Source organism: Phacochoerus africanus, chromosome 15 (assembly GCF_016906955.1).
Source record: "Phacochoerus africanus isolate WHEZ1 chromosome 15, ROS_Pafr_v1, whole genome shotgun sequence".
In the NCBI taxonomy this organism is placed as follows: domain Eukaryota; kingdom Metazoa; phylum Chordata; class Mammalia; order Artiodactyla; family Suidae; genus Phacochoerus; species Phacochoerus africanus.
Genome location: NC_062558.1, coordinates 115,384,976 through 115,526,311, shown reverse-complemented (window position 1 = coordinate 115,526,311; position 141,336 = coordinate 115,384,976). Strand labels below are relative to the sequence as shown.

General features: G+C 39.2%; 2 protein-coding genes across 3 annotated transcripts; one reads left to right on the top strand and one right to left on the bottom strand.

Moving 5' to 3' along the window:
• Positions 1-19,804: 19,804 nt before the first annotated feature.
• CFAP43 (cilia and flagella associated protein 43) lies at positions 19,805-129,072 on the top strand. 2 transcript variants are annotated; one of them, XM_047761507.1, is made up of 38 exons: positions 19,805-19,939; positions 21,283-21,536; positions 27,921-28,017; positions 28,871-29,038; positions 32,510-32,660; positions 36,957-37,116; positions 40,532-40,599; positions 44,859-44,990; positions 49,360-49,476; positions 53,899-53,979; positions 59,142-59,290; positions 61,559-61,662; positions 66,429-66,569; positions 67,393-67,565; positions 68,933-69,082; positions 77,125-77,255; positions 78,478-78,625; positions 80,912-81,013; positions 81,897-81,974; positions 84,258-84,383; positions 88,374-88,478; positions 89,788-89,904; positions 90,819-91,046; positions 92,700-92,906; positions 93,841-93,930; positions 94,216-94,296; positions 95,084-95,209; positions 108,715-108,834; positions 110,423-110,530; positions 112,017-112,103; positions 113,059-113,147; positions 115,298-115,511; positions 117,331-117,443; positions 118,861-119,020; positions 124,948-125,112; positions 127,363-127,443; positions 128,075-128,228; positions 128,762-129,072. In XM_047761507.1, the coding sequence occupies exons 1-38, from the start codon at positions 19,875-19,877 to the stop codon at positions 128,926-128,928; spliced, it is 5,007 nt and encodes a 1,668-aa protein (XP_047617463.1). In that variant the 5' UTR covers positions 19,805-19,874; the 3' UTR covers positions 128,929-129,072. The 2 variants fall into 2 exon arrangements, with proteins under 2 accessions (XP_047617463.1, XP_047617464.1); XM_047761508.1 differs by lacking the exons at positions 124,948-125,112; positions 127,363-127,443; positions 128,075-128,228; positions 128,762-129,072 and adding an exon at positions 120,201-120,322.
• A 4,864-nt stretch (positions 129,073-133,936) lies between these two features.
• Positions 133,937-137,592, bottom strand: SFR1 (SWI5 dependent homologous recombination repair protein 1). The gene is made up of 4 exons (XM_047762148.1): positions 137,448-137,592; positions 136,557-136,669; positions 135,375-135,788; positions 133,937-134,371 (listed from the first exon to the last, which is right to left on the bottom strand). Exons 1-4 carry the CDS (start codon positions 137,458-137,460, stop codon positions 134,180-134,182), a joined length of 732 nt encoding a protein of 243 aa, XP_047618104.1. The 5' UTR covers positions 137,461-137,592; the 3' UTR covers positions 133,937-134,179.
• Positions 137,593-141,336: the final 3,744 nt, after the last annotated feature.

The window sequence follows — 141,336 nt, the reverse complement described above, 5'->3', positions numbered from 1 at the left end:
ATAGTTTCAGTCAGCAGGAAATACCCTCTCAGCAGCTTGAAACATAGAAACAGTACTGTTCACTTTAAAGCATGAGTCCTTAACATGGAGTCTATGAACTTAGATGGGAAAATGTTATGTGTCCCCCAGGGAACTCCAAATTTAGCTGGTAGTATGTGGACTTTCTATTGCTCAGGGGATCAACATCCCTAACTCCCACACTGTTCAGGGTCAACTGTAGTTGGATATAGGGATTTTTTTTAAAATCAGGAAACATGATCATCTTCATGCCCATATATATGAAAACTTAGATGAAATGGATACTTTTCAAGAAAAATGCTAATAACCGAAATTGATTCAAGAAGAAATATAAACCTCACAAAATCAATTGTTATTTAAAAAGTTGAACTACTAATGAAAACTCTAGCCTCATAAAAGACACTGGATTCAAATGTTTTATAGAAACAGCCAAACCTTATCAAATGGGTTCAGGGCTTAGAAATCCAGAGAAAATAAACCAACTCATTTTATGTGGTTAGAATATCCTTGATATAAAAACCAAATAAAGTTACTATAAGAACAAAATCATCTCCTTTATGAACAAATGTACAAAAACCTGTTAAATATTAACTAATTCTAGTTAATGAAAATCCATTGAAAACAAGTAGCTTTTATCCCAGTTATGCTAGCTAGCATGGTTCAAGACAAGAAAAATCTGTCAATGCCACTTATACTCTCCAGATTAAATGGAAACAATTCTATGAACATTTCAAAAGATGTAATAGATGCAAACAAGACATTCACTAAAATCAGTCATTCTTGACTTAAAAAAATAAGCAAATTAGTAATAGAACTTTCTTGTGTGTGTGTGTGTGTGTGTGTGAGTGTGACTTTTGTTTTTTTAGGGCCACACCCACAGCATATGGAGGTTCCAAGACTAAGGGTCAAATCAGAGCTGTAGCCTACACCAGGTAGCTACACCACAGCCACAGCAACACCAGATACCAGCCGCATCTGCAAACTACACCACAGCTTATGGCGATGCCGGATCCTTAACCCACTGAGCAAGGCCAGGGGTCAAACCTGCATCCTCATGGATACTACTCAGATTTGTTTCCACTGAGTCACGACAGGAACTCCAGTAACAGAACTTTCTTAATGCAAAAACGAAAACAAAAAACAAAAAACTTTTCTGAAAAAAATCCATAGCAAACTTCATAGTTACTGATAAAATGTTAGTATGCATACCCATATAAGACAGGAACTATGACTTCCCTCAGTAAAAACCTAAGGCTGACTGTGAATGGAATGTCTCAAGGCCAGTGGAAGATTCTATATAAAGGTCAAAACTGCAGCTCTCTCCCAAAGCAGGTAAAAACATACCTGGGCTTCCACATGTGTCTATCTGATTCATGGCATCACCTTGTTATGGGAAATATTTATTATATAATATTAAGTGGAAAAAAGAACACAATGATTTATACCCTGTTATAGTTATGTTAATTTAAATATGCTCAAGGACTGAAAACAAACAAGCATGGAGGAATGTAAAAGGCTGGCAAATTTTGGAAATGGGGTAAAATTTTCCCTTGATTTTCTTTTTTTTCTTTTCACTTTTTAGGGCCACACCTGTGGCATACGGAAGTTCCCAGGCTGGAGGTCAAATCAGAGCTACTGCTGCCGGTCTACACCATGGCCATAGAAATGCAGGATCCAAGCTGCATCTGTGACCTACACCACAGCACACGGCAATGCCAGATCCTTAACCCACTGAGCGAGGCTGGGGATCAGACCCTCAACGTCATGGCTCTTAGTTGGATTCGTTTCCGCTGTACTACAACAGGAACTCCTCCCTTGATATTTCAGTGTCAGTATATCACAATGTTTTAAAAGCAAACCAATGACAAGACATTTTTAGGTGTTTTAGGTTATATCTTAAACACAACAGCTTATAGCTATCCATTGTAAACTAAAATTTTCTAACTAATATTATTATTAATTGCCATAAAGCAGTTTTGGACATGGGAGTATGAGGAAAAGAGTAGAACAAAAGGGTGGATACAATGTGTCACTCGAATGAAAGCAGGGAGAAGGGCTTGAATACCTCCTCTAGTTTGCTGAATCCTTTACCCAATTCTTCTTTTAGGCCAGAGCAGTCTTTATTTTGCTTTCTAAGAAAGCTTAGTAGCAAAGGCGGTACCTAGGTAGAGAGTAAGTTCTTAGTTTATCAGTGTGAGGCTAACTATACCAGTCCTCTCATTTGAAAGCATGGTCAGAGTCACAGCCTTCAAAAACAAACTTAAGGTGAGAAGGGGAGAAACCTTCCAGCAAGAGTTAAGAAGGTGGCAAGTTTGGGAAAAAGAAAAACATTCAGCGTGGCAGGAATACACCAGGTCAGAAGAGTGAAGAGGCATACCTTTGGAGAGGTAAACAGGATCCAGACCGTGAAAGGGCTTGCAGCACATGGCAGAGCTGACAAGAGCATCACCCTGTTGGTTTGCCACTCCCAAATCATTGAACCATGAGTGACAACACTGATTTAGCTTCACAACCAAAGGTGTTTCAAATGGGAGCTGAAATGTCTTACACACACACCTTAGAAGACAACTCAAAGACCATCTTTTGGCAAGCTTTCTCATAGGGGTCATCTGGCAACAGCTTCTTCCCTGGATATGCTTCATCCAGGTACTCACAAGTGATGGCAGATTCATAGATCACTTGACCCCGACTGTTTTCCAGAACTGGCACCAGACCTAAGGGATTCTTCTGGAAGAACCACTCGGGCTTATTTTTCAGGTTGATGTTGATGACTTGATGCCTGAAAGACACATAGAAGACAGTCAAGAGAGTAACATTTCTTTTGTACTCCTGAAGAAAGCTTCACTGGTTCCACCACCCACTTATCTCTCTGATCAGACCCCAAATTCAGGAGTCAGCTCAGCCTTGATTCCTTCCCTCTGTCCCGTCTTCCTGAAATCAGATGGGTCAGCAAGACCTCCGGATCACATTCTGGCTTTATCTACTTCTCAGCTTTAACACTGCCACCTTGTCTAGGACATTATCTGCCACCTGGACCTCTACAGTAGTCCCCCTGGTCCCTCTGCTTCCACAGTGGCCTCCTTACAGTCCATCCTCCATGCACTGGATCAGCAAACTGGATCAGTGACCCTCCTGCTTGCTTATAAGCCCTTAGTTGCTTCTCATTGGAATGAGGATGAACTCTAAACCTCTTTCCATGCCATTTGACCTGTCCTTTGCTTATCTGTTAATCTGTTTCCTATCAGTCCCTCTCATCATTACCATCTGGCCGTACTGACCTCTTTTTCACTCTTTGTAATACTTTCTTCATTGACCTGATAATATGTATCTGAAATTACTTTGCTTCTTTAATTGCATGCTTATTATGTCACCTCCCTAGAATATAAGGTCCATGAAACCAGGGATCTTGAGAGTCTAGGTCATATTCATAAGTAAACATGTAAATGAGTAAAATTTTAAATAGATTTAAATGCTATGAAGAAATATAAGCAGTTTCAGATAGATACTCAGTACATATTTGTCAAATAAATAGGTGGAAATGCTTTAAGATTGTCAATAAGATACTCCATGTGGGGCTAAGAGGTATTTTAACTGTATATTTTATAAGGCAACTAATTGAATTGTGTCCATACCCCACTATATGAGAATCAACATGATAATATTCAATTCCTTTTGCTAATTTGAATGAAAGTTCCTTACTTCTTACCAGAATATTAAGAGAATCAAAAAAATGCTTCCATGAAATAAACTTTCAGATTAAATCTCCATTAGTTGATATTTTAAAAAAAAGATACATGGTAAGTCACTTAAGTTAAACCCACAAAGAAAACAGGTGAAGTCCAGCCTGAATTAAGATGGTTTTTAATATCTAATTCTTATCTTGCCTCAGAGACTTTACGGGAAATAAAAGAAAGGAAAGTTTCATATAATCATTAAAGCCAGGTTCGTATCATTGTCAAAGCTGATAAGTGTTCAATAGAACATTATTTACTCAAAAATGATACACACCAGCAGCTTTTGTTTCCTATTTCCCCCTCCATCTTAGTAGCTAGAATAGCACTTACCTTGAAGATTTAAATATGCAGACCTCCCACCATGGATACAGAGGAATAGCCCCACTGAACACTGGCATCTGTATATGTGTATTCAAATGTTCATGTGCTAACAGACCACTAAACAGTCAGATACAAGCCATTGCAAGAAAAATAAGTCTCCTTGCCAAGGAATTATCAACATTTCTGAAAATTTATACTATGAAACAGAAAGGTAAATACTGGGCTTTTGTAATAAAGAAGGTTAGCACACAAATGCATCTTAGTAACCTGGCATTGTGAGCCAACAAGTCAACATACCTGCCGAACAAATTGGAAGATGTGTCTTTAGAGAAAACCATGCTTTGTTAATCATGTGGTAAATTCTAGTACTGTCACGAAAATCTATTGGGACGCAAAACTAATCCATGAACATAGTAGACCTCTGTTTACACTACCTTGCAGCTGTTACCACTCCTTACCCCCAACACACACTTGTACATTAATATTAGCTTTCCTTTGGAAAATTTTCCTAGTAAATAACGTAGAGTTTTCAATCTAGACTTCCAGAAAGGCACTAACCCAGGACTTTGTGCCCTAGAATACAGTTGTGGCTTGCTCCAGGACTTTTCAGTTATATGAACACAAGATATGTATTTTTCCAATCCAGTTAAATTGGATTTCTCTTAATTTCAATAAAAATAATTATGACTAAGTAAATATTAAAATACTTGGCTAAAATAATGTTTTAGATAAATGTTACTAAATGTTGAGTGTTTTGCTATGTGTTCAAAATCAGTTTCATCCAAAATAAGAAGCAAATCTTACTAAAGAGATAGCTAATCCAAAATAATTTCTTTTAAGAATGTAACTTACTTTTCTCTCAGGGGAAAGAGTTGCCTAATTCTCCCCCAGAAGACTAAAATTAGTTTGTAAACTCTAAGCCATAGATGGAAAACTTCTTAAGAACAGGGGCTATGTTTTAAACTTTCACATCACAGGTATCTAAAGATCATTGGGAGGGAGGTGGTTCCGGTGGATATTCAGCCCTGAGAAAATTCCAGTGACTTTCATATTTCCTGCAGATAACTCTTATGTCAATAACCATCCTAATTTCAATAAGGCTTCCCCAAAGTCTGAATTTTTAGGTACAGACACTTTATTTAACTCAACCAACAACCCAAATCCCATAGGAACATGCACTGTACAGTTAAGTCAGCACTATGTCCGGCGGTGGGTGGAGGTCTGGACTCTGGACTGAGATAAATTACCCACTATTGGAGAAGGGACTCTATCCCCAGAATATCAGCAAATAATATCAGATAAGCAGGACATGAATGAAGTGGGGGAAAGGGAAAGTGCAATACACCAGTAACCAGGATCTACCAGAGCTAAAAGGGATTACCTGTGATTACCTGTGATTACCGTTCCAGTGATCTCTGCACATCACTAACGTTATTATTGGAGCCCCAGCTTTTGGGATCCATGAAACAGTTAATCTAAATGGGGCGTCATAGGCTGGTGGAGCCTGTGGCATTCCCCACCACGCGAGGATAGGGTCCATAAGTTACTATGTCTCCCCAAAAGGCTGAGAATTGTGTATTTTTCAGTAAAGGAAGCAGCGGGGATCCTTTTCAAGATTCCCACTCGCGCCGCCTGCAGCAGCTGGTTCTTGGCCTGATAGGGGAGCGGCCCCCTCACCGGATTCCCTTGGCGTTGAGGACCAGGAGCGTCCTCTTGGTGAAAGCACAGAACCTCACACTGTAGACACGGGTTAGGCCCTCGGGACCGGTCCCAGGGGCGCACTTCCTGTTGGGGAGAAGAGAAGGAGGTTACAGCCCAGAGAGCAGGTGGGACCGGTCGCGGAACCGGCCACCCAGCGTTCCCTCTTGCTCGCTACTGCCTCGGCTGGTTCCCCCGGGGTGGGTGCCCTCCCGGGCGGCTTGGCTCCAGACAGCTGCTCCTGGACACGTGGCCGAGGGTCACTCAGATTTTTCCTGCGGATCGCGGGAGGTTGGCCTCACCCTTCCCCAGGCTCCTGGCTGATCCTCCAGACTTCTTGGTGCAGCAGGGGAAGAGCTCCCACCCTGGTTTGCAGGCTATCTAGGAAGTAGGCCACCCCTCCCTCCCTGGCTCATTTTCTCCCTCCCTAAGTCTCCCAGAAGTGCCAGCCCAGGGCGGCCACCAGTTCGGCGAGGTCTGCCAGGGAGCAAGCAGAAAGCAAACCCGTAAGTAGAAGCCTGGTGGGCGACCGGCCCCTTATCCGGCCTTGATTTCCCACCCACTGGGAGAAGCAAGGCACTGCCACCACAGCCTGCATGCTTAGAGAGTGATCAATGCCAGAGGCCCATCCCCCTTGGGATCTGACCTGGTTTGGCGGGGAGGGGATAAGACTTAAAATACCGCTCGTGTTCAAAGTTTATCATGCTGCCACAAAGTTCATTATGCTGGCCATGAGGTGCTCCCGTGTCAAAACGAACAAAAGAACCTGGAAGTCTTCAGAGCCCTTACTAATGGTGGTCTCCAGTAACCCCTGCTTAAAAACAAAAACAAACAAAAAAACAGCTATTAAATATGGAGAATTTGAAGCCCTAGCAGGGGCATATGCTCAGAGTCAGGCAGCTGGGTTAGTGAGTTTAGTCCACAGATCTGTGAAAAATATCTGGCCAGGGCATCTGGCTCAATCTGCTCCTCTTAATTTAAGGGTCAGGAAAGGGGGATTCCAGGGCATATGGTACAGATATTGGAAAAGTCAATGTTTTGTTTGCATAGATTTGCAAGCTGGTAGCTCCTGTGCCAGTTTCTGGGTGGGAAGAGGTGGTATTTTTGTTCTGATTTGTTCTGTTGTGGGAGAGGCAGAGTGAGGTGATAAGCAAAACCATCTTGGAGTCTTACTGCCTGGGTCTGATCCTAACTCCATGCCTGTAATATTTTGCCCACTCCAGTACCACAAACAGAGTGGCTTAGGTAGTAGAGATTTATTCTCACAGTTCTAGAGGCTGGAAGTCCCAGATCAAGGTGTCAGCAGGGTCGGTTCCTTCTGAAGACTGTGAGGGAGAATCTGTTCCATAACTCTCCCCCAGCTTCTGGTGGTTTGCTTGCAAACTCTGGCATTACTTGGAGTGCAGAAGCATTATCCCATCTCTACCTTCATCTTCACATGGCCTTCTCCTTGTACGCATGTTCATGTCCAAATTTCCCCTCTTTATAGAGGCACCTGTTATGTTGGATAGGGGCCCACCCACCCTAATTTAACTAATTACAACTGCAGTGAATATGTTTCCAAATAAGATCACATTCTGTGACATACTGGGGGTTAGGGCTTCAACATATGTATCTATGAATTCAAAATTCAACATATGAGTTTATTATGAAACTGTATGATTTATAATAGCAACTTTTTGTGTGAATGTGGGCAAGTTCCACACAAAAAGGTGTGTTTCAATTACCTCATCTGTAAAATGGAGTGGTCAAAATTTAATGCTTCTTTTACAGAGTTTGAAGAAAGATTAAATTAATAAATAGGAAACAGTACAGTTCTTGGTACAGAATAAGTGTTAAGTAAATATTATTATAGATACTAAATGAAAAAATTAGACCATATTTTTGCTAAAACATGGGTCTGGCATTCAGCAGTTCCCAGGCCAGGGAATCAAACTGGAGCCACTGCAATAACAATGCAGAATCCTTAACCTCTGAGCCACCAGGGAACTCTGCTTAACTCAACTCTTTTTATTTTATTTGTCTTTTTAGGGTCAAACCCACAGCATACGGAGGTTTTCAGGCTAGGGTTTGGATCAGAGCTACAGCTGCTGGCCTACACCATAGCCACAGCAACTCCAGATACCAGCCGCGTCTGTGACCTACACCACAGTTCACAGCAACACTGGAACCTTAACCCACTGAGCGAGGCCAAGGATTGAACCTGCACCCTCATGGATGCTAGTCAGATTCATTTCTGCTGAGACATGACGGGAACACCTTAACTCTTTTTTAGAAAATTAACTTTTTAGAAAGTCTTTGGCACATTAATTATATCATGCAAATGAACCCTGTAAATTTATACTTGGCCAGGCAAAACTTCTGATTGGCCAAACTAAAGATTCCACATGTATAGAGTATTTGAGAACTTTTATTTGAAGTTGCCCACCCCCAAATTAGTATGAAAAGGATAACATTTTGTTGTAATGATAAGAAAGATCCAATTCATCAATAAAGTAAAATTTAATTCCTCAAAGAAAAAAATTGGAAACAAAAGTTATTGTCCCAGGGAGTTCCCATTGTGGGGTGGGTAGTATTTCTGTAGTGCAGGGATGCAGGTTCGATCCCCGCCCAGCACAGTGGGTTAAAAGGATCCAACATTGCAGTTGCAGCTTGAATCTGATCCCTGGCCCAAGACAGGAACTCCATGTGCCAAGGGGTGTCCCTCCCCCCCAAAAAAGGTACTGTCCCAGGAAACCACTGCTCTGCAGTACTGCTCTGCATCACTGCTCTGGATCAGCTCCAAGGCCTTTGTGGTTGTGTGCATCATATGTGAACATCTGGACACATAGTGCTGTTAGCTACAGGTAAAGGGCAGAGTATTTCACATTTTTGAAGCTGTAGTTGTCAGTAATTGACCTGAGGGAGCTAAACTGAACTGTTTTTGGTAGTTAAAGAAAATCTTGGTTTTTCTTTGGGGGGGGGGGAGGCCTTTGTCTCTTTAAGGCCACACTCATGGCATATGGAGATTCCCAAGTTAGGGGTTGAATTGCAGCTGTAGCCGCTGGCCTACACCACAGCCACAGCAACGTGGGATCCCAGCCGCGTCTGTGAGCTACACCACAGCTCACAGTAAAGCCGGATCCTTAACCCACTGATCGAGGCCAGGGATTGAACCCTCATCCTCATGGATACTAGTCGGGTTGGTTAACCACTGAGCCATGACAGGAACTCCAAAGAGGGCCTTGTGATAGTATTCTTCCTTCTAAGTACCACCTGTCTTTACAGACCATATATACCCACTTTATACAACAGTCTTCTGAGAATTTTCAAGTATGTAATTTGAATAATTATATACTCTGTAATATGAAATAAATTGACATTAATAAGGTATTTTATAGAGTAAGTTAGGAATATTGAAAGTCACATGCAGTGTTTCATTGTTATTATTTTAGTTAATTATTTTTAAAAGCTCTTAAAAAATTAGGGGCCCTTATCATAAGAATAAGAATGTTTCTTTAAAAATTAACAGTCTATGATAACCCATAGCAGAGAGGAACAGCCTTCTTCAAAATATTCTATGCAAGCATATTAGCTGAATAAGGGAGTGAATAGTAGGGCCCAAAGCGATAACAAATGAAAAAAATTTTAATCCCCACGATATGAAGCCTCATAAGAGTGAATAGTCCCATTAAGAAAAGAGCTTTGGATGGAGTTCCCATTGTGGCTCAGCAGGTTAAGAATCCAACTAGTATCCATGAGGATGCAGGTTCAATCCCTGGCCTCTTTCAGTGGGTTAAGGATCCAGGGTTGCCACAAGTTTTGACATAGGTCGCAGATGGGGCTTGGATCTGGCATTGCTATGGCTATGGTGTAGGTCAGCAACTGCGGCTGTGATTCACCCTCTAGTCTGGGAACTTCCATATGCCACAGATGCAGCTGTAAAAAGGAAAAAAAAAAAAGGGAGAAGAAAAGAGCTTTGGAGTTCCCTAGTGGCTCTGTGGGTTAAGGATCCAGCATTGTCACTACTGTGGCTGGAGTTCAATCCTGGCCCAGGAATTTCCACATGCCTCAGGTGTGGCCAAAAAGAAAAGAATTTAAAAACAAAAAACAGGGGACTATTAAAAGTGCATTGTGCATTGAGAGCAGAATGGATGAATACACTGTGGTATATTCACATAATGGACAACTATACAGCAATAAAAACTAGTAAGCTACAGCTACAGCTATCAACATAAGTGCATCTTAAAAACATAGGATTGAGTCACAAAATAATATATATGTTATATATGTTAACTTTAAAAACATACAAAATAAAAGAGCGTATTTATTATGGCATATGTGGTAGAATTGATTAGCAAGGAGTAGTAAAGAGAGTTCAGGAGAGTGGTTAGCCCTGGGAGAAGGAAGAGAGGAAAAAAGAGGGTATGTAGCATAGCAGATGGGAGGGAGGGTTGCTACTTTTGTTCTGTTTCTTAAACTGGAAGGTGGCTCTGGACAATGGAATCAAGATGGGAAAAGATAAAGTGAGAAGAAATGTGGTGGAGACCACTGTCATTTGAAAACCTTTCCATACAATCTGAGTTTTACTATGTGTTGTAGATGAAAAAAATAAAACCTAGAGAAACTGATTTTTGGGGGGTGTATTTTTTGTTTTGTATGGCATATGGAAGTTCCCAGGCTAGGGTGGAATTGGAGCTGTAGCTGCTGGCCTGTGCCACAGACACAGTAACACCAGATCCAAGCCGTGTCTGCGACCTACAACACAGCTCACAGCAATGCTGGATCCTTAACCCACTGAGCGAGGCAAGGGATCAAAGCCTCATCCTCATGGATACTAGTTGGGTTTGTGTCTGCTGAGCCAAACAGGACTCATAGAGAAACTGATTTTTAAAGGAACAGGGAAAAAAAAAAAGCCTAACTACTGTTCAAAGGGTTGGAGTAGATCTGTATATACTGATGCAGAAACATGTTCTAGATATATTGCTAAATGAAAATGTGGTAAAATAGCACATAGAGGACAATCCCATCTATTGAATACACACTTCCTGCCAGGTACCCGCTAAGAGTTCTACATAAAAAATATCTAATCCTCACAACAATCCTAAGAATTAGATAAGAAATACTGTTAATATTACCATGGACTGAGGCATGGAAATTAAGTGACTTTCTCAAGAGCCTCAAACTTTGAAATGGTGGTGCTGGTTTTTCAACTTTGAACTGACACCAGAGTCTGATCTCTAACCATTACCATATTTCATTGATCCTAAAATGTACATTTCTTCACTTTTGAACACCTCTGAGAACTGGGCTGTATCTTAATATCACTGTAGGCTGGGTGCAGCTTGACATAGGTGTTATTGCTTGTGCTTGAACTTGCATGGAGGATGTCTGTGGCTTGGAAGAAAATCCCAGAGATAGTAAGAGAGCATTCTTGCTACATTATTAAATGAAATGTTCTTGATGGCACAGAGGACAATGCTGTGGCAGAGGTAGTAAGGGGAAAGAATGCCTATGCATGATTTGAAAAAATTCCTCAAAAGAGTTGGATTTTAAAAATAAAAGATGTTGTAGGAATATATTAATTTATATGTTATATTCCCCTTTTTACACTTAGACAACAGCAGTATAGAGTAAAATAAACATTTCTAAATAAGTTTCAGTTCTTTTATGATAAAATCTGTCTGCATTTAAAAGAGCTTTTTCAGTAAGTATCAAAGAAAAATTCTGAGTAATGAGAAAGGATTCTATTGTAATTTCATTGGCAGATTTCTCCCCTTACCGTTTTATCTTAGATTTGATGAAATAGAATATGTCTCCCTCATAATCACTTCTAAAGTACTTACTTTTTTTTAAGGAAAAAACATTTTATTTAATGATCCAGTACAAAAATACAAATATACACACATATCTGAAACATTATTTACCTTTTCCATGTAGGATGCGTTGTGAAATTTTCTGTTCTGTGTTCTTTGATTTAGAAAAAATGCTTAGTAACAGATTATACAAACCACTAACATGTTCTAACTAGTAATTGTTCTAGAATACAAACTTGTGTTACCTACGCTAATGAGTAATTTATGGGAACTTGATAATATTTCCCTTCTTAGAGTTAGCCTACAATGGTATTCTGAGTACTCAGAGAAAAAAAATTAGCATAGACTTGTGACCAGGTAGCCAGCATGGACATGATGCATGCTCGCAGTGTGCAAGTAAATCACCTTCCAGGCTCAACAGCTGAGGGAAATGCCTTGCTTCTATGTAACGGGACCATGTGCCTATACTGCACATTTTATATAAAGTCCTTTTTATGTACATTATTTCATTTGATCCTCGTAACAACTCTGTGAAGGTAGGCAGGAAAAAATATTATCAGGTTCACTTTAATAGACGATGAAGTTAAATTTCAGAGAAGGCCAGCGACTTTCCCAGTTATATACCTAAAAAGAAGCAGAGACAAAATAAGAGCATGAAGTTTTAGGCTGAGGGCTCTTTTCTCCAAACCACATAGACTCCGAAGAGTATAATCTGAACTCAAATATTTTTACCACTTCATCCTCTTTTTCTAGTCATGGACTCAAATTTTTGTTGTAGAATACAATGAAACACTTGATTCTAAGCTTGTCATGTCAGTAAAAACTTTATGGCCACAGAATATGGTTTGGTTTGGTTTTGTATCTTTGGAAAGCACTGTTCCTTTGGCTCTGGTCTAAGGGAACACAAAGAGCATGTAAGACCCTAAAGGCAAAGGAAATTGAGGGGACATCGGATGAAAGAATATAAAATGGAATGTACTGATGGATTTTAGTGCTTTTAAGCTTTTACTTTGATGAGAAGTTTTAATGGAGAATTTAATGCAGATGAGACTTGAATCCTTTAAAGAGGACCTTAAGTCTTGATATGGTTATTCAAACTCAAATCCTAAACTTGTAATCATAGTAAACCATGGTCTTCCAAATTTTGGTTATTTAATGCTCTCCTAAAGTGCTATTTTATGTGCTATTTGTGCCAAAATGAAAATTGATTCCTGTTTTTGTCCATGAACAGCCCTTGGATTTCTTTAAATGAAATCTATGTTAGAGACCATAGATATATCAATTCTGCAAAACTACCCTGGATTAAGGCCCCAAGCAAACTCAGAAGCCCCAATGGCAGAACCCTCTGTATCCAGGTACCACTTGCAGAGGTAACTTCCTGACTTTCTGTTATACTGTAAATAATGTATTTTATCATACCTCTTAAAATAACCCTTTTTTTCTACCTTTATCATTAAGTATATAGTTTGTCAAAACATATGTGACATGGTGCCACCCACAGACATAGCAGGGGGTGCTCCTGCCTCCCTCCGTGCCTGTAGAGAGCACATGCCTCTGTACTGTGGATAAAGCACTCAACATTCCCCCAGCATCCTTGCAGCTCTAATGATCTACTGTTGTTACCACATCAAACATGGATCCCCTCTCCTAATCTGTAGTAGAGCCAATATACTGATACTGGGTTGTAATAAAGGAAAGGATGGTGTTTAATGCCAGGCTAACCAAGGAGAATGGGAACAATTTTTAACAACAGTGTGAGGGAATAGGTCCAGGATGCATGATCAACTTTTTGATATCCTTCTAACTGGTTAGTGGTGAGGTAACAGGGTGTATTTCGGGAGTTAAGGTCATCAAACTTCTGACTCCAACAGGTCTGAGTCCTAAGTCCTGGTGGTCAGCATGTAGTTAATTTAATTTCTGCCTGCTGGAGATTTTAGTGTCTGCAAAACAAGGTAAGCATATGGCCCAGGATATTCTCTGTAGCTCTTGAGGAGGAAGTAAGGGCCCTTGACCTTATGGCTAAATTATTGTTTGTCTTGTTTGACTGTTTTTTTGTTTCTGCATTTTCTCACTTCTCTTATTAAATTTGCTCTTTGGAACTCAGGGAAGGCCTAGGAGGCTAAAGCTTTTTCTACAAACAAGAGGTGGGAGATATGGGGGGAATCTGTCCCTGGGAAGGCCCCATTGGGCCCTGCTTGGTTTTTATGACCAACCCCTCTCTGGCTCCAGAGTTCTCTGCTTTTGCCTCTTGAAACAAAAGACAACTTACTGTGTTTGAGTGCTGTGAGGTTTGTGCTTTGTGCTCCTACTGATATCAGAGGCAGAAAGTGTTTGGGGAGTGTGGGGAAGATCTGAGTGGCAGAAGAACTTGGATAAGGTAAAAGATTAATGAATTTGTCCACTCCTTTCTTTCATAGAGTACTAAAGTATTTCTTCTCTACTAAGGATCCTTTCCCAGCAGAATCAAGTAACTATTTTCTTACTTTTCTTTAGGTTCTGATTTTTGGTTCCAGAACCCAGATCTTGGGTTCTGATTTTTGGTTCCACACATGAATTAGTGTGGTATTGGCAATAGTAACAAATGAGGCTGAGGAATGCTTTAAATATAAAACAAATCTCTTTAGCCTACATTGATTTGCTCAAGTAGTTCTAGATGAAACATGTTGAAGCCTGATACCAATTCTTTACTATTTCAACTAGATGGATATCAATGGTCATTGTCATGGTCCATGCATGTGGGTCAGAAAAAAGAATTTTCCACCATAATGAGGTGAAGAGAAAGAAGAATTTATTGAGATGAGAGAGGCTGCTGATTGCACAGCAAGACAACTTCCTGATAATCAGGGAGAGCCCCACCCCCCACCCCCATGGGCATGTATGGTGGTATCTGTTTTTATGGCCAAGGGAGAGAGGAGAGGTCTAATGATACACCTGCCAATCTGCTTATTGGTTGGGGAAAGAGGGGTCTCATAATACACTTGCTGGTTGTTTGGGGGTGTATAAGGCCCCTATAGGGGTGGGGTGAGGAGTGGGCCACATACCTTTCCTACTACAGGGTAGGAAGGGGTAGGCCAGGTTGCTCAAGGTGGAGGAGGGGGCATTACTATGAGATGGATGGGGTGATGATAAGGGTCTGGTAATTCATCTCTTGGCCAGAGGCTTTGAGATCTATCTTCTTGAAGGGGCCTTGAAGTTCCACAGTTAATCGGTCTCTATTTGTATTCTTACCCTGGAATGAGGAATAGGCATGATTTGACAATCCCCTTCCTCCACCTTGCATGCTATGAACTAACTTTCGAAGACCCCTTCTTTGAAGCATTATCTAAAACTGTATCATTAGTGTCTTATTTGCTTGGATGCTGGTTAGTTACAAACTCTTTCCATGTTTCAACCTAGTATACATATTTCTGTATCAAGATCAAGGTAAACAACTTGGAATAAGAAATGGAGTCATAAAGTTTTGCTCCATATACACATAAGATATTCAAAGTTAGAAAATAGTCTGAATCTGTTAGGTTAAACGCATAAAATAGTAACTTTCAGTCATTTTAAATATCCGGTCCAGAATCTCCATAAAAATGTAACCTCTTCCCATGTGACTTATTTTTAAGCTCCTGGGAATTATGAAGGATTCCCTATTTTTCTTCTTCAAGAAAAATGCTCAATTCAAATTAAATGCCCCATTCAATTTAAAATTTCAGGTCTGGATATCTCCTGGCTCAGTGGTTAACGAATCCAACTAGGAACCATGAGGTTTTGGGTTGGATCCCTGGCCTTGCTCAGTGGGTTAAGGATCTAGCGTTGCTGTGGTGTAGGTGGCAGACGTGGCTCAGATCTGGCGTTGCTGTGGCTGTGGTGTAGGCTGGCAGCTATAACTCCGATTAGACCCCTAGCCTGGGAACTTCCATATGTCGTGGGTGTGGCCCTAAAAAGCAAAAATAAAAATAAAACTATCTGAGTTCAAACCCATTTTAAAGTTGTGAAACTCTGGGCAAAAATCTCAACTTTTCTGAGATTCAATTTCCCTGTCTATGCAATAAGGTTAAAATAATACGTGTGTGCTAAGTGTGTAAGATCCCAGGTACAGATAGCAGCTTCCTACAAATTAGCTATCAGTATAGCAGAGCAGAGAGGAAATTTGTGCAGGACACACAGATTCAGAGGCAGGTGGACCCAGGTTTGAATCTGACTTTGCACTAACTAAATCTCTGAGCCTGTTTCCTCTGCAGTATGGTTATTGAGAGAATCAGATATTGTTACATTCTTAACATATTGTAGGAGCTCAGTAAATCGTGGTTTATTATTATCACTATGATAAAAGAGGTCAATTACCAGAAAATAAGTAGATATTCCAAACTGCAATTTGTTATTCCTTTAATGTAAAAACATTCATTATTTACATCTTTTTACCCAGAGAAACAATGCTCACTTCTTGCTTTTTCCAGCTTTTCTTGTACACATTGCTACCTTTCACAAAAAGCAAATAATTGTCTAATCATAGGAAGTTATTTATCTACTTAATGAAATACTTTCCAGTATGGTTTATATTTTTCTCATGTTTAAATGATCCTAGAAAACCTAGTTAATGGGTGAAAAATTTACTGAAAATCCATCTTTCAGGTAATTTGGAGAGAAGCTGGGAGTAAAATGATTTCTTTGTGGAAAGTAGGCTTTTTTTTCCTTTTTTTGTTCTGTGGCTGGCTGTGTACCGGTTTTGGTTTTAGGGCTCAATGAACTTAACCACTTCTTTCTTGGCCTTTAATACAAGATGAGTTCTCCTACAAAGGAATAAAACCTCAAGCTGACAATTAGGCTTATTCTGTCCAGAACTTGTCTACTGGTGGGGGTGGTGGGGTTTGTGGAGATTTGCGAGGAGAGAAGAAGTTGAGAGGGGTAGGGCGGGTTTGGGAAGACACTTCCAAAAAATGGCACACTGGTTATCACCTTTGCGGGGAGCTCAGGGCTGCTCCTTGGGTCACTGATTAGAGGAAAAGTTTGTGGGTTTTAGATTTTATTTCTAACATCAGAAAATCCTTCACAGTGAGAACTGGATCCCATTTTCCTGATTTATTCTACCTTTCCATTCCCCTTCCAGACTGAAAAAGAAAGGCCACTCATCTTCCTGTGTTCTGCATGGTGCAGAGGTCAGGGCATCTCCTCCTGAATATTAGCCACATGTATTTCCCAGAAACCCAGCTGGAGACCTCTGTTTTCATAACAACAAACAAAAGAAAAAGGTTTCAATGGAGTAGCCACATGATTGCATTTTAAGTTTGATTTTTGCAGTTCCTCTTTGCTCTAGCACAGGGCAAATTCAGCTTCCCAGGGTCATGGCCGACTCCAGCCCAGGTCAGGATTTCTTTTTGAGTCCACACATCCTATCCGCCTTATATCCTCTTATATACCATTTACTTTGGGAGCAGTGGCAGGGCTTGCCCCATCATATCTTTTAAAACTCTCAGGTTGTAGTTAAAGGAATGTTGGGGTTGGGGTGGAGTGGAGGGTAGGGAGGGCTTGGTGGTAACACAAATAAGCCAACTGGTGAGAGAGTGGCAGCAGAAATTGCCCTGAACTTAGGAAGTACTAGAGGAGAAATCTTGACTGTTGCCCAACCCACTTCTCCCTGTGACTCAGAATGTGGGATTTTGTCAGCCAGTTTTGTGCAGTCCTTTAGCACTAAGCACTACCTGTGTTTGGCACTTACATTTTAGCAAAGAAACTCTTCAGGGCAGAAACATGTAGCTCCATTCCTTCCCCCACCCCATCTCAGCAAAAGTCATGACCATCTCTGACTGTGATAATCAGACATCCAGGAGCATCCTTCAGTCTTCTTCTCTCTTACCCTTCTTTACCAATCCATCATCAAATTCTTTTTTTTCTTTTTTCTTTTGTCTTTTTTGTCTTTATAGGGCCACATCTCCGGCATGTGGAGGTTCCCAGGAAGGGGTCTAATCAGAGCTGTTGATGCCAGCCCACATCAGAGCCACAGTAACACTAGATCCAAGCCGCATCTGCGACCTACACCACAGCTCACGGCAACACCAGATCCTTAACCCACTGATTGAGACCAGGGATCAAATCCGCAACCTCATGGCTCCTAGTCAGATTCCTTTCCGATGCGCCACAGTGGGAACTCCTCCATCACCAAATTGTATAGATTTTTTTTTTTAACCATTAAAACAATTTTTGAAATACATTGACTCAACTGGCTTTCAACTGGGGTTATTTTGCCCCTCCAGGGGACATTTGACAATGTCCATAGACATTTTTGATTGTCCCAACTGTGGAGGTGCTACTGGCAGGGATGATTCTAACCATCCTACAATGTAGGAGACTCACCCCCGCATCCAGTCCCAAATGCCTGAAGTGCTCAGCTTGACAGCCCCACTTTGCTTCTCTTGTTAGGACCATAAAACCAACTCCTGACTGACTTTCCTATTTTTACTCTTTCTACTCTCCTAACCAGTTGATAATCCTTCTGCTGCCAGAATGATTTTAATAAATCTGATCATATCATTACTCTGTTGAAAACCAGTTAATGTCTTTGTGTGGCTCTTGGGCTAAAGACCAGATTTCTTTTTTTTTTTCTCTCTCTTTTGTCTTTTAAGGGCCGCACCTGCAGCATATGGAAGTTCCCAGTTGAATTGAAGCTGTAACTGCTGGCCTACACCACAGCCACAGCAACTCAGGATCCAAGCCGCTTCTGTGACCTACACTACAGGTCATGGCAGCGCCGGATCCTTAACCCACTGAGGGAGCCTAGGGATCAAACCCGCATTCTCATGAATACTAGTCGGTTTCATTAACCACTGAACCACGACGGGAACTCCAAGACCAGATTTCTTAATGTTGCCTTTACCTGACTTTGGCACCTTCTCTAGCCTTGCATATGTTCTACTATCTCCCTCTGCTCCAATCACACTGCCCTTGCCAGTTCATACAATCTATTGTCCTGTCTTAATACTTTTACACAAACTTTCCTCTGCCCATTTTCCATCCCCTACCCATCAGCAATCCTCACCCTTTAACTCTCAGTGAAAATGGCACATGCATACAGAAACCAGCTCTGACACTGCCCATCCAAGTAGGAGAAGACCACAACAAAAGTCCTCATGATAGCATGTTCCTTTTCTTCTTAATTCAATCTGTGATTCTACATTTCTGAATGGATGTCTACCCCCCATCCCACCCGGTGCTCCACCAAGAAACTTCTTCTAAGTTCCATGAAGGAAGGAATTGTATCTGGTTTTCTTTTTTTTTTTTTTTGTCTTTTTGTTGTTGTTATTGTTGTTGTTGTTGCTATTTCTTGGGCCGCTCCCGCGACATATGGAGGTTCCCAGGCTAGGGGTCTAATCGGAGCTGTAGCCACCGGCCTACGCCAGAGCCACAGCAACGCGGGATCCGAGCCACGTCTGCCACCTACACCACAGCTCACGGCAACGCCGGATCCTTAACCCACTGAGCAAGGGCAGGGACCGAACCCGCAACCTCATGGTTCCTAGTCGGATTCGTTAACCACTGCGCCACGACGGGAACTCCTGGTTTTCTATTTTGTTCCAAACACTAGCGCAATGCACCGGAGTATTTGGTAAGTATCTGTGAATGAAATGAAGAAGAGAAGGTGACAAGACAGGAAAGAGAGATGTAAAGAAGGGAAAAGGAGAGGACTGGAGGGGAGGGACGAAGGAAAGGGGTGAGGTAGCAGAGGGCAAGAGAGGATAGGAGAGGGGAAGAGCAGAAGCAAATTGACAACTGTTGACCGTTCCATTAGTTGCTTCCAGAAGCTGTCTGCCTCCTTGAAAGAGTGGAGCGCACAATAGAGAATGTAATACAGTAATTAAAGCTTGGAGCTCTAGATCTAGACTAGACTTGTCTTTAAATCCTTCTCAGTTTTGTAGTCTTAGAAAAATCTCTAATCCTGCTTTCCTTTTCTGTAAAATGGGCCTGAGGAGGGATTTGAATATAAATGAAATAATACCTGGACGGCGCTTGGGACAATGTCTGGTATGGTCAGCACTCAATATTTTAGTCAGCTATTCTTCTTTTTGAATATTGTAATTATTTGCCTCGGGGTGGGGCACGCCAGCACGTCACCCGGGACCCACCCATCGCTCATTTCCCGCTCTCCCATTGGTCCAAATTCGTCAGCCCTTCCACCAATCCGCTTGTCTGAAACGACAGAGCCAATGGGCGCAGGGGTTACGGTCTCCCGGATACGGTGTAAACAGCGGAGGCAGAGTAACCATTGCAGACCTCGGCCTAGGTGTGGCGTTTGCTGCCCGCAGCCGCGCTGAGAGACACACTGCCCATGGCGCAAGGCCGGGAGCGAGACGAATCCCACAACGTTGCCATCGGCGCGTCGCTGTCCGTGAGGTGCGGCGCCCACCGCCTCGCACTGACTTTTTCATGCGGAAATACCTCCCTCGGAACTACCACCTCTCCCTGTAAACCTTCTCTCCTGCAAATTCGACCTCTTCTTCAACTCTCAATGCCTGCCCGCGGGCTTCCTATCTGATTTCTCTCCATTCCCCTAGTGCTCTTATTCAGTGACCGCATTTCCAGATCTTTCCACTCCACACCCTCTACCTCTTACTATTCTGCGACTCCACCTAGCGCCGGCTTACACAGAATCTCTCTCTCCTCCACTCATTTCTACCTCTTCTTTCTGGCTGTTACCTTCAGTGATCTATTTTCCTTTCCTGTACATTCCCAACCCCCATCCCAGTGACAGCACTCCTCCTATCCCAGTGGTCTTGGGTGATCTTCCCCAGAGTTAGAGCCATTAATCCCTTCCTTCTAACTCTAATCCACCGACTTTGGATTTATTTGCACCTATAGTGGGTTTTGAAAAGCATAAAGCGCTGCACAGATGTAAATTGGTATTAATTTCCTTATACATTCTAGAGTGTTCCTGGCACTCTGTTCCACACTACCTCCAACACTGTTCCTGGCTATACTCTCCATTTCCTTAATGTTTCCTTCTCTTGCCCTTTCCACCATCTTTAAGCATATTTTATTACTTAAATAGAGGTAGAGTCTCCCCTCACTCCAGACTCCCTCTCCATCTAGCTTACATTCACCACACACTCCTTACTTTAAAATGTTCCTTTTGTGTTCTAACCTTTTCATTCATGTTGACTTACTCCTTTTACTTTCTGCATTTATCTCTAGTTTTAGATCTAAAATATGGCTACACACGTTCCATCTTTGTAAAGAAGCAATTTTCCTACTGGGCTCACAACCACAAAGCAAGCTGTCCTATTCAAAGATGTTTTTTACAGTTTATTTTTAAAATCAAAACTAGTTATAAAGCAAAGGCCCAGGATGCATCCTGTTTTCTATTGGGATCAAGCTCTTTTCTCTCTCTGACTTTTTCTTTTCTACATATACAATACCCCAGAGATCCTTCTGAGATTTTCTCAGGTTTGAACAAAGGTTTTGCTTCACTAGAAAAGCTGTCTGAAGAGACTCTTAGTTTAGACCTATAGAACTTTCAGTCTGCATCTAAGTTTCTGTAACACCTGGACTCAAACTGGTCTCACAGCTGGCACATGTATTCCTTTATCTTAGAGATTGTTTGGAGCAGAAAGGGAGTGAAAAGACAATACATGTGTTTCAAAGATTTTGGTGATTTTTTGTTTGCTTCGTTTAAGGAAAAAAAAAGAGGAAAAAGTATTTGAAATACATTATATTGATGGTGACATATCTTTTCCCAGATGGGTGCAAGGATTCCCTAAGCAGAATATTCATTTTGTCAACGATAGCACCTTTTGCTACCCTTGTGGGAATTTCATAATATTTATCAACATTGAAACCAAGAAAAGGACTGTACTGCAGTGTATAAATGGAATTGTGGGTGTCATGGCAACTAACATTCCTTATGAAGTTGTGGCTTTCTCTGACCGTCGGCTAAGACCTCTCATCTACATATACAACTTTCCTGGATTGACCAGAAGGACCAAGTTAAAAGGTATCTTTCAAGATCTTTCCTCTGTCATGACTGAAGGATTTTGTTTTAAGATGCGATCAGGGAGTTCCTGCTGTGGCACAGTGGGTTAAGAGTCTGACTGTAGCACTTTAGATACTGGGCCCAGTATGGTGGGTTAAGGATCCAGCATTCCTGCAACTGTGGTGTGGGTCACAGATGTGGCTTGGGTTCTGTCTCTGGCCTGGGAACTTCCATATGCTGCAGGTACAGGGGGAGAAAAAAAAAGATTTGACCAGACCTAGCTCTTATAAATTAAGATTTTTTTCTTTTGTAAGGATTTTTTTTTTCTGGTTTTGGTGGTTTTTGTTTTATTATCCTTTTGTTTTATTATTTTATTTTGTTTGTTAGGATTTTTTTTTCTGGTTTGGTGGTTTTTGTTTTATTATCCTTTTGTTTTATTATTTTATTTTGTTTGTTAACACACATTATAAAGAAGGAATCAGGCTAATCTCTGAGAATTTGTTAAGTGGGCTAGAATCTTGCCACTCAAATTGTGGTCGGCTTACAGTCAACATTGCATCATTTAGATGCTTGTTATAAATGTAGAAACTCTGAATTGTACTAGAGAATTCTAATATGCATTTTAACTAGATTCCCCAGGTGATTCATATGCACATTAAATTTGAGACCCACTGATTTAGAACACTGTATTAGAGCACTATATGCTGTTTAAAAACCTTTTTCAGCACATTTTTTTTTTACTTTCCTGATGACTCATTGATAATCTAGCTCAATGGATGTTGTTTAGCTTCTAGAGGTGAGTCTCTAAGCCTCAATTTCCTTATCCATAAAATGAGGATAGTAGTATCTACCATTAAGACTGATGATAATAAATAAAATCACATGTAACATATATAATTATATAATATATATGAAGTATATACACATGCTATGTTTACACTGTGTCAATGTTTCCTACCACTTAAATTACTATGGACTCATTCATAGCTGCAGTTAACCCAGACTGGGCTGCTGCATATCCATTGGAGCCTCCACATAACCTTCCCTGTTTTGACACATCGTGGACAGGGAGCTCAGGAGGGCTTGAGGCTGATCTTAGTTTTGTAGCCTTATGGGTTAAGGAAATGCTTGGGTCAAGCCAGGGGACTTCACTATAATTTACCATTTTATTTATGGGGAAATATTTCTATGGTCACAACAGATTAAAACATTTAAAGGATAACCCATTGATACATTGAGGACTCTGTACAGGCATACCTCTTCTATTGTACTTCACTCTATTATGCCTTGTAGATGTTGCATTTTTTACAGATTGAAGGTTTGGGGCAACTCTCTATTAAGTATATTGTCAACATTTTTATAATGGTATTTGCTCACTTCCTATCTCTGTGTCATGTTTTAGTAATTCTTATGATTTTTCAAACTTTTCCCATTAGTATTATGTTTGTTATGGTGATTGGTGATCTTTGAGGCTACTACTGTGATTGTTTTGTGGTGCCATGAACTATGCCCATATGAGATGGCAAACCTAATTGCTAATTTTGTGTGTCTTCTGATTGTTCCACCAAAAACACTGTTCCACCACAGTCATTCTTCTCTCTGTCTCTCCCTCTTCTCAGGCCTCCCTGTTCCCTGAAACACACAATATTAAAATTAGGCCTATTAACAACTCTGCAATGGTCTCTAAGTGTTCAAGTGAAATGAAGAGTTGTACCTCTCTCACTTTATAATTTTATTTTTTCCATTATAGCTGGTTTACAGTGTTCTGCCAGTTTTCTGCTGTACAGCAAGGTGACCCAGTTATACATACATGTATACATTCTTTTTTCTCACATTATCATGCTCCATCATAAGTGACTAGATATAGTTCCCGGTGCTATACAGCAAGATCTCATTGTTTATCCATAGGTACCTCTCTCGCTTTAAATCATAAGCTAGAAGTGATTAAGTTTAATGAAGAATGTATGTCAAAATCTGAGAAAGGCCAAAAGCTAGGGCTCTTACACCAAGCAGCCAAGTTGTGAATGCAACATTCTTGAAGAAAAGTCAGAGTGCTATTCCAGTAAACAGGTAAGTGATGAGAAAGCAAAACAGCTTATTGCTGATATGGAGAAAGTTTTAGTGGTCTGAATAGAGCAAACAGCCACAGCATTCCCTTAGGCCAAAACCTAATCCAGAGCAAAGCCCTAACTCTCTTCAGTTCTGTGAAGGCTGAGAGTGGTGAGGGAGCTGCAAAAGAAAAGTTCAAAGCTAGTGGAGGTTGGTTCATGAGGTTTAAGGAAATAAGTCTTCTCCATAACATAAAAATGTAAGGTGAAGCAGCAAATTATCCAGAAAATCCAGCTAAGATAATTAAGGAAGGTTGCTACTCTAAACAACAAATTTTCAGTGTAGATGAAACAGCCTTATATTGAAAGAAGATGCCATGTAGGATTTTTATAGCTAGAGGAGAGAAATCGATGCCTGATTTTGAAGCTCCAAAGGATAGGCTGACTCTCCTGTGAGGGGCTGATATAGCTGGTGATTGAGCTGGGGCTCATTTACCATTGTGAAAATCCTATAGCCCTTAAGAATTATAGTAAATATCCTCTGCTTATGATATATAAATGGAACAACAAAGACTGACAGCACATATGTTGACAACATGGTTTACTGAATATTTTAATCCTGCTATTGAGACCTACTACTTAGAAAAAAAGATTCCTTTCAAAATGTTACTGCTCATTGACAATGTACTTGGTCACCCAAGAGGTGTATTGGAGAGGAGATATACAACAATATTCATATTGTTTTCATGTCCTGCTAACACAGCATCCCTTCTGCAGCCCATGGATCAAGGAGTAATTTCTACTTTCAGGTCTTACTATTCAAGAAATACATTTTGTAAGACTATAGTTGCCATAGGTAGTAATTCCTCTGATGGATTGCTGAAAAATCAATTGAAAACTTTCTGGAAAGGATTCACCATTCTAGATGCTATTAAGAACATTTGTGATTCATTGAAAGAGATTAAAATATCAGTATTAACAGGAGTTTGGAAGAAGTTGATTCCAAACCTGATGGATAACTTTGAGAGGTTCAAGACCTCAGTGGTGGAGGTAATGTGCTGTGGTGGAAATAGCAAGAGAACTAGAATTAGAAGTGGAGCCTAAGTGTGTGATTGAATTGCTGCAATCTCATTGTAAAATGTGAACAGTTGAGGAGTTGCTTCTTAAGGATGAGCAAATAAAAGGATTTCTTGAGATGGAATCTTGGCAAAGATGCTGTAAGATTGTTGAAGTGACAACAAAGGATTTAGAATGTTACTTAAACTCAATAAAGCAGTGACAAGGTGTGAGAAGATTGACTCCAGTTTTGAAAGTTCTCCTGTGGGTAAGGTGCTATCAAACAGCATTGCATGGTACAGAGAAATCGTTCATGAAAGGATGACTCAATTGATATGGCAAACTTCATTGTTGTCTTATTTAGGAAATTGCCAAAGTCATCCCAAAGTTCATCAACCACCACCTTAATTGCTCAGCAGCCATCTACATTGAGGCAAGACCCTCCACCAGTAAAGAGATTATGACTCAGTAAAGGCTCAGATGATGGTTAGCATTTTTTTTTGTAATAAAGTATTTTTAAATTGAGGAATGTACATTGTTTTTTTAGACATAATGCTATTGCACACTTAATAGACTACAGTAACTGTAACTTTCTATGTACTAGGAAACAAAAACAATTCATGTGACTTACTTTGTTACAATGTTTGCTTTATTGTAGTGATCTGAAACCAAACTCATGATGTCTCTAAGGTATGCTTGTATATGGATTATAACTACCCTTCATCTTTAAAATATCTCTAGCTTGATTATTTGGCTATAGCCTTGGCCAAGCAATTGAAAGTTAATTCAAACCAATAGCCAACATTCATATTGAATAATGAAGCTCTAAAGTCATTCACAATAAAATTAGGACTAAGTTATCAAGGGAACCTGATGTTACCACTGGTATTTAAGAACATGATGAAAGACACTCCCAGACACACACCAACCTGAAAGTTCTAGCCAGTGCAACAAAATATGAAACAGAAAAAAATGTAGCTTTGGGAAAGGAGTTAATGGATAATAGTGTACTAGGAATAATAACAATGCTCAGTAAGGTGCTGGCTTGAAAATAAATATGCATGAAATTAGATGATTTAAATATTTAGGAATACTTCAAAGAAGAAATGTGACTGACCTTAATGAAGAAAACTACAAAAATCACTGAATAAAATGTTTAAGCATATAGAGGTATATTCCTGCATGGAAAACTTGTTTATTATAAATGTATTTCTGATGTTCTTCACTGAATGTAATTCATAGGCTTATAAAATGTTTTAGAGAGCCAGGAGTACTTAAATGAAATGAATGTTCTTCTAAAACAAGACGTAGAGAAGGAGAATAATTTGAAAGACATTGATAACAAGACAGAGGGTCCTCTTAGCGCTATGGTGTTATAGAAATTTATATGTGGTATTGGTACAGGGATCACCTGATCTGTAGAAGAGTTGAAGACAGGAGACAGACTCTGAAATATATAAAGTTAAGAACATGGTGAAAGATACTCCCACACACACACACACACACACACACACACACACATGCATACATGCACGCACATGCACAGAGCACACACACACATACATCAGATTATATGGATTGTTTAGCAATGGTGTTAAGGAATGTATTTGAACAAAAGTGTGAAGTTAGGTACTCATGTCATGCTGTGTATCAAAACATATAAGAGTTCAATAAACACAACAAACCCATTGAAAAGAAAAAAAATGTAGAAGATTGAAATGTTTTGAGAATGAGGAAGAACTTTTCACACAAAGAATAAAATTTTAAACATTAAGATTTATATGTTTGATTACATGCATATTTAAAACTAATGAACCTTTAAAATACCACAAAAAATTAAAAGGCAAATAGTAAACTGAGGAAAATATTTGGAACAAATATGACAATAATAAAAAAGAGAGTTCCCTGGTGGCTCAGCAAGTTAAGGATCCAGCATTGTCACTGCTGTGGCACAGATTTGATCCCTGATCTGGGAACTTCTACATGCCATGAGTGCAGCCAAAAAGAGAAAAGAAAAGATATTCCATTAGAACAATGGAAAAGGAGCTTGGCCAAATCACAAAACTACCCGTGACCCCAAAACATCAAAAAATATTTCATCTCTACACCTGAAACTAATACAACATTGTAAGTCAACTATACTCCAATAAAAACTTTTTTAAAGATTCCATCTCAATATTGGTTTTAAAAAGTGTCATTTCCATAGAGAACAGACTTGTGGTTGCCAAGGAGGAGGTGCGTGGAAGGGGTGGGATGGACTGGGAGTTTGGGGTTAGTAGATGCAAACTATTACATTTAGAACAGATAAGCTATGAGGTCCTATTGTACAGCACAGGAAACTATGTCCAATCTCTTGTGATGGAAGATAATTTAAGAAAAAGTATATATATATATATAGCTGGGTCACTTTGATGTATAGCAGAAATTGGCACAACATTGTAAATCAACTATGATTTTTTTAAAAGTGTCATTTAAACCAAGATAAGGGTTTTTTTTTGTTTATCAATGTCATAATTTTTTTAGAGCTCAAAATTGCTAGACAGAGTGCAGCAAAATTGATAGCATTCATTTTTGTTGAAAGTGGGGGTAAAAATTCATACAAAAACATGACTGTGAAAAAGTCAGTAATAGGAGAAAGCAAGGCTTGCAGCTCTGGAACCACACTGAAGACCAGGAGATAAAGGAGGGGAAATCAGAGCCTCATATACAAGGAGGCAGAAACTGACACTTCCCTGTTTTAGCATCCTCATGATGCTCATTTTAAACACATTGTTGCTGAGAATTTTAAAGCCACATTTCATTTCTTCAACTGTAGGTATAAATGAGATTAGGACTTTTTATAGTTCTAAGAACTGGAAGATATTAAGCTAAGGGCGAGATATGACCTAAGGGATAGAGATATGGAGCTAAGCTAGAATTATCACAACTCCCCAAGGTATTTCAAGTTGTTTGAATAACATTTCTAATTACCATGTTTCATATATTTATGGAATATTTTATGGTTCTCAGGTCATTTCAATCCACATGGGGACATACATGGTGCAGTGTGCTCAGTTAGGCACTAAAGTTTAGAGACAGCGACCTCATGGTCTTAATTCACTCTAAAAACTTTTTAAAAATGGATCTTAACTTTGCTCCCAGCTTTCTGTTCATACTGTTAGAAATCAGCTAGGACATCTTTTATTACAGGAGCCAAATACTTTTGAATTACAGAAAATTATTAGGCATGGGAAATTAAACCATAAGACTATAGTTACTCTGAACATGATGACTAATCCTTGTAATGAATTTTATATTTTAGGCAATGTTCTTCTGGATTACACTTTACTTTCCTTCAGTTACTGTGGCACCTACCTGGCAAGTTACTCCTCCCTCCCAGAATTTGAACTGGCCCTCTGGTAAGTTGCAGCCTTCTGCAGAATTCCTTTCATTGGGTCACAATTTAATCTTGTCCTCTTGATTTTTTTTTTTTTTTTAAATCTTTTTGCCATTTCTTGGGCCGCTCCCGCGGCATATGGAGGTTCCCAGGCTAGGGGTCAAATCGGAGCTGTAGCCGGCTGGCCTACACCACAGCCACAGCAACCCGGGATCCAAGCCGCATCTGCAACCTACACCACAGCTCACGGCAACACCGGATCCTTAACCCACTGAGCAAGGCCAGGGATCGAACCTGCAGCCTCATGGTTCCTAGTCAGATTCGTTAACCACTGAGCCACGACGGGAACTCTGTGTCCTCTGGGATAGGTGATAGGACTGGGGATGGAGGGAAGTAGGAATATTTGGGAGCTGGTTGGGCGGCAGCAGCATTGGATTTGGTGCCTGACTGAACAGTGGATGTGGTGCTGAGGGAGAGGGACAGTTGAGGGTCATACACAAAGGTGCAACTTGAGAAACTTGAGAACATTAGGCAGTTATGTTCAGAAAGATACAGAGGACATGGTGAGGGGGCTAGGAAGAAGCAGTGGGAGAAGATGAGTTGGGACAAGCTGAGTTGAGGGTGCCTGAAGTAAATAAATGGAGATACCTAGTTGGAAGTTGATATAGCAGTTGGGATTTAGGCTCAGTTGTTGTCACAAATCCAAGTCACCCTAAAGAGGTGGCCTAAACAAAACAGAAATATTAAGATCATAGATTAATTAATTATATCATGAATTCTCAATTTATATAGATCGTTTTCAAATAATTAGATAAATGTTCTTAAGCTACGAAGTTCAAATGAGTTATTTTTCACCCAAACACTTTTTCTCTAAGGAACTGGGAATTAGGTGTCATTTTGTGCAAGAAGTCACAACCTGGTATAGATGTAAGCCAGATGACTTTTAACCCCATGAACTGGTGCCAGCTGTGCTTGTCAAGTCCAAGTGCAGTGACTGTTTGGACCATTGAAAGATGTAACCAAGAACATTATCTCAAAGCAAAGTAAGAGACTTCATTATAATACAACAAAGTAGAGAATCTTTGTGTGTATTTGTGCAGTGTGATTGGATTAATTTTATGAATTAGGTGGCTTTATACATGCATCTTAACTTAAAACATCTTTCTACATGTATAATTACCTTGGAATGGTTGTTTGCATTTCTAAAAAATTCTCTGTAACCTGATTTTTCCACCAGTTTTCTTTTAAATATCAAGATTTTTCCAAAATAGTTTAATTTTCCAAAATTGTATTTGCTCTTACTATTTCAAAACATGTTTATTGTATATATGTGTATTTTTTTTGGCCTTTCTTTTTTTTTTTTTTTAGGGCCTCACCTGTGGCATATGGAGGTTCCCAGGCTAGGAGTCTAATCGGAGCTACAGCTGCTGGCCACAGCAATGCCAGATCCGAGCCACATCTGCAGCCTATACCACAGCTCATGTCAACACTGGATCCTTAACCCACTGAGCAAGGCCAGGGATCAAACCCACAACCTCATGGTTCCTAGTCGGATTCTTTTCCACTGTACCACGATGGGAACTCCTATTTATTGTATATTTTAAAAGGTCATGTTAGGGGTTTTTTTTGCTCCTATTACTCTAATGCCCAACTGGAATCTCAAAAACGTATTATTTTTAGGTATGAGAAGTGTTTAGGGTATACCTTCAACCACATTATCTGTAACCAAAAGCGTCACAACCACATTATCTATAACCAAAAGCGTCATTGCATGTAGTAAAGTCATGGGAATTACTTATTTAAATAGAACTGAATCAAAGAGAAATTCTAAGACAGATGTCCTCGTGATAGTTTATAATAATGGTACCTTCACTGAAAAGAGTTCGAAGACTTAAGGTGCCCCTGAGCTGACCATTCTCACCATGCTCCCCAAAGTCAGAGACAAAGGAGGCATTGGACATGCACATCCTTGAAAATACAGTTTTCGAAAAGTTGCCTTTTTAAGAGAAATGTGAAGCTAGTGAATAAAGTTTTTGAAACAGAGAAGCTTAAGAGAGGCACTTCTTTTCCTCTCAGTATTCTTTATGTCTCAATTTAATTTTTACAAGAACCCATTGAATAATCCAATCTGTCTCTAGGCAGAGTTGACAACATTGTACCTTTTTGTAAAAAGGGTAAGGTCTCTATCAGATCCTTGCCAGGGCCAGTAATTTATCACATCTTTCTCTTGTTTTGCTTCCCTTGAATATTTTTTTCTAGCTCTGCATGTTGAGTTGTGATTTTTCTATAAGCAAATGAAAATGGGAGGCAAAATAAGTGGACTGTCTTGGTTTAGAAAACAAGCAGGATTTGAAAATACTTAATTAAGCCTTGCATTTGAGTACTAAGTACTGTTTTCATGTGATCATTTTTTCAGTTATTCATCATTTATAAAATATAACCAGGGACATTTTGAATTAATGTATAAAGCCATAAGTTCTCCAAACTCATCTTTATAGCCATATTATGTTTTAAAAGGAAACATATGGTATATTTGAAAATGAATTATTATTATTTTTTTTTTGTCTTCTGTCTTTTTAGGGCCGCACCTGCGGCATATGGAGATTCCCAGGCTGGGGTCTTTTCAGAGCTACAACTGCCGGCCTACGCCATAGCCACAGCCACGGCAGATCTGAGCTGTGTCTGTGACATGGCAATGCTGGATCCTTAACCCACTGAGCAAGGCCAGGGATCGAACCCGCAACCTCATGGTTCCTAGTTGGATTTGTTTCCTCTGGGCCAAAATGGGAACTCCCTGAAAATGAATTCTTGATACTAGAGATTGTAAAGGTAGCTGAATACAACCTACATTTATGTTTATTTTGGCCCATGTATTTTTTTTTTTTTAAATCTGCATCAGTTGCCAATATTTAAAATTTGAGAAATTTCTCATAAATATCCAAATTTGATATTCTCTTGAAATTTTGGAACCAAAATTCTCATAGGTCAACAAACCTTCCTCACTGAAACAGAGTAGTATCTGTCAGCTTTACTGTGTACAGGGATAAAATTCAGTTTTTTTTCTGTGTGGGGAAAATCCTAGTTCTTTCCTACTGTGTTTTTCTTCCCCATGAATCTACTCACAGTGAACACCTCAATTCTAGCATTTGCGGTGGAGGCTCTTCCCCACACCAAGCAATTCTCCATGATATCAGCTGTGTGTCCTGCTATTCAACTCAATTCTGACACTGTCTACCCAGAGACAGAACCAGATTCCACAGGCTAGGTGTTCAGTCCTATAATTCTGTCCTCTCCCCTTCTCTTCAGAGGCTGGTTGCAGCTAAATTGTTGTCTACGTTTCTGACCAACCAGCTATAGATTAGAAGTTTCATGACTCCCCCCCCCCCCCCCCCCCCCCCCCCGCCACATGTGCCTTGAGTTCCATTATTTATTTATTTATTTACCTATTTATTTTTGTCTTTTTTTTGTCTTTTTTGTTGTTGTTGCTATTTCTTGGGCCGCTCCCGCGGCATATGGAGGTTCCCAGGCTAGGGGTTGAATCGGAGCTGTAGCCGCCGGCCTACGCCAGAGCCACAGCAACGCGGGATCCGAGCCGCGTCTGCAACCTACACCACAGCTCACGGCAACGCCGGATCGTTAACCCACTGAGCAAGGGCAGGGACCAAACGTGCAACCTCATGGTTCCTAGTCGGATTCGTTAACCACTGAGCCACGACGGGAACTCCTTGAGTTCCATTAATTTGCAAGAGCAACTCCTAGAACTCAGGGCAACAGTTACTTACATTTACTAGTTTATTAAGGGCTTTGATAAAGGATACAGATGAGCAGCCAGGTGAAGAGATAGGGTGAAGGTTTCAAACAGAGGGACGTCTGTTCCTTGGAGTTAGACTGTGTCACCCTCCTGGTGTATGTGTTCACCAGCCTGTAAGCACTTCAGACTCCCTACCGTTAAGATGATCAATTATTAGCTCCATATCTTGCCCCTCTGCTCTCTCTGGATAATGGGCGTTATGGCTGAAACTTCTAAGCTTCTATCAATGGTTTCATCTTTCTGGTGACCAATATCTAGTTAGGAGCCATCCAGGAGCCCACAGTCACCTCAGCAGAACAAAAGGTGCTCTTAATGCTCTAATCACTTTGGAATTTACAAGGGTTTCAGGAGATCTGTTCCAGGAACTGGGGCAGAAACCAATATATATATATTTTCCATTGTCTCACAGGAGGGAAGACACTTTGACATTTGCCACAGTCCCACCTGGCCACACATCACCTGCCTGACCCCTATCAGTGTTCAAATTTATAATTCCTGCATAAAATTTTTGAAAAATCCCTGTATACATAATTTATAACTGTGTATTACTTGTCTTTTTATGACATATATTTTTAAATCAACTATTTGCCTTTTGTCTGTTTTTTATTTTTTAAATGAGTTATAACACCTCCCACTTTACTTACTATCAGTAGATATGCAGCAGTTACATCAATGACTATTATCTGATTATTTTTTCCCACAGGTTAGTAAAACTGCCTATGGAAGATGGGTCATTTTTTAATGAAACAGATGTAATTTTCCCCCAATCGTTGCCCAAGGATCTTATTTATGGACCTGTGCTCCCTGTGTCAGCCATTGCTGGGCTAGTGGGTGAAGAGGCAGAAACTTTCAGGGTAATGACCTCAATGCTCTCCCTGTTTGCCTAATTGCTTTCATGACCATCCCCCGAGACATGCCGGATGGAGAGGCTCATCCTGGTCCTTAATACAGATCAGCCCTGGAGGCCACCAGAGATGAAGGCTGGAGTTTTGAGTTTGAGTGACTAATAAGATGATGGCTCTGCTAACTGAAGGGGTGGGGGGGGCAGATGTGATTTCAGTTTTGGACCTGCTGACTTTGGAGTTCTGGGATGGCATTTCAGTGGAGATTCGGGATGGAAGTTGGCAACGTGGTCCTAGTGTCAGAGAGGAGAGGGCAGGGCTAAGGAAGTCAGAGGAATTCCCACAGAGAAATAGCACTGCGTTGGGGGAGGGAGGAGGGACAGGAACAGCTCCGATTGGACCCCTAGCCTGGGAACCTCCATATGCTGCGGGGTCAGCTCTCAAAAGACAAAAAGAAAGAAGAAAAGAAAATGACTAATTCTTTTAACAGCACAGATCTTAGCCTTGGAAATAAGACCACACTCAGCCACAGTGGGGCAGCAAAGTAAAAACAAACATCAGCCAGTGAGGTTTACGACTTGAAAATATATTTCTATGTTTAGTGTTTAATGCTAAGGAACACACATTTTCAACCATCTCAAGTGTGTGTGTGTGTGTGTGTGTGTGTGTGTAGCAAATTTCTCTGGCAGCCCTTATCATTCACCTTTTGCACCAACTTGATGGATGCTACATTAAAACATTTGAAATTCAGACAATTGTTTTTGTCATTTGGAAAATGCTATGAGATGCCTTCTTTAAATACTTAATTGTGGAGTTACCATTTTTAAAAAAATGCTCATAAAAAACAGACATCTTTATTTTCTAGGATTTTTTTTAACTCAGTGCATTTTAACTTTTTTCTGAAAACAGAACTTTAATGTCAAAGTTTGACCTCTCTAAATCATAAAGGGAATATAATAAACCCATTTACTTTATATTTATTAGAAACTAATTTTCCCAGTATTTACTTTTTCGTCTTATAAATAAGGTGAGAAAAATTTCTAAAACACTGATTAACATCCATAAAGTGAGTGAAAGCATAACCAAAGTTTGATTCAAATGTCTTGATTCTGTTCTTTTCTTTGAATGAAATTTCTTATGACTCTGTACCAATGGCAAAGAAATCAGTAATGACTTGATCTATTTAAGAGTCTTAAAAATTGACGTTATGGACTTTTATAAAATAACAAATATTAAATATTCCCATCACTTCTCTTGTTGCTAACACTGGAATGGTACCTGATAGACCTTTAAATAAGCCTGCTTCACATTACCTGACTTATGTAGGTCTTTAGAAATGGTATCCAGTAGTAGCAAGGGGGAAATCAAAGGCAGATGTTATCTAGGCAGAAATTGAATCCAAGGTAATGAATTTAATCTCCAGTGTCCAGTTTTCTTTTTCCATTTGCCTTAAGAAAAAAAAAAGCAGAAGTTGCTAAATAGAAATTCCTTTTATAAACTCAAGTGTTTTGAAACATATTCAGGAGTTAATATTTCCTAAAGCAATATTAAGTTGAACTTCAATTTTTCATGTTTGCTCTTCACGTGATCAAAATGGTTGATTCCAGAGAACTAAACAAGGAAGAGGTGTTATCAACAAAAAATTTTTAAACCTTATTGGCACATTTTATTTTACAATTCTCAATTTCCAGAATTAGAAATTATTGTTTTGGCTCACACCGTATAACACCACATTAAGTTTTAAATGGCACAGAAAATATTTATTGATGAAAGAAATAAGAAGACAAGCCCAGGTTTATCTTTAAGTAAAGCTACATACAATACTAGTTTAATATGTTAAGGCAAGAAAATTCCACCTTCTGTGGCATACATATAGATTCACTGATGTAGAGAATCATGTGTAGGTTTTTTTGTTTGTTTGTTTTTAACGAGTTTTGAGCCCATTGCCACAGACTTGGTAAGGTCTGTGTTTCTGTGATTTGTAGTCTAAGGTGAGATGTCGTCAAGACAACTGAGACAACTTTTAAATAATGATAATTAAATAATGGTATTCAGTGAGTAACTCTTGTTCCCTATGAGTCAAATATCAGACACCACAAAAATGTCATTAATCACCAGCCGTTTAATCCTCTTAAGCTGTTTTGCCCCCTTTTTGTGGCCCACTAGCTGGTCAGATTGTTACTCAAGATTTATTTTCTAACAATCCAAGACTGTGAGGACATGAAATAGACCAATCATACAGTTAAAGATAAATCTATCCTCTTAAAATGATCATGATGAGTGTTCCTGTGTATGACTTCTGCCTTAGTCATACTTCAAGGTCCATCCCAAATGATAATTCTTTTCTCTGTCCAATTCCTTCACTCCACCAAGAACCAATTGCTGTCTCATAGATGCTCACATAATACTTAAACTCCCCTTTACTATAACCTGCCATGTTTTATGATTCTGGTACTTACCAATACTACCTGTTCCCTCAATAGATAATTATCCTATTGAGGAGAAGGACCTTGTAGGATGTGGCACAATGCCTAGTATACAACCAACACTCAGTAAATGTTTGTGGAAATATCAGTTATGTCACTAATGCATATCAGTTAGAAATTCAATAGAAATAGTTACTTTGGCAGTGCCACATCTGCTTTATCTTGAATCTACAAACCTTTCCTAAATTAAAAGAGCAGTATGTAATATATTATTCAAATAGTAGAGTATTTATTAGAACTGTGGCTTACATTTAGTAAAGAGTTTCGAATGGAAAAATTACCATTTATTAGGTTTACAGTATTCCCCATTGTGAAACCTATTCCAATTTCCCCTGCTTTATTTTTCTCCCACTTTAAAAACATAATATTCTATATATTTAACTTGTTAACATATTTTTACTCTATTTCCTCTCACCAGGATGTAAGCCACATGAGGGCAGGGATTCTTTTTTGTTTGTTTCATTCACTGCTACATCCCTGTGTTTAGAACAGTGCCTGCTACTTAGTGTGTCCAATAAATATTTGTTAGATGAATGAATTCATGAAAGTATAAATGAATGAAATACAGAGCTCTTAAGGAATTTAAGAATTCTGTTAATTTGACTGTTGGCTTATTAAAAATGTTTTCTGTTCCTGTGGCTGTGAGGATGCCTAGAGAAAACAGACATTATGTTGTAGCTAATGCAATTCTAAATAATAGTATAGCATTCAGAAACTCAAATAGTATTAAATGTTATGTTACAAAGAAAGATATAGAAAGATAAATAAAAGTAAGGTATATGTTTGACTTGTTTAAATAGAAAAGGAAGCATACTGTGTTATGGTATCCTGAATTCAGAACCTTAATCAGTGTTGTGGAGGTGCATACTCAGAATAGCTGCCATAGCTATTTTGACAGCCAGGAAGGAGAGCAGTCCTGAACTTACAAGGCCAGCTCTGTTCTGATGGAAAGGGGAGTAACTCTCCCTGCTGGACAGAGTGTTCAAGGCTACAAGGGACATAACACTGAGATATTATCATCCAAGGCAGAAATAAAAAAACTAGCACCTGTCTTTATATGGCTTCACGCTAAGAATTTGCTTACATTTTTGAAGTATTTAAATAAAAGGGAAAAAAGGATACATGACAGATATGTGTGTGGTCCACAGAGCCTAAAATAGTCTCTACCTGGTCCATTACAGAAAAAAATTTGCCTTAGACCCTTGGTCCATATTATTTTTAGTCCCCCAAGCCAGCTTTTCTTCTAGGTACATTCCATAGATTTTGTGCATTTCTCTCTGAGTTTTCCATGGAATCAATGTCAGGTAGGCTATTTCATAAATCGAACTGGAAAAGCCACCAGCATCAGAGAAGGAGTCCCTTTCTCATTCCCTCTGACAAGTAACTAAGCAGAGAATCTAAGCCAACCTCTCCACAGCCACTCAAGGAAAATCACATTCATACCTCCTGCAGAAACAGGATAGAAAATATTGACCAAAATTTTCCTCAGAAGAGGTGATTATAGCTGTCCAATGACTTTCTTAGATCTGAGATACTAAAGAGTCTACAAAGAAGCAGCAGAGAAGTTACTACTCAAGACTTTCACAAAAACCTGTGGCACTAGAACTCTGAACATATTGGCAAAAACACCTAATTTTTTCCCCTAGGAATTAAAATGTATAGAGAGACATGAAGCAGGAAGGAGTTCACTTAGGTCTTGGTAGAGGGCAGGACCATATATGTACATACAAATCCACTTCTTGGAACTTGTTTTTGCTGAGTATTTCTCTGGCTCTTAAGTCATGACTTGTATCAACACAAGGTTTCAAATCTTTTCTTGAAGCCTAAAGATGATCTATATACTTTGCTTCACCCTACTATGCACTGCTGGACTCCAACAAGTGACCTATACATTGGCTGTGAAGAGGGTCATCTTCTTATGATAAATGGAGAAAACTTGAAGGCAACCGTGCTTAGTAAAATGGAAGACGGAACACCAAACAGTAAGAAATTGCTTTGCTTCATCTTCCCAGAAGTGTTAACATTGGTGATGGTTTTGCACTTGACAGTGGATGTTTTGTTTCCTGTTTTTCTCTTTCTAGAGACATCTTTGATTCTACCTCCTTCTTTCTCCTCCAATTCACTACCAGCTCTTGTGGATCTTCCTTGTAGCTAACTAATGTTTATTGAATGTTCTATACTTTAGGCATTCTGCTATCACTCTATATGCATGCATAATTCATGTAATCCTTAAAACAACTTTATAAGCAAATACATTTTTATCTTCATTATATACATGAGGAAGTGGAAGAAAGAGTAAAATTGATGCCCAAATTCACATAACTCGTAAACTGTAGAGCTGACCCCCGGACCCAGGCAATAAGACTTCAGAGTCCAAGTACTTAGCTACTGTGCTGTATCCTTTCCCATGCGTATGCCTGTTCTTTTTAAACAGCTAATTGTGCCCTTTCCTGCCCTCTCAAATGACCCTTTCTTTACAATGTCCTTCTTTAAGATCAGCTGCCATCTTGAAAATTACTTTTTGATGCTTGATTAGAATTTCTGAGAGAATCTAATGTATTCTCCTTAGACCTAGTGTTCATCAGCTATGGCCAGAGTTGGGCCTGGGTCAGAGAAGCCAATGTTACCCCGTTAGGGCTACAAGGAGACACTTTGTGAAGGGAGTTTTGCCAGGGCAGGTTCCCCAACCTGACCAATGCACCCTCCATTCCAATTCCTCTTATTTCATGTCTTGATTTCCGCAGCAACCTTAGGACTGACTTCACTGACCTTAGTGTAAAGCTGATCCAAACCAGGCATCTCATCCATGACAAACTGCCCCTCTTGAAGACTATTTTCAGTATACAACTCAAGGACTACTTTGCCTTGATTTTAAGCCCTTTCTATTCTGATCTTACCTGCGCCATTATTATTATTTCCTACTACTCCCCAAGTGTGAGTTTTCTGATCTAGCCAGCCATTTCTTCCCATCATTTCACAGACATGCCACCCAGCTCATTCCCTTGCCTCCTTACTCTGAATCTTCCAGATTCCAGCTCAAACACTGCATCCTATGGCAAGTTTTCCCCAACTGCAGTGTCCCTTGCTTACTCCTCTCCTCTTCCCTAACTCACACTCCACTGGTAAACCAAAGTCATTAGGTTTGACTTTCTTTCCCCAGCCCTGCTCTCTCTTCCCTTCACACTCACCTATACCCTCCAGGCCTTGTCCACCCTCTGTCTCACATCCACAATGCCATCCCTCAGCTTTCTGAAAAAATAAGCCTCTTTTCTGGCCTATCTTTCCAGTCCTGGCTCTCTCACTTGAGCTTTTTAGAAGTTCTCATCATTCCTATGCTCTCTCTGTATTCTGCCTGCTCGTGTTTATAGTTACCTCTGTCTAGGCTGCCCTTCTCTTCCTTGTCTACGTGGTGAAATTATCCTTTGTGGAGCCTTCCCTGTGCTCTCCTCAACCTGTGGGCAGAATCAGGTGCTCTGTCTGGGGTTCCATCAGACCCACTTCTTTGTGAGAGCCTCATCCTATGCTATTGCAGTGCCCCATGTGCCTGTCTTTCTTTCCCACTAATCATCAACTCTTTCAGGTCAGAAACTGTATCTTACTCAAACTTTGGATCCAAAGTTTAATCCCTAGAGATTGCTAGAGAGAAAATTGGCACTTCTGTTTGTAAAATGAATTATAAAACAATGCTTCTCATTTCCAAATTCTTATCATACTTGCAATAAATTTTACACAATTTAGGACTTAGTTGTACATAGTCCTGTATTGTTCACTATTTCCTTCCTGTACACTATTTATTATCATTTCCATAATATATTATAAATACTTTGAAATAAATATTTATATAACCTCTACCATGTAGAAGACACTAAGCAAGTTGCCTCCAAGTTGACATAGGTGGCAAATATAATCATATAATCAATACCTTCAAAGGATTTGTATATGGTTTTTTTATTTTTTAATTTTTAGCTTTTTTAGGGCCTCACCTGTGGCATGGAGGTTTCCAGGCTAGGGGTCAAATCAGATCTACAGCTGCCAGCCTACTCCACAGCCGCAGCAATGTGGGATCCAAGCCATATCTGCAACCTATACCACAGCTCGCAGCAACACCAGATCCCCAACCCACTGAGCGAGGCCAGGGATCGAACCTGCATCCTCATGGATACTAATCAGATTCATTTCTGCCTTGCCACAATGGGAACTCTAGATTTATATTTTATTAAAGAGAATAGAACAAGTTGACAAATAATTGCAGCCAGGAAATTTAAGATGTGAAAGAGAACTTTATAAAGTGCTGTGGGAATTCAGATGAGGGAAATAGGCCAAGTTAAGTCATTTTGTAGAGAGCATTTGAAATGGCCCTTAAAGGATGGGTTCACAGTCAGAGCTGAGGGTAGGTAGAATTTTAGGCAGTGGTATCTGCATAAATAAGAAAACATTGAGAAGGTTAAGAAACAAGAAGTAGTGTGGTTTGTGTGGAGCATCGAGTGTTGTGCATGAATAGTGGGGAACAAAGGGACATCTATACCCTATCGGACTTTGAACATCTGACTAAGGCATTTATACATAGTCTAGCTGACAGTGGACTGACATTACCTCCTGAATGGAGATGCACTCCAGTTGGAATTGTACTTGGAGAGATTAATGATCTATTTCGGGGAAGGACCATCCTAGAAGCAGGTGGCTATAAGCAGCAGGCACCTAGACTAGGCCAGGAGTCATGGCAGCCTGGATTCTGGTGGCAGTTGGTTTGGAAAAATGTTCTGCTAGGAGTTGAATGGTCTTGGAAGAAAGGACAGTATGCATCTTAGCCTCTAGCAAAATGCCAAGCATGTAGTATGCAATAAATTAACGTCTGGTGGATGTCTCTGAGCCTTCCATCTTGTAGTTCTTGTGGCTTATCTACAAGATTTTTTACTTTCCCCCAGGGTGATATTTTAGTAATAATGATGTTCTTTTAGATCATTTTTTTTCCTTTTTTAAAAACCCATTGTGCTTTATTTATTGAGATATAAATTTATAAGCCATAAAATGTACAAATCTTAAGTATACAACTTGATAATAATATAGTTTTTGTCATTTTTTTCCTGACTCCTTAAATCTCTGATAATTGCTTTCCTAAAAAAGAAAATAAATTACTATGTAATTCTACAATGTTAGTTCCATGGCTGTGATGATATGGAACATTTAAAAAAAACTCATGTGATTTCCATCAGTAATCATTGCAAGGCAGCTTTTATTCTTCATTGTTTAAGAGCCATCATAGCATATATTCTAGTATGAAGTTGATTGGTGGGAAGAATTACAAAGAAATGAGTAGTCCTAGAAAAGTAGATTAATTACTCTGTATGGCACTTTTAATTATGTGTCACCTGTTTTACCTTGTTTTCTTTTCCAAAGTTGGAAGGAGTCATATAAGTCCGGTCACCATGGTGTATCAGAAGGGAGGCGTGCTTGCTTCTGGAATTGTAATGTATTTTTTTCTTCTAAATCAATTGCTTTCAAGAAAATATGCAAACACCTGAAGTTAACACAATGTTGTAAATTAGCTATACTTCATTTTTTAAATGGTTTAAAAATTATTTCAAATAGAAAAAAAATTATTTTCATTTGCTGTCATTATGAAGAGCCATGGTTTATGATGTTGGGTTCTGTATAATTATTTCTTTATTACTCAATGAATTTATTACATTTATAGTTGTATAATATCATCACAATCCAGTTTTATAGGATTTCCAACCCACAACCCCAGTGCATCCCCACCCCCCAACATGTCTCCTTTGGAAATCATAAGTTTTTCAATGTCTGTGAGTCAGTATCTGTTCTGCAAAGAAGTTCAGTCTGTCCTTTTTGCAGATTCCACATGTCAGTGAAAGCACTGGATGTTGGTGTCTCATTGTATGGCTGACTTCACCTAGCATGATAGTTTCTAGGTCCATCCATGTTGCTAAAAATGCTGGTATTTCGTTCCTTTTAATGGCTGAATAATAATATTCCATTGTATATATGTACCACATCTTCTTGATCCACTCTTCTGTCGATGGACATTTAGGTTGTTTCCATGTCTTGGCTATTGAAAATGGTACTGCAGTGAACATTGGCGTACGTGTGTCTTTGTGAGTCAGGGTTTTCTGTGGATAGATGCCCAGGAGTGGGATTGCTGGATCAAATGGTAGTTCTATTTTAAGTTTTCTGAGGAATCTCCATACTGTTTTCCACAGTGGTTGCACCAATTTACAATCCCACCAACAGTGTGATAGGGTTCCTTTTTCTCCACACCCTGTCCAGCACTTATTGTTTGTAGACTTTTGGATGATGGCCATTCTGGCTGGTGTAAGGTGGTACCTCCTAGGGGTTTTGATTTGCATCTCTCTAATGATGAGTGATGTTGAACATCTTTTCATGTGTTTCTTGGCCATCTGTATGTCCTCTTTGGAGAACTGTCTGTTTAGATCTTCTGCCCATTTTTGGATGGGGTTGTTTGTTTTTTTGGTATGGAGCTGCAGAAGGTGTTTATAAATTTTGGAGATTAATCCCTTGTCAGTCGATTCACTTGCAAAGATGTTCTCCCATTCTGTGGGTTGTCTTTTCATTTTGTTTAGGGTTTCCTTTGCTGTGCAGAAACTTTGAAGTTTGATTGGGTCCCATTTGTTTATCTTTGTTTTTACTGTTATGACTCTAAGAGGTAGATCTGAGAAGATGTTGCTGTTGTTTATGTTGGAGAGTGTTTGGCCTACGTTTTCCTCTAAGAGTTTTATAGTGTCTGGTCTTACATCTAGGTCTTTAATCCATTTGGAGTTTATTTTTGCGTATGGTGTTGGGGAGTGTTCTAATTCCATTCTTTTCCATGTGGCTGTCCAGTTTTCCCAGCACCACTTATTGAACAGGCTGTCTTTTCTCCACTGTATATTCTTGCCTCCTTTGTCATAGATGAGTTGGCTGTAGGTGCATGGGTTGAATTCTGGGCTCTGTATCCTGTTCCACTGATCTATATGTCTGTCTTTGTGCCAGTACCATACAGTTTTAATGACTGTTGCTTTGTAGTATAGTCTGAAGTCAGGGAGCCTGATTTCTTCCAGCTCTATTTTTCTTTTTCAGGATGTCTTTTGCTAATCTGGATCTTTTGTGCTTCAGAACAAACTTTAAAATATTTTGTTCGAGTTCTGTGAAAAATGTCCTTGGTAATTTGATAGGGATTGCATTGAATCTGTAGATTGCCTTGGGTGGTATAGTCATTTTGATAATATTGACCCTTCCAATCCAAGAGCATGGTATGTCTTCCCATCTATTTGTGTTATCTTTGATTTCTTTTATCAGTGTCTCTTTTATCAGTGTCTCTTTAGGTATGTTTACTCCTAGGTATTTTATTCTTTTGGATGAGATGGTAAATGGGATTGCTTCCCTAATTTCTCTTTCTGATCTTTCATTGTTAGTATATAGAAATGCAGTCAATTTCTGTGTATTAATTTTGTACCCTGTGACTTCGCCAAATTCATGGAAGAGTTCTAACAGTTTTCTGGTACAGTCTTAAGGATTCTCTAGGTATAGCATCATGTCATCCGCAAATAGGGACAGTTTTACTTCTTCCTTTCCAATTTGGATTCCTTTTATCTCTTTTAGTTCTCTGATTGTTGTGGCTAGGACTTCCAAAACTATGTTGAAGAGTAGTGGGGAGAGCAGACATCCTTGTCTTGTTCCTGATCTCAGCGGGAATTCTTTCAGCTTTTCACCATTGAGAATGATGTTTGCTGTGGGTTTGTCATATATGGCCTTTATCATGTTGAGGTAGGTTCCCGCTATGCCCACTTTCTGAAGGGTTTTTATCAGAAATGGGTGTTGGATTTTGTCAAAGGCTTTTTCCGCGTCTATTGAGAGGATCATATGGTTTTTATTCTTCAGTTTGTTAATGTGGTGTATCACACTGATGGATTTGTGGATATTGAAGAACCCTTGCATCCCTGGGATAAATCCCACTCCATCATGATGTACAAGCCTTTTAATGTATTGTTGGATGCGGTTTGCTATTTTTTTATTGAGGATTTTTGCATCAATGTTCCTCAGTGAAATTGGCCTATAGTTTTCATTTTTTGTGGAGTCTTTGTCTGGTTTTGGTATGAGGGTGATGGTGGCCTCATAGAATGAGTTTGGGAATATCCCTTCCTCTGCGATTTTTTGAAATAGTTTCAGAAGGAGAGTTGTTAATTCTCCTCTAAATGTTTGATAGAATTCACCTGTGAAGGCATCTGGTCCTAGACTTGTTTGTTGGAAGTTTTTTAATCACAGTTTCAATTACAGTACTTGTGATTGGTCCGTTCATCTTTTCTATTTCATCTTGGTTTAGTCTTGGAAGATTGTATGTTTCTAAGAATTTGTCCATTTCTTCTAGGTTTTCCATTTTATTGGTGTATAGTTGAATATAGTGGTCTCTTATGATCCTTGGTATTCCTGTGATATCCATTGTTACTTCTCCTTTTTCATTTCTAATTTTACTTATTTGAGTCCTCTCTCTTTTTTTCCTGATAAGTCTGGCTGAGGATTTATCAATTTTGTTGATCTTTTCAAAGAACCAGCTTTTTGTTTCATTGATCTTTTCTATGGTTTTCTTCGTTTCTATTTCATTGATTTCTGCTCTGATCTTTATGATTTTTTTCCTTCTGCTAACTTGAGGTCTTGTCTGTTCTCTCTCAAGCTGCTTTAGATGTAAAGTTAGCTTGTTTATTTGAGCTTTTTCTTGTTTCCTGAGGTGGGCTTGCATTGCTATAAACTTTCCTCTTTGGACAGCTTTTGCTGAATCCCATAGGTTTTGGAGTGTCGTATCTTCATTGTCATTTGCTTCTAGGTATTTTTTAATTTCCTCTTTGATTTCTTCAGTGATCCATTGGTTGTTTAGTAACATGTTGTTGAGTCTCCACGTGCTTGTGTTTTTTGCAGTTTTTTTCTTGTTGATTTCCAGTCATATAGCATTGTGGTCGGAAAAGATGCTTGACATCATTTCAGTTTTCTTAAAGTTACTGAGGTTGGATTTGTAGCCCAGGATATGATCAATCTTAGAGAATGTTCCATGTTCACTTGAGAAGAATGTGTATTCTGTTGCTTTTGGATGAAATGTCCGATAAATATCTATTAAGTCCATCTGGTCTAATGCTTCATTCAGGGCCTGTGTTTCCTTATTGATTTTCTGTCTGGTTGATCTGTCCATTGCTGTAAGTGGGGTATTAAAGTCCCCCACTATGATTGTGTTATTGTTGATTTGTCCTTTTAAGGTTGTTAGCAGTTGCCTTATATATTGTGGTGAACCTATGTTGGGTGCTTGGATATTTAAAATTGTTATGTCTATTGTTGCATAAAGATATCCTCATTCTTATTACAGCATAATACTCCATACTTAATTTATGTACTATTTATGTACCATTATTTATTCATCCATCCTCTGTTGATGAACATTAGGTTGCTTTTACAAACAGCACTGCCATGAATAACCCCCTATATGAGGTTATTTTATTTCCCAAAAGAAATAAAATTGAAAATTGACCAGGAAATATGTTTAAAAGTTGGCTAAATAAAGGTAAAAACACAGGGCATTCTAGGTAATATAAACATAGATTATGATTCCAAAAACGAAAAGTAGAATACCAATCAATAATTCTTAGCTTGTCTGATGAGGAACGTATACTGTGCACTTACTGAGACTCATTTTTTCATTTATCTCATTGTTTTTGTTCTATAGGATGGCTTTGTATATTCTTTTCTTATTAAAGATACAAATTACAAAGTAGAGGATTTTCTTGAGATTGAAGAGCCTGTGGAACATTTGATATTTTCTCCCAGTTACAAAATGCTGCTAATTCAGACAGACAAGGTATGCTAGAAGGTGATTTCTTGATATGCAGTTTTCAGATGTTATCATCATTGCATGACAGGAATGAAGGACAGAATATGTTGCATAATTATATACTACTAAGCAGGACTCTTTAGTTTGCAAATGAGAAAAAAATACCCAATTTAAAAGATCTAAATAACACAAGGGTGTTTGTTTTTTCGCATATGGCTGAAAACATAAGGAATTTATATGAGTCTAGGAGTTCCCTGGATGTGATGCTACTGGCCTTTTTTTCTGTCATACCGTGCTTCTCTTTCCTCTCTGCTTCCTCCCTTTTTATGTAAACTATCCCCTGTGGTGTCAGAAGAGCCTTTTACAAATCTAGTTTTGTATTTTTATTCTCTTGGTGGCTCTGGTAGAAAGATACCGGCTGAGAAAAAAAAGGTACTGGAATCTGGACTCATTGTCCTAACTTGGGTCACCTCTCTACCCCTGGGTCAATTGCTATATCCAGAGGGATTCTAAACTCTCATTGACCAGGTTTAAGTCACATGTCTACCCTTGGACCCTGGGTAGAGTCAATTCATCCAAACATGAACTCAGATTGGGTCATGGGTAGTTCTCTAAGGAATATAAAGTTCCCATAAGGGAAGAAGGAAGGGCAATAAGTCCAGAATAAAACCAAACGCCCACTTGAATTAAACTGTTAGGAAAACTCCAAGGTCAGGATTAGCAACAGTTTATATTGTTAGGCAGTGATTTTTTTGGTGGAGTCCAAATAAAGTTTGATGATTTTCTGCATAAAGGAAATTTAAATTTATATACGGAAAGGCTTAAGTTTCTGGTAATTACCAGAAGTTAAAACAACTGTGCTGTGTTTTAATAAATGACAAGCTTAAAATATTCATGGAGAACAGGAAACAGTAAAAAATGTAACATAACAGAAAGGAGAAAGACACATAGATGTTCTAAAAAATATGTATACTAACAAAGTAAAAATTAAATGAGTATTTCTGACAGAAGATAAAACAGCCAAAGAGAAGATAACTGAACTGGAAGATAGATCAGACGTAGTTATCCAGAATATACCCAAAAGACAAAATTATAGGAAATCGAGAAGGGAGGGTAAGAGAAATGAATGATATAGTGAAAAGATCCAACACGTGTTTGCTTAAAATTCCAAAAAGGAGAGAGAGTGGGGCAGAAGAAATATTTAAAAATATGTATTCCAGAAATGATTGAAGACATGAATTTAAAGCTTTAAGAGGCCCAGTAAATCCCAAGCAGTGTACATAAAAAGATATTCACACTTAGACTAAGCAAAGTGAAACTGTTGAAAACCGAAGACAAAGACAAAAATATTAAAAGCAGTCAGAAAAACAGATTATTTCAAAGGATTTTCAATTAGACTAACAGCTGACTTCTCTGGCAATAATGTAAGTAAGAAAGAGTAGAATGATATCTTTGATGTAGTGCAGGGGTCAGCAAATTGTGAACCTGTGGGCCAAAACCAGCCTGCTGATTGTTTTTGTAAATAAAGTTTTATTGGAATGTTTTATTGGAACATAAGACTACTCATTTATGTATTGTCTATGGCTGCTTTGACATCACAATTGTAGAATTAAGTAGTTGTGAGAGATCACATGGCCTGCAAAGCCTAAATGTTTACTAGCTGTCCATTTATAGAAAAAGTTTGCTGACTTCTGACTTAGTGAAATAAGGTTACTACTACCTGGAATTCTATATGCAGTGACATACTTTTCAGATATAGGGGTGAAAAAGACATTTTTTGACACTCCAGAAATGAGTTCGTTAGCTGCACATCATCATTAGAGAAACTTCTAGAGAATGTACTTCAATTAAAAGGAAAATTATCCTGCCTAGAAGGACTGTGATGTAAAAAGAATGAAAAGCAGTAGTAAATGTGCAGAGAAAGTAAGTGAACACTGACTGTATAAAACAGCAAAAATACATGAAGTTGGGTTCAAAAATAACATTGAATTAAAATTCCAAACAATAGGAGTTCCTGTTGTGGCTCAGCAGTAATGAACCTGACTAGTATCCATGAGAATGTGAATTTGATTCCTAGCCCTGCTCAGCGGGTTAAGGATCAGGCATTGCTGTGACCTTGCAGGGTGTAGGGTGCAGGGGCTGCTTGGATCTGGTGTTGCTCTTGCTGTGGTGTAGGCTGGCAACTGCAGCTGCAGCTCTGATTTGACCCCTAGCCTGGGAACTTCCATATGCCGCAGGTACAACCCTAAAAAGACAATAAATAAATAAATAAATAAATAAATAAATAAATAAATAAATAAAATAAAAAAAAATTAAATCCCAGATAATAAGTTGGAGGGAATAAATGTTTCAAGTATATTGTATTGCCCAGGAGGTGAGTAGAGGTTTTAAGTCACTTCTGATATTTATAAATTAAGTATGCATGTTCTGACCTCTAAGGTAATCATAAAAGAATTGAAACAGCAGATGAAATCTCCACATTATAGAGGGGGAAAGTGAAATGTTAAACAAACAACAAGATAAGAGAGAAAAAGAAACATAAAACAAGAAAATAGTATAAATTAAAATGTAATGTTTAAACTCCAATATATTAGTAATTACAGTTGAAACAAAACAGAATAATTGGTCTAGTTAAAAAAGGAAAGATTACCATATTGGATTTTTAAAAAGAGAAAATTAAAACCCAACTGTGCACTGTTTACAAGTGACATATCTAAAACATAAGTTTGAAAGTAAAATTTTTAAAATGCAGTAACATTGAAAGTAAATTAAAGATTGAAAGTAAATAAGATGGGAAAAGACATACTATGCAAACATTTACCAAAAGAAAGCCAGTGGAAATAATATTAATATTAGACAAAGTAGACTTTCAGACAAAAATCATTACTAATGATAAGTGGGCTTATTTTTAGAATAGTAAAAAGTTTAATTCACTAGGAATATATAAACTTAAAAATATATATGTACCAAATAAAATAGCTTCAAAATATAAAGCAAAACATGACAAAATGACAGAGAAACAAAGTCATGATCTCAAACGATGTTTATATATTTTTCTCAGTACATGATAAACTACAACTACTACAACATAGCAGCCAAAGTGAGCAAAGCATTTCTCTCTACTACTTAGAAGTCTTCAGTGATTTCCCATGTTATTCTAAGTAAAAGCCCACATCTTCATGCTACTTTACAAGGCCCTTCATCATGTGAACTCCCCTCCCTACAATGGCCTTCTCTCTCTCTCCCTTTCTTGTTCACCCTGCTTTACTCATGCTGGTCATAATGCACTTTTCTTAAACTCACCAGGCATACTCCTCCCTCAGAGTGTTTGCACTGACTGTTCCTTCCATCTGGGATACATTTCCCATAGAATCCACATGAATCCTTTCCTCATTTCCTTCAAGTTTTTTAGCTAAAGTCACGTTCTCTGTAGAACTTTTCTTGAATACTCAGCTTAAAATTTTACTCTCTTATTTTGCTATGTCATATCCTCTTTCCCTGCTTTATTTTTTTCTTCTTACGATTATTGCTCTTTAACTAACTATATATTATTTAGATATTTATTGCCAAATCTCCCAGTAGAATGTAAGCTGCCTGAGGGTAGATAACTGTTGTCTGTCTTTTTCTGACATAGCCCTGGCATCTAGAGCTATGCCTGGCACAGTATATACTCTTAATATTTGTTGAGGTAAAATCAGTAATACCTACCAAATTTTAGACTTTACAAAGTTGTGTTTTTTAGATAAACAAGAACAGAAAATTATCCATGTTTAACTCAGGTAAACTTGAAGATCTTATGATCAGTTGAAGGCTGACTTCTTATTGCTAGGTTGAACAACCATACCATATTACAGTTACCTGGCAGAAATTCATAATATACAGGATAGATTTTTTGGAGAGGTGAATTTGGTGAAAATGGTAAGTCATAACATAATAGCTTCAGCCACACTTCTACAATTTTCATAAATGTTTACTTAAAAGTTTTCATTAGTGCCCACCCTGGTCTAGTATGTGATAAGATTTATTTCATCTTAACAACTTTCCAGGTTTTCTACATTTTCCAAATTTTCTGCATAAATAGACACTATTTTTGAAGTCAGGAAAAAGTGCTTTGTTACACTTTTATAACCTAAAAAAAAAATTCCTGGAAATGAAGAAAAGAAGAAAACCCTATTTATTATTTTAATTGATGAGCAAATGAACCTATCAATAAAGAAACAAGTTAAGCATCTAGATTTTAAGTTCCTTAAGGTCAGGGCCTTACTGGGTTTATCTCTAATTTCCTATCACTAATTCCCACACAGTGCCTTGCTCACAGTAAGCGTTTAATAAATATTTGTTGAACTTCACACATAACAATTGCATTATTTTTTTTCTTTTTTGATGTATTTAACAGGGATCTGTTTATATTTATACTTTTGGTGAAGAGCCAACCTTTGAAAAAATCCTGGAAGCTTGTGATGGGAAATTTCAGGCAACAGATTTTATCACACCTGGAAGTGAATACTGCATGGTAAGGAATATTTTATTGTTCACAATATGATTTAAAGATGATATTTTGGAAGTTGATGTGCAATCTGTTGCAAATAGGAGGCAGAGAGTATTCTTGAAGGTGAGGTAAAAATGCCAATCACTTCCATCATTGGATCTACTTTCCCATTAGAATGACATCATCATATTGTGACTTTATAATATTGTCTCTGAACACAATCAAAGCAGTTAAAACTTAGGAGCCATCCTGTTTGTATTCACTATCCAAGCTTTCCAAGCCATCTTAAAACACATTCATTGCTAATGAGTTGTCAAATCTTTTTAAACTATTAGTATTTACCTCTTTCAGAGTGATACAGCCTCACCTAGGGATGAAAATGAAAGAGTTGCCATGCGTAAAATCTATATTCAGTCCACTTAGAAAAAAAACCCACCCTCTACCTTTAGAAAAGAAAGTTTTTTTTATGGTGCTTAACTATTTACCTTTTGTTGATCTCAAGAAATATATTTCACTTTTCATGTGATTCATCAAAAGTCCATTGAGATTTGGGGGATTCTAGAAAATTAAAAAAATACATAGACTCTGGAATAGGTAGTGCTTAAGGTTTCTTCTGATCTTGAGGTTTTGGTTGTGTTATTTTTCTGCCAGATGTTCTCTGATAAGAATTACATCTATTCATAGGGTTGTTTTAACTCAATAAAACGGTCCAAACAAGGTTTTCATGTTTAGGATTTAAATACTTGATTCACATTTTTTGTTTGTTTGTTTCTTTGCTTTTTAGGGATGCACCAGAGGCATATGGAGGTTCCCAGGCTAGGGGTCAAATTGTAGCTGTAGCTGCCAGCCTACAACACAGCCACAGCAATTCAGATCTGATCCGCATATGCAACCTACACCACAGCTCATGGCAACACCGGATCCTTAACCCACTGAGTGAGGCCAAGGATCAAACCTACAACCTCATGGTTACTAGTTGAACTCATTTCCATTGAGGCACAATGGAAACTCCCTTGATTCACATTTTTATGTTACCCACTCTCTAGTATTCAGGAAACAGAATTTAAATTGTTGTCACATTGCATTTGCTTTCAACTACTTTCAGTCTCGATCCTGTGAAAGAGTAAAAATTATCTGTCAAAATGAACAATATGAACCTTTGGTTTCCAGTCCAGGGTGTAAAGAGCCTTGCAATAAGAAAAAAGCTGAATGAATTTAAAATTAACTGTTCCTCTTAGACTTATCATAGTATTTAGGTAATAGGGAAAACTATTGTCCCCAAATTATAGATAGATACAAAGAATCATGGCTTACTGGAGCAGAAGCCCAGAAGTAGAAACCACCACTGGAGCCAGTACCAGGGAGATTACAATGAAAAAAATCTGCATATTTCAGACTGAAAACAAGGACACCAGGGGAAATTTTAGTTTCTGGTACATTTAGCTACAGCAAACAGTAACCATAATCTAACTCCTAGCCAGATAAACATAAAACTTCAATCTATAGCCTATTTAATTCAGATCCTTTTACCCAGTATATCATGTCCAGCTTTTAATGAAAATTTCAAGGTATACTAAAAGACTAAAACAGCAGTTGAGACAGAGCAAGCATGAGACTCAGATATGGCAGAAATGCTGTAATTATCAAGCCAGAAATTTAAGACAACTATAATTAATATACTAAGGGCTCTTATGGAAACAGTGGATAATATGCAAGAATGATGGGTTACAACATAAACAAAACAAAAGTGACACCACATTTGCAGAGATATGGAAATTCTAAGAGAGGAAAAAAAGAAATATTAGAAATCAAAAACACTGTAACAGAAGTGAATAATGTCTTTGGTGGGCTCATCAGTAGACTGAATATGGCAAAGGAAAGAACCAATAAGTGTGAAGAAATCTCAATAGAAACTTCCAACACTGAAATGTAAAGAGAAAAAAAGAATGAAAATGAAAGACCAGAATATCCAAGAACATGGGGCAATTACAAAAGGTATAACATACACATAACAGGAATACCAGAAGAAGAAGCAAGAGAGGAAGGAACAGAGAAAATATTTGAAATAATAATGGTTGAGAATTTTTCAAAATGACACTAACTGCAGACCTAGAAACTCAGAGAACAGTAATAGAATAAATTTTTTAAAAAATCTATACCCAAGCTTATCATATTCAAACTAGAGAAAAACAAAGACAGAGTGAAATTTTTGAAAAAAACCCAAAGGGAAAAAAACTTACCTTTGAAGGAACTAGGGTAAGAATTACATTGATCTTCTCTTCAGAAATCAAGTAAGCAGGAGTAGAGTGAATTACCTAAAGTGTTCAAAGAAAAAAAACACCAACCTAGAATTCTATATTCAGCAAAATTATCCTTCAAAAGTGAAGGAAAAATACTTTCTCAGACAAATAAAAATTAAGGGAATTTGTCACTAGCAGAACTACCTTGAGAGAAATGTTAAAAGAAATTGTTCAGAGAGACATCACTAGCAGGCAAAAGATCAAAATCATAGGTGAATTTAACAATAACCATTCATTGGGTCTAGTTGACATCTATAGACTACCTCATCAAATGATAGCATAATAGACATTCTTCTCAATCTTGCATGAATTGTTCACCACAATAGATCACAGTCTTGGTCATAAAGTATACCTTAACCATTTTAAAGAAATATAAATTATACACAGTGTTTTCTCAGGCTGCATGGAATTAAATTAGAAGCATCAGAAAGATCACTGGAAAACCCCTAAAATAATTGGAAAGTAAACACTTTTAGTAACAAATTAGTCAAAGAAGTCTCAAGAGTAATTAAAAAGTTTGAACTAAATATCGAGTAATGTGATTTTGCAGTGAATGTAGTGCTTAGAGGAAATTCACAGCATTTGATACATATATAAGAAATGAAGAATGTTTAAAATCAATAACCTAACCTATCACTTTAGGAAATAGAAAAAATAAATCCAAAGTAAGCAGAAGAAAAGAAATAATAAAAATGAGAGTAGAATGCAATGAAACTAAAAGTAGGAAATCAGTAGAGAAAATCTAAGAAACCAAAAGCTGGTTCTTCAAAAAGATCAATAAAATTGATAAACCTGTAGCAGTGTTAAAGAAAGAGAAAGGGAGTCAGAGAGCGAGAGAAGATACAAATTACTAATATCAGAAATGAAAGGGGGCTGTCCAGTCTTTTGGGGTAGACCACAATGGAAGATAATATGAGAAAAAGAATGTATATATATACGTATGACTGGGTCACTGTGCTATACAGCCGAAATTGACACAACACTGTAAATCAACTATACTCTAATAAAACTAAAAAAAAAAAAAGTCAAAGAGAGATCATCACTACTGGCCCCATGGACATTAAGAGGATAATAAAACAATACAGTCATCTTTCAGTATCTGAGGGGTTTAGTTATAGGACCCCTTGTGGAACCAAAATCCTCAAATAGTAGGTCCTTTATATAGAATGGCATAGTACAGTCAGCCCTCTATACCTGCAGATGCAGAACCTGCAGATATAGAGGGCCAACTGTATTATGAACAACTCTAGGCCCAAAAATATGGTAACCAATTCGCATTTGAAAGATACAAATGGATACAAATGGAAATGGACCAATTCTTTGAAAGATACCATCTACCAAAATTCAGGTAAGGAGAAATGGATAATATGAATAAGTCCTATATCTATTAAAGAAAATGAATCAATAATTAATAATAAAGTTATAAAACCTCTCAAAAAACTACAAATAGAGGGGAACTTCTTCAAGCTGATAAAGAACATCCATAAAAAAACCTATAGGAGTTTCCACCATGGCTCAGCGGTTAACAAACCCAAATGAGCATGTGGGTTTGATCCATGGCCTTGCTCAGTGGGTTAAGGATCTGGTGTTGCTTTGAGCTGTGGTGTAGGTCACAGTTGCAGCTTGGATCCTGCTGGCTATGGCGTAGGCCGTCAGCTGTAGCTTCAATTAGACCCCTAGCCTGGGAACCTCCATATGCCGTGGGTGCGGCCCTGAAAAGACAAAAAGACAAAAACAAACAAAAAACCTATAGCTTACAGGGTATTTAATAATAATAACTCCTATTAAAAGCAAAGTCTATTAATTTTTAAAAATACCAATTATAGCTTTCTATTCTAGGCTTATTCACTAGGCAACAACCTCATTGAATTTCCAAGTAACTTTTACTTCCAATTTTGTTACACAGAAAAAAAATTTATTTCACTTTTCTAATCCTATCTAGTTATTATGTGTTACTTAAATTGTATTAAAGATAATCATTAATCTTTGTTCAAATAAGAACTATTGATATTGAGGTTATAAAAGTAATTATAGCCCACATAAGATGAAATTTTATGCTAAAATCATCAGAGTAATTGACATACTAGAAAGATATGCTCCCATAGCAGAGTCTTTTTTTCCATTTGAGTTTTTCTTTCTTTTACAGACCCTCACAGCTTCAGGGGAAGTTTGTATTTGGGATATAGAAGATGGTTTGTGTGCCAGCAGGATTTATCTGAAAATCCCAGTAAGTATGCCTTATAAATGAATGTTTTAAAAAATTGATTTCTAATCTAACTTTCTTATATTCACGTGTTAATAATCTGTGGAAATACTCATCACAGATGCCTTATTGCATTTTTTTTGTCTTTTGTCTTTTGTTGTTGTTGTTGTTGCTATTTCTTAGGCCGCTCCCGCGGCATATGGAGGTTCCCAGGCTAGGGGTCCAATTGGAGCTGTAGCCACCGGCCTACACCAGAGCCACAGCAACGCAGGATCCAAGCCGCGTCTGCAACATACACCACAGCTCACGGCAACGCCGGATCGTTAACCCACTGAGCAAGGGCAGGGACCAAACCCGCAACCTCATGGTTCCTAGTCGGATTCGTTAACCACTGCGCCACGATGGGAACTCCGCCTTATTGCATTTTTACCTTATATATTTAGAGTAATTCTTGTGTGTAAAGTATATTCCTCAGCCCAGAGGGTGGAACATAAGGTACCATATTGGTGTATAGGAAAAAACAGTTTTTTCCGTGGTGGCAGTTGTTTCTAAAACCCTAGTGGTTTGTATCTCATTTGTGCTGTAAGTTTGTTGTGGATTGACAGGATCTCTGCTCCACATGGTCTCTCAGGAACAAGGTTGATGGAGGCTCCTCAGTGTCATGGTATGGGGAGAGTGCTAGAGAGTCTTGAATTAGCAATTAAGTGCTTTTACTCAAAAAATAAAACATTCCCTTGGCCATAACTAGATAAATGGTCCCATCTAACCTCTAGGGGATTAGTTAGGAAAGAAAGAAAATTGCCACTCTGATCAGCCAAAAATTAAAAAGTAGGGGTTAAATATAATAGCTTAATCAACTATAAAGTATAGAACTTATCTGGCCTCAGCTGTGGCTTGATCCAACAACTCAAATTATATTACCAAGAATCTTGTTTTTCTCTCTGTCTGTATACTGTGTCTTTAGTTTTTTCTTAGGCTTCATTTAGTGGCATGCAAATGCTACAGATGTCAACCTCACATCAGATCATCAGGGAAGAAAGCTTCCAACAGTGGAAGGAAGAAGAGAAAAGAAATTTCTCCTGGGAGTTCCTATTGTGACTCAGTGATAACACACATGACTAGAATCCATGAGAATGCAAGTTCAATCCCCGGCCTCACCTAGGGGGTTAAGGATCCAGTGTTGGCACAAGCTGCAGTGTAGGCCACAAATGCAACTTGGATCTGGCATTGCTGTGGCTGTGGCGTAGGCCAGCAGCTGCAGTTCCTACTCGACCCCTAGCCTGGAAACATCCAGATGCCATGGGTGTGGCCCTAAAAAGACCAAAAAAAAAAAAAAAAAATTCTCCTTTTCTCAGAAGGCTTAGTAAATATCTCTTTATGTTTTAAAAATATTCTTGAGGAGTTCCCGTCGTGGCGCAGTGGTTAACGAATCCAACTAGGAACCATGAGGTTGCGGGTTCGGTCCCTGCTCTTGCTCAGTGGGTTAACGATCTGGCGTTGCCGTGAGCTGTGGTGTAGGTTGCAGACGTGGCTTGGATCCTGCGTTGCTGTGGCTCTGGCATGGGCTGGTGGCTACAGCTCCGATTCGACCCCTAGCCTGGGAACCTCCATATGCCACGGAAGCGGCCCAAAGAAATAGCAAAAAGACAAAAAAAAAAAATATATATATATATATATATTCTTGAACTAATCACTATGGATAGGAGAATGAGAAATGCTAATTGGTTTAAAAATCAGCCCTGGAAATTGGAGCCAGATCTTTTACATTCAACCCTGAAAATAGAGGAGGGATGGTTTCTCAATGGATACTCAAGAAATTTTCCAGAAGAAATGTATATGAATATTGGATGTCCCACCACAACTGCTCATCTAAACCTCTCCCTAACCTACTACAACATGATACCATTCTTTCTACCATGTTCACAGTGCATTTTACATAAAATAATAATTAAAAAATATAAAAAGACCAAGAAACAATGGTAATGCTATTTTTTTCTTTTTTCCTTTTTTTTGTGTGTGTTTTTATTTTTTTTAGGGCCACACCCATGGCATATGGAGGTTCCCAGGCTAGGGGTCGAATCGGAGCTGTAGCCGCCGGCCTTCACCACAACCATAGCAACGCAGGATCCGAAGTGCGTCTGTGACCTACACCACTGCTCACGGCAACACTGGATCCTCAACCCACTGAGCGAGGTCAGGGATTGAACCTGCAACCTCATGGTTCCTAGTCAGATTCATTTCTGCTTTGCTGCTTTGCTATTTTTTATTAAATTATCGTTTTCTATCTCACACAGTTCTGGATAAGATATGGATCTTGGGAGTAGGTAGAGAAGTTACAGTCCTTCTCCATTATAAGTGAAAATCTCAATTATAAAACAAGGTGAAACACCATTCTATAATGTAAGAGGATAATAAGATACGAAAGATATATAATTTAATGAGATAACCAAACTCATCCTAAAAAGTAAAGATAAAAATTCTTACCTAAAAGAATATGTGTAACCCCCATACTCTGTGTGACAAAGATTATTATGTATTCATTTCTGTTAGAATTTCTAAAACTAGAAGAGTTCTTAAAGCTCATCTGATCACACCTCCTTTTCCAGATGAGAAACATACATATGTTATCAACCCACCCAAGGCTCTATATAATCAGGACTTATTTTGCACTTCATGGCTAAGGAGGAATATAGGTACCAAAAAGGCCCTCTTTCTGCTTCAGATATCTTCCCTTCGCTTGACCAGAGGGAAGACATTTGGACAACTGTCACAGTTAATTAGACAACCCTTCACTGAGCTCCAAACAAGACATTGTATACTTCTGTGGTTCTGCCCATGTGGGAGAGAGTTTGGTTTTTCCTTAATGGAGGGTTCTGCTGCCCAGTTGGGAATTGATAAGTGGATTGACCCAGAGTGCTGAGGCCAGATCTCTCAGCCTGTGCCCAGGACTCTGTTTCCCATGAACATTTTAGGCAGTGGTCCTCAGAGAATCCTGCCTAGCATCTTGATGGCAGGATCCTGAAGACTAGTGCTTCCCTTGATGGTACCTGATAGGGTACATAATGCCCCTCCAAATATGGCTCTACATTTTTAGCTTAGTCCACTATTACCCTAGAATGGAGGATAATTTCAATTTATTTTGAGGAAACACACACACACACACACACTGAGAGCTCCCATTAAGTCTTTCAGTTAAAAAAAAAAAAAACGAATTTTGGTGTTTCCACTGTGGTACAGTGGGATCAGTGGCATCTCTGGAGCTCTGGGATGCAGGTTGGATCCCTGGCCTGACACAGTGGGTGAAGGATCCAGTGTTGCCACAGTAAACCAAGCCTTACCACTTTGGAGGCGGGACACCTGAGTTGTCCTCTGAGCTAGGTTACTGGCTACTGGATCCTGGCACAAATCACTATGTTTTTCTTGGCCTCTATTTTCTAATCTAAAAAATGATGCTCTCTTAAGATCTTTTCTAGTTCTAATGTTTCATTACTTTATTCAAAGCAACCTACAAAGTGTAATTATATTGCCAGCCCTTTTGAGGCATTCTCAACAGGGTTCCTCCTCTCTGGTGCTGCTCATGCCAACAGAGCAAGGTCAAGCTGGGTTCAGAAGCAAAGGAAAGTTTTATTCTTTAATCAAAGAATGGAGAGGGCAAGCCTCTCCTCTAGAGCACATGATCTCCTGACAGTGGACAGGCTGGGCTGCCTTATAGGGTTCTCCCTAGCCTAGCAGGGTGGGGCAGAGTTCTCACACAATGATTGCAGCTTCTGTGGACCTGCCTAAAGCCATCTTGAATTGGGGTGTCCTGTGCAGCGCTTCTCCATGTGGCCACCAAGCCGAGGTGTCCTAGCCTTTTTACTCTAGGAACTCTGGTCTGAAATGCCCAGTTCGAGGCCTCTGCACACTGTACCCTATGGGCAGGTGAAACTAGACTAAGCACAAAGAAGAGGTTATACCTTACCTTATCACCTGGATTCCATCTTATGTTTCCTGGGGACTTCAGTGGGCTTTGTTGGTGACACCTATAGAGGAATGAATCTGATTCCTTAAGTATCATGACAACACATTTATTCTCTCAGACATCATCTTCCGTAAATGACTGTGAGATAAGCAGGAATCTGTGATGACTTTCTTTGGTGGCAGGCTACATGGTTCAGTGATATAGTTATTTTCTTAAGTCTTCCTTGGTCATCCCAGCATCCCAAGATCTACCATTATCCAGCAGAGGAATGCTGATTTTAAAAAATTACTAACATTCTATAAAGCCATCTAAAAGATGCTCAGAATGTATTTTAAATTTATTTTATTTTTTCATTATTATTGGGTGTAATCATTTTACAATCATTTAGGGATAAAAATGAAATCATGGTTTAAAGTTCAAGAAATTTCCTTGTATTTTTATCATTCTAGTTTTAGTATAAAAGATTCTGATATGCGGATTCCTGTAACTTCTTATGTAGTTGATTAGCTCAAAAATGTTGAGTGTATACTTTTTAATGCCACATGACACTTGCCACTCTTCTTATTCTGCAGGCTTTTCAAATAAACTGTAGAATTCTTATGTGTAGAGAATAGGTTTCATTTTTTGGTGCAGTAAAGTTGAGCACCTGAGGGCTTATTTTATTTGTTTATATTGAAGTATAGTTGATTTAAAATATTGTGTTATTTTCAAGTGTACGATTCAATATTTTTGTATGTTATAATCCATTAAGGTTATTACAAGATAGTGGGTATAATTCCCTATGCTAGGGAGTTCTTTTCGTGGCTCAGTGTTTAATGAACCCGACTAGGGTTCGATCCCTGGCCTCGCTCAGTGGGTTAAGGATCCAGCATTGCTGTGAGTTGTGGTGTAGGTTGAAGATACAGTTTGGATCCCGTGTTGTTGTGTCTGTGGTGTAGGCTGGCAGCTGTAGCTCCGATTTGACCCCTAGCCTGAGAACTTCCACATGCCTTGGCTGCAGCCAAAAAAAATAATAATAAATAAATAAATAAATAAAAATTCCATATGCTGTACAGTCTACCCTTGTCCATCGTTGCTTATCTGTTTTATATGTATAGTTTGTGTCTCTTAACCCCACCCCTAACACTACTAACCTGCCCCTCCCCCCTTCTCTCTCCCCTTTGGAAACCACAAGTTTGTCTTCTATATCTGTGAGTGTGTTTCTGCTTTGCACTTATTTAAACAGGCAACAGTTCTGGCTTGCTCTCCCTCCTCCCTCTCTGCGGCCGTGGGGACCAAGGATGGTTTTGTCCACTTCCTTGATGTCCGGAATGTGGAATCCCCTCAGGCAGTTCACAAGGCCTTTCTCTCTGAATCTCCAGTGCAGCACCTCCTGTAAGTACTGCCTGCTTCTGGCAGCAACTTTGTCCAGCCTGTCTTGAGAATTCTAGTGAAGCCCTGATTTCTTTTTTTCTTTCTTTCTTTTTCTTTTTTTTTTTCTATTTTAGGGCCATACCAGCGGCATATGGAGGTGCCCAGGCTAGGGGTCTAATTGGAGCTGTAGCTGCCGGCCTATGCCAGAGCCACAGCAATGCCAGACCTGAACCTCATCTGCAACTTACACCACAGCTCACGGCAACACCAGATCCTTAACCCACTGAGGGAGGCCAGGGATCAAACCTTCAACCTCATTGTTCCTAGTCAGATTTGTTTCCGCTGCACCATGACAGATACTCCCCTGATTTCTTTTAAGTTTTATCTGTGTTGTTTTGAAAGTTAGTGTATTGACTCAGATTAACATTAAAGAAGTATAGAGGAGTATATAGTATAGTTTCCCACCCTTGTCCCCAAATACCCAGTTCTCCTTCCTGGAGGAGGCAGCCGTTTACCAGTTTCTCATGTCTTCTTCTGGAGATATTTATCTACAAACAAGCAAGAGGATAAGTACTTTTAATTACATGAATAATTGTCAAGTACTTAGCATGTGCCAGGAACTTCTGCTGTATTAACTTCATGAGATAGATATTCTTTTTTTTTTTAATTAATTAATTTATTTATTTATTTTGTCTTTTTGCTATTTCTTTGGGCCGCTTCCGCGGCATATGGAGGTTCCCAGGCTAGGGGTCTAATCAGAGCTATAGCCACCGGCCTACGCCAGAGCCACAGCAACGCAGGATCCAAGCCGCGTCTGCAACCTACACCACAGCTCACGGCAACGCCGGATCCTTAACCCACTGAGCAAGGCCAGGGACCGAACCCGCAGCCTCACGGTTCCTAGTCGGATTCGTTAACCACTGCGCCACGATGGGAACTCCAAGAGATAGATATTCTTATTGTCTCCATTTTACAGATAAAGAAGATGATGCACAAAGAATTTGAATAATTAATATCACACACATGATAAATGGCAAATGTTAGCATTTGAACCCAGGTAGTTGGGCTCCTGAGTCATTGCCTTCACTCTTAAAGGGCAGCAAACCACATGGTTCTGCACCTCAATTTTTTTCACTTAATGGTATATCTTTGAGAAAATCTTCTATCAACACATGGAGACCTTCCTCATTCTTTTTTTTTTTTTTTTACAGCCCCAAAGTATTCCATTATATGACTATATCATAATTTTTAAAAGATGGTATATTGGGAATTCCCTGATGGCTCACCGATTAAGGATCTGACATTGTCACTGCTGTGGCTCAGATCCTGCTGTGGGGCACAGGTTCAGTCCTTGGGAACTTCTGCCTGCCACAGATGTGGCCAAAAAAAAAAAAAAAAAAAAGAAGTATATTGACAGACATTTAGATGACTTCAAATTTTTTGAGGCAGTGCTTATAAGAAGATAGAATAGAGACAGTGGATTTGGACTTACTATTATTACTTCTTTTATTAATGAATCATAATAGTAAATATTAATAAGAAATAACATTTATGCCCTGCTTTACAAAATGAGGTGCTATCACACATTGCAGCTTATTTAGTGTGACACTTGCTGCACATCCGGAAGATTGTCCCTATTTCACAAGTGAGATAAACTAGGTTCAGAGTGGTTAAGAGAAGGATTTGCCCAAGATTACTCAGCTAGTGTCTGGAGGAGCTGTGTTTCTACTCTCTGTGTTCTTACAAGCTCTGCTGCCTCCAGCTCAGTGGGGAAGGATCTGTAATCTCTTACCATTTACATTCTGCTCCTCTGTACCATATTTTTTGGTGCTTCTCCTCTCTCAAATTTTTCTTTCATACCCTAATTTGCATTTCCCACTGTTTTCTAATTTGATGAAGGTATAGACATTTCACTACATTCTTCCTGCCAGGACTGGTACTGAAGGTATTCAGTGTTCCACTCATCACTAAATTGAGAATTGCTTATTTCCGCTTGCAATATCAAGAAAGCTCTGCTGTCGTATTTCATTCACTTGTGACGAAATAGTTGCCCAGCTTTAGTGAATCTTCTTGACTGGGTACTTGTAAATTGCAATTTGGAAACGGAATTAGCCTAGAATGTAATGATTACATTTATATATAATCACCTCCCTTTTTATAATATTAAAAATCACAATCTATGAAAATAATAGTTTTGAATATATCTCCATGGTGTCATTCAATAAATTTGTTTACCATCTTATTAGTAAAATAAGTAGAATCTGATAATCAGATTTTTTTCTTTTCTAGGTATGACCAGAGAGGAATGTATCTATTAGTTGGAACATCAGAAGGATACATCTTTGTTATCAATGCCAAACCCTCAAGCTTATTTCAGATTCTTGGATTCATAGGTACTACACAGAATGCTTATTAACTTACAATATTGGTCACTTTATTCTAAAGAATTTAAAGTTGTGAAAGTGGGGCTATAGTGAAACAATTATTTGTAGCATGTTTTCTAAAACAGAAACATTTAAATCACTGTTCAAAGTTACTTAGGAAAATTCCCACATCGTATTTAGAGGTTTTAATATGTTTACTTGGTACATAGTTGATGTTAAATAAATCTTCTTGAATCATTTAATGAATTAATGAAATGGCTAAATGTTTCTAATGTTGCTACAAGGGGAAAATGAGTTAGTTTATCCCTGAAATATTTTTAAAATAGTATTTGGTCTCTGTTCAATTAAGATATATGAAGAAAGTTTTGAATTATGCATCTTTAAAGTTTCCTTTTTAAACAAAATGATATCCAGCTTTTTTCAGTAATATGCATCAAAATGCCCAGGTAAACCTCATATCTGGTAAGCAAGGTAGCATTTAGGTAGTGAATGGTAAGAACTGATACTTTTCGCTCTCTGTCTTTACATACCAAATATGTTAAGTATATTTTTCCACAAAATATATGTTAAAATCCATGTATTGATTTTTAAAAATTGGGTGCCTACCAGATGTAAAGTGCTGAACGTAGGCCCTGTGGGAGCAGGGAAAGGTCAAGGAGACAGTGTAGTGGAGGAGGAGGAATAGCAGAGTGCCATGGAGGCTCAGGGCCAGGTGTGAGGAAAGGAGCAGAGGTGAAAAGTGTGCTCAGAGGACTGGGGGCGAATTTTCCAAGGATGTAAATAGTGGAGGATGGGGCTAGTTAATATTCTAACTTTCGATAAGTCTGAACAAAGGCAGTTGGAATGGTAAGAAGTCTGGAGTAACAGGTAAATAGAAGAGTTTATTAGATGCTGATCATGGTGACAAAATCTGAAAGAACGTAGAGCTGCTTGAACATCATTCCAAGGAGTCTGGACTTTGTTCTGTAGTTAATGACACATCATCAGATATTTTCAAGATGGGGCTGGTGTGATTCGACTTGGTTTTTTAGAGGACAACTCTAGAATCACTGTGAAGGCTGGAGCAGAAAGACAAAAGAATGGAATAAAAAATATGGTTAGGAAGCTATTATAATAACTTAGGAAAGATATGATATTAATCATAACAATATCCAACATTTATTGAGGGATTCCTTACCATGTGGTAGTGTTCTAAGTATTTGGCACGTGTTAATTCATTTAATTCTTAGACAATTTTTATGAGATAGAGACTACTGTTATGCCCAATTTAAAGATAAGGCAATTGAGGCACAGTGAGGTTAAGATTTGCTCAAAGCCATGTAGGTGGTTAGTGCTGGAGCCAGGACTCAAACTCAGGAATATTGGCTTCAGGGCTTGTGCTGTTATCCATAGTGTACAAGCCCATGCAGCAGTCACAGAGAGAGAAAGGAGGGCTAGGAGTGATGGGGTTGGTAGGACTTGATATTTGACTATGTGTGACAGGGAGGGATCCACAACAACTCCAAAGTTTCTAGCCTAAATAGTGGAAGTCTGTGATATCATCAATTGCAGTAAAATCTCAAGAAAAAAGAAAGTTATGAACATTAAGGGATATGGTAAGCTAACAAGCTCCTGTAGATTTGAAGCCAATAAACTCTTCATTTGGGTATTTTTAGCATAAGTTTGGAAATGGATACTTGTAGTTCAAAGTTTAATAATAGAATTCTGATCTTGAAATCATGGAAGCAGATGATATGGCATAAGACAGAGTAAAAGAAAACCCAATTGCTTAATGAAATCAAACAGGTAACCCAAATATGTAAATTAGATGACATGGAGTGTAGTAGGCCCTATGTCTAACCTTAGGATGGGTAAAAGTCCTGCAAAAATATGCCATTTTTTAACATAGCTGGTTGGTCAGAATGTGGGATGGGAAAAGCTACTTACTTTGAAGTTGTGGACAGAGGAGGACAAGGCAGTGACGAAAACTAAGGATGGAGCAGAGTAATAAGAGAATTGAGAGTCTCTACCTTTAGGAAGAGCTTAAAGAAGGAAGGCTGCATAAAGGGGTGGGTGGTGGCAGAAGTCCAAGTGAGGTAAGGGCTGTGATGAGGCAATCAGTGTGTGAGCCCTGGGAGAGCTACTCCTTTGTAACAGAAGGACAAAGAGGAAAAGGAAGTCAGTAAGTAGCAACTCCTGTTCTAAGTTTGCATGGAAAGAGAATTAGTTTGCATGGTAACTGATGGGGAAGAAGGATTGAAGGAAGGTCCTAATTTGAATATTGGAGAGTCTGGAGAACTGAAAAGGAGAGGCCATAAAAGACAAGAGAAATTTTTAAAAGGGTAATTGATAGCACCTGGTCTGATAGAATATTGGAGGCATGGACCCAAAATCACAGATGGAAAGAGAAAGTTTCATTTTGTTCCTACAAAAATGTCAAGAAATGAATGGGGAAGATAGGAACAAACAGAGAAAATGCGAGATTCAGCATAAGAAAGTTAAGGTCAAGTTTGTGTCACAAATAGATGGGAAGACATACCATGCTCTTGGATTGGAAGGGTCAATACTATCAAAATGACTGTACTACCTAAGGCAATCTACACATTCAATGCAATCCCTATCAAATTACCAAGGACATTTTTCACAGAACTCGAACAAAATATTTTAAAGTTTGTTCTGAAGCACAAAAGATCCAGATTAGCAAAAGACATCCTGAAAAAGAAAAATAGAGCTGGAAGAAATCAGGCTCCCTGACTTCAGACTATACTACAAAGCAACAGCCCTCAAAACCATATGGTACTGGCACAAAGACAGACATATAGATCAGTGGAACAGGATAGAGAGCCCAGAATTCAACACACGCACCTACAGCCAACTCATCTATGACAAAGGAGGCAAGAATATACAGTGGAGAAAGGACAGCCTGTTCAATAAGTGGTGCTGGGAAAACTGGACAGCCACATGGAAAAGAATGAAATTAGAACACTCCCCAACACCATACACAAAAATAAACTCCAAATGGATTAAAGACCTAGATGTAAGACCAGACACTATAAAACTCTTAGAGGAAAACGTAGGCCAAACACTCTCTGACATAAACAACAGCAACATCTTCTCAGATCTACCTCTTAGAGTCATAACAGTAAAAACAAAGATAAACAAATGGGACCCAATCAAACTTCAAAGTTTCTGCACAGCAAAGGAAACCCTAAACAAAATGAAAAGACAACCCACAGAATGGGAGAACATCTTTGCAAGTGAATCGACTGACAAGGGATTAATCTCCAAAATTTATAAACACCTTCTGCAGCTCCATACCAAAAAAACAAACAACCCCATCCAAAAATGGGCAGAAGATCTAAACAGACAGTTCTCCAAAGAGGACATACAGATGGCCAAGAAACACATGAAAAGATGTTCAACATCACTCATCATTAGAGAGATGCAAATCAAAACCCCTAGGAGGTACCACCTTACACCAGCCAGAATGGCCATCATCCAAAAGTCTACAAACAATAAGTGCTGGACAGGGTGTGGAGAAAAAGGAACCCTATCACACTGTTGGTGGGATTGTAAATTGGTGCAACCACTGTGGAAAACAGTATGGAGATTCCTCAGAAAACTTAAAATAGAACTACCATTTGATCCAGCAATCCCACTCCTGGGCATCTATCCACAGAAAACCCTGACTCACAAAGACACATGTACTCCACTGTTCATTGCAGCGCTATTTTCAATAGCCAAGACATGGAAACAACCTAAATGTCCATCGACAGAAGAGTGGATCAAGAAGATGTGGAATATACAATGGAATATTATTATTCAGCCATTAAAAGGAACGAAATACCAGCATTTTTAGCAACATGGATGGACCTAGAAATTATCATGCTAGGTGAAGTCAGCCATACAATGAGACACCAACATCAAATGCTTTCACTGACATGTGGAATCTGAAAAAAGGACAGACTGAACTTCTTTGCAGAACAGATACTGACTCACAGACATTGAAAAACTTATGATTTCCAAAGGAGACATGTTGGGGGGTGGGGGGATGCACTGGGGTTGTGAGTTGGAAATCCTATAAAATTGGATTGTGATGATCATTGTACAACTATAAATGTAATAAATTCATTGAGTAATTTAAAAAATTGTGTCAGATGTTCTCTGTCTTCCTTGTTAAGTAAGCAAAGGTCATCCATTGGACATCTGAGGGGAAGGGCTGAGATGGGGCCTGGGAAAGTAGACATAGGTAGAACAGTCCCTGTGGAGAATGGCAGTAGTTAATCTGGAAAGAATCCAAGGTGGGCCCCAGGCAAGGCACCTTACAGAGGTGGATTAACTGAGTTTTTGGAGGGCAAACTCATAAAGGCATGTGTAGTCCCACCATTTCTTCAATACCTTGACTACAGATGCAAAGAACACTGATACCTGAGTTCATCCAGTATCAGCAGTGGGCAGATGGCTGGAGTGGACTTCCAAGGGTCCAGAGCATGCAGGTGGCTGCCAAGTTGGGTGGACAGGGCAGACTCTGAAGGCCTCCCTGTCTGGGAATGAAGCTGAGTCCAACTAAGTTGGATTGAATCTACCAACTCAAGCATCAATGGGAAGAAGCCCCTATCCATTCATCAAAAATGTTACCATCACTTATGTTTAAAGGTCACTTAAATATCCAGTAAATACATTTGGATCTAAAGATTTAGTGAAGGCATTTCTATAATGTGATATCTTACCTGGGAATATGAAAGATTCTATAAACTAAACAACTACTTGTGGTGTTGATTTCCATTTGCTTGCAGAGATCGGCAAAGGTATTTTGCAAATATCCACAGTGTCTCTTTTGGAAAAAGACATAGTGAAAGTGATGGTCCTTTACCCACTTCCAGATACAGGAAGAAGCAGACTGGAAATATTTACTCTGCCTAAAATAATACCACAAGGTAAAGAAAAAATGAGCACCCAATTCTGTTCTGGGTGCTCAATTAAGTAGTTGCTATAGCTTTTTCTTTCTTTCTTTTCTTTCTTTCTTTCTTTCTCTTTCTTTTTTTCTTTCTTTTCTGACGATAGTATTTTTTTTAACATGTGAAGAGGTTAAAATGGCCACTACTTTTGTATATCTTTCAAAGAGAAATTGATGTGTCTACTAAATACTGTGAAACGTGGACTTCCTTCTAGGTCCTGTCATTCATATGAATCTGTCCTATTATCAGAAAAAAAAAACAGGATTGACTGTCACTTTTATCAAATTGGTTTGTCATCTTTGTGATGTCTCTTTTTTGTAACTTTAAATATACATAGTCCAATTCAGATAGGTTATTGTGTAGTTACTTTCACTGATAAAATCATAAAGAAATCCTTCTGAATAAAAAGGTCTCCTAAAATAAATACTTCATGTGTTTTAGATAACAAATATATCTGGGTAGCTATTTTGAAAATATATAATTATGGAGTAAAAGAAAGTTGAAAATCTCAAAATACTTTTATGTCTTCATTAAGGCTCTCTAGACCATCTGGGTTTCTTTTAACGCTGTATCTCTATTAACTGATAAAATTAACCAAGGCCTTATAAAAGATATTTTACTCATTATCAGTCATTTGATACTCAAGTATTTTAATGGAGCTAAGTTCTTTTCAAATCATTTTTATATCCTAATAGCCTCTGCATTAATTGACATTTTTATTTTTCTTTTTTATAGTTTTCATAACAATTAAAAAAACAAATACATGATAGAAATGATCTCTGTTCTTTCCCAAATCCTACAGTTTCTGCAAGCTTTGCTGATGAACGAGGGAGGCTGAGAGATGAATTAATTCATAAGTTTGTGTATGAGATAGAGCACACTCTGTCCTCTGCAGTCTTGAACTTTCAAAGTAACCGAATATATGGCTTCTGTAATCAAGTGCCATACATCTGCAGCTATCTTCTTCCTGAAAAAGTATGCAAAACTTATCATTTTTCTTAGCAATCGAGTGACACATTGTATTATTTAGACATTATCCATGCTTTAACACTCAAGTCCAGTTAACAAATGCCTTTACTGTAGAACTTAAACTTCTTTGACTTATATATATACTAGCATGATTTAACTCATCATAAAATACATTTGATCAACCTCACACTTGTGCCACATACATCATACTGGTCAGATAAACATGTAGATAACACAATATTAGTTTAGTGCCTCTTAAAAATATTTTTTAAAAAAATCTATCTCTATAAAATCTATTTTAAAGGTGTCAGGAGCTACAGGATTGATGATTTTCGGTGGAACTTTGTACCCAAGCCCTAAAAAAAATTGCACAAAATACTTAAACTATATTTCTGGAATCCTTTCATCACACACTTTTCAAGCTTCTCCCACATCGTGTCCTTTCCTGCTACATATACTGACCCAGATTATCAACCACCCTTTCTTTCTAAATCCTTCAATCAAAGGCCTTCTCTCCCAGAGTAGCCAATGTCAGCAAGGTATGAGAGAGAGACATTCAGATGGAAGAAATGGTTTATGGTAAGGAGGATTCAAGAAAAGCTTCCTAGAGGAACTGGACTTTAAAGAATAGGTCAGATTTAAACATGAACAGGTATTGTATACAGTCTTGGCGGGGAGGTGGGGTTGCTGCTTTGGGGTTGCTAAATTGCTGGGGATGGGGTGGGGAAGGGCATTTCAGACAAAAGTCTCAACATGTGCGGAGGCTTGAAGGAGGGAATACATGACATACATGGGGGAATGTTGACTATATTTATTTTGACTGGAGCACAGGGAGGGGTATATGCAAAGGGTTAATAAAAAAAAAAGATAGTAAGTTTTAGGGTGGGATTTTTAGTGGTAGCTAACATATGAAGAAGACTTTTTCTTAGTTGGCTGAAATGAACTTTTATTTGCAATCAAAGATAAAAAATGTTGCGTTCCCATCGTGGCGCAGTGGAAACGAATCTTGACTAGGAACCATGAGGTTGAGGGTTGGATCCCTGGCCTTGCTCAGTGGATTAAGGATCCAGCATTGCCATGAATGAGCTGTGGTATAGATTGCAGACGCAGCTTGGATCTTGCATTGCTGTGGCTGTGATGTAGGCTGGCGGCTATAGCTGCAATTAGTCCCCTAACCTGGGAACCTCCATGTGCTGCAGGTGCAGCCTTAAAAAGACAAAAAAAAAAAAAAAGTGCCCACTTTATAATTTGTCAGTTTATTTCCAATGACAGTATTTTCAGGTTTGAATCTGTTTATATATGCACAACCTTAAATCCCAAATTGCTGCTCCCCTGATCTTTCCTATAATGTGGTCATTTTCTTTGATTGGCAGGAACATGGTGGTGTTTGCATTCTTAAGCCATACCAAAAAGTACAAAGCAAACAATACGGATCTGGAATGCTCTCCTTGTCTCCACATGGATTGTGGCTCATAACAATAGCTAAATGTGGAATTCTGTGTGTCCGAGATATTCATACCTTGGTAAACTCCCCCTTTTTTGTCCAATCATGAATGTATGTCTTGATCTCATGTAAGAAACACAAGCCCTGAGGAAGGGAATTGGAACTCTTTCTTAAGTAAATTAACTCACAACATATTTACCACTGATGGTGTTATTGGCTTCAACATTGGATATATTTACATGCCAAAGTTTGAGTCTCTAAGGGAGGATGTGTCAATTAATAGACTGAGATCTGCAAAGGAGCGTGGGGAAGGGATACAGTAGGTGGGCTCCAGCCCAGCTCCATCACCATTTACTGTGTGTCTTAGAAATCACTGAACTTCACTAAGCTTCAGCTGCTCCTCTGTAATGCTTGGTAAGCCTTGCTTGCCCCAGCCTGTGGGATTTTCTGGTGAGAGCCAGTGAGGCTATATGCAAAGCTTCTTTGGAAATAATGAATTGCTGTGCAAACCTTGGGATGAATACTGCTAGCTCCCTGGCCTGGAGGGCCTCTAGGCTGGTTGCTGCCACCTCCGCATCTGACTCTTCCTGTGATGCTGGAAGAGCATAATGGAGAAGGGCGTGGCCCTCACTGAGTCCTCCCCCATCACTTGCAGACCTCCATGTCACCAATACCATTACCATTTCTGATTTCCTTTGCTCTCAGATCTCTGAAAAAAAGATGAAAATAGCTTTTTCTCCCCAAGAAGTGGAAGATCCTTTCCTAGGTTTTGAGTCTAAGTTATACTGGTTATCAGCATAATTTAATGTGGTCAGTTATTTACATATCTGCAGCACCACAGTCATGCACATGACACTGTCCCACAAGGTCACAGAGAAACTGGCTCTGGTTATGCACATCCAGCTCTCCTTGCTCACTTGTGCAAGAAAGCATCTTTGGAATACAAAGCAAAAGTGATATTATTATTATATAGGAAAAATATTAAATCCCTTAGAAATTATTTTTAAGTCAACGATACGCACACTCTGCTACATTCTCTCTTATTCAAATGATTTGTAATGTACACTACAACTGATAGTGACATAACATGGCAAGACATCAGCATTTTTCTGGGTGATTCTATGCAAAGTACCTCATATAGGAGGTTATTCATGGCAGTGCTGTTTGTAAAAGCAACCTAATGTTCATCAACAGAGGATGGATGAATAAATAATGGTACATAAATAGTACATAAATTAAGTATGGAGTATTATGATGTAATAAGAATGAGGACATCTTTATGCAACAATAGGAAAAAAATCCAAAAATACATTCTTAAAGAGGAAAGGCAAGATATATAATATATGTATTATGTTATAATTTATGTTAAGAATTCCCTGTATAAAAATTTGCTGATAGGAGGCACCGCCACTCGCTGCTCAGAGGTTTGAAGAGCAGGGAGAATGTGAGGCACTTGATGCTTCTCCATCATTCCAGGTGGCTTACCTAAGTAGGAACTCTGGGAGGCTCCATCTTCTCCAGGATGTTCATCAGCGTGGTTTTTGGAACTTGGAATGTTGGAACTCTTACAATAGCTTAGGAGGCTGAAGTTTTTCTACAGACGAGAGGCAGGCGGAGGACACTAAGAGGTCTCTCCTGGGCAGGCCCTGTAGGGTCCCACTTGGTGACAAACTGATCATGTTATATCAAAAATTAAGGACCTACAGGAGTGAGAGTTCTGAGCCACACATCAAACTCTCACATGTGGGGATCTGGCACAGGGAGAAAGAGCCCCGGAGCATCTGGCATTGAAGGCCAGTGGGGCTTGTGCGCAAGAACTCCACGGGACTGGGGGAAACGGAGACCCCATTCTTAAAAGGCACACACAGACTTTCATGTGCACTGAGTCCCAGGGCAAAGCAAAGTCTCCAAAGGAATCTGGGTCAAACCTGACCTCAGTTCTTGGAGGACATCCTGGGAAAACAGGGGTGAATGTGGGTTGTTTTGAGGGAAGGACATTGAAAGCAAAGCTCTCGGGAATATTCAGCAGCAGTGCCTTTCTCTGGAGGTGGCCATTTTGGAAAAATCTGGCCCCACCCATCAGCGCTGAGAAGCCCCAGGGCAAACAACAATCCAGGTGGGATCATAGCCCCACCCCTCAGTAAACAGGCTAAGTAAAGACACCTCAGGCACACAGCTGCCTCTAATCTCATCCAGAGACTAAGCCCCACCCACCAGAGGGATTAGAATCGGCTCCTCCTACCAGGTGGCAGGCATCAGCCCCTCCCATCAGGAAGCCTACACCAAGCCCCCATACTGACTTCAGCCACAGGGGGGCAGACATCAGAAGTAAGAGAGGCTACAACTCTATTATCTGTAAGAAGGTCAGCACACCAAAAACCTATAAAAATGAAAAGATAGAGGACTATAACTCAGATGAGGGAGAAAGAAAAAAATCCAGAAAATCAGCTAAGTGATCAGGAGATTCTCAGCCTCCAGGAAAAAGACTTTAGACTGTTGATGCTGAAGATAATGTAAGACATCGGAAATAAACTGGAGGCAAAGATGAATAACTTACAGGAAGCACTGAGCAAAGAGATACAAGATATAAAACTTCAACAAGAAGAGATGCAAAATACAATAACTGAAATAAAAAATTCCCTAGAAGCAGCTAACAGCAGAATACAGGAGGCAGAAGAACAAATCAGCGAGGTGGAGGACAGATTAGTGGAAATCACAGATGGGAACAGAAAAGAGAAAAAAGATTGAAAACAAATGAAGAGAGTCTCAGAGAACTTTGGGACAACGTGAAACGCAACAACATCTGTATTATAGGGGTGCCAGAAGAAGAGAGAGAGAAGGAGACAGAAAAAATATTCCAAGAGATAATAGCCAAAAGCTTCCCTAACATGGGGAAGGAATCACTCACTCAAATCCAGAAAGCACAATGAGTACCATATAAAATAAACCCAAGGAGGAACACCCCGAGACACATACTAATCAAACTGACCAAAATTAAAGACAAAGAGGAAATCTTGAAAGCAGCTAGGGAAAAGAAACAAATAACATACAAGGGAACCCCAATAAGGCTATCAGCAGATTTTTCAACAGAAACACTGCAGGCCAGAAGGGAGTGGCATGATATACTCAACGTGATGAAAGGAAAAAACCTCCAACCAAGATTACTCTACCCAGCAAGGCTCTCGTTCAGATTTGAAGGAGCAATCAAAACCTTCACAGATAAGCAAAAGCTGAGAGAATTCAGCAACACTAAACCAGCCTTACAACAAATACTAAAGGAACTTCTATAGGCAGAAAAGAACAAGAGAAGAAGTAAAGGAAAAAGAGCAGCAAAAACAAATCCAAATCAATTAATAAAATGGCAATAAGAACATACATATCAATAATTACCTTAAATGTGAATGGACTAAACGCCCCAGCCAAAAGACATAGACTGGCTGAATGGATACAAAAACAAGACACATATATATGCTGTCTTCAAGAGACCCACTTCACTTCTAGAGACACATACAAATTGAAAGTGAGAGGATGGAAGAAAATATTTCATGCAAAGGGGGATCAAAAGAAAGCTGGGGTAGCAATACTCATATCAGACAAAATAGACTTTAAAATGAAGAATATTTCAAGGGACAAGGAAGGTCACTACCTAATGATCAAATGATCAATCCAAGAAGACATAACAGTTTTAAATATCCAAGCACCCAACATAGGTTCACCACAATATATAAGGCAACTGCTAACAACCTTAAAAGGACAAATCGACAATAACACAATCATAGTGGGGGACTTTAACACCCCACTTACAGCAATGGACAGATCAACCAGACAGAAAATCAATAAGGAAACACAGGCCCTGAATGAAGCATTAGACCAGATGGACTTAATAGATATTTATAGGACATTTCATCCAAAAGCAACAGAATACACATTCTTCTCAAGTGAACATGGAACATTCTCTAAGATTGATCATATCCTGGGCTACAAATCCAACCTCAGTAACTTTAAGAAAACTGAAATCATATCAAGCATTTTTCTGACCACAATGCTATACGACTGGAAATCAACAACAAGAAAAAAACTGCAAAAAACACAAGCACGTGGAGACTCAACAACATGTTACTAAACAACCAATGGATCACTGAATAAATCAAAGAGGAAATTAAAAAATACCTAGAAGCAAATGACAACAAAGATACGACACTCCAAAACCTATGGGATGCAGCAAAAGCTGTCCCAAGAGGAAAGTTTATAGCAATGCCAGCCCACCTCAGGAAACAAGAAAAAGCTCAAATAAGCAAGCTAACTTTACATCTAAAGCAGCTTGAGAGAGAACAGACAAGACCTCAAGTTAGCAGAAGGAAAAAAATCATAAAGATCAGAGCAGAAATCAATGAAATAGAAATGAAGAAAACCATAGAAAAGATCAATGAAACGAAAAGCTGGTTCTTTGAAAAGATCAACGAAATTGATAAACCCCTAGCCAGACTTATCAAGAAAATAAGAGAGAGGACTCAAATCAATACAATTAGAAATGAAAAAGGAGAAGTAACAACGGATATCACAGGAATACCAAGGATCATAAGAGACTACTATATGCAACTATATACCAATAAAATGGAAAACCTAGAAGAAATGGACAAATTCTTAGAAACATACAATCTTCCAAGACTAAACCAAGACGAAATAGAAAAGATGAACGGACCAATCACAAGTACTGTAATTGAAACTGTGATTAAAAAACTTCCAACAAACAAAATTCCAGGACCAGATAACTACACAGGTGAATTCTATCAAACATTTAGAGAAGAGCTAACAACTCTCCTTCTGAAACTACTCCAAAAAATTGCAGAGGAAGGGACACTCCCAAACTCATTCTATGAGGCCACCATCACCCTGGTACCAAAACCAGACAAAGACTCCACAAAAAATGAAAACTATAGGCCAATTTCACTGATGAACATTGATGCAAAAATCCTTAACAAAATACTAGCAAACCGCATCCAACAATACATTAAAAGGCTTGTACATCATGATGGAGTGGGATTTATCCCAGGGATGCAAGGGTTCTTCAATATCCACAAATTCATCAGTGTGATACACCACATTAACAAACTGAAGAATAAAAACCATATGATCCTCTCAATAGACGCGGAAAAAGCCTTTGACAAAATCCAACACCCATTTCTGATAAAAACCCTTCAGAAAGTGGGCATAGCGGGAACCTACCTCAACATGATAAAGGCCATATATGACAAACCCACAGCAAACATCATTCTCAATGGTGAAAAGCTGAAAGAATTCCCGCTGAGATCAGGAACAAGACAAGGATGTCTGCTCTCCCCACTACTCTTCAACATAGTTTTGGAAGTCCTAGCCACAACAATCAGAGAACTAAAAGAGATAAAAGGAATCCAAATTGGAAAGGAAGAAGTAAAACTGTCCCTATTTGCGGATGACATGATGCTATACCTAGAGAATCCTTAAGACTGTACCAGAAAACTGTTAGAGCTCTTCCATGAATTTGGCGAAGTCACAGGATACAAAATCAATACACTGAAATCAACAGCGTTTCTATATACTAACAATGAAAGATCAGAAAGAGAAATTAGGGAAGCAATCCCATTTACCATCACATCCAAAAGAATAAAATACCTAGGAGTAAACCTACCTAAAGAAACAAAAGACCTATACTCTGAAAACTACAAGCCATTGATAAAAGAAATCAAAGATAACACAAATAGATGGGAAGACATACCATGCTCTTGGATTGGAAGGGTCAATATTATCAAAATGACTGTACTACCCAAGGCAATCTACAGATTCAGTGCAATCCCTATCAAATTACCAAGGACATTTTTCACAGAACTCGAACAAAATATTTTAAAGTTTGTTCTGAAGCACCAAAGATCCAGATTAGCAAAAGACATCCTGAAAAAGAAAAATAGAGCTGGAAGAAATCAGGCTCCCTGACTTCAGACTATACTACAAAGCAAGAGTCATTAAAACTGCATGGTACTGGCACAAAGACAGACATATAGATCAGTGGAACAGGATAGAGAGCCCAGAATTCAACCCATGCACCTACAGCCAACTCATCTATGACAAAGGAGGCAAGAATATACAGTGGAGAAAAGACAGCCTGTTCAATAAGTGGTGCTGGGAAAACTGGACAGCCACATGGAAAAGAATGGAATTAGAACACTCCCCAACACCATACGCAAAAATAAACTCCAAATGGATTAAAGACCTAGATGTAAGACCAGACACTATAAAACTCTTAGAGGAAAACGTAGGCCAAACACTCTCTGACATAAACAACAGCAACATCTTCTCAGATCTACCTCTTAGAGTCATAACAGTAAAAACAAAGATAAACAAATGGGACCCAATCAAACTTCAAAGTTTCTGCACAGCAAAGGAAACCCTAAACAAAATGAAAAGACAACCCACAGAATGGGAGAACATCTTTGCAAGTGAATCGACTGACAAGGGATTAATCTCCAAAATTTATAAACACCTTCTGCAGCTCCATACCAAAAAAACAAACAACCCCATCCAAAAATGGGCAGAAGATCTAAACAGACAGTTCTCCAAAGAGGACATACAGATGGCCAAGAAACACATGAAAAGATGTTCAACATCACTCATCATTAGAGAGATGCAAATCAAAACCCCTAGGAGGTACCACCTTACACCAGCCAGAATGGCCATCATCCAAAAGTCTACAAACAATAAGTGCTGGACAGGGTGTGGAGAAAAAGGAACCCTATCACACTGTTGGTGGGATTGTAAATTGGTGCAACCACTGTGGAAAACAGTATGGAGATTCCTCAGAAAACTTAAAATAGAACTACCATTTGATCCAGCAATCCCACTCCTGGGCATCTATCCACAGAAAACCCTGACTCACAAAGACACACGTACGCCAATGTTCACTGCAGTACCATTTTCAATAGCCAAGACATGGAAACAACCTAAGTGTCCATCGACAGAGGAGTGGATCAAGAAGATGTGGTACATATATACAATGGAATATTATTATTCAGCCATTAAAAGGAACGAAATACCAGCATTTTTAGCAACATGGATGGACCTAGAAACTATCATGCTAGGTGAAGTCAGCCATACAATGAGACACCAACATCCAGTGCTTTCACTGACATGTGGAATCTGAAAAAAGGACAGACTGAACTTCTTTGCAGAACAGATGCTGACTCACAGACATTGAAAAACTTATGGTCTCCGGAGGAGACAGTTTGGGAGGTGGAGGGATGCGCCTGGGCTGTAGGATGGAAATCCTGTGAAATCAGATTGTTATGATCATTATACAACTACAGATGTGATAAAGTCATTTGAGTAATTAAAAAATGGAAAAAAATTTGCTTATATACGTTAAAAAACTCTGAAAGGGTATTGAAGGTACTAGGTGTATTGATTACCTTTGGGAGGTGTTGGGTAATGGGGACAGAACGTAGATTTCACTGCACGTTTTTATAGCTTTTTAATTTTGAAACATTTGAATGTATTGCCTGTTCAAAAATACTAAAAAAGTTTTTAAAAGAACCATGGTTGATAACAAATGTGACAAAAAAAACAACACCCTGTTTTTAGTCAGAGTTTAAACCATTGCATTTGTACCAGTTATTAATGCGTTTGAGTTCTATTTGCACTGGTTTAATTGGCATTCCCTGTCATTCTTCCCAGTGCCAGTCACCTTCCTTATCGCACTCAGCCTCTTTGCACATAAAGGGAATTTGCCTAACCCTTGGAGGCATCCGAATTTGCCCACACTGCTTGTTCAAGGCCACTCCCCTGACTTCTAGTACACTTCAGCAAGTCCATTTGCTTCTCTGTGCCTGATTCCTATTATAAATTGGTGATAATAATCCCTCTTCTTCCACATTATACAGAAGGGAGAGCAATCAGTACTGGTGAATGAATTTTATACTAGGAATTTTCAGCACTAGGTATTACTAAGAGGCTATTTCCATACCAACTAAAATGCTATTAACAAATGGAAAAATGTTTATCCACAAGCAAAAGTGCACGTAACCCCCTTAGAAAAACCATGTGGTAGAATTGCATTTGTAATTTCTTCACTTTATTCCTAAAACTATTAAGGAAGTATTTGCTCGATGTCGGAGTCATTCTCACCAGGGGCACGGGATTCAATCAGTGAGAATTTCAATGGATGGACAAAGCATTCTGGTGAATGGGAGAAATGACAGCACGCTTGTTAACCTGAGATGGAGGTACATACAAGTATACAGTAAGCAGCCTCACATGATAATGGTGTTTTTGGGGGGGGGGGTTTTGTGGGTTTTTTTTGTCTTTTGTCTTTTGTTGTTGTTGTTGTTGTTGCTATTTCTTGGGCCGCTCCTGCGGCATATGGAGGTTCCCAGGCTAGGGGTTGAATCGGAGCTGTAGCCACCGGCCTACGCCAGAGCCACAGCAACGCGGGATCTGAGCCGCGTCTGCAACCTACACCACAGCTCACGGCAACGTCGGATCGTTAACCCACTGAGCAAGGGCAGGGACCGAACCCGCAACCTCATGGTTCCTAGTCGGATTCGTTAACCACTGCACCACGACGGGAACTCCCGATAATGGTGTTTTAAAATAAAGATGTTGTTATTTAGCTATAGGAAGGCCTACACAGCTGGAGACAGCTGTCATTGTTATACTAATGATCCCAAGAGGAGGGGATATGCCATGCATGTAGGGTAGCACCAGCAAGGGTAAGGAGGCAGCTGGAGCAGGGAAAACATGGGCAAGAGTCTTTATTATGGTTTCCGTGCGAAGGAGCAGACAGGCTTAGGATTGACTAGTTTGGATAATTTTAGGGGGCCTGGGTCACAGTAGCTGCCCCTGGTTGTCTGGTATTTGGCCCAGGGATGATTAGGACAGGAAAATAGTGGCCCCAAGTGTGAAAGCCCAAGAAAGGAGATGGTTGGGCTCTGGGTTGGTGGGTTTGCTTTTGAAGGGTACGTTCCAGGCAAGTTGTTTACTGTCTCCATGAACTGCTGGACCCAGGAGGGGCAGTTCCTCCAAGGTTATTATCAAGATCCCAGATGCCAAGGCATTAAAATGCAAAAAATAAAAAGACACGGTTAAGACCTATGAAGTGATCAGTCCCCGCTTTCATAACATCTGATGGAGAATCATAAGGAATGAGGACAATTCTGAATAGCAGATAACTTTAAAAGCTATTTATTCCTAAAAAACCTGACATAGTATACATGTATGTGTACACACATACAGATTTACTTTCCTAACTAGACTTAGCTTAGACAATAGTAAATTATTTAGACTTTGCTTAGACTAAAACTACAAATCTACAGGGCCCTGTGGAGAGTTGTCCACATATTTCTTTATGTAGAAATGGTTAGGTATCTGGAAATAATACTGTTAAATGTGTCTTTTTCAAATTGTGATTTTGTAGCCTGTGTTTTTTTTTTATTATTATTATTATAGGCGGTTTGGAGGAAACTTAGCCAATGAAATTCTTGAATATAATCAGCAACTTTTACCTTTCCTGACAAACATCATGGATGAGGAGAATGATTATTTAAGTATAACACAAAGAGATTCCTTGGTTTTGGAATCAGCATCTGAACACACAGTTGAGTTTCAATATAGTTTTCTTGAACCTTCCTCTCTCTTTCCCTATTTCTTTCCTTCCCTCCTTCCTCTTTTTTTCTAAATCAGATATCAGTTTGTGGTTTTCTTTTAAAAGATATTTTAGTAATATTCCTCTTTGCTCAGGTATCTCATGCTTTTCAAAAAGAGCATTTACTGCACTTAAGATAAAATATTCAGGTTTCTTTAAAGCAGTCACAAATATTACATCTTAGATCTTATATTTAAACCATAGTATAAGGTATGGGCTTGCTTGAAAAAAAATCTGCTACCAGTTCTGGTGCTTGTTCAAACTAGTCTCTCTATACTTTTATATCACATGCATTATTTAGGATGTGTCTAGTCAGAGAACATTTATTCACTCAATCATTTAACAAATATTTGTTGAGTGTCTACAAAGTGCTGGGCCTAAACACTCATGAAAAAATAGGGAAAGTTTCTGCTCTCATGGAGCTTACATTCTAATTGAGGGTTGAGGGTGAGAAGAGAGAAATAGATATATTATCAATAAAGAAAAAAATAGACTGTAAATAAGATCTGTTTTACAGAATATAAATGGGTTTGTGTGATGGTGTTTGGGTGAAATAGCTCCTCCAAGGAGAAGACCCTTAAGCTGTGAGCTCACTTAAAAGAGCTTCCACACACTGTGGTATATGGAACATTTGGCCAACAGGAACCTGCTGTATGACACAGGGAACTCTACCCAACATTCTGTGTTGGTCTATGTGGGAAAAGAATCTGAAGCATGGATGTGTGTATAACTGAATCACTTTGCTGCACAGCAGAAATGGTCACAGCCTTGGAAATCAACTATACTTCAATACAATTTTTAAGAATGAGGGGGGGAAAAAGAGTAAGGCAATGTGCAAGGGAGGGGCAAGTACTCAGGGCGGAGGGAGAAAGAGCTTGCACCTTAAAGGCCAAAAAAAAAGGCCTGTGCAGTTGAAATGAACAAGGGAGAGCATGGTAGGAGATGACGTCCTTGAGGTAGGAGAAGACAGATAATGAAGGGCTTTGTAAACCATGCAGGGTTTGGACTTAATTTTACATACAGCGAGAACCTGTGAAAGTGTTCTGAGCAGAGGAGTTACAAGATCTTATTTACATTTTTGAAATGATTACTTCTGCTCTGTGGAGAAAGGTTCATGTAGGAAGCAAGAGTAGAAGCAGGGAGAGGAGTTAGGAGGTCCAGGTAACAGTGATGGAGGTGAAAGAGTGTTGTGGGGAAGTGGTAGGTTCCAGGCAGGTTGCAAAGGGAGAGCTGTCAGAACTTGCTGATGAATTGGACATAGCAGGAAAGGGAAAGAAAGGACTAAAGGATGACTCCTAGATTTTTTTACTTGAAGAACTGTGTAGAAAAAGGTACCACTCACCAAGATGGGCAAGACTGTGGGGAGGAGAGCCACTGTGGGGAGAAAGAAAGGAATCTGAAGTCAGTTACTTGAGCTGGAGTGTGAGAATCCTGTTTGACATCCAGACAAGATACCAGGTAGGCCATTGGATAGATTTTCTGGGGAGAGTCCAGGACTTGAGATATTGATTTGAGTCACGGGCATACATATATGAATAGAATTTAAAGCCATAAATCCAGGTAATGTCATCATGGAGGGGTGGATGGTGAGAAACAGAAAGGGACGAAGATAGAGCACTTCTAGAGACTTCGGAGAACAGTTTAGGGAGGCAAGGGAGACTGAGAAGGGATGGCCAGTGAGGTTGCAGGAGAACCACAAGAGTATGACAAGATATTTTGCTGCAAAGGGGAGCACAGAAATGGGGTGGCAGCTAAAGGGAAATGTGGTAGTCAACGGAGCTTTCCTGGGACAGGAAGATCCTAGAGCAAGTTTGGATACTGTTGATAAAGATTCAGTAAAAGGCAGAAATGGATGATGCAGAGGGGTGGTAGGAATTTTTTTTTTCAAGTTAAAAGACTTCAAGAAGGAGGAAAAAAGATTGAGATCCTAAGTACAAATGGTGGGGCAGGCCTTGATAGGCAGAAGCTTTTGTCTATAGTAAAAGGAAGAAGGCAGAGAGTGATTTGATGAGCCTGTGACATGTCTCATCTTTGCTGCTTTCTCAGTGAAAATTGTGGCTGATGTAAGGACAGACTGGAAGGAATTAAATTAACAAAATATATCTTGGGTAGGCAAAATGCTTGGTGCTATTTTTAAAAATGCAACAAGTGCAGAGGGACTCAAAGTAATTAAATGAAGCAGGGTTGGAGGAGAACTTGATGAATTTTCAATTTAAGAAATGTCTGTCTTCTTCTAAGATACGTGAGAATAGGCGGTCAAGCACTGACTCATCGCAAGAGGAATTAGTCCAAGTTGGTAATACAGAGGCAATTCCCTGGATACAACAGAAGAGCCAAGAGGTATTTATAAAATATGAGAGAGGTTTGAAATAATGCTTTGTAGGTGTGGCAAATAGATTAGTGTCCTGTGAAAGCCCATTAGAAAGTTAGAAAATAGAGTGAAATACTACTTGGCAGAGCATTACATCATACAAATATAACTTTTCTGAAAGCAAGTGAACATCCTAAACAAAGCTCAATCTTTAGATTAAGTTATATGAGCTTTAAGCACTGTACGTAGGCTAATATGAAACCCAAGAAGAGTTGTCCAGATAAGGCAAAGCAAAGGATGAACTGTGATACCTCATACTGAAGTGCATTTGGAAGGATGATACAAGGTTGGCTTAAATAAAAGGGGTGGACCACAGGAGTGCCCTGGTGGCTCAGCAGGTTAAGGAGCCAGTGTTGTCACTGTTGTAGTTCTGGTTACTGCTGTGGTATGAGTTTGATCCCTGGCCTGGGATCAAACTTCCACATGCTGCAGTCACAGCCATAGAAAAGGGGGGTGGGGAGGGAGCTGGGCCAGGAAAAGGAGAGGAGACATTGTAGCTTCAGATGTAGGTGGCACCTTGTGTCTGGATTCAGCCTGCCTATCTCTTCTCACTCTAGTTCCCAATAAAATAGTTTGTCAACTATACTTTATTTATTTTTTTGCTAAATTATTTTCTTGGTATTGGCTTTATAATTGACATCAGTTCCAAGCTGCTTCAGTGGTGAGTAGCACAGCAGCATTTTAGACTTAAGCAAACTATTGCAGCTCTTTCATGTACACTTTATATTATTAATCTTTAAAGAAATTTCTTCATTTCTGTTTCTAGAGAAGTGCTATCTCTATATCTATGTAGGTACTTATGTATCTATCATCTCTTTTGCTTGTTTAAATGATGTACTTGTTCTATTGTAGGCCATCAAAAAGGAGGTTAAACTGTTTTCCAACAAAAGGAAAGAGATAAAAAGAAAAATCAAAGCGCTTGCTAAAACTGTAAGTGTTGTGATTTCATATACTAATACATTTGGCCCTTGGTCTAAAATTACTTTTTAAATTTCATTTTGTTCAACACAGCATGTGGCACTATATTCCTTTTTTTTTTTTTCCTCTGCCTATAAGCTCAGTTTTCTGGGGCACATTAATAAGGTATAATTTTTATCATGTACCATACAATAATATAAACAGTGGTTTTCTTCCCTGTCTTCCCAAATACTGTCTTGCTTAATACTTATTTTTGTCAAAGTTATGTATTTACATTTTTGTAAATTAAACAATACAGAGTTACATAATTTAAAATAATGTTTTTAGGAAGTTCCATTGTGGTACAGCTATTGGGCTATTGTATTTTTGCATTCAATATTGCTGATGTGAATTCTTCTATTAGTCTGATTCTTCAGGCTCTTTTCCTCTTTGAAAATATGTGGAGATACTTGTTTCCTCTTTGGAAATATTTTGGATTTGGTTCTTAAGCTTCCCTACATTTCTGTTTCTAGACCTGGGCTTGCTCAACACCTGTTATACTCTTTGAATCTTGAATATTCATGCTTTATTGAGTCTTTTAAAAATTCTCCCATATGGTTTCTTTAAACATTATGACCCCTGTTCTCTCTCTCTCTCTTTTTCTTTTTAGGGCTGAACCTGTGGCATATGGAAGTTCCTAGGCTGAGGGGTCAAATCGGAGCCGCAGCTGCTGGCCTACACCACAACCACAGCAATGCAAGACCCAAGCTGCTTCTGCAGCCTACACCACAGCTCACAGCAATGCCAGATCCTTAACCCACTGAGCAAGGCCTGGGATCGAACCCAAAACCTCATGGTCCCTAGTAGGATTGGTTTCCGCTGTGCCACGACAGGAACTCCTATTTTCTTCTCCTTAAAGTCATATTAGTAATGGGTACTTAGATATGTCATATACATTAATTTTTACATTTTTCATTACTTCATCCTTTCCTACACCCAGGGAGAATTCTTAACTGACTCTTAACAGATCATTAATTATCTTCAACTGGTGTCCATTTTGCTGTTCAGACCATCTATTGAATTTTTTATTTCAAAGATTAAACTTTTAAGTTCCATAATATCTTGATTATTTTTATGATATAATATTTTGCATCCCTAGTTACTATAAAATTCTACTCCTCTTGCTTAATAAACTCTTCTTCGCATAACAAGTTTTTTTTTTTTTTGGCTGAATGTATTGTTTCTCTTCATTGGTCTTATAGTTCTCCAGACATTTGGTGATCTATTTTTATTATTGTATGCTCATAGTTATAAATGAAATTCCCTATTATAATTCCACCACACTAGTTCAGCAAGCCTGGGAAGAAGATATGTAGGAGATCTAACTTCAGCAAGTATTCCAGTCTGCCTTTTGCTGAGTGCTATCTGGGGGACCCTTGCGGCTGTGATATATCATTCAGATCCATCTGATTTTCATCTTTCAGATGTTAGTTTCCATACTGCTAAAGGGTCCTTTTTTCCCCCCTCTTAAATTACAGTATTGGATTTATTGATTTATTATACATTTCTTTCTTTTTTTATAGGTTGAGGCAGGAAAGGAAGTCCTTATTTTTTTTTAATCATATTGTCTTTGTTTTTGTTGACTTTTGTAAGGGCTCTTTATATTTTGAAGACACTAATATTTTGTCGTATATGTTGTAATGTGTTTCCTTTGTCCCTTTATTTCTTGAAGGTATAAACCTTTGAAGATTTTTTAACTATAAAAATGTTCAGATATATATATATATATAGAGAGAGAGAGAGTCACCAATGTTATTTCCTCTCTATGCTATCTACTATCCCCTGCCCTGAAAGATCCCAGATGTCATATTAGTCACCTTTAATCATTTAAGGATATGTCCCTGAGTTCCCCTGATGGCACAGTGGTTTAAGGATCTGGCATTGTCATTGCTGTGGCGTGGATTTGATCCCTGGCCCGAAAACTGCCACATGCCACTAGTGCGGACAAAAAAGAAAAAAAAAAGAAAATAATTACTTAATTATATGTCTCTGAAAGATAAGAACTCTGAAAACACATGCCTAATTCCTTAATATCATTCAGTAAATTGATGTTTACATATTTTTGTTGTTTTTAGATGAATGAGCTTTTATGGATTAAGCCTTAAAACTTAAATAATCCTATAACCTAATTCTTTACTTGATAGTTACATTTAGATAAACAGAATATTTTCTTATTGCTGTCTCAAGAGACTCAGAAAACCATCTCTATAGAGTTTAATTCTTTACTTGTCCATCCTTTTCTATTGGAAAATTCAGGTTCTGGACATGATGGAAGAAAATGAAGCAGTAGACAATATCGCAAAATTAGAGCAACAAGAATTTGGCCTGGACCTTGAAGAGCTGGAAAGGCTCCATCATAAAAGTGAGGAAGAAGTGGCAAAGGTATGAAAAAATCTGATTTAAGCAGCACAAAGATTTAATAAAGAAAACAGGAAGGAGAACTGTTCCAGTATAATGCAAGTAATAAAACGTTTCCAGCACTATGAATAAAGAAAACAGTGCATTGAAATATGATGAGTCAGAAAAATATTGAATTTGGGAGTTAGGGGAAAGAACATCTAGACCAGCCAGACATCAGTGTTTGTCTTCCCCCATGACATGCCAACCATCTTCCACCATATGTTTTTTGAACACTTTTAGAAATCTCAGCCCGCAGGTGACAACTTTGAACATTTTTGGTTTAGTTGAAATCTTTCTCCCTGATTCTTCCGCCCTTTGAGCACCATCTACTCTATAGCCACTCTGAAGATGGTTAGAGAAGACTAGCCGTTACCATGTTTCCTATGTATCTTCTCTTGTCTAGGCCAACTATCCCAGCTCCTAGGACCGTCACATACTGTAATGTCAATAACTTCCTCGTCATCATGTAGTTTTCCTCTGACTTCATTTGATTCCTGTGTGGCACCCACAAAAGAATTTCAATTATTCTATTTCCAGTTTAGAGAAAAGCATAAACTGAAACCTCCATTTTTCCAGCTACTATAATTCTGTTAATTCATCTTTTCCACTGCCTTGTTACAATTATATCACATTGCTTACTCCTATGGATTTTATTTTAGGTAAAAGCCATAATTGTGTCTTACATAGAATATTCTTAAGCAACCTCTTTCTCAATGTGCACAGTACATTTTATTTTTTGACTTGCAAGTATAAAAACATTTTCCCTCTGAATGAAATATAGCTGGATTCAAGGACATTTAAGTAAGTTACAGTTGCTTACACCAAAAAGAGAATGAAATATAGCTGGATTCAAGGACATTTAAGTAAGTTACAGTTGCTTACACCAAAAAGAGGCTGATTATTTGACTGATGTTTTTAGGAGAGAGATTTCCAGTCATATGTCCCAGGACTCTTTCCTGCTAAATACGTTTATTAATGACTAGAGTGAAGATATAAAAATTAGGCAGATCTGTCAAAGTAGCCTATGACATGGGACTGAAAATGAGAGGAGTATATTGGATAACAGAGTCAATACCAAGAGTACCTCAAGGGACTACCTCAAGGACATAAAATTTACCTGGATGATCATCCACCCATCCATTAATTTATTCTGCAACATTTATTGAACACCTATTTTGTGCCAGGCACTACTGTTGGTGCTGGGAATACAGTGAATAAGACAGTCCCATCTACATGGCACTAATCTAGTGGAGAACACAGACCATAAACAAATCTCAACATATTATATGATGGCAACAAACTGGATGCTATGATAGATGTGGGGGATCTATTTCTGTGGTCAAGGAAGACAGCTTTTAAAAGGTGACACTTTGATTGAGAACTAAAAGAGAGGGAGCTGGCTGTGCAAAGCTTTGAGGAAAGAGAATGTCAGGCAAAGGGAGGAGCAAGAGCAAGGGCCCTGAGGTAGAAATTGCTCAGAGTAATTCAGGAACAGAAAGGCTGTAGCACAGTGGACAGGAGAAAGCCTCGTGGAATGAGGTGGTGGTTGGGGCTAGGCAGAGGCTGGCTCTGAAGACCTTGTATATTTTGGTAAAGAATTTGGCTTTTGTTGGAATTCTGTGTGGCTCGGTAGGTCAAGGATCTGATGTTGTCACTGCAGTGGCTTGGGCCACTATTGTGGCAGAGGTTCAATCCCTGGCCCAGGAACTTTCTCATGCCATGATGCAGGAAAAAAAAAAAAAAAGAACTTGGCTTTTATTATTAAATATAAAACAGGAAGCTATTAGAAATGATCCCTTTTTCATATTATAACAGATAGACACCAGTCTAGGGGCTATTTGATTGCTGCTACAATCCAAAAAGGTAGGTTATTGTTCCACTTGAGGAAACTAAGGCGTAGGCACTAGAGTTTCTTGGCTAAGAGCCCACAACTTGAGTCTGAGCCAGGAAGTCTGCCCACCAGCCTTCTTGGCTCATCCTCTTTGGCCCTGGCCTCACTCAGGCCTGGAGTGGCCCCTCCTATTCTGGCACCAGCTTCTCCCAGCCCATTCATCTTGCTATCTAAAATGAGTTTGTGTTAGGTGCCTGCCCCATCCTCACTCTGGGGAAGTCATTGCTTCTCTCTCCAAGCTCACGTCTGACCACATGAGCCTGCTCCTCTGGGCTATTGACCTACTGAACACTGATGAAGCCCCCCTGCTCACCCGACCTCTACCCTACGCCTCTGCCCAGATGCCCCCTCCCCCCCTGCTGCTTAGCAGGTCCCTGCATATCCCTCAAGGAGCCTCCTTGATCCTCTGAGGCAGACTTTGGCACAGAGAAAGGCTCTTCACGTGCTTGTTTCCCGCACCTTGTTGATTTTTCCTGAGCTCTGAGTTTTTGAAGAGATATCATCCCTAGATTGGTCATGATGGTGGACCAGACAGTCCAGCACAGAACAGTGTTAGCAGATGGTACTATAAACCCAGCTGGGAGCAGAATACTAGTCCCTGGGAAGAGCTAGACATCCCAGTCCTAAAGGGACCAGGCTACTAGCCAGGCCCAGCCAGGACCTCAACAGTAGGGAAAAGACCAAGCCTAGTAATGACCACCTAGACATAGTATTAGCATTGTTCTGGAGGATTGATCAAATAGCTTCAGGAGTGGCAAGGAGAGGTATGGAGGGACCTGTGAATCAGGCAGATTCTGACATTTGATATGCAGAACAGCTATTTATTTAAGAAAAAAAACAATTTGAAACTGTATTAGCCATTAACTCAATGGATAAAATAAAAAAATGCAAATTAAACAAAGTATTTGTTCAGAGAATGAATAAAATAAGCATAAATGAGTTAATGAATGAATAAGAAAATAAGACATTTTCTAACTAGGGAGATATTCTTCTCGGCTAGTTTGCAAATGGTTCTCTCGACAAAGGATTTGTATTATAATACTTTGTGTTAAAGAAGTTTCTGCACAACATTGTAAATCACCTATACTTCAATAAAAATTTTTTTACAAAAAAGATTCTGAAGAGGACCCTAAGGACTAAAGATTGTTAGGTGTCACCTTCATAATCAGCTTTTGACAAACTTTATTAAAATAAAAATACTTAATCACCTAAATATTAAATAATACATATATGTATATATATATACAGTTTTGGTTTTTTTTTGCCTTTTCTAGGGCCGCTCTGGTGGCGTATGGAGGTTCCCAGGCTAGGGGTCGAATCGGAGCTCCAGCTGCCAGCCTATGCCAGAGCCACAGCAACTTGGGATCTGAGCCGCGTCTGCAACCTACATCACAGCTCACGGCAATGCCAGATCCTCAACCCACTGAGCAAGGCCAGGGATTGAACCCACAACCTCATGGTTCCTAGTCGGACTCATTAACCACTGCGCCGTGACCAGAACTCCAAAATATTAAATAATATAATCACTTAAGGAGATAAAACCAATTGAGGTAATGTGTTTCTGAATGGGAAAAGTTACATCATATGGTCCCCAGTTGTACTGAAACATTCATTTCATGGTGGGCATAAATAATAGAAGAATTAAGTGCAGTAAAGACCCCAAGACAGAGGTCACAAACTGGCAGTTCAAATATGCATCGACAAGAATTAAGCCAACATGAAGATACTTGAGACTTTTCTAACAAAACGAGAAAACTTGGCACAGTGGGTTTGTTTCACTGCCTTGCACCAACCAGTCAGATCTGTGGTGATGTGTATGTTAGGTATCCAGCCACATGGCCCTGCAACTGCCCTCACACCCACCTTGGCTCCTGTGTAGGACCTGCCTGCCCTCAGTGGTGTTTGTGTTTACACCCTTATCCTCAAGGAAGGGAATCTTAAGCCTCCAGACTAAACTTTGGGTTCTCAATGACAGGATTGTCCCCCTCCAAGAGCGTCTAGTTAATGAATTTACAACTGAAGTTTTTTTTAAGGGGCCACATTTTTATTTTTATTTTTTCCCTTCATTTGTGTTATTCAAGATAAGAAAGGATGTTGAGATGCAAAACCTAGCCAAGAGATATTTGGCTGAACTTATCAAAGAAGAATGCTGGAATTCGATGGCTGTGAAAGGCCGAGCTCTTAAGGTAACAGCGATAAGGTACCACACCTTAGCCAAGGAGAATTTTCATGGAAAGTTTCATGGCAGAAAAATCCATATACAGGAAAGCAGTCAACGCACACTTTGCCCTTTCCTGTACTGAATTCCACCTTGACATGTCACTTTCTCTTGTCACTCTTCCCTCTCTGCTCAGTCAGTCCCCTTGTGCTTCTAAGCCAGCATCTCTTAAGATTTCTCTTACCACCTTTCTCCCTCTTTATGACACTACCTGCATAGTGTCAATATCTGTCTATTCCAAAAAGCCACCTCACTCACATTCCACACAGACTGAAGGCTAGACACAGTATTGTTTACATTTCTACCTCTCCCTGCCTTCATATTACATTTTCTAAAGGGGTGGTTTTTTTGTGTGCCTTTTTATTGAGATTCCTCCCAACATAATTTCCGTCTTTGTGTATGGTGATCAAAAGTCCCAGCTTATGCCTATGGTCCTAGATTAACTATATACAGCACCTTTTTCACTTTCAAATTTGCCCTCCTGTTTAGATAGTGAAGTAGTGGCCACCCTACATTTATGTGATTGAGTGAGTATTGCTCTACAACAGGGTTTCTTGATAGTGGCACATTTGGGGCTAGATAATTCTTTGTTGTGAGGGCTGTCCTATGGATTGGAGAATGTTTTGCAACATTCCTGGCTTCTATCTATCGGGCCCCAGTAGTATTCACCACCCCCATTAGTGACAATCGAAAATGTCTCCAGGGAATTCCCGTCGTGGCGCAGTGGTTAACAAATCCGACTAGGAACCATGAGGTTGCGGGTTCGGTCCCTGCCCTTGCTCAGTGGGTTAACGATCCGGCGTTGCCGTGAACTGTGATGTAGGTTGCAGACTCGGCTCGGATCCTGTGTTGCTGTGGCTCTGGCGTAGGCTGGCAGCTGCAGCTCCGATTGGACCCCTAGCCTGGGAACCTCCATATGCCGCGGCAGCGGCCCAAGAAATAGCAAAAAAGAAAAAAAAGAAAATGTCTCCAGACGTTGATAAATGTCCATGCGGGGCTGGAAAGGACAGGGACAAGGGCAAGCAAAATCACTTCTAGTTGGGAAGCACTGCTCTAGAAGTAAATCTTTCACAAAAGCACAGTATTTTTATACAAAGTTTACACCAATACTGATGACATACATTGTTTTATTTTAGAGAAAGTCTCCATCACCAATTTCACTCATGCATGATAACCTATGAATTAATTTTAATCAGATAAAACATTCCCCACTCTGCTCCCAGTATGCACAATTGTACTAAAAATGGATTTATTTCATTTTGCTTTTTTTCCCCAAGTGCTTTCACATCCCCTATGTGGTTGAGAACTTCCCAATGAAAGAACGTACAGATGAAGAATTGAAAGAATTGAAAAGAGTTGTGCAGCAAAAGAAGATCGAAGCAGAGTGTCTTAAAGTACAGTTTTAAATATGTATATGTTTGTATAAGCAATGTGTTCTGTTTCAGGGTATCTTTCATACAGATTTGAGTTGGAATACTACTAAAGATAAGTTCAGATATTATTTGTATTTACATTTTTATTCCTTGTTTATGTGTGGAACATATTCTAATGAACATAGGAGCCTATATCCATGCAATAAGTCAAGAAGCCTGTATCCTAACCCTGGCTAGCCCTCAAATATAATGATATGCTTTAAAAAATAATTAGATTTAGGATTTTGTTCTTGTCCTAGTCAGAAGTTCTTCATCTGTAGTTACTTTTTTTGTATTATCTCTTATCACTAGGGATTGTAGTTTAAGATGACTAGCTAGGGTAGAATCTGTTTTGATGGGATTTATGGTTTTCTTAAAGCAGTCTTAGCTTTTTCTTTTTTTTCCCATCAATCTTGAAACACCACTTTAAAAAAAAAAAAAAAACTGCCCAATTGTTATAGTTTTGTCTTGGCCAGAACTTTGCATTCGTTCTTTTTCTGAAACATAAAACAAAGGCATGCTTAATCCTTCTTACGTAGGACTCAACCAGTCCTATGTGAATAAGATCCTTTGTAAAATTTGAAAAGGTATATTTTTAATGCATCAGTACCAAGAAAGAGTCCAAATATTTACAAGCAGCTGTCATCCTAACAGAAAAATACAAATATTATGTATGATCAAGAACAATTTTTACTCTTTTGATTTATCCACACTTTATCAGTTTTTGAAGCTTTCTCTTCAGCAGGTTCAGGAACTATCCATCACTTTAAGCTCAGTTGTTGGCAAGACAATTGACATTTTAAAATAATTGTTTAAATATTTAAGTTGTCCCCAAGTTGCCCTTTAGAGAATTCTTCTTAATGTGTAACTTTCATTTAATTTTTTTCTATATTTAGGTTCGGAAGGAAATTGTAGAGGTTCAGTCTGCAATTACTATGGTTAAAAAGCATCATGAAGAGGAGGATGAAGAAGAGGAAGAAGATGGGACAGCAAAAGATACCAACTTGCCCAATTACCTGCTTGGCAGTCTGAGTACTGATTTTAGGGTGCATACCTCTTTGTTGTCAAGCCAACTAGAACTTCATTCCAGAGAGGAGAAAATCAACCAAATTATATTACTGAAAGTGGGTGAATTTTTTCTTTATCCCCGAAAATTTCTAAAACTTTCTGTGAGGTGTTTTGCAAAGGCTCAAATTGAAATCTAATGCCAATGAAATGATGTTTTTTAAAGTTCAAAGAGAAATATCCAGGGGGCTAGCATCCATGTTCTTTAAACACAGCTTGTAGCCAAGAGTTGTTTTCATCCATTTGGAGTGGGTTCTTTGATACTAGGTTTTCTAAAGAGCCCCCTCCACTGGCTAACACCACAAACCCTTTTTCGACTTAGATCTTAGGGAAACTCAAGTATAAAAGAAATCCTTGAATTCCACTTTCTAGGTAACCCAAATGTCAGTTAGGACCTCCTTGTAAGATGTGATTGCTTATCTATCTCCTGAACTTTGGGAAATGCAATTTCCTCTTTAAGATTTCTATAAATTCTGGGGCTCAGGGAAAATACATGGTTTCCTTTAGGCTTTAAGCCCCTACTCCTTGCTTTCAACTAAACAAGACAGTTTCAGAACACATCTGTACTACTGAAGGTTTTTGAAAATTCAGTGGCTGAGATTGCACCAATACAGATGGTTTGAAATTTAATGTTTGGCCATTTCTATTCCTGAAAGTCCTTCAGCTGTAGCTGCACTTTGAGTTCTAGCCTCCTGCCATGCTGCTCTGTTCTCTCTTCCTGTCTTTTTCTCTTCTTTGTTTCTTCCAATATCTGAAATTCCTATGCATTTGTACTGAAAACTGTTTAGTTTATCTTTTGATGCTCAGATTTGCTGACCCATGCCGTCAGTGTCTCACCTTCCTGCTGCTTTATTAAGGCCTTTTTCCTACAAGAAGGTAATTTTGGCCTAGGAGAAATTCTGGTCCCAGCTGTTAAAATCATTTTTCTATCCTACTTTAATGGTTTTGTCTTCAGCAAGATAGATATATAGACTGAGCTCTGATGATAAAATAAAGGCAACTTTTAGCTGACCCATTATTCTACTCATCAGCAAAACTAGAGGCAATCCAATTGGCCCTGGGATGCCTTGTAATTGGTTGATCCAGCTGGCTAGTTTGGATTCCCTTTCTACCTGAAAATGACCTGCCCATAGAGGAAGAATATTGTTTGTGGTTGTGCTTCTCTGAAAGACTCTCCAGATCAACTTTATAGGCCATCTTTTCCTCACTCCATCCCTCCAACAACAGTTCCAAAAAAAAGACATTTCCCAAATACTGAATATTGCTTTTTAAAAAATTTATGATGGATTTTTAAAGAACATACACAAAGGTAGAGAGAATAGCCCAAAGAGCTCCCAGGTATCCATTACCCGCTTCAGCATTTATCAGCACACCTGCCCATTGAGTTACAACTTACATTTCTAGAAGCAGTTTGTATAGCATAACCTTTATGCTCTTGCCTTAATCCTACCCACAGTGGGATACTGCTATCAATACTGAACCAAGAAATCACTTAATATAAACAATATTCTAGAAATTGCTTGTTTTATTATTATTATTAATAAATAAATATTTAAATTAGTATAATAAGCAATTATTAAATAAATATAACAAGCAAATATTATTATTGCTTATAATTTGTAAAATGGTTTTGGAGGGAAAGTAAAACTGTAGAACTGTGTTGCCAGCAAAGATATAATATGTAATATGTTCACAACATATTGATATTTCAGGATATTATTTACAAGGTAAAAACTACTTTCAACAGTGAGTTTGATGCTGCATATAAACAAAAAGAGTTTGAAATTGCACGTGTGAAGGAAAAAAATGTAAGAATTCAGGAAATTATTTTAGATCTGGAGTTGGAAGAATCAGTCTGGCAACCAGAATTTGAGGACTGTGAGAAGCCAGAGAGAACCCTTGTTGTGAAAAGTAGTGAGGTACGATTATCCTCACATTATCCCTTCCCTCTTTCTCATGACATTTTCCAGACTCTTATTTATTCATCATGTTTTCACTACTAGAAGCAATTACATGAGGTGGCATTCTCCTCTATAAGTTAACAAAAATGGTTAACATAGCCCCAGCAGTAATGAGGATTTCTTTTAGGAATCCCATGGAGTCCAAGGAAGATTTGAACACCAAGCCGAAAAAGAAGCAGAAACCACCCACTGGAGGCCTGTGAGAGTCCAGGAGGGCTCTTTTTTATCTCTTGACTCACTTCTCTCTGCGTTTCAGCTGCCTCCAGCAGTTTCTATGTTATATCTCCTACACTCAAGAGAGCAACTGGTCCAAACTGTAATTCCTTAGTACCAGTTCCAGATTCACCTGGGAAAGGGCTCCTTGGCCCAACTTGGGTCCAGCACCTGTATCCAGGGAGGCTGGGTCACATCAGGGGAATGAGGCTGATGGAGCGCCAGTAATAATCCAGGTCATGAGAGCAGTATGGGTCCCAGAGAAAGGGGCTCACTGACAGCTTCCTTAAAACGTGGCACAGAGGCAGTTACAAGTAAATGCTTAAAGAAAACAATTCAAATATAACCATATTTCACTTATAAAAAGTAAAAAATGCTAGAGAATACGCAAAGAGAATACCGTTGCTCACACAAAACCATCTTGATTACATTGGGGCAAAAGACAATAGTGTTGCTTCAAAGTAATAGCACTTATACAGTCCCTGTAATAAACAACCATCGTTTTTTTCAGAGATCTCATTTTAGACCTCATTTTCATCCCAAGATAGGAAATTGATTGCAAAATCTGGTTCATCCCTCTATCTTCGTAATCCCTTCTAACCTCCTCCCAGTGTGTGGAAGGGACGTGTGACTTGAATTTTATAAGAATAACAGCAGGAAACTACATTTTCTCTTTCAGATTACTGCTCATAAACATATTAGTCCATGGCAAAAAGCCAAAACAGAATTGCTTGTGACCCATGAAATGGAGCAGTCGCTTCTAACGAGGGTATGTGCGTTTGCTCAAACAGTTCCTAAGACCCTTTCTCCTTGAGGGATACTTGTTCCGAACTTGGTTGGATAGTCTTGTGCTTGTACTCCACTACAGAAACACGTGAAGGCATTCATCGTGGTCAGAGGTCACTGGAATCTCAGTGGCCTCCCCCCCTCTATTCATGCCACTGCCTGCAGACATTCTAACATTAGGGTGGGGAGGGGAGGGCCTGCCCCTAGTGCCACTGGAGTGTCATATCTCTGTCTCAGTGACCCTCTCTGACCCTGGCTCTTTCCCAAGGGCTCCGACGCAAGACGCCGAGCCCTCATGGACATGATGGGAGGAGTTCTGGAAGTCAAGAAGGAAGACATTTTGAGAATGGTGAGATTCCTGGCTGTCCTTGTGGAAAGTGGGATGAGGTGGAGAGAGATACTTAAATGTGATCGTTTTTTTTTTCAGTGTGAACCTGAGTTTTAGAAATTCTATAAACTGTTACATTTGGAATGGATGGGCAGTGGGGTCCTACTGTACAGCACAGGGGACTGTGTGATTGGGTCACTTTGCTGTACAATAGAAATTAAAGAAACATTGTAAATCAACTATACTTCAGTAAAAAAAAAAAAAAAAAAAAAAAAGAAGAAGAAAAAGAAATTCTATAGCAACAAATATACAGCCTCTCCATACCTTATAAACATACCACGTCAGGCAAATAAGAAGTTTGAAACCTCAGGCTTGCCTTCCAATCTGACAAAAAGCAAACAAATGAACAGAAACAAGCAACCGATGGCTTTGGTCTTTAGAGAAAGCAGGGATAAAATCATACCTGTAATTCTTCAGAGACACCAAGAAACATTTCCTTTGATACCTGAAATATGTATCCCTGGAGCACAGGCATAGTCCTAGCTATGAAGATAGCAACTCACACTTCTGAACTTGTCACCTAAGAGTCAGGGTACATCCCAAACTGCCCTCACTTAAGTCACAGAAAAACAGTTGTAAGATTTTTTTCATACCTTTTGATCAAAGTGTTAGGTCATTGCCTTGACAATGTGAAGAACTGTACCCTTTTAAAGGGCTCTTTAAAAAAAAAAATGTAGCAATACCGAGTTTTACGATACTGCTTCGTTTATGTTTGACCTAGAATACATGCTTTCCTTTATATCCTCAGGTGATTCCTCAACCTGCTTTCATGGCAAAACCTGACGCTTTGTGGTCTGAAGAGGAAAGGAAACAATTCAAAGAATATGAGAAAAAAGTCAAGGATTTAAATGAAGAAAGAGATAAGTATAGAAAGGTCAGAAGAGCAAAGAATATAACTTACATTATCAAGGGTTTTGTTTCAGTATCTTTTCAAATGAAGTGTTCTTTATTTTCTCAGTGTCTTTATTTGCCTCAGGATGGTCTTTCAGCTTAAATTCTCAAGAGAATATGAGGAAGCAAACGGAGCTAAGTTTAAAGACTTAGAGCAGTTTAAAATGAAAAGAACATACAGCAATTTTTAAAGTCTTATTGGTTTCAACATTTCACATCATTACAGTTCATTTGGCCCTTTAGGAGTTCCCATCGTGGATCAGCAGAAACAAATCTGCCTAGCATCCATGAGGATGCAGGTTCGATCCCTGGCCTTGCTCAGTGGGTTAAGGATCCGGTGTTGCCCTGAGCTGCGGTGTAGGTCACAGACATGGCTCAGATCCCGCATTGCTGTGGCTGTGGTGTAGGACAGAGGCTACAGCTCTGATTTGACCCCTAGCCTGGGGACCTCCATATGCTGAGGGTGTGGCCCTAAAAAAAAAAAAAAAAAAGACCATTTGGTCCTTCCTTCATTCTTCAAATGTTTAATGAACACCTGTGATAGTGTTTTCAAGGCACTGCATGGAACTGCTCTACCTCCGTTTGAGTTGTATACTCTTTGTTTGATTTGCTCTCAATTTCAAGGGAAAAGGCTGAAGAGAAGAAAGACACAATCAATATAGTTCTTTTTTTTTTTTGTCTTTTTTTTTGCTATTTCTTTGGGCCACTCCCACGGCTTATGGAGGTTCCCGGGCTAGGGGTTGAATCGGAGCTGTAGCCACCGGCCTATGCCAGAGCCACAGCAACGCAGGATCCGAGCCGCGTCTGCAACCTACACCACAGCTCACGGCAACACTGGATCGTTAACCCACTGAGCAAGGGCAGGGACCGAACCTGCAACCTCATGGTTCCTAGTCGGATTCGTTAACCACTGCGCCACGACGGGAACTCCTCAATATAGTTCTAATTTGAGATTTTTGCCATACGGGTCTCCTACTTTTATCCTTCCATCACAAAGAAACATTCACACATTAAAATTGCTTACAAGTATAATATAGATATAAAAGGTGATGGAATACAACCAAGTAAATAATATGTATTATTCTGTGAAGAAGGAAAAATCATTCGAGGCAGGAGTTTGTCAGCTTTATAGTGGCTGTGTCATAAACAGCTTCTTTGACCCTATTGTTGACCTGTTCCTGTTTTTATTTGCTGCAGTCCTCTAACTGTGCTCTTGCATTTATTCTAAGATACACTTACTGAAAGGCCAAAATGAGTACTCTTGAAAGCAATAAATATTTCAAGGAGTTACAGAGTATAGATGCCCAAAGTGGTGGCATTTACTCCATGGTCTTGCTTTGTAAAATAGTCTGCTGCCTGCACCTTCACCCAGCGCTCCTTGGCCATCCTCACCTGGTTAAACCTCCAGTCCAGTTCAGCATACCGCAGGGTTCTTACCTCTTTCCCTCAGTTAATATTTAGATCTCCTTTTTCAGTGCAAATTCCAGTTCCCAAAATATAAATATATTTATTCATTTTATCAGTCCTACAATATGTATAAAATACCTCTACCAAAACAAATATAGTCAGTTGATAGTTGATATATATATATATATATATATATATATATATATATATATATATATATATATAGTCTTTTTTAGGGCCACACCCTCGTCATATGGAGGTCCCCAGGCTAGGGGTTGAATCAGAGCTACAGCTACCAGCCTACACCACAGCCACAGCAAAGTGGGATCCAGGCCACATTTGTGACCTACACCACAGCTCACAGCAACACCAGAGTCTTAACCCACTGATCAAGGCCAGGGATCGAACCTGCATCCTCATGGATGCTAGTCAGATTCCTTTCCACTGAGCCATGATGGGAACTCTGATAGTTGATTTTAAGATTTCTTTTCACCTCTTTTTTTTGGGGGGTGGGGGGCTGCTCCCATGGCATGTATCAGTTCCCAGGCCAGGGATCAAATCTGCACCATAGCAGTACCAGAGCCACAGCAGTGACAAAGCAGGATCCTTAACCTGCTGAACCAGCAGGAAGCTTCACCTCTTTTTGTTGTTAGGATATTTCCCACTGAGGGTGGAACCTTTGCATATTATACTCAGAAATTATTTGGACTAATCTTTTTTTCTTCCTCTGTGTTTATAACATTATCAATGTGATGTAAAGTTCTTCATGCAATTGTGTTCTTATTTGAGGGGGAAGGGGCAGATGTGTCTTCTGATTTTATGATTTTCTTTGGTTTCTGCAGGACCCTTAGCCCTACTTCTTGCTTCTTTCCCTTCATCCCCAAGTCTTCAAGGGGCACCACCCTCTTCCAAGCTGCCTTGCTCCCCCCCAGAAGCAGTATCAACTGAGACTGTACCCTTGCCCTTTCAAGTCCCTTTACAATTTTTCCAGGAGCTCCACAGCTCCAACTTCCAACACCACCACAACTCCCACCCTAATCCAAAACTGTCATCTTTCACATGATTTATTGCATTAGTTTCCCTGCTCTACCCCAATCCCTGTGCACCATCCCATTTTATCTGCTAACACTCCCCACTTGGGTAACTGCAGTAACTATGCCAGCTCCCCTGCCCTCTTTGGTGTTTCTCAAAGATGACTTCAAACCCTTGACTCCAAAACCCACAGCTCATCCTTGCCACACATGCTTGACATGCCGTAGCCTCTGCCTAAACTGCCCTCACCCCATTTAGCCACACACCTGGCTGTCTCACCTCCTTTGGGTTCCTACTCAGTTGTCACCCCATCTCCCTGTGGCAAGCTTCCTCCCTACCCAGTCCTTGTCTGTCCCCCTCACCCTGCTTTAGAGTACTTATCCCACCTATTCTTTTTTTTTTTTTTTTCCCACTGTACAGCAAGGGGGTCAGGTTATCCTTACATGTATACATTACAATTACATTTTTCCCCCACCCTTTCTTCTGTTGCAACATGAGTATCTAGACAAAGTTCTCAATGCTATTCAGCAGGATCTCCTTGTAAATCTATTCTAAGTTGTGTCTGATAAGCCCAAGCTCCCGATCCCTCCCCCTCCCTCCCCTCCCATCAGGCAGCCACAAGTCTCTTCTCCAAGTCCATGATTTTCTTTTCTGAGGAGATGTTCATTTGGGCTGGATATTAGATTCCAGTTATAAGTGATATCATTTGGTATTTGTCTTTGTCTTTCTGGCTCATTTCACTCAGTATGAGGTTCTCTAGTTCCATCCATGTTGCTGCAAATGGCATTATGTCATTCTTTTTTATGGCTGAGTAGTATTCCATTGTGTATATATACCACATCTTCCGAATCCAATCATCTGTCGATGGACATTGTTTCCATGTCCTGGCTATTGTGAATAGTGCTGCAATGAACATGCGGGTGCATGTGTCTCTTTTAAGTAGAGTTTTGTCCGGATAGATGCCCAAGAGTGGGATTGCGGGGTCATATGGAAGTTCTATGTATAGATTTCTAAGGTATCTCCAAACTGTTCTCCATAGTGGCTGTACCAGTTGACATTCCCACCAACAGTGCAGGAGGGTTCCCTTTTCTCCACACCCGCTCCAGCAGTTGTTATTTGTGGACTTATTAATGATGGCCATTCTGACTGGTGTGAGGTGGTATCTCATGGTAGTTTTGATTTGCATTTCTCTTATAATCAGCGATGTTGAGCATTTTTTCATGTGTTTGCTGGCCATCTGTATATCTTCTTTGGAGAAATGTCTATTCAGGTCTTTTGCCCATTTTTCCATTGATTGATTGGCTTTTTTGCTGTTGGATTGTATAAGTTGTTTATATATTCTAGAGATTAAGCCCTTGTCGGTTGTATCATTTGAAACTGTTTTCTGTCTTGTCTTTTTGTTTTCTTTTTGGCTTCCTTTGCTGTGCAAAAGCTTTTCAGTTTGATGAGGTCCCATGGGTTTATTTTTGCTCTAATTTCTATTGCTTTGGGAGACTGACCCGAGAAAATATTCATGATGTTGATGTCAGAGAGTGTTTTGCCTATGTTTTCTTCTAGGAGTTTGATGGTGTCCTGTCGTATATTTAAGTCTTTCAGCCATTTGGAGTTTGTTTTTGTGCATGGTGTGAGGGTGTGTTCTAGTTTCATTGCTTTGCATGCAGCTGTCCAGGTTTCCCAGCAATGCTTGCTGAATAGACTTTCTTTTTCCCATTTGATGTTCTTGCCTCCCTTGTCAAAGAGTAATTGACCATAGGTGTCAGGGTTTATTTCCGGGTTCTCTCTTCTGTTCCATTGGTCTGTCTGTCTGTTTTGATACCAGTACCACACTGTTTTGATGACTGTGGCTTTGTAGTATTTCTTGAAGTCTGGGAGAGTTATGCCTCCTGCTTGGTTTTTGTTTCTCAGGATTTCTTTAGCGATTCTGGGTCTTTTGTGGTTCCATATAAATGTTTGGATTGTTTGTTCTAGTTCTGTGAACAATGTCATGGGTAATTTGATAGGGATTGCATTGACTCTGTAGATTGCTTTGGGTAGTATGGCCATTTTTACAATATTGATTTTCCCAATCCAGGAACATGGAATATCTTTCCATTTCTTTACATCTTCTTTGATTTCTTTGATGAAAGTTTTATAGTTCTCGGCATATAGGCCCTTTACCTCCTTGGTCAGGTGTATTCCGAGGTATTTGATTTTGTGAGGTGCAATTTTAAAAGGCATCGTATTTTTGTATTCCTTTTCTAATATTTCCTTGCTGGTATACAGAAATGCAACTGACTTCTGAATGTTAATCTTATATCCTGCTACTTTGCTGAATTGATTAATCAGTTCAAGTAGTTTTGGGGTTGAGTCCTTCGGGTTTTCTATGTATAGTATCATGTCATCTACATACAGTGACAGTTTGATCTCTTCTCTTCCTATATGGATGCCTTTTATTTCTTTGGTTTGCCTAATTGCTGTGGCTAGGACTTCCAAAACTATGTTGAAGAGCAGTGGTGAGAGTGGGCATCCCTGTCTTGTTCCAGATTGGAGTGAGAAGGTTTTCAGTTTTTCCCCATGGAGAATTATATTTGCTGTGGGTTTATCATAAATGGCTTTGGTTATATTCAGGAACGTTCCCTCTATACCCACTTTGGCGAGGGTCTTGATCATGAATGGATGTTGGACTTTGTCAAATGCTTTTTCTGCGTCTATTGAGATGATCATATGATTTTTGACCTTTTTTTTGTTAATGTGGTGTATGATGCTGATTGATTTGCGTATGTTGAACCATCCTTGTGAACCTGGGATGAACCCAACCTGGTCATGGTGTATAATTTTTTTGGTATGTTGTTGGATTCGGTTGGCTAAGATTTTGTTGAGAATTTTTGCATCTATATTCATCAATGATATTGGGCGATAGTTTTCTTTTTTGGTGGTATCTCTGTCTGGTTTTGGAATAAGGGTGATGGTGGCATCACAGAATGTCTTTGGGAGTATTCCTTCTTCTTCAACCTTTTGAAAGAGTTTAAGGAGGATGGGCACCAGTTCCTCTTTATATGTTTGATAAAATTCACCTGTGAAGCCATCTGGTCCTGGACTTATTTGTAGGGAGTGATTTTATGACCTCTTCAATTTCATTTCTAGTGATCGGTCTGTTCAGTTGGTCTGTTTCTTCTTGATTCAGTTTTGGCAGGCTGTAAGATTCTAGAAAATTGTCCATTTCTTCCAGATTGTCAAACTTGTTGCCATATAGTTGTTCATAGTATTCTCTTATGGTTTTTTGTATTTCTGCTGTATCCGTTGTGATTTCTCCTTTTTCATTTATAATTTTGGTTATTTGGGTTCTTTCTCTCCTCTTTTTAGTGAGTCTGGCCAGGGGTTTGTCAATTTTGTTGACCTTTTCAAAGAACCATCTCTTGGCTTTATTAATTTTCTCTATTGTTTTTTGAGTCTCTATTTTATGGATTTCTTCTTTGATCTTTATAATTTCCTTCCTTCTGCTGACTTTAGGCCTTTTTTGTTCTTCTTTTTCTAATTCATTTAGGTGGAGGGTTAAGTTGTCAATTTGGGATCTTTCTTCTTTTTTGAGAAAGGCCTGTATTGCAATAAATTTCCCTCTGAGCACTGCTTTCGCAGCATCCCATAGATTTTGAGAGGTTGTGGCTTCATTATCATTTGTTTCAAGGTAGTTTTTAATTTCCTTCTTGATTTCCTCATTGACCCATTGGTTTTTTAGTAGCATGTTGTTTAGTCTCCATGCAGTAGGTTTTTTCTCTTTCCTTTTCCCATGGTTGATTTCTAATTTCATGGCATTGTGGTCAGAGAAGACACTTGAGATAATTTCTATGCTCCTAAATTTATTGAGATTAGCTTTGTGTCCCAATATGTGGTCGATTCTTGAGAATGTTCCATGAGCATTTGAGAAGAATGTGTATTCTGATTTTTTTTGGATGTAGTGTCCTGAAGATATCAATGAAGTCTAACTTTTCTATTGTTTGCTTTAGGATCTCTGTTGCTTTATTGGTTTTCTGTCTAGAGGATCTGTCCATTGATGTGAGGGGGGTATTAAGGTCTCCTACTATGATTGTATTCTCATCAATATCTCCCTTTATGTCTGTTAATATTTGTTGTATGTATCTGGGTGCTCCTGTATTTGGGGCATATATGTTGACGATAGTAACATCCTCTCCTTGGATGGATCCCTTAACCATTAAGTAGTGTCCTTCTTTGTCTTTCTTTATGTCTTTTGTTTTAAAGTCTATTTTGTCTGATAGGAACGTTGCGACTCCTGCTTTTCTGTCATGTCTATTGGCGTGAAATATTTTTCCTCACCCTTTCACTTTCAATCTATATGTATCTTTTGTCCTAAGGTGAGTTTCTTGTAGGCAGCATATTGAAGGTTTTTGCCTTTTTATCCACTCAGCCACTCTGTGTCTTTTGATTGGGGCATTCAGTGCATTGACATTTAAGGTGATAATTGATAGATGATTATTTATTGCCATTTGAACCTCGTGTTCCAGTTGATTCTATGGTTCTCCATTCTTCCTTTTTTTTTTTTTTTTGGTTGGATGGTCTCCTGTTATTACCTGCTTGAGTGTATTTTTTTTTTCATTTTTTGCAAATGCAATATTTGGTTTTGGCTTGTGGTTGCCCTGTTTTTTAAGTATGCTAGCCCCTTCCCATAATTGTGTGTTTTAGCCTGATGGTCCTGTAAGTTCAAACACTTCATTACTATATTAAAATTAAGAAGAGAAACATACAAACAAACAAACAAAAAGGGTTATTTACTTCCTAACATCCCTTGCCCACATTTTATGATTTTGATGACTCTTTTTTATTTTTTTCTTTTTAATTTTATTTTGTTTGAAGCATGTTCATGATTAAATCTGTATGCTGGCTTATTTGAGTGACTGCTCTCTGATTGCAGTTTCCTCAGTCCTAGTTCTTCCTCTTCTTCTTTTTTTTTTCTTTTCTTTTCTTTTTTCTTCCCTTTCCTTCCTTTCTTTTTGGCTTAGAGAAGCCCTTTCAATATTTCCTTTAACCTGGGTTTTGTGTTGCTGTATTCTTTAAGTTTTTGTTTGTTGGAAAAAATTTTTATTTTCCCTTCTATTTTAAATGATATTCTTGCTGGATAGAGTATTTTAGGTTGCATATTTTTTCCTTTTAGCACTTTAAATATCTCTTGCCATTCCCTCCTGGCCTGTAGTGTTTCTGTAGAGAAATCAGCTGATATTCTTATGGCGGTTCCCTTGTAGGTAACATTCTGTTTTTCTCTTGCTGCCTTTAGGATCCTCTCTTTATCACTAACTTTTGCCATTTTTATTATGATGTGTCTTGGTGTGGGTCTATTTGGGTTCAGTTTTTTTGGGGCCCTCTGTGCTTCTTGTATCTTGAACCCAGTATCCTTTAGATTTGGGAAGTTTCCAGCGATAATTTCTTCAAATATATTTTCCATTCCCTTATCTTTTTCTACTCCTTCTGGAATTCCTATTATGTGTAGATTGGCCTGCTTTATATTATCCCATAGGTCTCTTATATTGCTTTCCAGTTTTTTGATTAGGTTTTCTGTCTGTTGACCGGATTGAGTGATTTCCATTATTCTATCTTCCATATCACTGATTCGTTCTTCTGCATTATTCATTCTGGTTTTTACTGCCCTTAGTTCAGTTTGCATCTCTGCAAATGAATGTTCTAGTTTTTCTTGGCTCCTCCTTATATTTTCTAGTTCCTTTCTGAGGGTATCTGCATTACTGTTCATATCTTCTCTTAATTCCTTCAGTATTTTCACTATTTCTCTTTTGAACTCCAGGTCTGTCTGACTGTAGAGATCTGTTTCATTGTTGACTGTTTTAGGTGAGTTCTCCTGTTGGTTTGACTGGAGGTGGTTTCTCAGCTTCTTCATCTTGCTTGTTGTTTTCTTTCTCCTGAGGGAGTTGTACTCTCCGTTATTGGGCAGTGTTTGCCTTGTCACTGCCGTGGAATATTCCCTGAGGGCTGGCGTTGTTGGTCAATCTTTTTTGAGGCAGTGTGGCTTTTATGGAGTGTTGATGGAGCTAACAGTGTTTCTTTGAAGCAAAGGAGGACTTCCTGAGGGCAGACAGGACTGGGAGGTCCACACCACGATGGTAGCAGATTTCACTTGGTCATGCAGAGCTTGCTCTGGTGTTTTTAGGCTGTGGGGTTCTTGCAGGGGGTTGGCAGTGTTGGGCAGCTGTTCCTCAGGAGTGCAGCACCCCCTGGGGGCTGGAGCAGCTATCTGGGTCACTGAGAACCTAAGAGGCTCTTCCCTAGGGCAGCCCAACTCAGAAGGACAGCCTATGAATGTAGGCGGATCTTTTCACAGTCTGGCCAAGCTTGTTGCAGCTTTTCTGGGCTGCAGGGGGTCTTCCAGGGGGCTCATGGTGCTGAGCAGCTATTCCACAGGAGTGGGGCACCCCCTGGGGGCTTGGGCGGGTAGCAGGGCCATTGGAAACCCAAGAGGCTCCTCCCCGGGGCAGCTGACTCAGAAAAACCATCCGAGAATTAGGCAGATCTATTCACAGCCTGGCTAGGCTTGTTCTAGCTTTTCTGGGCTGCAGGCCTTTTCTCGGGGGCTGGTGGTGTTTGGTGCTGCTCTGGGGAAGTGTAGCCCCTCCAAAGGGCAAGCAGGCCTGTGCAGGGACAGCCCCTGCGGTGGTAGGCTTCAGGCAATTGTTGAGGCCAGCCCTCCTGGATGGCAGGCAGCCCCAGGTTCGGTGAGAGCATAGGGGGTGGTGGGGGTGGGGGGAGGGGATGCACTGGGAAGCACAGCTTTCAGCTAGCTAGCGGGCCTGTAAGCTTGCTGTGGCGTGGGGGGTATTCTATGGGGACCCACCCCTTCTTCTCTCCCCTCCCCAGCATGGGCGCAGACCAGGCTCTTCTCCCAGGTTCCCTCTGATGAGGCTTTCCACTTCCCCGCCCCTAGAGTATTGCTCCTTTCCTCTGCAACAGCTTTGTTTTATAGTCTCCCAGGCAGTCTCTGCCCCATCAAATGGTTTCTAGACCTCCCAAGCAGTTTCCGCTCTGCCCCGCCCCCCCAGCCCGGGGACTAACCTCTGGAGCTGAGGTCTCGGTGCCCAGCCCCATCCAGGCGTCCCCCGTCCCTTTCCCGGGGACTAACCTTCGGAGGCGAAGTGTCGGTGCCCAGCCCCCACCCAGGTGTCCCCTGGCCCTTTCTCAGGGACTAACCTTCCTAGGCGAAGTGTTGGTGCCCAGCCCCCACCCAGGTGTCCCCCGGCCCTTTCTCGGGGACTAACCTTCGGAGGTGAGGTCTCGGTGCCCAGCCCCCACCCAGGCGTCTCAATTTTTGGTGACTGTGCCCGTAGTTCAGATGGTCCATTCTGTTCTTGATCGGCTTTTCCGTACTCCAACTTACTGCTACACTCTTCTCTGCATCTGGAGATTCCTCCGGTTCGTTTGATCTTTCCCCCGTGTAGGTGACTTTCCAGGGTGCGGGATCCCTTTCTCCTCCGCAGTTCCCTTTCGGGAGCGCCCGTCCCGCTCGCATTCACCTTCTCTCACTCTCCTCTTTTCTCCCGTTCTGCCCCGTAATGTCACGAACTTCTTGCCGTTATTGGAGTTTAGGTTCCTTTGCCAGCGATTGGTTGCTGTTCTGTGTGAGTCATTTATTCTGTAGATGTGCTTTTTTTTGTTGTGTTTGTGGGAGAGGGCGAGCGTGTCCCCTACTCCTCCGCCATCTTGTCCTCTCCTCCCACCTAGTCTTTACTTGTTCTTATTACCTGCCTCTTCCACTGGAACATGAGGGAAGAGAGTTGGTCTGTTTTTTCATCACTATATTCCAAGTTTTGAGAACTGTGCTTGACCCATAATAAGCACTCAATAAATATTTCTTGAATAAATGGATGGATTTATTGACCCTGTCATGTGTCACTTTCCTAAGGCCTGGGGATTCACAGTTGAAAGGATATAGCCTGTGCCCTCAGGAGTTTTCAGTCCGATCAGCTAAAACAATACCTTCTTGAACTGCAAGCCATTTCCTTTCAGGGTTGGGAGAAATTTTTGCTGTAATGGATTCTGCATTGTTTGTGCACACCTCCTACTTAGTCTTCTGTCTCTCACCTTTCCTTCTTATTTCTCAGTATCTGATGCAGAAATTTTTAGACAAAATTAGATTTTCCCAGGAATGTTTGAGGAAAAGTGACATGTGTTTTTTTAATGAATACTCCTTGAGATCCCCCCATGTGCCAGGGGCACATGACAAGTAGACAGAGCCCTCAACCCTCACTGTGTTCACTATCTGGTGGGGAAGGGCATTATATATTAGCTGGACAGTCACAAAATGATTATTTAACTATAAACTAGTAAATCAGAAAGGATAAGTTCAAGTGCCGTCTATAAAAATAAACACAGAGGCACTGACTTAGATTGGGGTCTCCATCCCTTCACTGCTGTAAGTGCTGTAGCTAAAGGCTTATAGCTGAGACCACTGGAGCCTTGTCCTTGGCTGACTACAGGGGCATCATTGTCTAGAGACACTGCTAGGTTATACCACCACAACAGCCAGCAACTGTCTGATAAGATGGGGGGTACAGAAGATCACCCCCTAGACCCAAGTTGGGATAGCTCAGCAGAGCCTCTCTGTTACCCTGGGAATCAGACCATGGCTGGGCCATCTGAGAGCATGTTATAGCTCACCTCCTGCCTCTTCCAGACTGTTTCCCTCAAACCCTTACAGGTGTCTTCAAAAGAGCACTCCCTCCAGAGAGAATGTGCACTAGAATCCTGTGCCAGACTTTGCTTCTAAGACTCATGATAGCGTTTTCCTTTCTCAAGGAAGGTTCCTTGAGAAAGTGGCATCTGTGCTCACACTGAAAGAGTGAGAAAGAATGAACAGGTTGAAGAGTGAGGAAGGGAGAGCAGAAAGATGGAAAAGCTTGGCGAAGAGTCCACAGTGAGAAGAGTGTGGGGCATTGAAGAACAAAGCAAAAGGCTAGTTTGATATTATAAAAAGTTTCTTTCAAGTCAGAGAGCATCAAAAGCCTGAAATCTCAGTGTTTTAAAGAGGGTGGTTTGGCGCCCCTTGGACAACCTGGCCTGAGCAGGCTGAGTTTTTGGCCATTTGCCATGTGGCGATGTGTCTGTTATCCAGAAACACCTGAACCTCATAAAAAACTGCTAGGGGACCACAATCTGAGGGATTTTTCCATTCCTACAAGATAGTGTCATAAATTATAATAAGCAAATTGACCCTCTGTGTGTGTGTGTGTGTGTTTTATTTTTAATATTTCCTCATAGCTTAACTAGCCTAATTTAGGTGGTGTTTCTCCTTGCATCATGTATTTCTATATGTTTTGTTAAAATTCTTTTTCCATAATCTTCCCAGGGTTAGTCTCTTCCTTTATTAAACCAGCATAGAAAGAACTTATGGGTGTTTTTAAAATAAATTTAAAATATTAACAGCATTATATCATCATAGTAATAATTTTATTCAATTAAGAATTATTGGAGTTCCTACTGCGGCACAGCATTGTCACTGCTGTGGCTCGGGTCACTGCTGAGGTCAGGTTTGATCCATGGCCCAGTGCATGAGTTAAGGATCCATCATTGCCACAGCTGTGGTAGGTTGCAACTGTGGCTTGGATTCCATCCCTGGCCCTGGAACTTTAATATGCTTTGGAGTGGCCAAAAAAAAAAAAAAAAGAATTATGAATGTTCGCTAAAACTGGGTGGATAAAAGTTTGACAAGGAAAAAGATTTTTATATAGTCTCAAAGTATTTTCCCACAAATTGATTACAAATGGAAAAACTGTAAATGTACAATAGAGAAACTGACAGACACTCCTTAATCCAGTGATCTGCACTTAACGTCAGCCAAAGTGAAACAAAGCAACATCCTATCTCCTGAGGTGGTGAGTTAGGAAGGACACAATACGATTTATGTAATGATCCTGCTAAAAGTGTATACACTGGTCTGAGCATGAGAAAACACCAGACAGACTTAAACTGAGTGGAAGTCCCTAAAATAACTGGCCTGTATCCGAGTGTCTTCAGCTTATTCTCAAATGATTGAGAAAGAGGGATGGGGGCAAAGAGAGAGGGGGTGAGGAAGGAGAAAGAGGGAAACAGGGAGAGAGAAAGAGAGAGGATGGGGGGAAGGGAGGGAAGGAGATTGAGCAAGTGATAAAGCAAATAAGGCAGCATTTTAACAATTGATTAATTTGGTTACAATATATGGGAATTTTTTTGTCCTATTCTTGCAACTTTTCTGTAAATTTGAAGTTATATCAAAATTTTAGTTACCAAAAATGTTTAAAAAATAGTTTGTAACAGTGTGTCTGGGATTGATCTACAGAGGTTGTTCTCCCTAAAAATATAAATGTATAGCTTTCCACTTACCTATTGTGTGTTTGGTTCTAGGTCTTGGTGGAATTTTTAAAAAGGAGGTGGGACTTTTTTCCTCTGATATAGGAATTTTTTGTAGGGATAGAACATACAGAAAACAAGAGGGAGAATAAATACATAAATATTATATATAGTTCACCCCTGAACAACTTGGGGGTTGGGGCATTGACCCTCCTCACAGTCAAAAATCCAAGGGTAACTTTACTGCCAGCCCTCCACATCCACGGATGGGGTAGTACTATAATATATATTTGTTGAAAAAAAATCTATAAATGAACAGGTGCATTTCAAACCCATGTTATTCAAGCACCAACTGTATTCATGAATTTTTTTTTTTTAAATCAAGATTTCTTAGGGCCAGATTGTGTGCCTGGAAATTTCTGTCCTATATAGAGTCAGAATTTTCTGGAAAGATTTGTTGCAGTTTGTTTTACTAGGCCTCTGTCTGCTTGCATCATTAGCCCTGATTACTGAGGTTTTTTTGTTTTTTTATTCCAGTGTGATCTTTTTTTAAGCAAAAATTTCAGATGCACAATATGAGAGACCCAGGAGTAACATCTCCGGTTGCAGGGGGTGCCCAGAATACCTCCAAGGCCTGCCTTCCACCTGCCCCTTCCTTTTGAGAAAATGTAAAAACCACTTTCTAGGAACATTTGATTAACATTAACTTCACTGTTGATTTCCTTTCAGTCATTAGAAGCAGAAATGAAGAAACTTCAAAACTCTATTCAAGAAAACACACAGAATTTTGATGAACATTTGAAAAAACTCTTCGAAAGGAGAGTGAAAGCAGAGATGGTTGTCAACCAGGTAAATAAAAACTTTTTACTTATATGACTCATTCTTTTTTTTGCCTTTTAAGGCCACATCTGCGGCATATGGGGTTCCCAGGCTAGGGGTCCAGCTGGAGCTACAGCTGCCAGCCTATGCCACAGCCACAGCAACACCAGATCCGAGCCACATCTTCAACTTACACCACAGCTTATGGCAGCACTGGATCCTTAACCCACTGAGCAAGGCCAGGGATCAAACCTGCAATCTCATGGTTCCTAGTTGATTTTGTTTCCGCTGCACCACAGTGGGAAATCCCATGACTTTTTCTTTGAAGGGGCCTCCAGGGCTTCTCATTGTTCTTAAGATGAAGACCAACACCCTGTCTGACACCAAGGCCCTGCACTCACTGGCCCTGACTCCTGCTCTGCCTCATCTGTGACCCCTCCCCACTCCTGCTTCTCTTGGGCCTGGTTCACCCCTCCTTCCTCCCAACTCTGCCAGTAATACTCTCTGCCAACTTCTTTGCTTCCTCAGCTATATCTACTCATCTGTCAGATGAGTAGGTTAGATCTTCTTGTTATATACTCTGTTTTTTTACTTTCTATCCCTTATTAAAACTTAATTTTAATTTATATGAGATTACTTATTAATGCTCCCAAGACTTATACACTCCATGAGATTAGGGACTGTGTCTGTCTTGTGCATCCTTGTATTTCCAGTAACTAGCAAGGCGCTGGGCTCAAACTATATTTTGAATGAGTAAATAATCCACCTGCTCCAAAAAGATCAGATGAAAAATCTGGCTTAATTTGATTTGGCAGGAGTTCCCATCACAGCTCAGTGGTTAACAAACCCAACAAGTATCCATGAGGATGCAGGTTCAATTCCTGGCCTCACTCAGTGGGTTAAGATCTTGCGTTGCCATGAGCTGTGGTGTAGATCGCAGATGCAGCTCGGATCCAGCATTGGTGTGCTGTGGTGTAGGCCAGCAGTTGTAGCTCTGATTCAACTCCTAGCCTGGGAACCTCCATAGGCCAGTACTTAACCCACTGAGCGAGGCCCACGTCCTCATGGATACTAGTCAGGTTCATTACTGCTGAGCTACAACGGAAACTCTGAGCCTTTAAAACGTGACAATTTTCTAATAGACAAGTTGTACAACAGTGCCTAGAGATACATATTTGGATAATAATACTACAGAGAAACACAAGGGAGTTATTACTATAAAAGTCAGGACAGTGGTTATTATTGGGATTGACTATGGTGGGGACACATGGAAGGGGCTTTAGGCAATGAAGTTCTAGTTCTTTAACTGAGCAGTGATTACTAGGGTGTTTTGCCTTTATAATAACTAACCTGGACCATACATTTGTTTTAATGTAAATGTAAATACACTATGTAAATAAACTATGTATATATTTTATGTAACATTAAAAAATTGAAAAAGGTAAAAATAACTGTGTAGTTATTGCAGCAGTTTATATTCCCTTCTTTTTAAAAAGAATTTCTCTTCCTTTTATATTATAAACTTGCTTGATGAATGCCTAGTCTTTATGACCCTCAGTGGAAAATTCTTTCTCAGGTAGAGTTTTGATCATTTCCCTCCTTTTAAATACTTCTACAGGAGGAATTGAAGATAAACAACCTTGTTTTTTCTTTACTGTTGGATGAAGAAATAAGCTCCAGAGAAACATTCTTGAACAACTACCTTACACGGAAGCAGGAGGAGAAAGTAAGTACATTGCCTGATTTCCGAGCACAAGCATTTTCTGACAAATGCTTACACACCTAGACCTTCCTTCCTTCAACATTCCTGCAACTGTGTATGTTGTCTCCCTGACTGGGACTTTACTCCAGGGTCAGGTAAAAGCACCCACTCCAGTCTGTTCATAACGTTATATGATTCTGTGCCTGCAGTCATTTAGTCAGAAGAACTGTGTGACATTCATATGACAAATGGTTTATAAAATGAGGCCATGTGGCTTCATACTTGAAAGAACCTGCTTTTAACCAATAACTGGCTGTGGGATCTTGGACAAGACATAATGGGAGATATTGTTCTCTCTGGACCATTTGGCACCATAAATTTCACTAAATGCATAAGTAGTGGGTTAGCTTATAGAATGAAAAGCTGTCATATTCTGAAAATCTCTATCTAATCAGTAGAAGCATGAATATATATGTTTCATTAAAGAGACAATGAATACCAAATGCTTGCCACATGATAATTTTCAAAAGATGTCACCTTTTATTAGTGGTATTAATAAAGGACATTTATGAAAGAATAAAGTATCATATGACATATGTACTTATTTTCTTATGAGATCACATGCAAAGCACCTTCTAAATACAACCCTTCTTATAACAACCCTACAGAGGATGGAATTTCTTTTACAGGTGAGGAGTCCATCTCAGAGGTACTGGTAACAGGCCTAAGTCGCTCACTAGTGTGTAGCAGAAGAAATTGGAACTGCAAAAAAAAAAAAGAAAAAAGACCTTCCAAATTAGAATAAGCAGGCTATTTAGAGTGTGGTATAGTAAGGGCACTTGTGTATGGCAGACACTCAAAGGCAGGCAGGGGAATGGGAAAGCTTTATAATGAAAAGAAGGAAGGGCTTCAGGTGAACCCTGATTGCAGCTGACATGGGAAAGCATGGGGCAACTTAATTAGAAGCTGGGCAACCTATGTGATTGGTTTGGGAAGCAGATCTGGCTTTCTCTGGTTGGTCCTAAGTTCAAAATAGTGGCAAAAATTAGGAAAGCTGAAGGTTATTGACCAAGTCCTGATGATTTAGGACAGATTGCTACGGTGGTTGTGGTTCAGCTTCCTGGCTGGTTGCAGGTTGTTGGTCAGAGTTCTGTTTTCATATATGGTCTGGCCATCATCCATTTATATAGTCAGTCTCTCAGACCCCCCGGTCCATGTGACTCCTGAGCCTGTGCAATTTCACCATTCATCCATACCGCCCTGCCAAGAATGCAGTGTGCTCCACAGTCACACTCACACCTAGAGCTGGCCATGCTTCAAAACCAATGATTAGATGTTTGTCCTTTCAAAGTCTCTAGTCGGTTTACTTTCTTCTATGAATGTTCTCTGTAATCAATACTTCACATTTATCTTGTACTAGGCAATTTTTTGTTCATTTTAGTGTTCCCAATATTTTTGTTTATCTTGAAAAATCTCCAGTCCCAATCTTCTCTTCCTAATATTATTACAGAGCCAGACAGCAGAAGTCGTCCGGAAATCAAGAGAAGACCTTGATGTGTACAAGGAACACTATGACAACTTACTGGCAGAAGACAAAGTGAGACCTGTTGTCTCATCCACTCACCAATGCAGTAGAGTTGCTGCTGCCTGGATTTGGGCAAGATTATAAGGGATATCATTTAATTTCCTCATAGATTTTTCTCCTTCTGCAATTTACAGTTATAGGTGAACTTCATTCAGTATCATTGCATATTCTAAAACTCATTGTGTAAAATAAATTTTTGTAAACTTCTCTGGTTTAAGCTTTCTCTTATACAAAACAAGAGAGCTCATCTAGACTTTAGGGCATTTAAAACTTCAGTTGCAAGCCCCATTAGTTGGTTATGAAATCAGTTTAGTAGGCTATGACTAGCAGATTTGTAATGGAAAAGAATAGGATAGAAGAGCAAACAGAAGAGTAGAATGGGATAAAATAGAGGTACCTTGCATGTTTTACCAGTAAATCTTATTTTGTGAAATGTCAGTACTGAGTGATTTCTAAGACCTCTTATATGAAATAATATTTTTAATTTACTGAGGTGCTTTGAATAGTAACTTTTTGGCAGTTCCCGTCATGGTGCAGTGGAAACGGATTTGACTAGTAATCATGAGGTTGTGGGTTCAACCCCTGGCCTCGCTCAGTGGGTTAAGGATCCGGCATTGCCATGAGCTGTTGTGTAGGTCACAAACGCGGCTCGGATCTGGCGTTGCTGTGGCTGTGGCTGTGGCCCGCAGCTACAGCTCCTATTAGATCCCTAGCCTGGGAACCTCCATATGCCACGGGTGAGACCCTAAAAAGACAAAAAGACAAAACAAAACAAACAAACAAAAAAGTAAACCTTTTAGAAATCTTTGCACAGTGAATGGTCACCTTCCCACAAGTCTATTTATAAACCAAGTTTTCATGGACCTATAAAATCAGTGATACAACTCTCAATCTTAAATAGTATTGTCAACAAATAAAAGGCTTCTGAAAAAAGTTGTAATCCTGACAATGATATGTTTTTCCTTAGGTTCTGGATCGCAGCTTTAAAAAGGAGTTTTCTGAAATTCCTAGTCATCAGGTGGATATACTATACAAACTGTTTAAACGCCGACCAAGGTTTGTTTCTCCTTTGCTGTAATGTTTCTAAGAAAAAAAAAAAAAATGTGTTACTAGACGTCAGCTTTTTCTCCCAATTAGTTGGTAATATTCAGTGTAGCATCTTTTTATATGTGAAAATGCTCAAGTGTCTTGATCATAATTCATGGTATTTAAAGATTATTTTTATATCTTACTGTAGGTAGTGACTAATGATTTCATTATTTAAAAACAGTTAAGTATCTAGGTAATCATAGCGCTATTATAGATTCTATTTTACACACAAAAATAGTTCTTCCTAAATCATGGATGACAGGCAGATTTTTAAACTGTTTTTCCTAAGATGTGTTCACCAAGTATGAGTCCCTTGTGATATGAATTGTAATTACACATTAAAGGCTTCCAGGACAAAATAAGTGTAAGGAAATACTGGTTGAAAAAGAAAAAGTTGAGTGGAAGTTTTCTTTAGTGAGGAACTTTTCAGAAATTGTAGTCTTTGCATCCCCAAGTATAAGAAATAGAGTAAGCAGTGTTTTCCAGACATTTTCGACCACAAATCCTCTTCCTTGGAGCATCTCATGTGAGTGTATTCAAGACAAAGTTTGAAAAATGCCAGAATAAATGATTGAAAGTAATCATTATCAAAAGATTTGGGAGTTCCCATCGTGGCGCAGTGGTTAACGAATCCGACTAGGAACTATGAAGTTGCGGGTTCAGTCCCTGCCCTTGCTCAGTGGGTTGACAATCCGGCATTGCCGTGAGCTGTGGTGTAGGTTGCAGACGAGGCTCAGATCCCGAGTTGCTGTGGCTCTGGCTAGGCCAGCGGCTACAGCTCCGATTCAACCCCTAGCCTGGGAACTTCCATATGCCACAGGAGCGGCTCAAAGAAATAGCAAAAAGACAAAAAAAAAAAAGATTTGTTTTTTCTATTTTTTTTTTTTTTAGGGTCCCACCCATGGCATGTGGAAGTTCCCAGGCTAGGTATCAAATTGGAGCCACAGCTGCCAGCCTACACCACAGCCACAGTAACGTGGGATCCCAGCCATGTCTGCGACCTACACCACAGCTGACAGCAACATCGGATCCTTAACCCAAAGAGCAAGGCCAGGGATCGAACCCTCATCCTCATGGTTCCTACTTGGGTTTGTTAGCCACTGAACCACAAGGGGAACTCCCCAAAAGGGTTATAAAATATCTGATTTTTATACTTAGAGTAGCAAAAGAATTACATTTCACAGACTTTCAGATTTTTATCAATTCAGATTTCCATAATTTTTAATCAAACATAATACAAGAATCATGGAGTTTGTCACCAGTGTATGGGCTCATTTGTATCTGAGATACAAACTCATTCTCTCACCTTTGTCAGGTTGTATGCAACCTGAGGAATTCAACCTAGAATAAGCCTTCTATCTTGGTTTCCCTATTTTTAGAGGAGAGAGTTTTATAAACCTATGAAGAAAGAAATGAGACTCCCATATATTGGGAGGCAGCAGTGGAAAAAGCTTAAGTATCATCCAAAAGAATTAGCTTTAAATCCAAGCTCCACATCTGTCAAAGCTGTGGCCTTGGCCAGTCACTTCTCTCAGAGCTTCACTTCCTTCATCTAGAGAAAGAGGATAACAATGCTAACCTCACAATGTGTTGGAAAGCACCTTGAGAGTGAGTGTCTGGTACAAACCTCTGTACCCTCCTCTTTCCCAGCTGCAGCCCAAGGATACAAAACTAATCCACTAATGTAGATAAAAAGAGGTGCTTCTCTAGTTGCACATATATCTGAACATCTTCCAGGCTACTCACCTGCAACAAGAATACCAGCAGGGAATGTGTGGGACAGAACCTCACTTCTCTCAGGCATTTACTTGTCTGCTTAAAATGCCCAGAAGGGAACTGTTTTCTAATGCATATAAAGCTACCAGTGCTGACAGCAGTTGGGGACATGAATAGTCCAGCCAAGGTCGTGTCCTGGGGATCAAGAGAGGACGGAAGAAAGTCCAAGTGGCTGCTTTTCTCTTTAGGGTAATCCACCTTTAATGCTTTTCTCTTTAGGGTAATCCACCTTTAGGAAGCATCATGCAGTGTTACGTCTATGCTAAGGGTTATATTATTTAACAGTAAGTTTGTGTGTGTGAGAATATGAAAGGTTGATAGGCTTTTATTGGTAATACCAGGATTCCCAGACAGAAAGTGCACGCAGATACAACCAGTCTTGTGCCTTTTGGAGAACGACCAGGATCTGGGAAATTGAATAAGGATGCCTTTGCCCAGCTAATGAAAGCCATGGATGACTTGGACAATATTAATAACATGCCAGAAGGTTTGGACCCCTCGGTCTGGGGGCATTTCTGCATGACCAGACGAGCAAAAGTGGAAAATGAACAGAAAGTATATAATAACATTTTATTATTTTATTTCCTTTCATTTCATTTAGTGTACTAGCATAAAATATTATGGTGGTCAGTGCTTCTAGAAAAGCTAATTATTTCAGTTTTCCCGCTAGGGTAGTAGTTAGTAATATTAATAATAATGATGAAGTAATAAAATATTTATCTTAGTCCTATTGAGGACTAAGTACAGGCCTGGATTTGTAGACCCACATTGTCCAAAATGATAGCCACTAGCCACACGTGGTTATTTTTCATTTGAAATAAATGTGGACAAACTTAATTGAGATATGCTGTAAATGGAAAATACACACAGATTTAGAAGACTGTAAAAAAAAGAATGGTAAATGTGTCAATATTTTTTATACTCTATATGTTGAAATTATAATGTTTTGGATACATTGTGTTAAATAAAATAGTAAAATTAATTTTACCTGTTTTATTTCACTTTTATAATGTGGCTTATACAAAATTTAAAATTACATACATGGCCTGTATTGATGTACACATGGCATTTTTCTTAGATAACACTGTTGTAAATACAACTTCCCTTCTCCTGCCTGCTCTGGTGTTGAGTAGCCCTCATCTCTTTTTGCATAGATTAGTGATATATTACCAAAACCCAATTTATGGTTTTACTAAGATATTTTTTTACAGTAACAAAAGGTAGCGATTTGAGAATCCTTCCTCTTGTAGTTTTTTCTAATGACCACGCTTGTGGCACATTCCATGGGCAAGGGGTTGAATCGGAACTGCAGATGAGACCTATACCACAGCCACAGCAACATCAGATCTTTGCTACATCTGCAACCTACAACGTAGCTTAATGGCAACCCCAGATCCTTATCACACTGAGTGAGGTCAGGGATCAAACCCACATCCTCATGGAGACAGTGGTCGGGTACTTAACCTGTTGAGCCACAATGGGAACTCCTTCTCTTGTTGCTTCTTGACCAAACCCTGCCTCTCCTCCCCCAAATTCCCTAAATTCAGTGCCACTTGTGTCAGGCTGGTGTATTTTTATTAAGTATCTATGATTGTAAAATTTTATCTAAGATGATCAGATATAAGAAAAATTCTATGGGAGTTCCCATCGTGGCACAGAGGAAATGAATCCGACTAGGAACCATGAGGTTGCGGGTTTGATCCATGGCCTCCCTCGGTGGGTTAAGGATCCAGCGTTGCCTTGAGCTGTGGTGTAAGTTGCAGACGCAGCTTGGATCTGGCGTTGCTGTGGCTCTCTCGCAGGCTGGCAGCTCCAATTAGACCCCTAGCCCGGGAACCTCCATATGCCGTGGGTGCGGCCCTAAAAGGACAAAAGGACGAAAAAGAAAAATTCTAGTTGCTTGCGTATTGACTTTCAGTGAGAAGCAAATTTGATAGTTTTCTAATTACTCATGGGATGTACCATTTAAGTTTTAGATCTCTTATATTACATAAGGTCAGGGATTTAAATTTTTGTTTTTCTTAGAAAGATGGGAATATTAAGGTTTTGTAACAAAGTTAAAAGATATATATTTTCTGGAGTTCCTCCTGTGGCACAATGGATTAAGAATCAAACTGCAGCAGCTCAGGTCATTGTGGCATGGGTTTAGTCCCTGGCCTGGCACAGTGGGTTGAAGGATCTGGCATTGCTGCAGCTGTGGCGTAGATTGCAGTTGTGTCTCAGATTCAATCCATGGCCTAGGAAATTTCATATGCCAAGGGTGGGGCCATAAAAAAAAAAAAAGAAGTGTATTTTCTTAAGTTCTTTAAAATTAGTTTGCCTTTATTTCTAAAGTTCCATATGTTCTGAGATGTTTGTGGTTTGATTTCTTCAGGTAAAGCAGAAAGCAGCTGGCTTAATGGAAATGGTGGCTTTCCTCCGGAGGAGAACAGAAGATGATGAGAGGGTGCAACAGGAAATTGAAAAAGTGCTCCATGAGCTCGTCCTGTAATTTGAATCTTTCATTCACTATCATTTATTCAAAATCTGAGCTAAGGCTGAGTTAGGTTGTGTTATCATGGGGGAAGGGGGGGGAATGCTGACTCACTGATTTACAGCTCCAACAAGACTTACCTACTCATGGCTTTGTAACTTCTCTTTGAGAAAGTGCATTTTGTTATATAAGACATTATTTCTCTTTTTTGTTCTTGTGTTGTTTTCTTTGTTTTGTTTTGTTTCTGGCTGCGTCCACAGCATGTGGAATTTCCTGGGTGAGGGATCAAATTCGCACCACAGCAGCAGCCCAAGTCACCATAGTGACAATGCCAGATCCTTAACCTGTTGCTCCACAAGAGAACTCCAAGACCTTATTTCAGAACGAAATTTACCTACGTGCTCCACTGTTCTTATTGTAGATGGTCAAGGTTTTTTTCCACTTTTCAATTTTTTTCATTTTTTAAAATTAAAGTATTAAATGTTATATTTACAATATGATATTGCAATATAATAAGATAATGTAATATTTAAAATATTAGTTTCAGATGCACATCATAGTGATTTGATTGTCTCTAATTACACAGTGATCTCCGTAAGTCTGGTTACCATCTATCATCATACAAAATTATTACAATATTATTGACTATATTCCCTATGCTGTACATTACATCCTGCTGACTTATTTAACAAATAGGCAAGTTTTGGAAAATCTTTTAGTTTAATCTCCTTCCACATAAAAACGCAAAGAGTACGTTTCTGCCAGTAAGTACTTTTAGGATCAAGCCACCCAAACAAACTCTGTGAAAAACTAAGCAGATATCCCCAAATTTCCATGTAGACACCTAAGCAGCTAATTTTTTTCAAAGGGAATTTATATTCCCTGAGTGACTAGGATACTGTTTTAAGTCTTTGCTTCATTTTTGGCCATATTTACACCCACATTGATAAATACTTCTCAAATGTTACCAAATTCATCATTAAACATCATTTTCAGATGTAGGCAATAAATAGGAATATGAATTACCCCAAAATAGATTTGATAAGTAGCATGCAGATTAAACATTGTTAATATAATCTCAAAGGTCAATACACAAAGTCTCACAACTATTAATAGATTTGTTATTTGTAGCATTTCTATTTTCTTCTACTTACAGTCAAAACCATATGAGTCTTTATGAAGTAAAACTTTATGAATGTGTTTCTGTCTGTACTATTCTTTGAGCAGCCCAAGGATGATTTCATATCAGTAAGAAGAGGTATCATAGGGACCTTTAGGAAAGCTTGTTTTCCTTCAGCTTAGGGAAAGTTAAGTTTGAATTTTGAATTTGTATACCAGATACATTTTATTAAATTTATATATCAGATGATAGGTGAAATCTGGAGTATAAATATATTACAACTGTTTACTTTGAAATCTTTTTCAATTTAGATTACAGGAAGACAAAGTGAAATTCCAGTTGAATTTGACAATCCAGATCCTCCTTAAACAAGGACAAGTAGAGCTGGAGAATTTCCAGTTCCTGCTGGAGTATCCTGACGCAATCCTCATCAACAAGAACATAATTGAAGACTTGAATTCTGTGATTCGGGTAATTAGCATGTTTTAAGGAGAAAAAAAACAACATATCACCTACCGTACCAAATATTTTTCATATTCTCCCCATGTCTATGATAAATTATTCATTCAGTTAACTCTGGCTGTACGTTAGAATTACCTGAAGAATGGAGTTCCCGTTGTGCCACAGTGGAAATGAATCCAACTAATAACCATGAGGCTGCGGGCTGATCCCTGGCCTTGGTCAGTGCGTTAAGGATCCCGCGTTGCCATGAGCTGTAGTGTAGGTCACAGACATGGCTGGGATCTGATGTTGCTGTGGCTCTGGCATAGGCCGGCAGCTGTAGCTCCGATTCAACCCCTAGCGTAGGAACCTCTATATGCCACAGGTGTCGCTCTAAAAAGAAAAAAAAAAAAAAAGAAGAATTACCTGAACAAGTTTACAGCTGTTTCCAGGCCCCACCCCTAGGCATGGGTATTTTTTAAAAGCTTCTCAGATACCTCTAAGGTAAAAGAAGTTCAGGTCCGCATGGCTAAATGTTCATTCTCATGTACATACCATCATTTTGTTAGGCTAAATCTACCCATCTAATGATGAGCTTGATAAGCTTAGATAATTGATTTCAGACCGTGCTTGTTTTCTAATATAAACATCTAATGTTATAAATTGCTTTCTAAGCACTATTTTAGTTGCATTCTACTAAATTTTGATGGTTTATATTTTTATTTTCTTTCCATTTAAAATATCTAATTTCCCTTGTAACTTCCTATTAGAAGTTACTTTGGATTATTTAGAAGTGCGTTATTTAATTTCCAAACATTTGGGGATTTTGTGCTATGTGGGAATTACGTGCTACTGTTGCTATACATTTTACTTTTATAAATTTTCTAAACCCACAATACATTATTATATTTGCTTTAGATAGTCAATTACCTTTTAGAGTTATGAAAAATAAGAAAAAAGCATTTTCTATTTCTCTTCAATTTTGCTATTTCAAGAGATCTTTCTTTGTGTGGATTGAAATTTCTCCCTTTTATTATATAACTTCTACTAAAAGAATTTCTTTTAACTTACCTGAATTGCAAGTCTGCTGATAATGAATTCTCCTGTTTTTCTTTGTCTGAAATTATCTTTGATTCATCTTTATTGTTGAAAGATATTTTACTGAGTTCCCTGGATTGACAGGTTCTTTCTCATTCTTTTCACTTTAAAGGTGTTCATCTTCTTCTGGCTTACAGACCTTCTGACAAGATGTCTGTCTACTGTACCTTTTTAATCTTTGTTCTTAATGTAGTGTGTATGCCTTTGATATTTCCTTTTTGTCTTTGGTTTTCAGCAATTTGAACACATGTCTAGTACATATGTGTGATCCTTTTAATGTACCATTGACTTTGGTTTGCTAATATTTTGTTGAGGATTTTTGCATATATGTCCATGAAGGATATTGACCTGTAATTTTCTTTTCTCATGGTACCTTTGTCTGGCTTTGAGAATAAGGTAATTATGGTCTCATAAAATGAGTTTGGAAGTATTCCTTCCTCTTCAGTTTTTTTGCTAGGTGTTTGAGAAGGATTGGTATAAGTTCTGGTATATTATGTTTTCACTTACATTCATTTCAAAGTTATTTTCTAGTATCCCTTTTGATTTTTTCTTTGACTATTGATTATTTAATAATGTGTTGTTTAATCTCTAAATATTTGTAAATATTCCAGTTTTCTTTCTGTTATCGATTTCTAGTTTCATTCCCTTGTGGTCAGAGTGGATATTTTGCATGATTTCCACCTTTTAAAATGTATTAGGATTCATTTTATGGCCCAACATATGGTCTATATTTGAAAATGTTCCATTTGCATTTGCAAAGAATGTATATTCTGCTCTTATTGAGGGTGCATTCTGTGTATTTCTCTTATTTCTAATTAGTTTATAGTGTTGTTTAAATCTTCTATTTCCTTACTGATCTTCCATATACTTGTTATATCCATTATTGAAAGTAGGATATTTAGGTCTCCAATTATTGTCATTAAAATGTCAATTTCTCCTCAATTCTGTCAATTTTTGCTTCATATATTTTGAAGTTTTTAGGTACATATATGTTTATAATTATTATATCTTCTTAAAGTATTGGCCTCCTATCAGCATATAAAATACAATTTTTGTGTTGAAGTTTATTTTCTCTGATGTTAGCATAGCCATTCCAGCTGTCTTTGGGTTATAATTTGCGTGGAAGATATCTTTCCATCCTTTCACCTTCAAGCTACTTATGTCATTGGACCTAAAATGAATCTCTTCTAAACAGAATATTGTCGGATCTTTTTTTTTTAATTTTTTTTTGTCTTTTTTGTTGTTGTTGTTGTTGTTGCTATTTCTTGGGCCGCTCCCTCGGCATATGGAGGTTCCCAGGCTAGGGGTTGAATCGGAGCTGCAGCCACCGGCCTACACCAGAGCCACAGCAACGCGGGATCCGAGCCGCGTCTGCAACCTACACCACAGCTCACGGCAACGCCGGATCGTTAACCCACTGAGCAAGGGCAGGGACCGAACCCGCAACCTCATGGTTCCTAGTCGGATTCGTTAACCACTGCGCCACGACGGGAACTCCTGTCGGATCTTTTTAAAACTCTTTGTGCCTATCTTTGCCTTCTAATTGTAGACTTCAGTGCATTTACATTTAAAGTAGTTACTGGTAAAGAAGAACTTACTGCTGCCATTTTGGTATTTGCTTTCTGCATATCATATTTTTTAGTTGTTCAGCCCCTCCATTATTGCCTTCTTTTGTATATAGTTGATTTTTTAGTACCATTTTGATCCCCATTCTCTTGTCCTTTGCCATATATATTTCCAAACCAAAATACAATAATACGGGTTTTTTAAATTTACCTATATAGTTATATTTTCTATTTTGGTTTTTTAAAAATTTATTTCTTCTCTGGCTTTGAGTTACAGTCTATTGACTTTTCATTTCAACATGAAGGATTCCCTTTAGCATTTCTTGTAGAGCAGAAGTCCTATTGATGGACTCCCTCAGTTTTTTTTTTTTTTATCTCAGAATGTATTTAATTCTCCTTCTTTTTTTTTTTTTTGTCTTTTGTCTTTTTAGGGCCACACCCGTGGTATATGGAGGTTCCCAGGCTAGGGGTCCAGTTGGAGCTATTGCAGCTGGCCTACACCAGAGCCACAGCAACGCCAGATCCGAGCCATGTCTGTGACCTACACCACAGCTCACGGCAATGCCAGATCCTTAATCCACTGAGCGAGGCCAGGGATTGAACCCACAACCTCATGGTTTCTAGTGAGGTTCGTTTCCACTGTGCCATGACGGGAACTCCTCCTACAATTTTTGATGTTAGGGTAGGAGCAACAATCATCAGATTTGCTGATGGATTGAATGTGAAGGGTAAGATAGAGAAATCAAGAATAAATCTTAAAATTTTGGCTTTTGAGCACCTGAGATGATGATGTCATTAACTGACATGAGGAAGACTGGGGAGATGTAGCTTTGGGTGGGGGATATATGAAGAGCCTTTGTTAAATTTGAAATGCCTGTAGAACACCCCAATGTAAATATCAAGCAGACAGCCAGAATTCAAGTTTGAGACATGTATTTCTATATTTAGATCACATATATTTAACTACATATGGATTATTACATGTAACTATTTACATATAGAGAATTTATGAGATGAGATTGCTTGAGTTTGCTTAGGAAGTGGATAGATAACAGAGGAGGGAGTTTGGGCCAACACCCAAAGTCCAACTCTGAAAGATCTAACAGAGAAGGAGTTAAGTATGGACACTGAGAAGGAGCTGCCAGTGAGATAGAAGGAAACCATGAGAGAAACAGGTCCAAGGAGGAGAGGGTCATGCACTATGTCAATTTCTTGACAAGAGGAGCCTCAGTGAAGGCTTGGGACAAGAGTTCAGTTGGTGATGGCTGAAGAAAAAACACGAAGTTAGGAAGTAGAGATTGGAACTATAAATAAATATTATGAAAAAGTTGACTGAAATGAAAGCAGAGAGATGTGGTAGTTCCACAGCGGTGTTTCTCAACCTTGGCGCTATTGACATTTTTGGGCTGATGACTATTTGTTGGGGAGAGATATCCCTTGTATTGTGCAAAATTTAGCAGCATCCCTGGCCCTGGCCTCTAACCACCAGATTCCAGTAGAAATGCCCTCCTCCTGTTGTGTCATCCAAAAACATCTTCAAACAGTGAATGTCTCCTGGTGGGGCAGTATTTCCCCCATTTGAGAAATACTTGATCTTAGGAGAAATGCTTGACCTTAAGATCTTGGAACTGGTGATGACAAGAGCAAGGAAATGATCATTAGAGTTGGGTGGCAGAGCGAGATAGAGAACAGATCATTGAAAGTGGGAAATTCAAGGAACTGAGGCCAAGCAGTGATCAGAAGATGAAAATCATTTTTAAAAAGAATAGCAGTGATATAGTCTAGTGGCATGGACTTTAAAAAGCTAAATTTTTAAAGGAGAAGAGAGGAAAAATACAAACTATTAACTGATGGAACCCACTCACATACAAATTTTTTTTTTCTTTTTTCTTTTTTTGTCTTTTCTAGGGCCGCACCCGCAGCATATGAAGGTTCCCAGGCTAGGGGTCCAAACGGACCTGTAGCCACCAGCCTACACCAGAGCCACAGCAATGTGGGATCCGAGCCACGTCTGCAACCTATACCACAGCTCACGGCAATGCTGGATCCTTAACCCACTGAGTGAGGCCAGGGATCAAACCCGCAACCTCATGGTTCCTAGTCGGGTTCGTTAACCATTGTGCCATGACGGGAACTCCCAAATTTATTTTAGAGACATGATAGTTTCACTGTTAGCAATCTGGGAGAACAACTTCATGAAAATATTCCTAATTTCTTTTTTTTTTTTCTTTTTAGGACTGCACCCACGACATCTGGAAGTTCTCAGGGCCAGGCTAGGGGTAGAATCTGAGGTACAGCTTCCTGCCTATACCACAGCCACAGCAACACAGGATCCAAGCCACATCTGCAATTTACACCACAGTTCACGGCAATGCCAGGTCCCTAACCCACTGAGTGAGGCCAGGGATTGAACCCTCATCCTCATGGATACTGGTTGGATTCATTCCGCTACACCACAATGGGAACTCCAAAATATTCCTAATTTCATGTAGGCAATTTGAAATGAAGTACAAAATGTCTAGATGTTTAAATATCATATTTAACATTCAATATTTTTGCTTTTTCACTAGCTACAACCAGATACTGTTGTGTCTGGCTGCATTAAACTACAATCCTTTATCTATAGTGTCAAGGAGCAGGGCTGAGTAAGGGTACAAATGCATATGGAATGGTACATTGGTGATGGCAAAACCCATCTAATCATTGCCATAAAAGTAAATCTGCTATGGCACTCAAATGTATCTTATAATCCATCTGTTTAGTAATTATCCTCTCCGCCAGACCACCGCCGCGCCGCCATCATGGACACAGCTGTGTGCAGCCCATCAAGCTCGCCAGGGTTACCAAGGTTCTGGGCAGGACAGGTTCGCAGGGACAGTGCACGCAGGTGCGGGTAGAATTCATGGACGATACGAGTCGTTCCATCATCCGAAACATGAAAGGCCCTGTTCGTGAGGGTGATGTGCTCACCCTTTTGGAGTCAGAGCGAGAGGCTCGGAGGCTGCGCTCAAGTTGTGGCTGGGTCCTGGATATCTGGATCGACCATTTGACCCATCATGATCTGCCCTTAATAAAGTGTTTATATTGTATGTAAAAAAAAAAAGTAATTATCTTGCCTTATAGTGATAAGATTGTGCCCATGAAGTAAGTTTTTTATATATCTACATTTTTAAAAAGAAGGTAGAATTAAATCTGTGTTCTAAGTGTTTTCTAAGAAAATCAGTCAGCTTCAAATAATCTATATTCTGTATGCAGAATCATATTATATGAATATCAAAATGTACTTTTTTTAAGACTCAAGGACAAAAGAAAGTTGCTAGCATGATGGAAAGTAAAAATGTTCATAAAGGAATATTTCAGATTGAGTGGGAACATAAGAAAATGGAGATGGAAATGGAAGATCTAAATCAGAAGGCTTGGGATATTCAGATGCTGTTTTTTTCAAGAGATCGTCAAAAGGTAAGTTCTCCCTGTCGCCCAACTATATAATTTTAATTTCATTCTTTGACGTATTCATTATTCAACTGGTATTTAATAAGAAGCCTCTACCATGTCAAGCATATTCTAAACCAGTAGTATTTCGTAATGTGACTATGAATTTTGTGCTTTTCTTCCAGTAGTTTACATTTGTTACCTCTGCTTCCTTGTGCCCCTCAGTAGTGTAGTTCTATCTTGCAGTTCACCAAGGATTTTTCTGAATGTCAAATCTAGAGAGCTCTATCCCAGTCTTCACCATCCTCTGTGGCATTTGACCACCTTCCTTCTTAATTTCCCATTTTTTTGGTTTTAATCACCCCTGTTTTCTCTTGGTTTTCTTCCAACGTGTCAAACCACTCTGCCTTTTTTCCTGATTTCTTTTTTGTTTCTAAGTCTTAAATATAGCTATTCCTTATGATTCTGCCCTCAGCTCTGTGTTTCTTTCTATGCCCTCTCCTTTGATGATCTTTCTAATAACTTCTATGCCCACTGCTAAAAGATCCACCCAAGCTCTCTGAATTCCAATTCAATTCCAATTCCAATCCAAGCTGTCTGACCTAACCTCTCTCAAGCTCTATTTCTATATTTCCTACCTCCCAACATCTCTTCTTGTTTTGTTTATTTCTGTTCTTTCGGCCACTCACTCAGAGTTAAAGTTGTTGTCCTCTTTGATTCCTTTCTTTCCCTTGTCTCCTAAGCCTTGCATAGTTTATCCATTTATTCTCATTCTCTCTGTCCACTGCCTTTCCCCTGCTTCAATCCTTCCTTTTTAATGGCTTAGAGTATTTCATAATAATCTCCTAACTGGTCTCTTGACCTTGGGTCTTTCACTAATCTATACTGTTATGTCAGATTACCATTCTTATTCAACTCTAGTAACACTACTACTCTGCTCAGACTTTTGAAACTGCCTCTTCTTACCTGGCAATTGAATTCTGCAATCTTTAGGTGGCATTCAGTGTCCTTCAACCTGTGTTTTCAAACTCATTCCCATTGTTCCATTGTTCCTCTTAAACATCAGTATTCTTTTTTTTTTCTTTTGTCTTTTTTTTTGCTATCTCTTTGGGCCACTCCCGCGGCATATGGAGGTTCCCAGGCTAGGGGTTGAATCGGAGCTGTAGCCACCGGCCTACGCCAGAGCCACAGCAACGCGGGATCCGAGCCGCGTCTGCAACCTACACCACAGCTCACGGCAACGCCGGATCGTTAACCCACTGAGCAAGGGCAGGGACCGAACCCGCAACCTCATGGTTCCTAGTCGGATTCGTTAACCACTGCGCCACGATGGGAACTCCAAACATCAGTATTCTTAAACCAAACCGATTTCATTTTCTAGGATTCTACCTCTGTGCCTTTGCTAACACTGGTTCTTCTACTGGAATATCTTTCCTTGTTGGTTTTCTTTTTCCTTTTTTTTTCTTCCCATTCCAAATTTATTTTTCAAGCTATAGTTTAAATGCCATCTCATCCACAAAGGGTTTTGATTTCCCCAGTTCAGAGAAATCATAACCCATCTCAAACCACCTTTTATTTTGCATGTCACTTTACATATCTCTTGGCAACTAATCATACTACATGTTCTCTTTTTCTTTTTTTTTAGTCTTTTTCTAGGACTGCACCCACTGCATATGGAGGTTCCCAGATTAGGGGTCCAGTTGGAGCTGTAGCTGCCAGCCTACTCCAGATACACAGCAATGCCAGATCTGAGCCGTGTCTGAGACCTACACCACAGCTCATAGCAATGCTGGATCCTTAACCCACTGAGTGAGGCCAGGGATCGAACCCGCAACCTCATGGTTCCTAGTCAGACTCGTTTCCTCTGTGCCACGGCGGGAACTCCTGTTCTCTTTTTCTTGAGGGCTAGGTCATATTATCTATCTTTGCTATCTCCTTCAGTGTCTTTAACTGGGACACTGTTAATATGGAACTCATATGAGACACTCTCAAATGAGACACAATAAATATTTGGTGAGTTGAATAAATGAATGAATAAATGAAAGAGAAAATAAACTCTAGGCATTTGTAATTGTACTATATAGGTAAGTGTATCAATAGCTAAATGTAGGTAAATATTATGGCACAAAACTCAGATCAATCCTAACTTGGATAGATTGTTTTTTATGAGAAACAGTAACTTTGAAAACTAAGAAAATCTTTATAAAATTATCTATTGAAATAAACAGAGAAAAATATCCTTTCATATACTGTGGGTTTTTTTTTTTTCTTTCAAAGTTCCTAAATGAACCAAACTATGAGAATCTGATTGCCATTCAAATTGGAATAATGGAGCAAACCATTGCTGTTTTAGATAAGGTAGGTATCAAAGATATTGATCATTATAATTCCAATAGCTGTGAATGATTTGAACAAAGTAATAGTTTTCAAATCATGAATTCAGATAGAACCTACCAGAATCTTGGCCTTTCATGCTGGTATTCAGGTTGTAATTAGAGGTCCCTAAATCATTGCAACCATGACCACTGTGGTAGCCTGAAGAACCTCTTTAAACATTTGAATCAGTTCCTTGGGAGATATCTGAGTATACGAATTTCCTGTTTCACTTTAGTTTGAACTTATGTAGTAGAAGTGTTAATAGTCTGTCGTTGGCATTGTGAAGACTTTGCTTTACCTTAACTGCCTAGCAATGCTCAGTTTTTTGCGTGTAGCATATATAAAGTAGAAACCAAGTAATCTCAAGGCTATGTGTTTTTTAATCTCTCATTTTTAAGAATAAGAAAAATCTCTTCTAAAATGTGTGTTAACATACCATTCTATCTTTCAACAACTAATTTAAGTGCCTACTATGTGCAGGCATTATGCTAGACACTAGGGATATGGTGGGTAAGATATCTTTATGATGACAATGTATTTAAATTTTAAGAATAATGTCTTTATTTTTTTTCAAAATTATTTTTGTGGGGTATTATGGGAACAAAAATTTCAGACCCACAAAAAGAATGTGGAAAACTGCAAAAAACTACTTAAAAAACTGGGAAGGTGCAGCAGTCAAAAAGATGTAGCAAATTATACTCTAAGCTGCAGCTTACGAGAAGAGTTGGTGGCTGTCTCGGAGAGAAAAGACATCTGTAATGCAGTGGGTAAGTTATTGTTTTGTTTTGTCTTTTCTTTAATCAATAGTCAGTTTCTTTAAAAGTAATCAGGATTCCTAAAATCTGTACAGTGGTTATAAAGCTACCAGTATTTGTTCAATATATTTAATTGATTCTGGGTGTTGTTCCTGTATAAAAGTATAGATAGAAATCCAGCTAATTCTGGAGTTCCCGTTGTGGCTCAGTGGTTAATGAATCCGACTAGGAACCATGAGGTTGTGGGTTTGATCCCCGGCCTCCCTCAGTGGGTTAAGGATCCAGTGTTGCCATGAGCTGTGGTATAGGTCGCAGACATAGCTCAGATCTGGCGCTGCTGTGGCCATAGTGTAGGCTGGCAGCTAAAGCTCTGATTAGACCCCTAGCCTGGGAACGTCCATGTAGCTCAGATCTGGCATTGCTGTGGCTGTGGCGTAGGCTGGCGGCTACAGCTCTGATTAGACCCCTAGCGGGTATAGCCCCTAGAAAAGACAAAAAGACACACACACAAATTCCAACTAATTCCTTCTTCATTTTTGGGATAGGGTCTAAACTGACTTGTGAAAAGATTGCAAAAGAACGATATGAAAACATGATGCAACAACAAAAGTTAACAAAAATTTCAAAAGAACAAGCAGAGCAGATTTCAATACTACAGGCTGAAGTTGAAAGATTAAGGATGAAAACATTTCCTGCTCTTGTTCAAATGTAAAAATACTCGTGGGAAACATAAGACCAAATCATTCATTCATTTTAAAAATAATTTCATTTGGTTGAAATGATTTCTCTTTCATCTCGGAAAATTTAAGTAGAGTCTCCTCTTAGTTGCATATTTTTAATAGCAAATTATTTCATTTTAGCCTTAATCATTATAAAAATGTTTGTCCTGAATGAATAAATATCTCAAATATCATGGATTGTTTTTATTTAAGAATGAACAAGATTTTAACCCAGAATGTATTCAAGATCTATTTTAATTCTTAATTTGTTCAAAAATTATTTTCACAATAGTAGTATATCAAGTCTTAAAGTCAAAAAAATCATTCTTAGTCACTACTGATATTTCTAATCTTATAAAATTACCATTGAGATTATGAATGATTTTTATCTTTTATAATTCTCTATATTTCCCATTTTATTCAATAAGCATTTCTCTATGACCAGAAAAAAACAGAATGTTTATTATTCCCTGTCCTACCAATGGAAACAAGATGTTCACTTTTATCAAGCCCTAAATCATTTGTAAATTATATTTTCTTTTAGATAAACATAACAATCTTAATATTTCATATTTATTGCAACAGAACTTAATTTTGTACCCTACCCAATCGGGTTTAGTGAACAGAAAAAAAGCACTTTCTCATTTTGTGATATTGGGGTTTACAATAAGACATATATATTTGGTCTTTGACACTATTACTGGCCCAGAGATCCTAAAACCCTTGGAATTTCCTAAGTAATGAGAGGGGTATAGGTGTCTTGTTATGTTAATGCGGTGACTTTTGGACTGCACATAAGAATACGGGGGCTGGTTGCCAGGAGAACCAACCCTGTGATTAGAGTTTTAACTTTCTGTCCAAATACTGCCCCATACATACCTCACCTCCAGGAACAATAAAGGACCTGGAAGTTGAATTGATCACCAATGTCCAAAGATTTAATCAATCATGCCTACATAATGAAGCCCCCATAAAAACCCACAAGGATGGGGTTTGGAGTGTGCCCAAAGAGAACAAGCAAGCTCTGAGCCTTTCGCCATAACTTGCACTATGCAGCTCTTATATCTGGAGGTTCCTGAGTCAGATTCTTTTAATAATAAACTGGTAATATAGTAAATGAAATGTTTCTCTGAGTTCTGTGAACTACTCTGGCAAATTAATTGAACCCACGGAAGGAAGGGGGCAGTTGTGGGAACCTCTGATTTACTGCCATTCAGTCAAAAGCATAGGAAACAACCTGGGTTTTAGTCAGCATCTGAAGTGGAGGGCAGTCTTATGGGACTGAGTCCTTAGCTTGTGGAATCTGATGCATCACCAGATAGAAGGGTCCGAGTCGAGTTGAATTTTAGGACATCTAGTATTTGAGAATTGCTTGGTGTGGGGAAACAACACACACACACCCAGGAATTTGGTAATCAGAATCTTTACATTTTCATGAAATAGTTTATCACTTTATTTATATAGATGACGATAATTAAGTAATGAGAAAATTAGTCAGAAAACTGCTTTGACTTTCCATAGCCTATGGGCTTCTGTACCCCTGGGATCACTGACCACAATCTCCAACTGATATCAATGTCTCGTTCTGCATTTCGTGAGTTAAATGTTGTTTAGTTTGCAACACCATATCCCTTGTACACTGTAGTGTAGAAAACAAAAGAGCAATTATAAAACATTCTGTTTAGAAAAAAAATTTTAGAAGACTTAAAATCTTCTATTTAGAAATTGCCAGTGCCATAAATGATCACCTGTGCAGTGATGGGTGGTGGATGGGATTGAAAGCAAAATAATAGAACATCATTTTGACAACACCCCTCCTTATACTGGAATGATTCCTGACATAATCAGCTTGGCTGCTTAAGCAGCAAAACATCCATTGATAACACAGGTGCTTTCAAAAGTATCGCTAAGGGAGTTCCCGTCATGGCGCAGTGGTTAATGAATCCGACTAGGAGGTTGCGGGTTCGGTCCCTGCCCTTGCTCAGTGGGTGAACAATCCGGCGTTGCTGTGAGCTGTGGTGTAGGTTGCAGACTCGGCTCGGATCCCGCGTTGCTGTGGCTCTGGCGTAGGCCGGTGGCTACAGCTCTGATTAGACCCCTAGCCTGGGAACCTCCATATGCCGCAGGAGCGGCCCAAGAAATAGCAAAAAGACAAAAAAAAAAAAAACCAAAAGTATCGCTAAGATGGGGATTGTGGGAGGTTGGTGGGAAATGTGTGAGGGGTGCAAATACTTTGTACTTAAGATAGAATGTCAGAAGTTCTCTCTCCTGCTGGCTTGAGTCAACCATTTGCTACAAGTCAATGCCACAAATTTCACTGGACAGTGCTTGTGGATTCCCAGATCTTAACAAACCAAATAGTGGTTTCTATTTCTTAGTGTCCAGCCTGGGTGATTCTGGCAATGCTCCTTGTTTTGAGGCATAGAATGGAGGTTAGCAGGAGCCTCTTGCCCCCACCCCCTACCCTCAAGCTGGATTCTAGTAGCAGCGCTTTCAACAAGAGCCTTCCCTTGGTCTGGGGATGTTGGTTGGTGATTTGGAGGGGAACATTGGTCATGCAACCCAATCCTTCCTTGATAAGTCCATGGAACTGATTACTCTCAGCTTCTTCTGAACTAAGAACAATTATATTCATATTTTTATAGCCCTTTAAAATATTATCTGTATTATCAAGCAGTAATCAATTGGGTCAAACATAAGATTGTTTTGAGGATAGGACTTAAGAGTATGGGTTCTGTTGACAGGTTGCTTGGGTTCAAATTCTGGCTCTGCCCACTTAAGTTTAAAAATAACCTCTTAGGAGTGACCATTGTGGCTCAGTACCTTAAGAACCCAACTAGTACCTATGAGGATACGGGTTCAATCCCTGGCCTTGCTCAGTGGGTTAAAGGATCCAGTGTTGCCACAAGCTGTGGTGTAGGTCACAAATGAGGCATGGATCTGGTGTTGCTGTGGCATAGGCCAGTGGCTATGGCTCCAACTTGCCCCCTAGCCTGGGAATCTCTATATGCTACAGGCACAGCCCTAAAAAGACAAAAACAAAAGGAAAAACAAACCAAAAAAAAAAAACCACTTAGTTTTCAAATAGTTAATCATAAATGTCATTATCTTTAAAATTGGGATAGTTATAATACTCAAATTAGTTAACATTTTTAAGACTGGCACAAAGCAAGTGCTGTGTTGTTAGCTTTTATTTTTATGAATAAAAATACCGCATTCAATATTTCTTAGTAAATATATCCTATTAAATGGGGGTGAAATTCAACAGAAATTATTAAAAAGGGATTGCCTTATGGGTATCTAGGCCCCAAACTCTTCCGTAAGCCCCATCCATAATCCATGACCTACCTCCTCTTGTACAAGTGCCCACTGAGCTGTTGGAGCACTCAGCACTCAGCCAATGCCTTGGAATACCCTCAACTTTTCCCCAGCTCTCCCAGAACCAGAGTCCCACTGATGCTGTAGTTTCCCCAAGTGGACATGTAAGGATGACCCAGGGGATGTGCTGTCAGCAGCAGGCAGCTGAGTCAAATGCCAGCAGCATCACAAGGGAGACCACTTTTGCTGCCACATTTAGGGCCTCCAGCTAAGCAGCAAGAAGCAATGGAGGCTGGTCACCACAGCTCTTCATGGATACCCACCCAGGAATTCCAGAGCCAGGTAAGTCCTCTGTGAGACTGGGCCAGTCCTCTTGGGTTCACAGAAGTCAATGACAATGGCAGTGTCTAGAAAGCAAGAATTTGGTGGGGGTGGGGAGGGTGGGCAGGGGGGTAGTTATTGGCAAGGACTCTATTAGACTGGATGCAAGAGAAGGGTCCTGATATGGCAACATTAATAGTTTGATGGATCATGGAGGACTGGGCTGAAAGTAAGGAACAGTTAGAGGGTAGGTTGGGGGGGAAGGTTAGGGTAGTGGCTATTTATCACATAGTAGGGAAATACTCTTTTTTTATTTAAAAGATTGGGGGGGGGATTTTTTTAAAAACTAAGTAAAACTGTCTCAGCCCTTAAAAGGACCCAAGAACAGAAATCCAGAAAGCTCTCAGGAAGACTGGAAACTGGAACCAGAAAGCCACAGATCCACAAAGTTCTCTTTCCTTCACCTCTGCCTTTCTCTATAGGGGCACACACTACCCTTCTTAATCACATAAGCTTTTCTGCTTCCAAATTTACACACAGCAGCTCCAGCCAAAAAAAGAAATGAGCTTTCTTTCCTGAGCTCAATTCCAAATTTTCAGGGACTGGGCCAGCTTAGGTCATAAATCTGTCCATAGCCAGGATGGCAGCCAGAACCTCAACCCAGTGAAGGTGGGTTTCTGGCTGAGGAGTCACTGTTAATGGAGTAGATAATCTAAGTTTAACTTATTTCATAGGTAAAACTAGAAAGGTAGGAGTTCCCATTGTAGCACAGTGGGAATGAATCCAACTAGGAGCCATGAGGTTGCAGGTTCAATTCCTGGCCTCGCTCAGTAGGTTAAGGATCTGGTGTTGCCATGAGCTATGGTGTAGGTCACAGATGTGGCACAGATCCTGGGTTGCTATGGCTGCGGCAAAGGCCGGCAGCTCCAATTTGAACCCCAGCCTGGAACCCTCCACATGCCGTGGGTGTGGCCCTAAAAAGTAAAAAAAAAAAAAAAAAAACCTAGAAAGGTAGATAAATGTAAAAGGCCTTGTATACCAAGATGCCTCAAAGTGGGAGATGAAGATATGAGGTTTTATAAGAAATAGATGATCATTTCACTAAATAAGATGAGGGATACAAGTAACAAATTTGAAGAGATAGAAACTAATATAATTTTGAACATATGGGTTTATCTGCTAGGCTGTCCAGATGGAAATATGTGGTAAATGAATGGAAACAAGATCATAAACTAAGAAGAAGCAGGCATTTTTAGACAAGTTTAGGTTTAGACATTTGCAAGATGTTATTTTAACATTAAAAATAAAACTTTTTATCACAATAAATAAAACAATGTATTAAAACTCACTTCCACAATTCTCCAAATTTTATGATTTAATTTTTTTTCACATTTCCTTAACTGTCAAGTTTTCTTTGGCAAATTTATTCAAAATACTAAATTTTCATTTTAGAACCTAGTTTATATTTATATAACAGAGGCCCTAAATTGATCCAGGCTCACAGGATACCTTTCTCTAGGCCCTAATGGTTTATATCTTCCCTTTAAAATGTATAAGTATTTTTTAGTTAGGTTCACAAAGATGTTCTGGAGAAAAAATTATGAATTAAACATCTATAAATTCTTCTTCATTTCTGCTATAGTGTAGCAGTTTATCATCTAACCCATAGTGGTCTATCAGCTGAGTAAGGCTTAGTTTCTTGTTCTCTTCTGACATAGCTGACTGCAACTCATAAAGCAACAGCTGGCTACAGCTTCTCCACTTCTTTATTAACAACTGTAACTGAGACAGGTCATTCTGAAACAGGAAAAAAAAAATGTATGTCAATAACTTGAAAGCCATCCTATTTTAACTTACTTAATGGAAATTGTTAAATCAGTTAATGAGTAATAGGTTTAAAGGGTAACACACTTGGATATGAATGGGACTTCTACCCAGGAAAATAATATGATTTTAAGTAAAACGGTTACACTGTCACTCAAGTTGAGTTCTATGGCTTTTTTGTTGGGTTTAAGCTCTGGGCTGTCCTCACCCTCGAGAAAAATGAAATCATTAAGTAGGGCAAAATTATGTAGAAATATGGGTTTAAAAAAATCTACGTTTTCTATTACAGCTGCACTTTTAAAAAATAATACTCAAATTAATTTTTCAACATCACTACCTCATAAAATTCAAGCAGTTATATATTTTTTAAAAATCCTCAAAATTCAAGACAGCAAATAAGATATAGTATTCCATCACCTATTCTACATTGTTGAGGAAGAAGGAACAATTTCAATATACATGAATGATCCAGGTAAATAAGGGTCATCTTCTTCCAAGTGCTCAAGTTCTGTTTACTTAAGCTATCTGAGTTGAAATCTAAAATCTAATATATATTTATTTTCTTGAATACTTGGAACATTTTAATAATTTGGAATAACGCAAGATCACTACTAAAAATACTTTTTATTATATTCTGTGGCCCATTTTTAGATTTTTAACTCATTCCCTGTCAGCTGTCACTTCTGTTCTCATTGCAACCTGCAGCTAACATCTGAAACCTCTAATACTGTTGTGAGCTGGAAACTAGAGAGAAAAGCTTCCACTGCATACTAAATGAGGGCTGGAACTTTCCAAAAGTTGTACCTGCTATTTAGAGGCCTCTTCTACTCTAAATCTATGACTTATATTTCAGTTAAAGTTGTTGGAAGCCAGGTTTCTTAGCTTCTTATTATGCTAAAATAAACTTTATGAAGTGCTTTCCTACCATTTATCAAAAAATCAAAAAATAATTAGACAATGGTTCTGAAATTCTCACCTTTGATCTATACATTTTGACTAGTTTTAGCCTTCGAAGAAGGTCTTCTTTCTCCTGAATCTGCTTCACCAATTTTGCTTTTTCTTTGTTTAATCCTTGTTTGGGAAGATTCTCGTTCATAAAATCATCTTGGAGATCTCTGCATGATTCAGTATCAAATGAATTAGATTCACATGCACTGATATTCTTGAAGGTATTTTTCGAATATGGACTTTCTTCAAATTCACTGTCTATGTGTTTAAAATTTTCTTGAAATTCCAAACAGTTTTTTTCTTCTGCTGAAGGTGCTGGTTTCTCTGAAAAAGTCTGATCATTTTCTTCACTCTCAACTTTAAGTCGTTTTACCACACTATAACAGGAATTAAATGAAGATCTAGTTTTCCTTAACCTTTCTCTAAGGGTTGCACTCATAGGCTGAAAAAGACATCAAACATTGATACTATTAATCAAGAAAAACCTCCGTTGTTTTTTTTTTTTAAAGGCCACAACCACCACCTGTATAAGTTCCCATGCCAGGGATCAAGCCTATGCCACAGCAGCAATCCGAGCTGCTGTAGTGACAACACTGGATCTTTAACCTGCTGTGCCAGAAGGGAACTCCAAGAAAAAATTCTTGACATAAATAAATCCACTAAAAATCAAGACTTTACATTTCTATAGCAGAACCACTAGATGGCTTTCTGTCTCCATATATCTAAAGTAACCATCACGACGCAATGTCCAATTTCTGGAAGCTCCACTAAATCTTATTTTTTTATTTTAGCAAAGTCAGCCCCCTTCTAAAACAGTGTGGAGACACTTATCCCAGTAATCACAAACATTTATTCAGTAACTAGCCCACGCATGACACTATTCTAGGTGCTTCAGACTTACAAATTAAGGAAAAGACCTAGATTTTTCTACCAAAGACCTTTATGACCTCACAGATTCAAACTTCCTGTTTAGAATATTGTAATAACCTGAACTGAAACTAAATGAAAATTATTGATTCATGATGAAAACTTGGGCGGGAGCAGGAAGGAGGGTGTCCAATACATTACCTTAGGGGAATGACTTAAAAATTTTTGCTAAGAAAATTTTTACTTATTAGTCTACACATTGTTAACAATCTTCAATAGACTTAAAACCACCCGTGACACAATACTTAGAAATATAAAATTAGAAAGTATTAGATTTTCATACTTGTTTTCTTGAACTACTTGTAGGGGGAGATGGTGGATTGGCACCGGCTTGTGGAGTGCTAGGTAAAATCACAGCTGAGTCTGGACTTCCCATCTTGAAATCTTGGTTTACTTCTAAAAAAGCAATAATGGAAATCAAATGAACCCATACCTCTACATTCCTCAATTTTTATCAAGTAATTTTTTTTTACTGTTGTGTGTAACATCCACAAGTAAGCCCACAACTTCCCTTTTCATTTAGTTGTGATTCATTCTTGATCTTTCTGCAGTTTTCCATTTACCTTCCTAAACCAGATAGTGTTGGTCCATATGGTGACTACTAGTTTTTTCAGGCAAGTTAACCCGCTAGCTTCTTATAGAAACAACTCTCCACTTGTTCTTATTAAGTCCTCAAAATCTTCCACGTGGAGGGTAGGGAGAATAACAACTTTGTACAGTCAGGAATTCTTTAATTTCATTACGCCAGCTTCACAATGAAAGGGAATATAACTGAAGTCTTGACTCAAAAACACACAATCAGACCAGTCACACTACCCTAATCATCAAAGTTGTGTGACTAGAACCAATGACCGACGCTCCAGGCCTAAGGAACAAGGAGCATAAGCACAGATTAATTCACTCTGTCTGCATTGTTTTCCATTAATGGCGAAGAGATACTGAAAGGGAGAGTCTACAGAAGTTTGTTTCTTAAACAAAGGCCATCAACTTCACCAGGCAAACTACGAGAGGGAGGCGTCCTCCCTCCCCGCCCGCCAATGCAGCAAACCCACTCGAGCCTCGAGCCCCCAGGCCTGAGGTGGAGCTGAGAGGTTCCCACGCCGCGCAGAGGAAGCGCAGCTCAATTCCCCAGTCAACTCCTAAACAGAGACCCACTCGGCGCCCTGGACCCTACCTCCCGCCGCCATCCCCACGCTGCGAGGCAAGCGGGCGCGGCCGCAGCCCGGGCCAAAGCGTCTCGGAGGCGGGACCGCGCGGGAGGCCGAAGAGACGCGCGATTGGCCAGGCCGACCGACGCGCGCAATTTGGCTTTGCCTCGCGTTCCGGAGTGTCGCGACTGCGCGCGCGCGGCCCCGAGCCTCCGCTTGGTGGCGGGGCGAGGCGGGGCCAAGCGGGGGGAGGGCCGGGGGGGCGGCAGAGATACATGATTGGCCGAGTTGACTGACGCTCGCGGCTCTGCTCCGCCCAGCGCCCGGGAGGCTGGGGACTGTGCGCGCGCGCGGCCGTGAGCCTCCGCCGGCGTCAGGCGCGCGCCGGACTGAGCTTTTAAACGGCAGACTGTTCTCGAGAAGGGGGCGATTTCTCTGCGCGGCTTCTCCTCCCTACTGTTTCCTTGCACTGCCTTCCTTTCCTGCTTCCTGGGTTTTGTGTGTTTGAGAAGGACGCCTAAGAATGCTTGCCCTCATCTGGCCTGCGTCTGTCTCGTCTCCGCGCTCTCCACAGCAAAGGCCTTTCTTCACGCTGCACGGGACCCAGAGACGCGGGGCCGGCTGTGTTAAATTTACAGCTTGTAAACTCCGAAGGCAGAGACCACAAAAGAGCAGCGCTGGCTTAAATGGCCTTTTGAGAGTCAAACAGGTTAGAAATCTGAGAGCGGATGCAGTTGAGGTAATTTTTAGCCTTTGCTGCCGCAAACTCGGCGGCGCGTCCGTGAGTTCTCTGCTGAATCTACCACAACATTTAGATTCTTTAGCTTGGCTTCAAATTGTTAAGTCAAATCTGAGAGAGAGAAAAAAAAAAAAAATGTAGTCCAAGGAAAATTTGTCGTGGTGCAACACAGGAAGCACAGCAATCGCTGAATAAGATTGTATTGGTCCAGAAGTTTGCCCTCGCTGAATGGGCAGCAGTATCCTTAATCTAAAATGATCCTTTCCTGTGTGCTGCTGTTCTGCTGCTGCGCAACAACAAAGTTAATTAAATTGGGTGGAGCACTAGGTTTAGGAAAAGACAGTTGAGTAATTTCTGAGTCACGTGGAAGTTGGAAATTTTAAGGATCCAATGTTTTGAATCCTAGCGAATGGCCAATTTAAACGTTGATACTGTGTTTCACTAAAATAATAATGGTTTAGAAGTAGCCAGTACCCGTAGGAATTTAAGGTGTCCTGAACAGTGGAATATAAATACAGATCCTGAAGAAGACATAATGCAGTGTTAGGGATGTAAATGTTGGGAGTCCAGTTGCCTAGGTTCAAATCTCAACACCATTATTTTGTGTTCTTTGTAATGTAGTGTCTCTGTGCCTCAGTTTTTTCATCCATAAAGTGGGGATAATAGTATCAACCTAGATACTGGAGAATTAAGTGAGAACTCATGACAGGGTGAACAGTAGTAGGAAACACTCATTAGTTGTTATGCTACATATGTAACTACGTTCACCATTCCCTAATTGAGTTAAAGGAATGCATAATAAAATCCTTTCACATTCACTTATTTACCCAAAAAAGGCCACGTATTATTTAAAAGATGCTCTGGTCTATAGGATCTCTCACAGTTGAAGCCACAAATAGAAAACTTGAAGCTTCCATGTGTAATTAATAATGTATTCCAATCCTTCTAATAGTATCAAAATTACATAAATTAATCTCAAGGAATTTACAAAATGAGAGAACTCATGATTTTGTGACATAGGTGTTATTCACCTCAGCAAGCCACAGGTCTCAGTCTGTACATTTATTTCTCCCTTTAACTCATCCATTGGCATCAGTTACACTGAAAAAGGCAGATTTGCCCTGACAGTAGAAGCCCAATGCACACTCTGCATATTCTTTACACCTTAGGGCATAAGGTTGGGTTGTTTTTTTAATTCCCTAAAATCAGCTGCTCCAGAAACCTTTTATCATTACAACCTAAGCTTAGAGCTGTGTTTTTGCTGGCTCCAAAAACGAAAACAACATCTTGCCTGGCAAATTTCTGACTTGCTTATTATGTGAACTGGTATATTAAATGGAATTGTTTTGGCCAGATTTTCAAAGAACTTCAGACCAAGTACTCAGAACAATCTGTATTTCACAATTGTGCATTTGTTGACCTACATTTCTGACTTCCATGTGTTGCTAGAATCGAATGATCTTCCCGTGTTTAAGTTTGCATTTACTTAACACGTTCACATACCGAAATACTCTCAATTTAGTAAGGGATCTAGAATATAGCCCTTATAGTTTTCATTGTTTGTGTAGATAGACCCTCGCAACCATTTCCTTGTCTTTAGGAGCTTGAAATCTGCTGGAGTTTGTTGTTTCTGAACCAGGACATTGTATATTTCAAATGGAACTCTTCAGGCAGGGAAGAATGCTGCCCCAGAGAGCCTGAAGGCAAGGACTCTTAATTCCACCTTAGAGAACAATTTAGGAAAGAGAATTCAATGATAATAGTAATTAATATTAACCTAAGGCAGGCTTTTTCTCTGTTTTTAAATTTCCTCAGTACCCAAGGCTACTGTTCGCCACATTGTTGTTCATCGGGGAGTGGTAAAACACTTCTTCCATTCATTCTTGTCTGTGATTATTGTTGGTGGGATGATGACATAAACCTAAAAGCCTTTATGAGGGTTTTTTCCTTTTTTAATAGCAAGAAGAGAATAGTGAATAGTCTCTGTCTCTGACTCTGTCTCTCTCCCTCTACTTCTTTTTCTAGCTCTCTTTCTCCATACAAACACATACACACACGCACACACACACAAAAGCCACAATTTAAATTCTATTGCAGTGGATTTTATTTTTTTAAATTTTTGGCTTTAACATTACTTTAAAAATCTTAACAATAATCTCTGGATGTCCTAAATTCCATTCCTTTGACTTTTCTGTATTGACAAAAATGTTCATATCATGTAGACATAGCTGGTATCCATAGTTATTTTTTTATTTATCTTTTATTTATTTATTAATTTATTTTTGGGCTGCAGTATGCAGCAGCTTGATGTGGGATTTTGGTTGCCAGACCAGGGATTGAACCCAGGCATAGTGGTGAAAGTGCTGAGTCCTAACCACTAGACCACCAGGGAATTTCCTTCATAGGTATTTTTTAAAACAATTAAACTGTAAGTACACACCGTTTTTTTTTTCTTTTTGGCTGAACCCACGGCATGTGGAGGCTCTTGGACCAGAGATCGAACCCATACCACAGCAGCAGCCCAAGGTACAGCAGTGACAACACCCAATCCCTAACTGGCTGTGCCACAAGGAAACTCCAAATACACACTTTTAAAACCAGAATTAAAATCCACTTGGGTGGAGAATTGTGTAAAATCCACATGATTTAAGTTGATTTATAAAGTCCATTGGGACAAGTTCAACTAAATTTATAAAACTCAAAAAATCTACTAAATTCTCTCAACTGGCTTTCTATATTTCTTATGACCTTGGGATATAAGTTGAAAATCACCTTCAAAAACTCTCCTTTAGGTTTCTCTTGCCATGAATTAAGTCTCATAGACTATCCATGGTGAAGAGGTGTCTTAGTTCTGTCATCTCATAAATTTCCTTTTGAGTAATTGTCAAATTCTATTTCTTTTTTCTATTACCAAAATATCTCATATGGAATTCTATAATGTGTAATTGATTTACTTGTAGAAACATTTGAAGACTTTGTTATCATAGGGCCACCTTTGAGGGTAAACTGTTTAATATCTTTTAGCCAAGTTATACAAGAAAGGATTTTATTTTCAACTTCAAAATGAAAGAGCCCTTGACTTAGTTCTTAGGCATGCCTGAGTGGTGGCCTCACTGAGTAGGATGGCTACTTCAAGCCTGCAGATATGGGGAGGATCAATATTATTTGTATGATAA

Excerpts from the sequence above, each read along its gene's own strand:
- CFAP43 (XM_047761507.1), top strand. The coding sequence starts at position 19,875 with ATGGCGCAAGGCCGGGAGCGAGACGAATCCCACAACGTTGCCATCGGC. Across the intron at positions 61,663-66,428 it reads TCAGATTCTTGGATTCATAG|AGATCGGCAAAGGTATTTTG; the intron begins GTACTACACAGA and ends ATTTGCTTGCAG. Across the intron at positions 88,479-89,787 it reads TGAAAGGCCGAGCTCTTAAG|TGCTTTCACATCCCCTATGT; the intron begins GTAACAGCGATA and ends TTTTTCCCCAAG.
- SFR1 (XM_047762148.1), bottom strand. Across the intron at positions 135,789-136,556 it reads CAAGTAGTTCAAGAAAACAA|CCTATGAGTGCAACCCTTAG; the intron begins GTATGAAAATCT and ends TGTCTTTTTCAG. Across the intron at positions 134,372-135,374 it reads TCAAAATGTATAGATCAAAG|AATGACCTGTCTCAGTTACA; the intron begins GTGAGAATTTCA and ends TTCCTGTTTCAG.